The 128,231-nt window shown below is 49.1% G+C and overlaps 2 protein-coding genes across 15 annotated transcripts; one reads left to right on the forward strand and one right to left on the reverse strand.

Moving 5' to 3' along the window:
- The first annotated feature begins 1,451 nt into the window (after positions 1 to 1,451).
- On the forward strand, positions 1,452 to 6,322 carry LRRC26 (leucine rich repeat containing 26). The gene is made up of 2 exons (XM_050927093.1): positions 1,452 to 2,064; positions 4,560 to 6,322. Exons 1-2 carry the CDS (start codon positions 1,452 to 1,454, stop codon positions 4,790 to 4,792), a joined length of 846 nt encoding a protein of 281 aa, XP_050783050.1. The 3' UTR covers positions 4,793 to 6,322.
- A 3,811-nt stretch (positions 6,323 to 10,133) lies between these two features.
- Positions 10,134 to 93,693, reverse strand: GRIN1 (glutamate ionotropic receptor NMDA type subunit 1). Of its 14 annotated transcripts, XR_007769979.1 has the most exons (24): positions 93,398 to 93,693; positions 76,359 to 76,493; positions 68,877 to 69,053; positions 56,613 to 56,675; positions 55,789 to 55,889; positions 43,845 to 43,966; positions 39,034 to 39,208; positions 37,603 to 37,747; positions 37,426 to 37,509; positions 36,266 to 36,401; positions 35,249 to 35,376; positions 34,879 to 35,043; positions 32,920 to 33,038; positions 31,815 to 31,927; positions 29,723 to 29,871; positions 27,514 to 27,671; positions 25,884 to 26,045; positions 22,597 to 22,706; positions 20,966 to 21,111; positions 18,703 to 18,768; positions 18,172 to 18,282; positions 16,610 to 16,831; positions 12,226 to 12,381; positions 10,134 to 11,496 (listed from the first exon to the last, which is right to left on the reverse strand). XR_007769979.1 is itself a non-coding variant. In XM_050926314.1 (22 exons), the coding sequence occupies exons 1-22, from the start codon at positions 93,653 to 93,655 to the stop codon at positions 12,313 to 12,315; spliced, it is 2,892 nt and encodes a 963-aa protein (XP_050782271.1). In that variant the 5' UTR covers positions 93,656 to 93,693; the 3' UTR covers positions 10,134 to 12,312. The 14 variants fall into 14 exon arrangements, 8 of the variants coding, with proteins under 8 accessions (XP_050782271.1, XP_050782272.1, XP_050782273.1 ...); XR_007769978.1 differs by having other exon boundaries at positions 10,134 to 12,381; XR_007769980.1 differs by lacking the exon at positions 56,613 to 56,675 and having other exon boundaries at positions 10,134 to 12,381.
- Positions 93,694 to 128,231: the final 34,538 nt, after the last annotated feature.

A 128,231-nucleotide genomic window follows, 5' to 3' on the forward strand; every position in this document is an offset into this window, starting at 1 on the left:
ACACGTACACTGCTGAGCACCAAGCTCCTCCCCTCCCCTCCCGGATCTCTCCAGGTGGGGCTGAGAGCCCTGTCCTGAGACTGAGCAGCAGCCCTGCTGGAGCCTGGAGGGCTGGGGGGCTCCCAGAAGGAGGGCAAGGCAGAAGGGCCTGAGTGCATAACAGGAGTTAAGCACCTAAGTCTGGGTTTGGCACCACTGCGATGCACAAAACTCCTGCTGAAACTCTGCAGGCGCCTAACCCCCCTTGGCGCCTGTGTCTGGGAAGGTCTCACGCCCTTGCACCGATGTGTCTCCTCTGCAAACAGGGAGCAGCTGGTGCCTATCTCCCAGTGGAGCGAGTCCCAAACCAGGGCCCAGGAGCACTCAGCTGGGGGCCCCATCTGGCAGGCAGGAGGACTGGCCTTGCAGCTTTGAGCCCTGGGGGCAGGGTACTCCCCTGGGGTGTTGGAGACCCACTCTGCCTAATGGGGAGAGGGGGAATTGATCAGGGGCCTGGCTCCTCTCTGGGAAGTGCACTAGCCACTGGGCTCTGGCCTAGTGCCATGTGGGGCTCCCTCAGTCTCTCCTGGTGGAGCTGTGGCACATGGACAATTAATGAACCAGTCGTGGAGCAGGGGGACTGGATCCTGGCTCTCCCGTGAGCCGGGTGTATGCTCTGACCACTAGGCTACAGAGCCATTCTCAGGCTTGCAGCCTCTCTTTCTGGCCCAAGCAACTGAGAGAGTGAGAGCGCCAGCGAGGGCACAAGCCGGGGGGGGGGGTGAGTGTGCAGCCTGCTGGTTAGAGCACTCACTCAGGAGGTGAGGGACCCAGTGGCCCAGCTCCAGGCTCCTGAATCAGAGCTGCCAAGGGGAGAGGGTCCAGGAGTGGGTGGAGGGGCCAGGCCCAGTGGCCGAGGAGAGCAGTGAAAGCTGGGGTGAGCAGTGCAGCCCGAGCCCTGTGAGAGGCCTGAGTATGGGCTGGGTCCAGGGGATCTGGCCAGTCCCCCAAGGGTGTGGCCTTAAGGTTATTGTGTGTGGCACTGCTGCACTACCTGGCCTGGAGCAGTCTCCTGTGGGGTGGGGGAGGGAGGCCCTGGCTCTGCATCTTGGCAGGAGTGTCTGCTCTGTGAAAATATTTGCTAAGAAAGTGCAGCTCCGCCCTGAAGAAAGCACAGCCGGGAGAGCGCTGGCCTTTAAGCAGCGAGGTTAATGTTTCCAGAGCGCAGGTGAGGCTGCGCTCTGCAGGGGGAGGAAAGTGCCTGAAGAACTACAGGGTGTCTGAGACCTGTGCAAGGCACCGTGAGCCCCCAGCCTGGCTCCCGCCCTGCCAGTTGCCCCTGCCCCACAGAGCCAACCTGTGAGGGCTGCTGAGCCGGACCAGGAAGGCTGGGTGTGTCAGGCACGGCAGGCGCCAGGAGAACTGGAGGACTTGGGGGAACGGGAGCTGAGTGGTTCTCTTGGCAGCTAAGCATGGCTGGCTGGAGCAGCCTGGCCACTCTCCTGGCCTTTCTCCTCCTGTGCCCGCTGCCCTCCCCCGGCTGCCCTGCCATCTGCAGATGCTCCTCTGGGGAAGTGGACTGCAGTTACCGAGCCTTGCGCGTTGTGCCTGAAAACCTGCCCACCAATGCCAGTGCCGTGTGGCTGGGCTACAACCACATTGCCGTCCTCAAGGCTCACACCTTCCGCTCGCTGCACACGCTGCAGAACCTCAGCCTGCGCAGCAATGTCCTGGTGAGCATCCACAGCCAGGCCTTGGCAGGGCTCGAGGCGCTGCAGGAGCTGGACCTGAGCAACAACTACCTCACAGTGCTCACGGCCGAGACCTTCCTGCCTCTCTCAGGCTTAGTGACTCTCAACGTGGAGGCCAACAAGCTTGGCCAGCTGCCCCTGGAGGTGCTGAAAGCACTGCCCTGCTTGCAGGAGCTCTTTCTGCACAGCAATGCCCTGAGGTCCCTGCATGCCAGCGTCTTTCTGAACCTGCCTGCCTTGCACTCCCTCACGCTGCAGGGCAACCCGTGGGCATGCACCTGTGAAATCCAGCCTCTCTTCCTCTGGATCATGGGCAACAGGGACAAAATCCAAGGTAAGAATGGAGGGGTGGCACAACAGCATGGAGGGCAGAGCGCAGGCCTAGGGCAGGGCAGGAATTTTTCAATGAAACCTTTTCTTCATTGGACAATCCGGCTTCCTCTTCACTGAACCCTCTTGATTCTGACAGAACGTTCTCAGAGGCCAGGCTCAGACCCACCACTCCCGTATCTTGAGGGAGGGCCCTGGCCACTGGGCCATACAATTGGTCTCTCTCAATCTCTCCTGTTTGAAGTTGTTCCACTTTGTAGAAATAATTCAATGGTCATTCGGCCAGAGCGAACATGTGCTATGAATTTGTAGCCTGGTGGGGGAGCCAGGCTGACATCCTTGCCCTGAGTCAGGCAGAGTCCAGCCACTGGCCTATTTCAGGATCTCCGGTTGTACAAGGTCTCATTTCCCTTCTGCTGCAGAGTTCTCAATTTCCAGCCAGCCCCACTCAACTCCCTTGCTCCCAGGGCTGGCCAGGCTGGGAGAAGGAGCCTTGAGTGAATCTCATGCACTGACGGCAGCAGATTTATTCCATTCTCTGGCCAGAGGCAGGGTCTGTGGACCTGTGGCTTCCCTAGGAGTCCCCTCTCCTTGAAGCAGGCGGGTTTGGGTTGCAGCAGGGGATGTGGCTGCATGGTTCCACCACGATGCTGGTCACACAAGAATCCCTTGGGTGACAGCCCGACTCTGAACAAAGCCTCCGGGGCCTGGTATTGGGCATCCCCTGCAATCCCCTGCTCTGCAGGGGTAGTGACAACTCACCGGCAGCAGGGCTGGGCCAGCAGGACACAGTGAGCAGGGAGTGAGGGCCAGGGCCTGACCCCCATTGTGGTCCCAGCCTGCTCACTGATGTCGCTGGAGAAGCCTGGGCGAGGCTGCAAGGAGTCAGCCCATGTGCCGCAGAGCCTGGGTTAAAGGGGAATCAAGGACAGTCTACTGTCTGGGGATTGGTCCTGCTTTGAGCAGGGGTTGGACTAGGTACCTACTGAGGTCCCTTCCAACCCTGAGATTCTATGATTCTATGACAGTGGGGCTGAGGAAAGGGAGCTCCAGATGGGCAGAGCCCTCTGGCTCCTGGTTTTGGATAGGCCCTCCTGCCATGGGCGCCAAGGGGCATCCCAGGGTCCCCAGCTCAGGATACGGAGTTTGGGAATGGTGAGGGGCCAGCCCCTCACTGGGAGCAGTGTCAGTGCCAGGGAGCCTCCAGCTGTGGGACACCACCAGAGCTGCCCTGTGCTCCAGCTCTTCCTTTCCTGGGCCCTGTGCTCTGCTCTGAATGTCTCCCAGCCTACAGCGGCTCCCCTTGGCGCTGCACAGCCCCTGTGTGCTCAGGGTCGCAGGGGCCAGATGCAGCACTTGGCTGGGGTTCTCCATCCAGGCAGCAGGGTGCCCCTGTGTTTTCTATCTGACTGGGCCTGGCTGGGGTAATGAGCACCAGCTGGTGCCAGGCCTTTTGCCAGGCCTCTGTGATTTGAGCCCTTACTGGGAGTTTCAGGTTAGTGCCTCTCTGTCCTCCAGTCCACTAAGAAGAGGAGAGGCCAGTGCAGCCGGGGCTGGGAGGATGGGAGGCTGTTTATGGAGTTGCCTCATGGCCCCATGGTGGGCACCAGATAGTGCCGTGTGGTTCCTGCCGGTTCCTCAGCTGAGAGCGGCACTATCTGGTGGGCGGGCAGTACTGCCTCCTGCAGGCAGAGAACCCCCCCGGCTGATGGCGACAGCCTTCCCGCTGCAGTGCAGGAGCAGGAGGAGAACATCTATCCCTACAGCCCCCTCCCAGCTGAGGGGTGGCACCGGCCTGTGTGGGCATCATAACCTCAGCCCTGGGAGAGGGGCTGCCCCAGGCCCCGCCCCCCAGCTCCGTGGGCATCGAACCCCCAGCCCTGAGAGAGCGGCTGCCCCAGACCCTGCTCCAGTTTCTCAGCCTTCGAGCCAGTTCAGCCTCTCCCATCAGCCCCCCGACATACTTCCTCGTGTGTATCACCATGGGCACCGACTCGCTCCCAGTGCCATCATGTTGAGGCGGGAGCCCTGGGCCTGCACCCTGGCTGGGTGGGATGTTTCCATGACACTCCATTGGGCTGACAGAATTAACCCCAGCTCTGCGCAGCACATTTCACCTGGTGACTGTGGCACTACAAGAAGACAGAGGTGGGAGGGGGAATGGCTCCTGGCCACTTAGGCCGTGCTCCTCCTGAGTGCTGCCATCCTGCCCCACCGCAGGGCTGCCGTCATGGCCCACAGCCTGCCCCATCCTCCCAATGCTGGATTGTCCTGCGTGACCTCGCCTAGCACTAGCACACCCAGCCGGCCTGCAGATCTTCCCCGCAGTGCTGGCCCACCCTGCCCAACACTGCCCTGCCCAGCCTCCCTCCCTGGCGCTGCCCTTCCTTTTGCTGCCCTCCTCCAGCCCAGGCAGGAGCCCAAGCCAGCTCCCATGTGTTGCTGCCAGGTTGGGAACCATGACCCGGCCTGACCTTTGTGTCTATCTTTCTCTGGCAGAGGAGAATTTGATCCTGTGCAGATTCCCAGAGCACCTCAATCAGTATCCCCTCCTGGCCATTGGCAACGAGTCCTTCAGCCACTGCCAGGAGAGCTTGCTGCACCCCCGGGACTACGTCTTCTTCCTGCTCATCGGCCCAGCCTCCTTCCTGGCCAGCATCCTCATCTGCCTCCTCCTCGGCTCTCTGGCTGTAGCTTATAACCACCTCCTGAACAAACTTTGCTTTTGGTGAGGAGCCCACCCACATGGGAGTCCCATGGCTGCAGTAGCTCTGGGTGGGCCAGCCAGGGGACGAGGTACTGTCTGTGTCCCAGGGCTGGCAAGCATTGTCGTGGGCCCGGGAAGAGAATTGTGTTATCTTCCCCTGCTGCGGGGCCTTTCCTTCTCCCCCAGGGACCATGAGCCCCACTCACGTTCCTTGGAGCTGCAGCAACGAACCAAGAGGGAAATCCCCAAGGTTTCTGCAAGACTTCTCTGAACATCCATCTGCACTGGCTGGCGAGTGCTGGCTCCACCCCTGAGCCCTCCAGCTCTTTCCAAGAGCCTGCCAGTGAGGTGCCAATTGTTCTGATACGGAGTTAGAGCCCATAGGACTGGGCTGAGAACCCCCCATCATCTTCCACACCTGCCCCTGACCAGCAGCAGATGGGAACTACTCCCCCCTGGCCTGGTTCATGCCAGCACCTCAGAGGTGAAAGGCCCCTCTCTGCTTCCTAATTTGCCTCAAAGGCACCTAGAGGGACGACCCTCCATTACCAGGGCTTCAGTGTTAGCTGAAGGGTGTAACCATCTGGCCTGCCCAGCCCAGTCCCCCAGTATGAACGTGACAGCCAGGGGCTGAGTGCAGTCCCCACACCAATTCACAGGGCTAACACGATTGGGATGGCATGCTAGGAAACCTGGTGCCTGCTGCAGTAGGGTGAGCTGAGAATTGCCTTTAGGTTTGCGGTGTTCTCAGTCTTAACTGCACTGGTGGTTGGGTAGCAGCCACAGTGTGCTCAGAGGAATGGTCAGGGTGTGAATGCTGCTACTACCCTGAAGAAATAGGAGCCATTTGCTCTGGTTCCTCATGTGTTTAGACCAGAGCATGGACAAATCAAACCAGAGGCATGCGCCTTTCCACCCAGGGAACGGAGGCAGATGTTCTGGATGAGAGAGTCGTGAGTAAAGAGCTGGAGCTGGGCAAACACTGAACAATGCTCTGGACCTACCTACGTGAATGTCAGCACTAGCTGGCTCTGGGCGTGCTCACTTCCTGTTTGCATTCATGTCCCAGTGATGTTCTAGCAAACATGTCCCCAGACAAGAGAGCTCACAGGAATGGTACATTTTAGAGAATATTTGTGGCAAGTGAATTTTTGAACTTGAAACCGTGAGTATGTGTTCTGGAAACCTGAATTGGGACCTGGCTCAACAATCAGGAACAGAAATATTCCTTGTGCCCTCTGTGTTGAGAGCTCAGATTGCAGACCTGGACAGTGAGCGCTCGCTGTGACCTACCGGCAGAGAATGGCCGACAAGAGAGCTGCACTGGATTCTGGGAAGTGCATTCTGGCTTCAGAGGAAGCATCACCAAATCGATTACTCCTGGCTCCAGCTCTTCCTGTATGGCCAATGCTCCCAGAGCCAAAGCTAACCCCCAAGTCCGGGTTACCCACCCTACCAGTGGGGAATGACAGTAGTCATGTTGTCGGGCCTGAGAGCCACTCAGTAGCACAATGGAATCCAACACACATGGAAAATGTCCTTTTCCATTACACACACACACACACACACACACACACACACACACACACACACACACACACACACACACACACACACACACACACACACACACACACACACACCCCCCATGGGCTAGTCCCAGTAAAACACTGGGCGTTCAAGGGCAGCCTGTTCTCCCCTTCCCGCAGCACCATGTATGCAGTGCTGGGAACACATGCAGTGATCTTAGGTGCTAAGGAGTAGTACTGTGTTATCTGACAGCAAACCCTTCACATGTGCTCCCCACACAGTGTTCCCCCTCACCCACCATCCCCTTATGGCTCTCGAACCTCCATCTCCCCCGGCCTCCTTCCCTGCTGGCCTGTCCTCACTCACTGCTCCTGTGGAGTTGGGTTGCCCAGTCCCAGGTACAGGCTGGGGACCCAGCACTGCTGCACCCACTAAGCACAGCCTGGTCTCAGCCTTGCCATGTGCCCACAGGAAGTTGTCACTTTGGCCCCTCTCTGCATAGAGTCAGGTGGAGCAGGAATGTGCCTGAGCCCTGGCTGGCAGCCTCCTGGTGCCTTGGGTAGTTTTCAGCTGCCACTCCTCCCCTCTGATCACCCATCCCATCAGTTGCATAATCTATGGGGCTGAGACACACCCAGCCCTCCTCCTCTGGGCTCCTCTGGGTCTTGCACTGGGGGCCAGTCACTCCTAACAAACGGGGACGGGGGTCTCTTTTCAGTACTGGGGTCTGATTCTAAGGATGCAGGGATCTGCGCTTAAATCCATCCTGACACACTGTGGCTTCCTCTCCAGTCGGGGGCAGGGTCGAGGGAGGGGGTGAGCCCTTTGCTGGGAATGCCTGGAGTTGATCCTTTCTACTTATGACATTTTCTGGGCATCGTTTTAAGGGGAAATATTATCTCAGCCTCATGCTGCCTTACTGCTTTGTTATTATTTCTTCCATCTCAGTAACAGGAGGAGTCAAGAGGTTGTTTTACCTCTGTATTTGGCACCGGTCCAACTGCTGCCGGACTCCTGGGTCCCGTTCTGGTGCTCACGATTCAAGGACAGTGATAAATTTGAGAGGGGTCAGAGAAGACCCTCCAGAATGATTAATGGAGTAGAAAGCCTGCCTCATAGTGGTGGACTCAAAGAGATCATTCTAGTCTGCTTAATAAAGAGAAGGCTAAAGGGTCCCAGGCTGTGAGTATCTACATGGGGAACAAAGATTTAATAATGGGTGCTTCAAACTAGCAAAGAAAGGGCTAAGATGAGCCAGTGGGTAGAAGGTGCAGCAGGACAGATTCCGAATGGAAATCAGGGGAGGGGTAATGAACCATTGGAACAACTTACCAAGAGTCATGGTGGATTCTCCATAACTTGATTTTAAAATCAAGATTGGATGTTTTTCTAAAACTATGCTGTCAGTCAATAGGACCTATTCTGGGGCAGTTCTCTGGCCAAGAGGAGGTCAGACTAGATTATCACAATGGTCCCTGCCGGCCTGGGAATCTAAGAACCTGCACCCACCCATCTTAACCTGGGAATCCCTAGTGCATTGTAGCCTAGTCCTCACATGCGCCAGAATAATCTCCTTGTCTCTGTCAGACAGCTTGTGATGCCTCCTAGGCCAGCTCCGGAGCTGCATGAGAACAAGAGAGGGGCTACTGACTGGCAGAGGGAGGCATTTTAATGGATTAGCAAAAACAGTAACAACATCTTGAGCTGAGGGCATCAGCCCCTGCTTCCTAAAAGGTGCATGACCCTGGGGTTCTGCTGGTAACAGTCTGCATCTGCCCAGCAGTGCCCTTGCACTCCCAGGAAGACCTCACCACCCCCTTCCATTGCTTTGTTGCTTCCAAGCCTAACCATTGTAATACGCTCTCCCTGGCACTGACCAAGCACGATCTGGAAGCTCTGGCTGCAGCCTGCATACTACTGGAGCAGACTGAGCAGAACCCATGAAAAGTGCTCTGTATGCTACTCCCCTTACCTACCCAATCCAGACTCCAATTCCACGGCCTGCTTCTCCTCCACAAAGCCCTGGATGGATCGGGATCTGGCTACCTCAGGGTGCTGACCTTGATGAAGTCCCAGGCATTCCTGGAACGGATCAGGTACTGAGCTTCCTTAGTAAGAGTCAGAACCAGCTTCCACTGGAGATCAGGCTGAGGCTTGTGGCCACCAGAACATAAAAGACTCCTCTTCCTATGAACTCCTCTGCAACCCAATTTTAGAAGGCAGGTACTGAAAGGCGGAGGGCAGCATCCGTGTGTGGCTGTAGCCGGTATATAACAGTATCAGCAAAGAGCACCCAGACACTACAGCAAAGAGTGTGTAAAATGCACTTCTAATAGTAAATAAAAAGTGACACCTCTGTATATAACCCAGTGCAATTGTGACTTCAGTCATGCAGTAAGTGCCGTTCACCGGAACAGTGCAGGGCTCAGCATACAGCCCCCCAGCAATGACTCCACTGCGTTGAGAGCAGAGTTCTCTAACTCCTCCATTTATTTTAGACACATTGGAAGAGCAGGAGCCAGGTTCTGCCCTCGGTGCCAGCTGTGCAGAGCCACGGCAGCCAAAGCAGAACTTGACCCCCAAGGGCAGAGCTTCAGCTGGTGGCAATTAGCACAGCACCACTGATGTCAGGGGAGTCCTGGACCCAGGGCACGACATCGATTTACACCAGCTGAGGATCTGCCCCGCTGGGCTGAAAATCTGTCAGACGCCCTAGGACTCTGTAAACCTGCTGCCATGGTGAGATTCACCCCCAGTACCGACACCTAGGGACCCAGCCTTCAGCCTGCGGGGCACCTGCATGCAGTGATGGGGGGCGGAGGAGGTTTTTGTGACTGCTGTTTTAGGTCCTGTTCAAGAGAGCTCCCCTGAGCTGCGAGCAGCAGCCCTGGCGCTCGAAGAGCTGCTTGTCTATCTAGCAATCATGCTCATTTTCAGGCATGTAACAGGTTGCCTATTACGATAATGAACAAAAAGGCAGTATGACCTAGTTCTTAGCTTGCTATTCACTTGGCTAGCAGGGCTCCCAGAAGCCTGGAAGGGAACAGGCTTGGGCTGCAGCCATATTTAGCTGCTCTCAGAATGTGTCTAGCTCAGCCAGTTTTCAGGCCGTGCGCTCCAGCAGCTCGTCTATTGAGCACATCTTTGCATGCTGTCTGGAGCGATGGCCCAGGCACAGATCAGCTCCAGGAGCAGTCTGGTTTGGGATCTCCTGGCGTGTGGACCCATGTTCACGCTCTCGCCGGGTCCCTCCTGGAGCTGGTGCCCATTGCTGGCTTTGCCAATGTGATGGAGTAGGGGCTGTCTGTGTGGGGAATGGGAGAGCAGGGGAGGACTTTAGGGGATGGACGATACCGGAGCCTATAACCTGAGCTAGGTAAGGGAGGGGAAAGGTGAACACCTTGGCCCGGGAAGGGGAACAAAGGAAGGGAGTGGCAGGAGGGAAGCAGTTTGAGTTTCGGCTTGGGGCTGTGTGGGCGGAATTCAGGGTATCCTAGCTAGGATCCAAGCACCCTGAAAGCCCAGAAGGACTCGATGGAGGGGTCCTGACTGTGCCTGCAAGCTCTGCTGTAACCTGTGTTCCTGTTGTCCAATAAACCTTCTGTTTTACTGGCTGGCTAAAAGTCACTGTGGGTCCCAGGAAGAGGGGTGCAGGGCCGGACTCCCCCACACTCCGTGACAGCCACGTGTTGCTCTGCTCCACCCTTGCCTTTTGTTGTGTTATCTGTAAACTATCTGACAGTAACACCAGGGGAGGCTCAGAGTTGGTGGCAGCCACTGGGTTTGCTGGGTGGGTCTCCATTGAAAATGGCTACAAAAAGAAGGGAGGCACGAGGCAGTGGAATAAACCTCTTTATGGTCCAGTTTGGACTTTACCCAACTCTGGCAAAAGGGTGTTTTAAGTTACATGACACCGAAGTATACATAGCGTGGGCCAAATTCTCAGCTGGTGTAAACTGGCCTCGCCTGACTGGAATCAATAGTGCCACTGCAGTCAACGGAGGTACGCTGATTTATGCCAGCTGAGGATCTGGCCCACTGAGTCTGGAAATACTGTACAGTCCAATTCCTTCTGCAGTGGCCACCAGCCCTGGGGGTTAAAGTACTGGAGGGGAAGGTAGCTGCTGCTACGGCACGCCATGGCACAGACCGGCCAGCGCACCCAGGTGGGGCTGCGTCGGAGTGTCACACTGCAGACAGGTTTGCTTTTAAAAAATGTATCTACATTTCACATGCAAGAGTTAAATATACCAACAGCTTTGCACGCACACGACACACTGTGCACGGGGTAGCGCCTGCCTGCTGTGCGGTTGCTAGAGAATTGACTAGACAGTGCAGTGGGGTTACAGGCCGGCACTGCTGGCCACGTTCATTCCCCGCTGCCTGACAGGAGACAACGGCGCCTGGAGACGTATGATGCAGGATGAATCAGGCAGAGCATGGACAAGAACCTTGGGAATGGGCAAGTGTCCCTCCAAGTGCCCCCTCTTCTGCGGCTCATCCGGTGAATGTGTGGTGGTGACTCGGTCACCATGATGGGTGGGCCGTGCCTAGGCGCTGACTGTAGAGATGCCAGTGGTGCCAGGCTGACAGCGAGCTCTTGTGGCGTGTTCAGAGGAGGCCTGGTGGTGGCACTAGTGAACTCACTTTTCTGGTTCAATGGTGAGTGCAGGTCCGGTGGGTAAGGATCCTGCCAGTGTGTGTGTAGCACCATATTCATGCCCAGTGCACACTGCTCACAACAGCCCTCGTTAGTGGTGCTGGGAGGCCACACTGTGACACTAGAAGCATTTGAGGGCATTCAGCAGGAACGTCAGTCTAGCCCCTGTGAGGGGACGGGGCAGAACGCCTTTGGCCGTTTGCTATGAAATACACTGCTGCAGCGTGAGCTATGGAGATGCTGGGGCAGCGAGGTGGATGGCAAAGACAAGGGATGGACCAAACTATCCAGAGCAGTGATCTCAGTGCGCGCCAGTGCCTGGTACCAACGCTGCTTTGCCTTATTACTAAACATGGCGTTGCTGGGCTGGACATCCATCTGCAGCAGTGCTCAGCGTGGCCTGGCCCGTACAAATGTCTTGTGTGCAGACGGCCTCAAGGGGAGCTCAAAACACACTGACAGGACCTCACCAAGCAGCCAGCAATAGTTCTCCGAGCCACCTCTGTCACAGCAGCTGGAGGGGTGCCAGCAGTGGGGAGCTGAGGGAGGTGATGCCAGTGTTACTCATATAGCAAATGGCCATGTAGAAACAGATGGCTAATGTGGGCGCAGGGCAGGGGCTGGCTTGGTGCAGACAGGAGGGGAGGGTGAATAGGGAGCTTTGGACTTTATCATCATCTGGAAATGGAGAGAGCTGGAGAAAGGCCCTTCCCAACTGTAGCCAGAGGGAACATGTTTCATCAACGGACTGTGTGGCTGCACCTGCTCCCTGAAACGATGACACCAGAACAGAGGCAGACATGTGCCTTGTGTGCTGAGCTATGGACAGGAACCAACAGCTCCAGTGCTACCAGACCATGTCACAGTCCTCCTGTGGCATGTGAAGTATGTGGAAGAGGCTATGATAGTCCATACACGCGCTTAGGAACAAACAAGGTCTCAGCAAATTGTCCTCCACCCCCTGCAAAGGATGCAACATCCACTCCTTCCCTGCGTTTCCTGTCGCTGCTCTGTGAGATGGCCAGGTGCCGTGGGCCGTTCAGAGCCCTCTCCTCTTGCCTTAATTCCAGCTCATCTGCAGCCAGTGGCAATACTGAGTAAAACACAGCATGATGCGGAAGTGATCATCTCTGTACAGTGCAGCTCCAGAACGGTCCCTAGTTCTGTAGTGCAATCTGGGGCATTACATGTCAGAGGGACCAGGAAGGGCAGAAGAGAGACAATGAAGTCACTGCGTATTGATGGAGGATGCATCCCTCTTGACTCACCAGTATGGACCCATCAGTGTCCCTTTGAAAGGAAGTCCTGGGCTGGGCCGTCTTAAACTAGGGACTGATGGCTCCTGCTGGAGGACGTCACACCACAGTGCTGACTGAGGGGTCGGAGAGGTTGAGCTGCCCAGTGATGTCAGTGGGATGATACTGCTGCAAAAGACAAATACACAGACAAGGAGAGCAAGATGTTAGGCAGCCCTGGCACTTGCCCGCCTGGCGCAGCTCATTCAAATGTGTGTCCCTACAGAGTAGCACTCAGGGATGATGCAACGGCAGGAAAACTGTTGCAGTCTTAGTGTCAATTACAAATGCAATCAAAGCTTTTCCATAGGTTGCTGCAGACAGTTCCCAAGCATCCCTACAGCTGGCTTGGAGGAGAGTTCACTGGAGACAGTACAGTTTCTACAGAATATGGCAGCTTCTATAGCGCTCGGTGAACAATTCAGTCTCAGCTCCTGTGAGGAACTGAGATCAAGAAACCCCGTGATTAATTTGAGCCAGCCCATTAGGCCAGTTATCATTGGGCTGATTCATTTCACTTTCAGTTCAGGGCACGTGGCTTCCTTGTCCCAGTGTTTGCATTTGACTTTCCCCTCAAGTGGGTAAAGAAATGTGCCCCATGGTTTAGTTGTGATAAATTGTTATTAATGTGAAAATGCCAACGTATGACATGCAGTAAAGATGTGGCCTGGAATTTGGTTCCTGCTTTTCCTACAGATTGAGTTTGGCAAAAGCTCATTTGGAAACACCTCCCCCACCCCTCACAGGAGGCAGAAATTGGTTTGAACTTCTAGTAACCAAAACTACTCCCTCCCTAAGAGAAGGCTTTTAAAACTAAACAGACTTCCTTTCTGCTGATAGGCTGCCTGCCTGAGCACCATAACCCCGAGCACTGTGCCTTCCAAACCCATCACAATGAGCTCAGGGAGAGGGTGCAACATCACCCAGAAGGAACAGGAGGGGTTTACAGATCCCAGACATGGCCTGTCAGTCCCATCTCCTTGTCACGTTGGTAGAATAATACCCTCCTGCACAGCTAAGGCAGTGCCCATTGAAGCCAAAGGAAGGAGATTCCAAAGGGCGATGAATCAGGCCCCTAAAGAGGAACTTCCAACTTTCCTCCATTTGGGTCTTAATCTCTAGTTATAAACAAATCAATTCCCAGAGACAATCCTCTCCCTCCCCAGCCCTGCCCCTACTAACCACTTCCTTCTGGCCCTGCTGGAGCCCTGCTTTCGGAGCACAGAAACCCAGTGCAGGGTTTATATACTGAACAGTCAGGACAGAAATTGATAATGCTCTGATCACCCCTCTGGCCAGCAGGGTCAGCTGCATCCCATGCTCTGTGTGTGAGGAATATGGACTCTCAGGTGTTGTTCAGGGCAGTCTGGGACCTCAGGTGGGCTCTGTAATGATTGGTTACCCACCAAAGTGGTTTTCAGTGGATTGCATGGCTCTCAGTGAGATCTTCAGGGATTGTCTGGCATTTATTTGTGTCTTGTGCCATGTTTTTCATGAGTGTGTCCATCTCATTCTGTATCTACTGTTATTTTGCTGTTTTGTACTGTTTCTACAGGAATTATGTGCATCTCAGGTTTGTCTATAGGCGTTATGGACTCTCAAATGCCATCTAAGGACTAGAGCAGACACAGTGTGAACTGAATCTGCATGGATTATGTGTGGCTCGGTCTGTCTTTGTGGAAAGCCTGCTGGTGTCTTGGGGGACTTTGTGCTCTGTCACTGGGTATTACATGCATCACAAGCAGTGTCTGTAAGGGACACTCCATAGTTACAGCTCAAGTGAGTTTTACACTTAAAGCCACAATCCCGTCTCTTGGTTCTACGGAAACATACACTATTGCGTGAAAGATTCCAGCAATTGTTCTTTGAATACTAAATGAATGTTCTGGACCCATCAAGTAATTCCAGTAATAAGTTTATGAGTTAAAATTAATGTTAAAACTGGGCCTTCAAGAAAGGGCCTTCAATTGTCCCAAACCCACAACCACTGTCTAGTCACACGAACCCCAGCCGAGAGGTGAAGCCAGGGTATATCTGGTGCAATTGGTAGTTTTTAGAAGCACTTTTAAGGACTATTCCCCATTATTTTTTGTAAATGAAAGTTTCTCCTCTAACAGAGGCTGAAGAGTAATGGCCTCCTTCACAGAAACTCAGCACAACTGTTCTCTCAAAATGGCTGCCGTTTCCTATCACTCTCAATGGGACTTAGGCTGCCCATAGCAACGATGTCGCCCAATTCCATTCATCGGTACTGCACAGGGCTCTTCGCTGCCTTCTGACTGTACTTCTCTGGAAGCAATTTGGCTTCGTTTCCACTGAAGAAATATGGGAGGCACTGGCCATCTTCGTGAAGGGCTTTAAACCCATTGAGAGTAAGAGATGACGCCATTTTGAAAGAGGGACTGTCTACACCCCACCCTCCTTAACCTCCACACCCCTCTGGCTCCTGGAGGTGAGCGCGGCCCAACACCTGCAGCAGCTCTCAATAGCCGCTCTTCCCTAGGAGGTGGACAAGTGGCCAAGGCATCCAGCCAATAAGAGGGGTTTTTCCCCTGAGAAAGAGCTGAAAATGATGTGAGGGCTGGCGCTTCTCCACTCATTGGCTGAGGCTGGCTCCAGCAGCACTTAAAATTGTGTTGCTCCAAAGAGTTGGCAATAGTGCACATGTATGGATGTGAGTGTGCACGTGTGTCCACACGCATGCAAGGAATGTCTGGGGTTCAGAAGGCATTTGGTGGAGCCTGCCCAGGGGAATGTGCAGGGCAGGAAGAGGAGGAAACGGCAAGGCATGCTCTGGCTGATTTGCATTGCACTGCCAACACAAAGCAGCTGTAAGCCCATTGTAACTGGCCAGGGCCAGACTGGCATAAAGCAGCCAGCGTACTGGTGAATTTGGCCATAAATGTCACAATACAAGACAATGATTTCAGATTGAAACGATGTATCTGTCAATCATGGCAACGGTTGTGTGGTTTCTTGGTAAGTGTTCATAGATGAGATTTTAAACAATTTTAAAATCAAAGAAATGTCCAGATAAAACCTGTGTTCAGCTGGAGTTCATGTTGGGAGCACGTATCAGTAATTTAGAGTAATGCGGCTGTAATTATCCCCAAACCAAGCACTACAACGCCAAGAACATCAGCGCTCAAGCTGACCGTAGAAGAAACTCAAACGTGTTAAGGAATGGAAATGGAGCTGAGGTGTCCAAACAACCTGATGTCTGCCTTGTAGTGACAAAAAACAGACAACAAGTGAACGTCTTTACAACCCAGTTTAATCTAATCTGGGATCCCGGGCCAAGAGCTGTGTGGAAACTATCCTCGCTTCTGGTTCCAGGGAACACGGCAGCGGGACAGACTGGGCCTGGAGAGAAGTGCCCAGCTCTCAGTCATGGCAGCTGCTGCCCTAGGCAGAGCCACCGCATAATCCCGAGCTGGCAGAGCCTCTGCCCACCCCCACACAACCAGCGGCAGGGAGTCTTGACTGCTTCTGTCTCCTGGCGTTAACACGGCACAAGAAGATCCCTGTGAACTAGGCCAGTGTTGGGGTGCACCTTCCCGTGCCAGCTTGTGCGAGGGCCACAGGCTGTGCTCGGTGGGGCAGGTGTGGTGGGGAGCGAGGCCAGTGACCTGGCCAGGAGCATGAAAGGCTGGCTGGAGGGTGAGACCCTTCACGCTGCTGCTCCAGGCGGTGCCGGTGCCCTGCTGCTGGGCTGGGCACCCGCTGGAGGCATCATGCTGAGACGTACTGGAGAGCAGCGAAGGGTGGCGGGAATAGGGCACTGCTATAGAGAGTAACTGGGGAGGGGTACGGCCCCCAGCCTCATTATGGTGTCACACCTTTCCTTCCCTGAGGCGGGAGCCCTGGGGGTCTGGGTGCCTGGAGGTGCTGTCACGTGCGCAGCACCCACTTGTGTGTGGGAGTGTCGAATAGTCCAGGCCCCAGGCAGCCCTGACATGCACACGGAGCCCCTCTCACCCCACAGCGGAGCACTTACCCCAGCTGGCCTGCCTCTGACCCAGCTCCTGGCTCTCCACTCTTCAGTCTGCTATTTCAGTCCAGACTTACCCCTCTCCCCTGCCCAGGGCACTCCAGCCCCGCTCTGGATTAGTGGTTAACTTTGGAACAAGGGGCCTCATTTCCTCCTTGGTTTCCTTGGTGTCGGGGGTTGGCATTAGTCACCAATGCCACACACAAAACCCACGAAGGAACCTTTCAGCTCTGTAGCCCAGCCCAGATCCCCAGAGTCTCCCCTCCTCCTTCCTCACCCTCTGCTCCCCCCTCCATGCTCCGTGCTTCCAGGTGGAGAGACATTTAGCGGGAGTGACATCATGGGGCCCCCAGCAGGCAATCTCACCTCACACCCTCCTGCCTGCTCATCGGTACTGGGTTTCGGGGATGTGATGTGATGTGATGGGGGGGGTCATTAGTGCAGGCTGAGAGCTTCTCCACCTGGAGAGTGCAGCACGGGTAACACTAGCGCTGTGGTTCCTTCCAGTCTGCTGTCTCTGATCCCTTCCTCAAGGTGCCGGGGGGCTTCCCCTGCGTTCTCTGAACCAGTTGGCATGTGCTGCATATCCTGAGATGACAGCCAAGGTAAAGGATCCCATTCGGTGAGATGGCAGCAGCAGTGGCTTCTAGGGAAGGGGTAGCCCAACCCGGCCCAGCTGACGGCTTGGCTGGTCAGCAGCTCGCTACTGCACATTAGGCCTGATCCAAACCGTGCGCTACATCACTTGGGAGCAAGCCTCTACTTTAGCATAAAATGGAGACACCCCCATTTTGCATACAGAGCCATGGCCCAGAGAGACTACATGTCCCATCATGCACTGGGAACAAGCTGGACCGTCACATGCTAGTTCCTGAAGGTCCCTCTAGTCTCTGTGGGCTGCACCTCTGCGTTAAAGATTAAGTGAATTGCAGAGCATAGTGGGCTGCATTTTGCCACGCGTTTCATTAATGGCGCTCCGTTCCCAGCCATGCATCATGTCTAACAGCCTCCATGTGACCCTGCCCTGAGCAAATCTGCAATGGGCAGAAATCTGCAGATCAGGGCAGGTCAGAGGTGGTTTCAGCAGCCTGTTAACTGTGATGCCTGGCCCAAAATGGATCTCCCATGTCCAACCGCTACAACAGATTAGCCAAACTGCAGAGAGTGGCATACAACAAAAGGCACCATGCAAAGGGCACAGATGGGGTATTGGCTTTTAGTTCAACAGCCCAACCTGATTGAGTTGTGTCTGAACTGCTAACTGGAGAGGACACAGTATTTCCGTTTGACATTACTGGGCTTTAGAGGCAGCAAGCAGTTGTACTCAAGCAGTGAAATACACTATTTGAATCAGGTTGGGTTTTTAAAAACTCCTCTCTCAACCATCGGTGTCTCTCTTCTAGAGCTGAATTGATGCTGCTCATAACCAGAGACAGCTGTTACTTGTGCACGTAGCAGTAAGTCCTGTGCTTTCAGTCACAAACAAAAACCACATGTAGAGAATGTGACACGCATGGCTCTCGGTGAGGTGAGACAGTGCCTAAATTAAACCGGGGTGATCATTTCAGGCATACAATGACAAACAGTTACAGGAACACTCAGGAACAGGAAAAAAATAGTCATTGTTTTCCAATGGCAAGCACCAGTACAGTGAGTAAACTCAAAACTCATCCAGTCAAAAACAAAACAAAAAACTCGGTAGCATCTCCAAACTCATCACAGGACTACAGACCAGCTCCTGCCTGCTCTCCAGGAGTCCCCGAACCCTTTCAGGTACATGGGAAGACTGACTCACTGACCGACTGTTGACGAACATGAGGCTATGCATGTACACTGGCAGCTTCAGGATGGGTGTGTGGTAGTCGATGGGATGGCAGAAAAGAGAGAGAGAGAAAGAGAGAGGGCAGAATTGTTCTTCTTCCTCTTACCGTATCTTTGGAGGACCTACGTCTCTTGAAGCTGGAGGCCAGGGTGGAGGTGATGGACCTAAAAGTGGCTTTCTTTTTAGGGTCAGGTTCTGCTCTACCACTTTTTCTATCCTAAAATGAATATGTATAAGTGATTAGATCTCTAGTGTGTTGTTTGAATCTCTAAATCTAGTTGAATACTGCCCCATGTTATGTCCTTCATTTAGGCAAGACGGCTACTGGAGATGTTCTGCTGGTGTCACTCCCAACTCCTCCACGAGGGGCCATCATGGCCCTAACTTGAATAAGGAATTACAAGGGGGCTATGACTAGCTGGACTGGCCTAGGATCTGGAGAAATGCAAACCCCTTTGGGGGAGTAGCCCTGTACTTTTCTGTGTCCATTTAAAGGTCTGTATGGCTGGCCTCAATTCCCAGAGGAGCCAGTTAAAATTTGGTGGCTAAATGACCTTTGGTTCCTAACAGACATGACTCCTGCCCCTTGCTTCCAGAACTAGTCTAGCTAGACCGAGAGGTGAGATGCTGCACCTACCACTAAAAAAAAATGCTCTGGGCCTTTTCTGAAGCTGAATCCTAGCGCCACAAGAGAGAGAGAGGACTGCATTGAAAGAGAAGTCATTGTATGAATATTCTGTAAAAAATGTATTCAAAAATTTAAATGATGCATTTGAGCAAAGCTGAACGTTTTCCAAAGGAAAAGGAAAAAAAAAGGAAAAGAAAGGAAAGAAGCGAAGCGTTAGTGCTATGACATCATCAGGGGTTGGAATGAACTCAAAGAGAAACAGAACTCAAAACTATAGCCATGGGTGTTAGACAGTCGGACCTGGTTAACACAGGCTGGGAGCACCAGCCGCCGGGGGCAGAGGGTGTTGTTAGTGGTGGGGACCAGATACCACGACGGCAGAACAATTCCTCCCCGGTGGCTTTAGTGCCAATGAACATGACTTTTTCGGATGGGGAAGGAGTAACCAGGTCTGGCTCTACCACCGCCTGGGGGTAACCAAAATGTATCCCGCTGGTGCGTAGTGCATGCTCGGGGGATACATTTCCTCCTCCTTTTCAGTACTCTCTTTTGCGGACATGCATAAACGGAAAAGAAAGCAAGATGGATGGAATGAAATGTCTTTTTCTTCCATGGCATCTCAGGAAATAGCCATGGCAAAACTGTGATCCCATAACCCATTATTTTTGTTTGGTTGGTTTAACAAATAAATCTTTCCACTTGCCTACCTTCTAGTAATGTACCAGATACTAGTGGTCTGACGTTTCCTCCTGTGGAAAAGTCTTACATTGTCAAACTGATCTTTATCATGAGACTCTGTTTATACCCACAGGGTGACATGCGTAGCTCACAGTCCCACAGATTCTGCCCAGTGACCCAGTGCAGTATTTTCTAGAAGGTTGGCAAGTGAAAAATGGCAGTGTGACTCTAGTGCTCTGTCTCAGCAGACTTAACTATTTCAGTGCTGCTGCTTTTTGGAAGCAAAGAAAACCAGAAATGGCTTGTGCAATACTGTATTAGTGAACTGAGCCCAAAGAGCTCTCAGTTAGTCTAATAAAGTAAAGAGCAGCCAGTCCTCAGTCTTTCCCCTTTGCTGCTTTCAGGGAGGTCATTTACACCTGAGCAGCCCTCTCCCATGTCATAGTCAATGCTGCTATCACATGGCCATTTCATTTCACTTGTTTATAGCAACACTGCTTTGAAGGTTCCCAATCACTGTTTCTCCCTCTTTCATTCACCTTTTACTTGGACAGTGGTTTCCTTTAGTCAGATAAAGGGTCTTTTCCTCTTTGAATGCTGGTTTGCTTCCCCAAACACGAGAAACAGCCCAGGCAGTTCAGAGAGAAACTCCAGATGTCCTAAACTGGGGCCAGGGACATAGCAAGGGTTAATCCCATAGCAGCTGGGAAAGAGAGAAAGTATTGCCAGGTCAGCTGGACTGGGCTCAGTTATGTTGCTATGATAAGGTGTCAGGCACACCAGATTCCCTCCAGATCCTGCCTCACTTGAGGGGCAAGGAGAAACAATCCCTTTGTAGACAAGAGAATCCATAGCAAGCAATGGCCCTTTGGAATGAGCCCTGCGGAATCTGTGTGCTAACAGGAACTGGCATTATTAGCCCCCAGCATGAATCGTGGGCATCAAGGGATGCCCATGTCTCCAAATCTGTGGAATCCAATTGACAAGAGCACACACCACCTCTTTTTGGAATCGGTCCCAGTTATGAAGGTTGCAACTGCACTTACACAGGGGGTTGCTTTGGCTGTGTTTCATTAATGGTCACGCAAGCCTTTCCCCACACAGACAGCAGCAGAACAGGGCGCTCATCGACAGCAGCTTAATGCTGTGATCATCTGCTGTCAAGCACAGGCAGATACTGGTCCATCAATGCAATGGCGTTTTAAAGGAGCTGTGCTGGCACTGATTGCTCAAATAGAATGAGACCCGGCTCTTGCACGTAGTCTCCAGCCGAGCAATGTGCCAGACCACCCCTGGGAGCACAGTTGAGAATGAAGCGATTTTTGCCAGGTGTCCTGGTTAGATTTGTGCACCACTCACCTCCTGGGAGAGATTGCATCAGACAGTGTGTTAGTGCCAAGGGGAATTCCCATTGAGAAGGCAGGGAATCCAGGCCTTGGTCTCTAGCAGCACAGTCACCCCCCATAGTTAGTAGGGACCCAGGGGAAGGGACGGTGGGGCCCCTGGGCTATCCCATAGCTCTGTAGTCACTGATTTGGTGAAGTAATGGAAAACGCACCTGTTGGAGATTTGCTCTAAAAACGGTTTGTCCTACCTGCAGGTTTTTCCGCCACACATTAACGGCCGCAAACGCCAGCTGCATCTGCTTCCTCCGCGCATCTTTATGCCTTTTGTAAGCTATTTCTATGAATATTAAAAATATCCCGGCAACAATACCTCCAGCCACCAGCATAAATACACCTGAAATAAGCAGGAAAGTTACACAGAGGACAATGGAAACAGCATCACAATACTTCATTTCCCTTGTAGAATTACAATAACCCTTTGCACGGCAGTAGCTTCCTGCAGCCAGGGATTCAGCCCCCAGACATGCCCAAGGGTGGAGCACAGCAGAAGGTGAAGACTGCAGAGCCTTTCCATGAGGATTCGTTTGCATTTTTTACTGTAGTTGCTTCAGCTATGTTGACACACTTTTTCCACTCACTTCCTGGGAATATCCTCGCAGGGACTTTACCAGGAGGGATGTTCATGGAAAGAGGGAATTTGAAGGGAACACTGCAGAGTATTAATGAAAAGCTAATTCTGAGTTTGGATTATTATTATTGGTTGTATCCTTGTAGCACCCAGAGGCTGCAATCGGGGACAAGGGCTGTACAAACAACTGACAGAGACATCAGCCACCCCAGAGAGTTCACAGGGATACACCGGGAGCCTGATTTAGGCAGTCAGGGACAGACACATACCAGGTGACTCTGTGTCCACTCGCTGGTGTGAGTGTGTGTAGTGAGGTTGCATATGGTGTCCCTTGCCTGTGGTGACCACTTTGGTGGCCAAAACTATGGGCCGGGAGTAGGGGAAATCAAGTGTAGAGAGACGGGACAGTAGAGGTGTGGATCATACTGAGTCTCAAGTGGGGGCAGGAGAAGGGAGGAAGGAGATGGAAGAGACTGGTCCCTCTCTGGGCAGTCCTCACACTTGCTCTGGGAACACTGACCAGTGATGCATACAGGCAGCACAGCTTGGACCCCAAACTCCCCCAAAAAGCACTGGGGAAGGAGCCATTGATGCAGCATTACTGTTGGGACTTCCTGGGTGACTCCCTGTAGGGTGAGGATGTCCGCGAAAACTGCCATCTGTTTGCAGACAATTTGCAAACAGGAAACATGGCAAAACTACTTGAAGAAATTCTTCCTTACCAATTACGGCCACCCACCCCCGGTAGGTATCATTCTCCCCATTTTCCAGAGGGAGAAACTGAGGTGAAGCAACTTGTCCAAAGTCACACAGTGAGTCTGGGGCCCTGCTCTAGCCACTAGGCATGCTGCCTTCCTTACGTTCTTGGCTGACGATGCTCGGCTTGTTTTCTCCTGCCCCGGTTCCCTTGAGGCTCTGGCTGGGATGCTGGGCTCTGCCTTGGGGACTGGCTATGATTTCACTGTGGCTTGGCTGGAGGAGTGGGAGGTGAGTCGTTCTCAGAGAGGGTGACATTTAAAATCACAGGCATGCTAATGGGGCCTCAAAGGAGAAGACTGGAGGTGCAGGGGCCTTCAGAGCCATTTCTGATCCCCCAGTGGGAACAGGACACTGCTCAACATAGCAAACTCCCAGACCACAGGGACGTGCAGCCCCAGAAATGCAGTTTAGACCTCAGGAGAGCTTGGAGGGCTACAGTGAAGGAAAGCAGGTTAGTGAGCCAACGGGAAGAAAGAGGTTTGCAGAACAAACCTGCCATATTTTCAAAGGTGAGTGTTGCTGGGGCATTGCTACGGGAATCACACTCCTGATACCTCACCCAAGTCTTGTCCAAGTCCTCCATGAAGCCGTTTTCATGGGATCTGAAAGCACAAGGAGACAATACAGAGCGTTCACTGGAGACCACCGCCCGGCTAAGTGGGAGCTCACACTGACACTATGGGAGCAGGGGAACTCAGAAACACCAGCCCGTCTCATTCATACCTTCCCACATCACCCCCACTCTCTGCACTTCAGCTTCGCTGCCCCTTATGCTAGAGGCTAGAAGGAGCTGCTCTGCGTTTGCTCTTGGCAGGCTGTGCTAGAAGGAGAGTGATGTGTGTGTAAATGGGCAGAGGAGCACATGATGGCTCCAGGCAGAGCACTGTGTGTGCATTGCACAGCGTGCATGTGTATGCTATTTATGTGCACACATAGTCCTGCCTATAGTGAACCTGTGCACGTGTAGTGTGTGTGGCTATTACTGGGTATGCAAATGTGCATTTGTGAAGTGTCTGGGGCACAATTAGTGCCACGGCCCATCATTACGCAATCCTGGAAGATGTGTCTCCAAAGGCAGAGTTCAGGGGCTGCTGGGAGATTAAATCCACCTGTCAGGTAATGCATAAGTAAAGCAAACCCCTCAAAGTGCAGCTCAGAAACAGGCTCCATGTCCATCGGCTCTCGTATCCCAGAACCAATGGGCTCAGTGCATGAGAGACAAGCTCCATTTCCCAAGCACAGAGAGGCCCAGGCTGGGCAGCAAGTGGCAGCTGAGGGGGAACCAGGGGAGTCTGGACAGAGTGGGTCAACTAACCGCTAGGAGATTATAATAATTTAAATCCAGGAAACCCTGTATCTTCAGCTCCCTAACATCGCCTGGTCCCCAGTCAGAGCCAATCCCGTGTAACTATGGAGATAGGGGACTGGAGACCAGCAGGAGGTTTGACAGTGTGCTGAAGAGTGCAGGGGTGTGTGAATACTTCCCCTGGGGCCATGTGTCATGCGTCTGCACCCAGAACCAGCAGCTCATGGTGCTCAGTGCTCCAGGGCAGCATCCCAAGGCCAGAGTTGCTGAGCTGGAGGAGCAGAAAGGGCCAGTGTATGCGGTCATTGTGGAGTTGGCCCATCTCAGCACTGAGTTTCCTGCTCCTTCCATTGAGGCAGCCAGCGCTGTGCTGGATGGACAGTGAGGTGGACAGGAGGGACACCCCCACCAGATGGGACCCACCTTCCAACAGGCAGAAGGGCCTGAGGAGGGTGCGCGAGGGGATGGGGCTGAAGAGAGCCTAGGTGAGGGCAGCGAGTGTGGTCCAAAGACTGGCACACTGGCTAGCGTTGAAGGGATGGGAGCTCAGTTCCCAACTGATGCCTGCTGAGTGCTCTGGGGCAAGTCCCCTCTCCCTTCACATCCCAAGCCAAGTGCCATCCCAGTTTCTCTTCAGATGGGAGCTCGTCATTCTCTCTGCCTGTCGCTGAATTCCCTCTAATTCTACAGTATCAGTTTGGAGATGGGGTGCCCAGCACAGCACGCAGGGTAGCCATGAGGCTGCACCACTGATTTAGATGAAAGCCAGGCAGGATTGTCTGTATTTTTCTCCCTCTCATTCCCTAGGTATCCTAACAGCTTGTTGGCTTTCTCGACCACGGCTGCCCACTGAGCAAAGGTCTCCATTGAGCTGTTCATGCTGACGCCCACTCCCTATCCTGAGTTGATCCAGTTAATTTAGAGCCCTCTACGAATGGTTCTAATTATTCTCTCCAAGATGCATTACTTTGCATTTGTCAACACAGAGTTTCACCTGCCATCATGCTGCCCATCCCCCGCCCTCGGCTGGTCCCTCTGAAGTCCTCATCATCTTCTCTGGTCTTGACTAACCTAAATAATTTTGTCTCATCTGTCAGTTGTCACCTCCTTGCTCGCTCCCTTTCCCACACCCATTGATAAATGTATTAAACCACTCTGGGCCTAAACCAGAATCTGTGTGGCTCCCTGCTGTTAACCTTCTACTAACGAATGCAAACTATTGATTCCTACCCTTGTTTTCCTGTTTCTTAGCCAGTGTTTGATCCATGGCAATACTTGACCTTTTACCCCATATGCAAGGATGGCCTTTTTGCTCAATGCACAATTAGCCTGCGGAGCTGATTGCAACAGGATATCGTTAATACTGAGTGTTTAGCAAGACCGAACAAGGGACTGGACATTTCTATGGCCAACAAGTATAACCAGAATGATAGGAGTAAATATTCAAAGAATAAACAATGCCTCTTGCAGGGCTATGAACTCACCTGCTTCAGAGCAAAAGCCAGCCTCTAACTACTGGGGACTAGGAGGAACACTTCCCTGAGGGCAGGTTATCTGCATCTGCCTACTGCACCGTTTCTTGCATCTTCCTCTGATGCATCTGGCACTGGCAACTGTCAGAGACAGGACGCCGGGCTAGATGGACCTCAGGTCTGATGTACATGGACCATGCCTACATTCCTGGGCTTTCTAACTACTGCAGCCACAAACTCATCCAGGATGTGAGAGTCGAGCTGGGTGATATCTGGCTCATATTTCAAACCACTAACCCTGAGCTGATGGAGGGATATTATAGGCACACATCTGCACTGCTCCTTATCAACACTTCTAACAGATGGGTTATGGGTACTGGTGCTGCTGCATATGGGAGACAGAGCCTAGCTGGGCTCTCAGAGCCTACAGGGAGTTCACGGTGCTGGCAACTAGGAAAAAAACCTTCCTAGTTATATACAGGGCCCATGTGGGTCTGAGAGACGATGGACATGGAGGCAGAGTGCCCCAAAGCCTTCCATTGTCCAAGAGCTAGAAAAAAGGAGCCAATCCCTCCCCACCTTATGAAGGAGTAATTCTGAGAACTCTTGTGTTTTCTTTAAAAATAATCTTAGCATTCAGGAAAAAAATCTTAGCACTTTCCTCCCCAAGTATGATGATAAACGTCCCCTTGGAACTGAGACCCTGGAAACCCAGTCTTAGCCGGATGGGAACTTTAACCTCCAAGTTGCCCAGGGAACAGATGTGGCTTATCATGTGGAATCAGGCTCAAAGTGCCTCTGATTCCATAGCTGGGATCTCTAGCACCGCTTGGGCTAGGTCTGCAGTCCTGCTGGTCGGGGATCATTAGGTAGGTGCAGAGCAACAGCTCAGCAGAGGTATCCTGAGTCCTACTCTAGCCCCAGCACACACACAGCTGATCAAGTCCTAGCACATGCAATGTTCGGAGAGCTCGGAGTGCTCCTGGAGAGTGTGTACAGACTTGAGGATGGCCAGGGAGACGTTCTGCTTCCAGGGGCTGTCTTTGCGCATCCCAATCCCAAAGCCAGAGCGGAAGAAAAGCTCCCCCGTTGTCACCAGGTCACACTTCTGGGAGGCTTCAAACTCCAGCACTGCTGAGTCCCAGATGAAGGCGTGGAGTTTGCTAAAGCAGCACGGAGAAAGGAGAAGCCAAGTCACTGTGGCAGCATTGACTGGCTTGCCTTAAATTACTGGTCTGCAGGTGGTAACTGTTGTCAGCTATAATAATTATGTATTGCTTATGTATTCCTTATGCCACCCGATCTTAAACCAAACGTTGCACCCTCGATAATCTGTATGTTATTCCCTGATAACCAGAAATTTCTGGGCTTAAACTCTGTACCGTTCACTTTTTTTAACATCATCTTAATACAGTTTTTAACCATCAGGCAAGGTCAATATAGTCTCTTAAAGGAAAGCAGCAGCACCCATTCTAATCTGCGCAGCAGCCCCGCTTTGAAGGGCAGAAGCAATTTCAGAGCCGTACTACACTGCACCATGGATGTGAAATGGGGTTTACACAGCCCGTGACATTACTCAGCCCCTTGTAGAGACGCCATCTCATGGTCCACAGGGGAAAGGCAGGTCCCAGCCCTGCTGTCTGGGTAGTAGGGAGAGGCCCCTTCCAGTTTGTATCCCACGACCCCACCCCCCCCAGAGCACCACATAGAGAAGCTTTAGGCCTTTCTGTGCTTGCCCCAGGTATCATCCCCCCCCATACCCCTGCCCCCTATAGCACTAGCACATCCCGGCATTATACCCCCCATACCCCTGCCCCCTATAGCACTAGCACATCCCCGCATTATACCCCCCATACCCCTGCCCCCTATAGCACTAGCACATCCCGGCATTATACCCTCCCATACCCCTGCCCTCTACAGCACTAGCACATCCCGGCATTATACCCCCCATACCCCTGCCCCCTATAGCACTAGCACATCCTGGCATTATACCTCCCATACCCCTGCCCCCTTTAGCACTAGCACATCCCGGCATTATACCTCCCATACCCCTGCCCCCTATAGCACTAGCACATCCCGGCATTATACCGCCCCCCATACCCCTGCCCCCTATAGCACTAGCACATCCCGGCATTATACCCCCCCATACCCCTGCCCCCTATAGCACTAGCACATCCTGGCATTATACCCCCCATACACCTGCCCCCTATAGCACCAGCACAGTCCTGTGGACAGCTGAATGGCCCTGCTTTGCTCATAACTGGTAGCCCTCTGGCACAGGGACCAGCCCCACCCCGCCCTGATTCCCCTCAGCATTAGTAGATTTAATCCCAGCCAGCCCCAGTGAAGCCTTGTGCCGATATCTGCCCCGCCCCCATCCCTGCCTGGGCACAGAACAGCACCTCAGATGCCGTCCCTTAGTGCCAGGTTGCCGGGTCCCAGCCCACAGCCATCCAGGACATTGTCTCCTAGGAAGATCCCCACGTGGGCTGCAGCACTGACAGGCTGCACCAGGCCCTACGCCCTGACCAACAATGAGAGCCGCAGCCCCACACAGTCAGTGAGCCTGGGGGGGCGGCGCGTTCCCTGCACGGCCCCCAGCAGCCAGGCAGGGCTCAGCCCCTCGCTCACCTGTCCCTGACGGCCTGGATGGCTTCGGCAGCGCTCTCATAGTTGTGCTTCTCCATGTGCCGGTACATGGTGCTCAGCTCCACCTGCCGCCGGAAGTAAATGTCCACTGAGCTCTGCTTCACAGTGGCGTAGATGAATTTATCGGAGGGGTTCCGCAGCTGCAAGGCAAGGCAGAGCCGGCTGTGAGGGCTGGCAGGGGAGCGGCTGAAGCCAGCAGTCCCAGTGCACTGGGGGGTGAGGGTCATTCCCTCCCTCCACTCCCTCCCGCCTCACCACTGCACATCCAGCTGCCAGCCCACACTCGCCTGTCCGAACTGCTCCCTTCTCTGGTGCACTAGGGCCGGGCACCTGACTCCCTTTGAAAATCCTGGCCCTCCTCAGCAGTGGTCCCCAAACTCTCACGGTGGGCACTGCCTGTTACGTGCCTGGCTTGTCTGATTTCAGCCGTCAGCTCTCCAGAGCAGGAAACAGGGCGCAGCTGGGTTTGTATAGTGCGTGAGTACATATGAATCGTCGCCTATTAGCTCAAATTCCCTAAGCACTGACAATGACAGCGCCTTGATTTGTGCTGGTTCTGGCCAGGATTCCTGATTCGCTGGGTCGGTCAGCCGTTCCCGGTCACCACGCCGTGTAAGCACCTGCATCAGTACTTGAGAGAACTGGGGGAGAACCGATGATGGGCTCTATTCTCCTGCCTTTGGCTGAACACGAGCTGACAGCTTTGAGGGGCTTGATGGGCCCTTCACAGCTTTGGAACCCCTCCCACATCACTGATTCTTATCCCCCCTGTTTTCGCAGTGCTGGGGAGGGAGTTGTGCCTGCTTGTAAAACAGTTGCTCCCAGGAGTTCCCTCTCACTCCTCCTGCCCTAGCCTGCAGGCCTCACACCTCACATCTCCTGGGTATTGGCTCCTGCCCCTTCTCACACAACAGAAAACAGCAGGAAGAGCAGATGGGCAGGGGCAGGTCCCATGGGTCAGGTGAGGGGAGCCAGCAGCCTCTTCCTAGCAGTGTCTAGGGAACATGGCTGGGTCTGGGGAGGGACACAAGGGGAGCATTGCCTTGGCTGCTACACATCAGCGTAGAACCCTGAGTACTTGTTGTTAGGATATAGATATTCAGGCCTGTCTGCAAAGGCCTATACTTTAAGAATTTAGGTGTATTCTTATCACTTAGCTAGTTATAGAGGTATAAAAGAAAGAATCAAAAATCACTGTCTGTCTCTATAATGGCCTTCTCTTACTGTGACAGGCTAAGGTCTTCAGCTAAGATGTAGTTAGGCAGCCATAAGCTGGAAAGTGTATGGTCACATCCTCACATTCCAAACTAGTCACATTGAAATAAGGTGCTATTGCACTATTAGGAATACAATCCTGTCCTGATATTCCTATCACCTCCAGAGAAAGGGAAGAGCCTAGAAGATGTAAAAGGAAACTTAGTTTGATCGCATCCTGTCTGGCAAGAACTCACTTATCAATAGACACAGCTGGAGAACCCATATGTCTGTATAGATGTAGTTGTGAAATCCTCACTTCTGTATTGTTTTGTATTTTTATTTGCATGGTCTCTGTCTGGTTCTGTAATTGTCTGTCTGCTGTATAATTAATTTTGTTGGGTGTAAACCAATGAAGGTGGTGGAATATAATTGGTTAAATAACCATGTTACAATATGTTAGGATTGGTTAGTTAAATTTCAGTACAATGATTGGTTAAGGAATAACTAAGCAAAACTCAGGTTTTGCTACATAGTCTGAAGTCAATCAGGAAGTGGGTGGGGGGGAATGAGAACAGGGACTGGGGATGGGGGAATTAAAATCATGTCTTGCTAAAGGGGAAAGTGGGAACAGGAACAGGGACACAGGCAAGGCTCTGTGGTGTCAGAACCGGGAAGGGGGACACTGAGGAAGGAAACTGGAATCATGCTTGCTGGAAGTTCACCCCAATAAACATCGAATTGTTTGCGCCTTTGGACTTGAGGTATTGTTGCTCTCTGTTCATGTGAGAAGGACCAGGGAAGGGTGAGAGTGAAGGAATAAGCCCCCTAACACTTGTGTTTGGGGCTCCAAGGATTATTGGCGTCAGAGGTCGAGCTACAGGACCCACTTCCCGGACAGCAGATGCACATTAGATCATCATATGTTTCCGCATTTACCCTGCCTCAGTGACACACGACACACACAAGCCCCCTCAGAAAGACGCACGCTAATTACCCTAGGGTCGTTAATGCCTGTGATTCTCTCTTCAGGTCTGTCTAACACCAGGAAGGCAGCCAGGTTGGCAGTGTAGGAAGCCACAATGATCATAGCAAAGCCAGCCCACACCATGCCAAGGATACGAGCAGAGAAACTCCGGGGAGCACCTGAGGGGGAAAAGGAGAAAGAGTTAGGAGCAAAGATGCAGCTCCATGTGTGTCAGCAAGGAGAGACCACTCAGGGCAGACAGGTACCCCGCAGGGCACCATGGATCTGATACCCAGGGGTGGAAAACAATCCCCCTCGTCTTGTCTGAACTACCACTGTCCAACCTGTCTCCTGAGGCTCTCAGCCACAGGGAATTATGGGAGTCCCATGGCTGACTCCAGGCCCCATTTTGTGACTGTCAGGGCACTGGTGCAAAGGGAGGACACAGGCCCAGTTTGTTGTGTTGCTTCCCAGTACAGAATCCCCACACTTCCCCTCTGCCAAGGAGGCAAATAGCTCCGCCCTGCAAATATTGTCCTTGGTCGGCAGTGCCTCCAAACAGACAGCTCAGCTCTTGCTAGAGTGGAGAATTGATGGGCAGTTACATGGTGGGACCATGTCCCAGCCCGCGTGGAAGAGAAACCGTTTGTCTTGGTGTGACAGCAGGTCCTTCCCCAGGAGCCGCTTACACAGCAGAGAGAAGTCATGGCTGGGGGCAGGCCAGTACTTGAGTGAGAGGCACCAAGGAACAGTGGGTGCTGTAGGCAGAGGTGATGTGTCTTCAGCAGGGACACTCATCCTTCTGAGTCAGCAGTGCCATGTCCTCACCATCCACAGTCACTGACGATCCCCGGCATGTTTTTGTACTAGAAGCGGGCATGTTAGGCCAGAATTCAATGACGGTAAGAACATAAGAATGGCCAGACTGGATCAGACCAAAGGTCCACCTAGCCCAGTCCTGTCTTCTGACAGTGGCCAATGCTAGCTGCTCCAGAGGGAGTGAACAGCACAGGCAATCATCCCATGTCATCCATTCCCAGCTTCTGGCACTCAGAGATTTAGGGCCACCCAGAGCATGGGGTTGTATCCCTGACCATCTTGGCTAATAGCCATTGACAGATTATCCGTCATAACCAAAGCTGTCATTTGGCCAGGACATTGGGTCGATCTAATCCCACCTGAGCTTCCACTGAAGCAGGTAACACCTCTCACTCTACTGGGTGACCTGCTTGCTGGGCTCCTGCCAGACAGTGAGATGGAGAGACCCTGTGCACGCTGCACATGGGAGCCCTGAGCCTTTACGGGATTATCAGCCTCCCATGTGAGAGCTTCCCCTGCCCTTCTCCTGCATGTTTCATTGTAGGGAACGATGCAGCGCGGCCAGGCTGCCCTCCCGGACAGCTCGTCCCCTGGGACATACACGACTCTCCTGTGCACGTCACAGGCTGGGCTGCTCAGGACCTCTCACCTCCCTGGCTCCCTCTCTCCTCAGCTGGCCAGCATGCAGGGAGCACTAGCCCTGCTTGGGAAAGGTCTGAGCTCAAGAGAGCTCCTTTGAAAGCCCCAGTGCTCCCCACAGGTGAGTATCGAGCCCCCAGGACCAGTGTATTGCAGCAGACAGCAGCATGTGAGCAGGGACCTGGCTGGTCTGGGAGCTGTCTGCCTCCTCCTGTCCCTCTGGGAGCCCTACGGAGGGACTCCAAGAGCTCGTGAGAGCTGCTGCTGGTCAGAACAGTTCATCAGCTCAGCTACAGGCTGCCCATTGATACGGCTTAACTCAAGGAGGTCACAGAGCTCCCAGCCTGGACCTAGCAGGGGGCCCCTACCTGAGGGGGGCTCAGCAGTGGGGCCAGGAGCAGAGAGGAGGACACACCCAGGGAGGACTTGGTGCTGCCCCTCCGAAAGAGGGGAAGATGGATATGAAGCTGCCCCAGCATATTGGACTGGTGTCTTCCTCAGATCTGAGATGAAGCAACTGGGTCTGCTACTCCGAGGGCCTGGATGTGTGCTAATGCCTTCTCACTTTGCAGTATTTAAAGCGAGAAGGGATCATCATCTCCCATATACAGCAGCCCATTGAGGTTCCCTGAATTAACTCGTATTGAGCTCAAGGAGATCTTACCTTCTCCGATCCCAGAGTTCAGCAGCACTCCCCAAGAGAACCACATGGCCGAGGAGAGGGTCAGTGCATCTTCCTCCTCTTCCTCACTGTTAACTTTGAACCGGCCAAAGGGGCTGAAAAACAGGGCCAACCACTTTGCTGGCGCACACCGCTCCAGGCACCCCCAGTGCTGCCCGGCACGTCCCATTCCCTACGCTCCCACATCGGGGCCACACCCTGAAGCTGCCTTTGGCATCTCCAGCCCCACATGACTGAGCCCCACGGACCACAACCTCCTCCTGCAACGTCACACAGCCACCTCCTGCTTCCCCGGCCTTCCCTGCAAAGGTAGTTCTTCCCACTCCTGTCCATTGGTGTCCCACTGCCGGGGGCATCTGCTCAGCATGGACCTGTCCCATTTCTGCAGCCACCCCCTGCTCTCTAGAGCTTCCCCCAGAGCAGTGGGGCTCCCATCACATGCATGTCTGCACTGATCTGATTTAGCCATTCATGCTGCTACGTCTCCAGCCTCTGGGCCCATAAAGAGAAAATTCTAAAAATCATAACTGGCTCACAGCCCATTGCCCACTTGCAAGGTATGAATGGACTCGGCTCCCACATCAGTTGTATGAGATCTTGGTGCCCACAGGTATGGGGCTGCCTGGAGAGGTGGGCATCACGCTGCATGAAGGGCTGGACACGTAGCCTCTTGGGGAAACGAGGGAAGCAAATTCCAGAGTCCACCGAATCTGCTCTGGCCTGAACCCCTGGGTTTAACTCTAGGGGCTAGTAGCTGGGCCTCTAGACTGTCACTAGGCCAAGTCATGCTCCCATGTGTCCAGGAGCCATTCACACTGGATCCATGGCACTCAGAGCCACTCAGGAGCCAGTGCAGTCCACAGAGCCTTGGTAAGACGTTCCCCAGAGCTGACGCTGCAGCGGTAGCGGAGCTAGCACTCGCCAACAGGCCTCGAGGGAGCCCGTGTAGAGTGTGTGTCAGTAACCCAGCTAGAGCTCTCACACGAGTCTCCTCCCTGTCCCCTCTCCACCCTGTCCTAAGTGCTTCCCTCCCCCCCCGCCACTGCACTCCCACCCTCACCCTCACCCTCACCCAAAGGTCAGTTACCTGAACCGGTCTAAGAGATATAACATCACAGCCACCACATGCACTGAGAGTCCCACCAGCAGCCACAGTGTGCTCTGGAAAGGCTGCATGAATGAATCGAGGGTGCTGCGGGGGATTTCCTAGCACAGAGGGAGGAGAGAAAAGGAGCACTGGCACCTGACTGAAAAGAGTCATTTGGGAAACCAAATCCCTCTGCCAGCCCCCTGCATCCAGCCCTGCCTCCCTCCCCGTCCTCTGCTTTGGATGGTCCCAAGGTTTGACCTGTTCCTGCAGGTGAGGGCTTGTAGTCCCTGCTTTAAAGGGGAGGCTCCAGAGATGCTTTACTTTCATTCAGCCTCCAAGGGAGGTTTAGCCTCCACTCAGTAAAGAGAGTCCAGGGGCCATGTTCATTCTCCAGCCTGCGAGGGTTTCGTTTCCTTCTTAAAAGAGAGGATTCAAAGGTCGTGTTTGTGCAAAGTGGTTAGAAACTTTGCTTTGCCCTGGTGCCATCACAGGAGAGCAGGGAATGGGCCAATGGGAGCTGAGGGGCAGTGCCTGCAGGTGAGAGCAAAGTGTGGAGACTCCTGACCCCCCACCCAGGAGACGGACCTGCTGTCTGCTTCTGGGGTGCAGCGCGGTGCCCCAGGACAAGCAGGGAGCCTGCCTTAGCCCTGCTGCGTCACTGACTGGGAACCACCCAAGGTAACCCTGGCTACAACCCCAGCCCAGCCCTGAGCCCCCCCAAACCCAGTGCCCACTCCTGCACCCCAAGCGCCTCATCCCTGATCCCACCCCAGAGCCTGCACCTCCACCCCAGAGCCCTCACCCCTCCTGCACCCCAACCCTCTGCCTCAGCCTGCAGTCCCCTCCCACACTCCAAATCCCTCAGCCCCACCCCCCAGCCTGGAGCCCTCTCCTGAACCCCAAACCCCTCATCCCTGGCCCCACCCCAGAGCCTGCACCCCCAGAGCAGAGCCCTCACCCCCTCCCACACCCCAACCCCCTGCCTCAATCTGCAGCCCCCTCCTGCACTCCAAATCCTTCAGCCAAACCCCTAGCCCCGATCCCCCTCCCTTACCCTGAACCCCTAATTTCTGGCCCCACCCCGGAGCCCGCACTCCCAGTTAGAGCCCTCACCCCATTCCCATACTCCAACCCCCTGTCCCAGGCCAGTGAAAATGAGTGAGGGTGAGGGACGGGGAACGTAGTGAGCTGGGGCGGGGCCTCAGGGAAGGGCGTTCGGTTTTGTGCAATTAGAAAGTTGGCAACCCTAGGGAAGGAAGGAGGCTGAACAGGCCGGTGGCAATGCTAGTATTGCCAACCCTTATATTCATTCATTGCTTAGCAGTAAGTGACCCCACCCAGTGCCCAGGGCGCTGTCCCCTGGTGCTAATAACTCACCGGTAAAGCACAGCGAGACAGCCAAAGCATGCACCTCACACTCCAGCAAATACAGGGAGCAGAGAGTGCCGGGAGGGGACGGGTTCTAACGATGGGGCCCAGAGTGACTGTAATGAAAACTGCCAGTGGGGAAGGTCTCCGGGTAGTGCTTAAAACTGGGAGAGGGACAGCAGAGGAGAGTCAGTCCCACCCCCTGGAGTCACCGCCGCTGACCAACCAACAGCACTGAGGGCAAGGCTCCAGGAGGGGGTCTCACTGCCCTGTGGAGCTGGAGCCACGGGGCCAAGGAGCCAGTATAAAATGCAGGGTTGGTGTACAATGATTGCAGCCTGCCCAGTAATATGGGATGGACTCAGGAGCAGGGGAGGATCCTGGGACACAGGCCGTGGGGCCTTGGATGGGGAGGAAGCAGCCTCGGGCAGGGACAGATGGGCAGGAAGAGAAGTGGGACTGAGGTGGAGGTTTTGTCCAGAGTCACTCATTGGCTGGGGCTGCCTGGGTGCCGGGAGGGAACCCACAGTCCATCTTGGCCTGTCTCCGAGGGGCATGTCTTCTGGCACTAGCTGCACCGGCCCTTACCTTCTTCACCAGGATGGTGAGCCCCTGGTACTTGAAGGGCTTGGAGAATTCGATGTACTGCGCACGCTCGTTGTTGATGGTGAGGGGCGCCACGATCATGTCTGCCTGGCCGCTCAGGAGCTCCCCCATCATCCCGTTCCACTCCTTCTTATTGCTGTTATTGACCTGCAAGAGCCGGCAGCGAGGGTCAGCCCCGCTCTGCTGCTGACCTCCACAGGCAGCATCAGCCCATTCAACCTCTCCCACCCGGGGCAGAGCGGAAGGGGGGCTTTGCCTCAGGCTCCTCACAGGAACCCCAGCTGCTGCCGACAGCTGCTCATATACATTTCTCCTGCGTCAACACAGGGCAAAGGGACAGGTCCAAACTCACCCGCTCCTGTGTGCCAAATTTACCATCAGCAACCAGGTGAACTTCGTAGGTGAAATTCATCACCCCTGCAAGTCTGATCAGCAGGTCGATGCAGAAGCCATAGCAGCACAGCGCCACAGTGGGGCGGCCTGCAGAGGGGAGCAGGGATGAGGGACTGTTATGCAGCACCACAAAGATTGCAGAGAATCCAGCACCTCAGTGCCTAAGCCAGCAGAACCTAGTGAGCCCATGCGAAGGACTGGGTGCGAATTAGTGAGCTAACGAACAAGTTTGCTAACAGCAAAGAGAAAGCATCCGCCCAGTGCCATGGGGAATAGTGTGGGAATAGTTCCAAGTGCTCCAGTAAACATTCTGCCATGTATTTTGCCAGCATGAAGAAGTCACAGCAATGAGACCTCACTGCAACCCTGTACTCAGAAATGAGAAACACCCAGATATGTTTTAATTGCGATTTATGTGTGCAGTGAATTAGCAAGGTTAATACCCTATTGGCTATACAGGAGACCTGCCAATGCCACTGAAATGCATTCACCACTGCGGTGGAATGCAGTGGATGTTTAACAGCCCACAGAAACACTGCTCAACAATTCAGGGTAGGAAATGAAGGAGAACACAGTCTTCATCTCAAGGAATTTAGGAAGGCAAAGTAACTTCCCCCATTGGAATTTACTGCCAGGGGAGATTTTACTATGGGATGGGGGAAGAGACAAAAAGAAAGGGAACAAAGGAAGGAGACAGTGAGTAAGGGAGAGAAAGGCACGAGGAGAGTCAGAGAGAAGAGAAGAGAGACCTGCATGGGGGCTGCATCTCTCAGTGCTGGGGCGTCTGAGATTCCTAGCACCCACATGGCAATAGAGAGGAGCTGACTGGGGTGTTCTCTGGCCGGCCCAGGTGCTCAGATATTTTTCTAGTGGGCTGCTCCCTTTAACGGTGTGCAGAGCACAGAGCAGGATTGGGCTCCCTCACTTTTTTGATGTGAGTTGCTGCTGCGTGTTCACTCACTGGAAGAACAGTTACCTGGGATGGTCTCATTGGGTCCAGTGCAAAAGACCTTTTTCACGGGGTCTCCATTGATGGTAATTTCTTCCTTACATGTTCCATCAGCTTGTGTTGCTTTCACGTACACAAAAGGCTCTTGGTGAATTGTCACAATCTGTGGAGGAAGCAGAAATGCCCGTTTGCCTCAGAGACTGAGCCTGTGACAGGGGCCTTCTCATTCCCCCAAGCGGGTGTGGGACACACACCAGGCCCCAGCAAAACACAAACTGTCTGGACTACTCAGTCTAGCTCCCACGGTGCCCATCACCAATAAAGGCATCACCTTCCCTAAAGCAAGGTTCAGCCAGGAGAGCAGGGCTCTGAAAGTAAGGGCAGGAAGGGGTCAGAGATCACAGAGGGAAGGGGTCAGAGATCACAGAGGGAAGGCTCCTTCAAATGCATAATGATAATAGTAATCCTCCCCCCACCCAGCTCTCCCACAGCACTTCTCCTGCGTGGACTTCAAAGCACTTTACAAATGAGGCTAATAGCATTACCCCGTTTTACACATGGGAAACTGAGGCATAGAAGGAGGCAAAGTAACTTATTCAGGGTCACCAACAGGCCAGTGACAGAACCAGAAAGAGCACCCAGGTCTCCTGCATCCCAGGCCAGTGCTCTGTCCAGTAGGTCACACCAGCTCAAGCTACAACAAAGCTCCTTTAGCTCTGACCTAGGAACCGGGCCAGGGCCCCATTTACAAACAAACACCACAACCCTGAATGAGTCTGGGCCTGCCCCTCATTCACAAGCCCCTGAGCGCTGCTCTGCCAGGGTGGAGTTTGTCAGAGCATAGACGTGCTTTCGTGTAACTTCACGCACTCCCACGGTACAGCCCCTTGGCGCTGCTGGCTCAGCATAAAGAGGCTTTTTAGTGTAACTGAGACCAGTCCTGCCCCAAGGCCAGGAGATACATGAGCAGGGCATCCCAGAGGATTCAGGGTGCCTGGGGCAAAGCAATTTTGGGGGACCCTTCCATAAAAAAATTGCAATACTATAGAATACTGTATTCTCATGGGGGCCCCTGCAGGGCCTGGGGCAAATTGCCCCACTTGCCCCCTCCCCCGCCCCCGGCAGCCCTGTACGTGAGTTGAGCTACCAGTGGCTCCATCTCGCCCAGCTGAGACATTTGCTGGTACCTTCAATTTGGTTGACATCTGATAGCCCGCAGGTTTCTCTGTCTCTCCCCCAGGCCAGATGATCTTCCGGTCATTGGGAAGGACCTGCGAGTGTCATCGAGAGGAGAGAGAGACATCAGCTGCCTGGTGCAGGCTCTGCACCTCCAGCCGCGGCTCTCCGTGGAGGAACATACGTACGTGGCTGCCATTGTAAACCCCAATTTGGACCAGTTTCCGGTTCTGCAGGTTCATGATGCTGTAATTGGCGAATTTCCGGTCCCCGTCTTCATTGAACTCCACTCTCCCGGTCACGCCCTCAGTGTACTTGCACGACATCAACACTCTACAAAGAAGACCCCCGGTTAGGTCCCAGTACAAGTTTCTTCATCTGCTCCCGTCCCAGAACACAGGGGAGCAGGGCGGATGAGAGCTCAGTAAGAGGGCAGCCTGGCTATCTGGGGAAGAGATGTGGTAGCTAGGGGATCGGACTCTTCTTTAGCCAATGAGATAAAAGTTGTGGATCTGTTTTCCCTAGACTAGAGAGGCCCTCGAAGCTTGCAATGAGCCCAGGAGCTACCGCTGAGTTTTCAAACCTTATGGAGCCCTGAGCTCAGCAGGTTTTACTCTATGAACTGATCAGGGGAGCAGACACAACAGATCGAAACGAATCAGACCATGTGAGCTAGCATGGGACACTGGGCACTGAATGAATATCAAGAGAGGGAGGCTACAAATTCACTTCTTCCTCCAAGCAGGAGTGAGTCTCACCAAGATGAGATCCTGCAGAGCAACTGAGCTCCAGGACACCCAGATCCCATCCCACAGAGCAACTCAGCCTCAGATCTCCCAAGTGCCCCAGCACCAAAGAGCACGCCTACAGCCTCCCAGATCAAATGACCATCCAAAACGTAAAGCTACAGATTTTATGAACAAAGCTACTTTGCATGCACAGTGCACAATTTTCTAAAACTCTTACATTTTCTAAATGAAAACCATTTCCCCCAATTCTATTCACCACTCCTCAGTGGGGTCTAGTACCATGTGATGTCTCAAGCTGACATGCTATTGTGCTGTAGGCCAGTACAAAATTAAATAAAAAGTTGCTGGCATTTTTTTTATACCATGAACAAGATTATGCTTCTATTTGTTTCATTCCCTAATAGTGCAAAACTGACAGGACAGTGCTTAGACTTCGCAAATGGATTTTCTGTATTCACCAAAAGGAAAGTGAATTTCTTGGAAAATGATCATCTGAAAATAGCTGATCGGAATAGCAGTGGTTGTGCACATTCCCTGCAGTTTCCTGCAGTGATCGCTGTTGCTCTTAATTATTCTGCACAGATTTACTTTCCATCCTGAGTGACGAAATCATGAAGATTTAAAAAAAAAAATTTAAAAATTAAGTATCAATTCAAATCCCCTTCCCTGTCTCCTCAGCGGATTAATTCACCAGCAGGATTAGCATGAGAACCTAGGGAGGCTGATGCCTAGTCATGTGCTCCAACTACTAGGTTACACTGCCTCTTCAAACATTTGGGGAATTTGGGGAACTGATAATCCAGTTCCTATCCAAAGTAACAATTGGTAATAAATAACCAAATGTGGGGGGGGACCCACGTGCCCAGGTACCTCTTGAAAAGAGGGCCAGTCTTCCAAATGTTGGTGTTCCCAACGCAGCCTCTTGGGGGGTCTGTGATATTCTCCTTCTCGAATAAGTCATGCACTGCCTGAGCTACCACTGCGACAGCATCGCTGATGTGAGCTGACTCGTTCTTCCCATTAATGAGCTGCAAACCGATCACCCCTGGAGCAAACAGAGAGCATGGCACCGGTCAGAGAACTCCAGGCAGACATGACCTCCCTGCAGGTGCTTCTCGCCAGCGCTGGACTAAGATCCATGGATCCCCTGCTCCTGGCCTTCAGCTAGCAGAGCTCCACCAAGAGGCCAATGAACTCTGGACTGTGGGGGACCCGCTCCCTACAAACCTTGGTGCTGAGGACGGCAGGAGTTAGGCTCAAGCTGGGGCTACCTGATTGCCAGCTTCCTTCTGTAGGAAGGCACTTTGCTACTTTGCTCTGTGTTATGGGGAGCACACAGCAGGCAGGCAGCAGCAGGAGTAGACAATGCATGCAGAAGATCCAGCACTGAAACTGAAACCCAAGAGGCATTACTGGCAGAACTGGAGTAGGTGTTTGCTCTGGGCAAGGGGGAATGATATCCACTAAGGCTGTTGTTGTTCCCCGGAAGCAGTCAGAGAAATAAGCTTGGTTAGCGACAATTTGAACTCAATGCTGCAGTTAGACTGACTGCAACACAAAGCAACTATAATCCCAGTGAATTAGCTTCCCCATCCTCAGTGTTAAAGCAGCAAAGAATCCTGTGGCACCTTATAGACTAACAGACGTTTTGGAGCATGAGCTTTCGTGGGCGAATACCCACTTCCTCAGATGCATGTAATGGAAATATCCAGGGGCAGGTATATATATGTGTGCTAGCAAGCAAGCTAGAGATAACGAGGTCAGTTCAATCAGGGAGGATGAGGCCCTGTTCTAGCAGTTGAGGTGTGAAAACCAAGAGAGGAGAAACTGGTTCTGTAATTGGCAAGCCATTCACAGTGTTGTTTTAGCTGACTCCCCTCCTGCAAAGTGCTGAATGCACTGCACTGCTGCTATTGCAACATGCTCTCAGGATGCAGTCAGACACTAGATGAGGTTGCTTTAGCCAATCCTCATTTGGGAAAGAGAGGGGCTTAGCAAAAGGCTGCTCTTCCCCACGAGGTCTCTGAAACTGAGGCTGGCATAAATGGGGATCTGGCCCTAAAATTATTTGGATGTTTGCAACGTCACACATGACCTTTGAGAAAGAACATACTTTCAAGATTTTATCCTGAGTCCCGAGTTCCTCCTGCCTGGGACTGTTTTTCTAATCCATCTCCTCTTTTCTTTTTTACAGAGAAACAGGCTTTTTGGATGCTTTATGGACACTATGAAGGCCTTTTGGAAACCTCTGCGAGCTGTGGCTTTATAAGAATGGTCATCCTGGGTTGAACCAATGGTCCTTCTAGCCCAGTATCCTGTCTTCCAACAGTGGCCAGAACCAGGTGCCCCAGAGGGAATGAACAGAACAGGGAATCACCAAGTGATTCATCCCCTGTCACCCATTCACAGCCACATCATTTTTTGCAAAACGATTCCCTTTTGGCTTAGTCTCTGCTCCTGAAGAATTTCAGAGAGTGGTATCTCAGCTCCAGGGTGCATGTTGCTGTTAGGAGGACAGTCTCATCTTTGCTAAAACTCTTCCTGAGCATACTGCTATTCTGGCCCAGGTGCTACCTAACTGCAACTAGCTGACATAAAGTTGAACGAGGCCAAGTGCAGTTTTGCAAAAAATACTGTCAAGTTCCTAGGGCATGACGGCGCTCAGGGTTTCTAGGGCATTCTCTGCCAGCCCGTGGTATGAAAGTGACACTGAATGGCTGCAAGCTGTTGCTCTGTTACCATTACCTGCTGATCCCAGCGGCTGAGGTTTGTTCCTTGGCCTAGCTTAATGCACAGGTGGCCATGCTTTGCCCGTTTCAGTACCCTTGCCAAGCCGCTGGGAGATTTAACCCGGGGCCAGGGACAGTAGGTTTGGATCGCAGAAGGAAAGCAGGATTTTAAAACCCTGTGTTAAGCCCTCTGTCGGATCCAACCCCGTGCTTATTTTAATCTATGGAAGCCCAAAGTGGTTCAAACTGGTGCATTCAATCAGCGTCTGGGCATACTTCTGCTCTAGGAGGGATGGCATCCCATACTCTCACCCCAACAGATGCAAACTATTCCCAGACTGAGCTCTAGCTCTTGGCAATGGTTTTTGCTATTATATGCTTCAAGGTTTACGTAGTGAGAAGACATTTCACCTTTGAAACTGATCATTAGCCTATTCCAGGCCTCTGTCATAAGGCAATTGATCTACTGCATGTGAGGCTGCAGTGGTGGGTTATACAGCTGCAGCAGTATGACTTGGATTTGGTACATCTCAAAGGGAGATGTAATATTCTTGCCCATGCTCTTTCGAGAAATTCTGCTGGTTTGACACCCTCGTATGCACACACTGTATGTTGTTGACTGAAAGAGATGTCAACAGACTCAGGGAGGACCGCTGATGCCATCTTCAAGATGCTGAACTGTGCAAGGTGATATGTGCTGTAAAGGAGGTTGGCCAGACCCAGTCATTCTGAGCTCCCAGTGAAGACATGTGCTACTCAATATATCTTATACAGAGAGTGATCATCCCTGCAGTGTTGTGACAAGCAATCCTGGATATGGCTCATGAAGGACATTTGGGGATTATCAAAGATGAAGGAACTTCTGCAGAGTTATGCTCGGTGGCCAGGGCTGCCCTCAGACATTGAGTGACATGGATAGAACTATTGTTCCTCCGGCACCTTTGAAACTGTTAGTTGTAGACAGATCGTGGCAGACAATTGCAGTGGATATTACTGGCCCCTCAGTTGCACTGCATGGCTACACGCTGTTGACCGTTATATACTATTACTTTGCCCCATTGCATTCATAATTTCACAAGGCATCTCAGAGGAGCTCATTTCCTGCCTAACCACATCATTCGCTACGTTTGGTCTACCAGAGTGCTTTCTTTCAGATAATTGGACACCTTTTGTATCCAGAGAATTTGAGGTCTTTCTGATGAGTATTGGTATGGTACATTATAAATCTGCTGTGTCCCATACCCAAGGAATAGAACAGTGGAGAGACTGCATGAGACTCTGGGAAAGCACATACTTCACATACTGAAGGAATGTCAAAATACCTCCTTCCCTGTTGCATTAAGTTGTGCTTTATATGATATTTGGAGTACATCCATGAACGTATTGGAGAAACCCTGTTCTATTGGCTCTTCAGTCAACCTATGAGAACTAAGTTGTCTGTGCTGATGAAAAAGGATCATCCCACTCCTCTGCCATCCTCGAAGCTAACTGATGTGTCTAGGAAACATGTGAGTTTCAACAAGAGTATCTATGTAAGACTCCATGTGTTCTATCCTGGACAAGGAATATATGTTAGGGGAGGGTCTGAAAGCATTTTCAATACTTGTGGCATGATCTTGGAAGCTTCAGGGTACAAAGTGTGGTGAGTTTACCACAGTGAGAATTCATTGTTAACCACTGAGATGTACTGCCTACTGAACGGGAACAGATAGGGAAGAGAATGCTCTTTGTGCATATGATGTCAAGTGGCCAGTTGTGGAAGTTGTGCCACAGCAACAGCATCCACCTTTTGTGCTGCATCAGAGGTATCACCTATGGCCCCGGGATCACCTGGTGTTTCCGGCCAGTGTGATAGACCCAGGCCAGTTGGGTACAGCAGAGTAGTAGAAGGGAGAGATACTGGGCATCTGATAAGCAGTTTTCTGTTTCCTGAGTGACCAGAGCAGGGGCTGCTCCAGACTAACGAGAACACCTGACTCCAATTAACGTTCAAAGAGTCAGGTGAGGCCATTAAGTTAATGTGACCACCTGACTCTAATTAAGGCCCTGCTGATACTATAAAAAGGGCTTACTCCAGTCAGGCAGGGGAGAGCCAGAGAAGAGGAAGTGCGGCTGAAGGGCTGGTTAATGAAGACACCCCCAAACCATTGGTAAGGGAGCCCTAAGGTAAAGGAGAAGCAGGAGATCTGTGAGGAAGTGGCCCAGGGAAATGTAGCATCTCTGGCAGTGAAAAGTTGGCTGCCAACAGCTGCTACCATTAGGGTCCCTGGGCTGGAACCTGGAGTAGAGGGCAGGCCAGGGTTCCCCCCAACTCACCACTACAGGAACATCTCTTGGGAGGGGAAGTCAGGCCCCTGTCAGGACAGGAGGCTAAACTGTTCTGAAATTAAGCTCCCAGGGACAATAGAGACTGTGGGAGTTCTCTCACCAACCTCCTTGAAGGCCTATGACGAAAAGGGCTCAGTAGACTGTAACCCTAACCCTAGAGAGAGATGGTCACAGTGAGCCACTGAGGCTAGCATAAACTGCCTAGAAGCACAGGACACATACGTGTGTGTGTGCGTGCGCGCGCAGCTACTCAGAGCCTGCTGCTCCGTATCTGCTCTTGGGACTGTTACTATGTTTTATTCAGACTATTGCTATCCTAACTGGCTCATGGTTAGTGCATGTTTTGACTGACAATGCACCTGGGCGTTTTGCTGCTGCTGCTGCTTCTTTTGTGTTTGGTGGCGTTGGGATTGCTGTTCTGGGGTGCATCAGAGGTAACCTCGTTAACAACAGGAAGTAACAGCGAGCTGGTTGTTTTCTCAGAATGCTCTGTGACAGCCAGGACAGCGCTCACAGCACTGTCTCCTCCCTGGGCACTCCTCCTGAACCCAGGAGTCCTAGTGATGGGCTAAGATCCCACTGCACATGCAATGAACATTGGCACTGAGAAGTGGAGGTAAGTACCGTCAGGAGCGTATCGCAGGGCATTGCCAGATATCTCTCTCTCCCCAACCAGCCACACGTATCCTGAGCCCGTCATATTGAGCATGGCTGCCGATCTGTACACTGTGGCGGCGTCATCCTCACTGAAAAGAGACAAAAGAAAGTGACAGTGATGAGTCTCTCGCGATCGCCTCATGCACCAGCTGCCTTCCTCTCCCCTGCTCTGGTTCAGACCCAGCAGGCTGAGGCAGAATGGCCAGAATGAAACCTCATGCAACAACAGAGAGAATTCCCCATCCTCTTTCTGTCCTTTCCTCTCCCTGTGGGGCTGGGATTCCAGAGCAGGATGCAGTCCAGAGCACAAAGGCAGAGGGTTAGCTGTGATTGAGAAGTCTCCCCTAGTCCAGCAATGTGCATCACTCACAGCCAGCCCAAGGTGACACGAGCACTTGCTGAGTGGGAGCAGACAGAGGGACTGAAGATACAGAACCCTGTTCTGGAAATGCCGGTGACAGTGTGGGTGGTGATCAGCCCAAGCAGATGGACTCCAAGGGCTGAAAGAACCTGGTTTTCTGCAAATGATAAAAAATACAAGAAGAGAAACCCATTCCCTGCCGTCTACCTCTGCCTCTAGAGAGAATGTTCTTCGGGTTTTCCAGTGGGCATGGGCAGGGCGCCATGCAGTGCCTATGTGGTTAAAACAGGACTATCCAGGGTACAGAAGTGTGGTGTGAGGCCTCCCTGAGTGCGTGGGTTTGACTTTGGCTGTGAATCGGAGGACTTGTGCTCAGTGTGTTTTCTCTCCCCCTTCACTCTCCCTGGCTGAAATCACAGCAGGAAGGAGCTACATTGAGACTAGAATCTGTTTGGGGAAAGGCAGAATTTACTTGTCATTAATACGGAAAAGAACTTCATCCGCCACCCACTCACCCAACATCAGACCCAGAAGAGGGAAGTGATTTCCCTATAGAACCCAGACCGGCATTCATGGGCACTGCCAGTTCATCATCCATCATCATCGTCATCGCACCATGCCCTGGTCAAGGGCACAGACCCCCATTGTGGTAGGCACCGGACAAACATGGAGCGAAAAGGCTGTCCCTGCCTCGGAGAGCTCCCAGTGCAAGTGCTATTCTGCCATTACTGCCTGCACTGCGCTGCACAGCACTGCACTGCACTGCACTGCCTGCAAAGCCTTGCCCCTAGGAAGGACATCATCACAGCAGCAAGCAAGGGAGCTTGACTGACAGGCTGGGTTAATTCCCAGACACAACACGTTCCGGCGGCAGCGTCCCCAAAAGCCATAGGGCCCAAGCAGGAGTCAAAATGCTGCCTGGACCCATGTATGCCTGTTTCCCCTTCTCTGATGGGGATGGATGACTTCCTGGCCCTGATCCTGAAAAGTGCTGAGCACGTCCTCCAACAGCTGGGAGTCCTCAGCTTCACTGACATTCCTAGGGACTGAGGGAACGTGGCATGTTCAGCACCTGGCAGGTTCGGGCTCAGTGTCTGCAATTTGCTTTGAGAAATGTGAAGCGCTACCAAAGGGCACAATTCGGGTTTCCACAAAGGCCTCTTTCCACGGCTAGGGTCCTGTGATGGGCCTCACAATGGATGTCAGTTACAACCCCTTTAGAACAGTGCACATTGGTATTATTATACATGAGAATTAAGCCCTAATTCAGTGTCGGTGCTTATCAACAATGCATAGGCTGGGATTATGTGAGACCAGGAGGCCCTGAGTCCTGCCAGGCTGGGATGGCTGGGTGACAGCCCTGCCTTCTCTAGCTTTAAATGTCTTGTTTATGTGTTTGAAAACTCTGAAGATTCCTGTTACTACAGAGGAGGCTGTTACCACAGAGAAGCCCCTTACTCTGTCTCCTCTGCTCCCATTCTCTGTCACTGTGGACAACACCCCATCCTCCAAAACTCACAGGCCCATTGCTGGGGCCTCACCAGGTGCCAAGTGTCTGTAATGGACAAAACCCATCACTGAGCAGCCAGGAGAGGAGGCTGCTGAGAGTGATGCTGAAGTAGAAGTGGCAGGGGCAGAGGGGGAATAAGACCACTATTTCCATGGGATGATATTCCAGCCAGCCATGAGCCTGGGCCAGGGGATTGATGCATTTTTTGCTGTGTTTAGTGTGAGCTTTCTTATCATAGAATACCAGGGTTGGAAGGGACCTCAGGAGGTATCTAGTTCAACCCCTGCTCAAAGCAGGACCAATCCCCAGACAGATTTTTGCCCCAGATCCCTAAATTGCCCCCTCAAGGATTGAACTCACAACCCTGGGTTTAGCAGGCCAATGCTCAAGCCACTGGGCTATCCCTCCCCCAACTTCTTGGCTTTTTTTCTCCCACCTTCTAGCAAAGAAATAACCTAGCAACCAGCAGAGGCCATGCAACCGCCCACTGCCCAAAACAGACTTGCTCCTTGGCAAGAGAACTGTCCCTGGGGCAGCATCCATCTGTCAGCTGGGGCGAGGGGAGAAGGAAAAGGAAGCACAACCAGGGGAGAACTGGTGGCGTCTCAGGAAGGCAAGGGCACCCTGTAATTCCACTTGTCGCTCTTGTTTCCAACCAGCTCATCAGCAGCCCTTCAATAATCCATCCTGCCCAAAATCCAGACTCACTAGGGCTAGGGGCTCTACTCAGTTTAGCCTGATTGTAGCTCATTTCATCTTACTTGATTGACCTGTCTCTAAATCTGGTGATTCACCCTTGTTAAATCCACGCTCCCAGGTGCAGCTGAGGCAGCTCATGCCAGGGATTGACCCAGGGGCCTCTTGAGCCAAACACAGGAGCTAGCACGGCTGCAGCTGCCCAGGCAGTGGCTGTACCACGCTCCCAGCCTGCGTGCATTGGGCATGGCAAGAGGGGGGATAATGTGCACTCTCCTGCAGCTAGTCATAAATATTGTCCCTACGGTCTAACTATTCCTAATATACAAAACTCTTCTGCACATCTGGAAGTTCCTCTTTTTCCCGTTGTAAACATTGGATCTGGACTTGCTGTTTCCAGTCAGTCAGCACCAGGCTTTTCCAGGATCAGCAAATACCCTGGAAACAGCACTTGCCTCTTCAGCTATTTACCATGATCCTTCACTTTGTCTTCTCCGATTCACCGCCACCCATGGGCTCGATCCTGCTCTCTAAGAATCAGGGCGCGTCATCGACTTCTATGGGGCCTCTTATCTACCGTCAGATCCATCCCTACCTTTCACTTATTCAGACGCTTGCTTGCCATGGTTACATTTCACTCTTCTCCAAATTGTCTCCCTTAGTGTACACACACCCTCACCCCCCCCACCCCCCACAATGCACTGCTAACATCCCCCTTACCAAATAAAGATGAAAACACCCTGTAGGTTTTCTGTTTCTTTACTTTTTCACCCTATTATGATGAATACAAAAAAAATCTGTATAATGCTGTGAATGTAAATTTTGCTTTACACAGATTCAGTAAAGCACAATCTCTGCCCTGAACAGCAGCAGCCTAGCAGAGGGAGGAGACATTACTGGAGAAGAGAACTAGGTAGGATAAACCCTGGTCTCGGTGGGTTTTAGAGAGAGATTGGAAGGAGTAGGGAAAGCAGATGGTAGATGTAAGCCAAGAGTGGGAGCAATGAGATGGAAGGATTGAGAGGTGCACAGAGCATGAGAGGAGGGAGCTGGAAAACATGAGGTCAGAGAAATGGGCAGGGGCAAGGTCCTGCAGGATCTAGAAGGTGGGTGGGATAAGTGTGAAATGGATGGGGCCAGAGGTCAGAAACCAAGGGAGGGATAGAAGAAGAGCTGATGGGACCAGAACAGTGGGGAAGGAGAGATGTTTAGTAGGTAGAGGTGAGAAGTGGGGAAGCCAGGGAGGAGAAGGTAATGATGGTCCAGATGAGAGCTGACCAAGGCACAAAGGAGGGCATTAGCTGTGGAGACATGGAGGATGGGGTGCTTTTAAAAGGAGTGAGCATGCGCCTTGGAGACAAGGAGGGGCGGAGCACACAACAGTGGTAGAAAAGGGAGGTGAAGGAATGGGCTCAAGAGGAAAGGCAAGATACTCAGAGTTGGAGAACATGAGTTCCAGTTGGTGGTGGGACAGCACGAAAGAGATGCTGGCGAGGCTGCTGGAGACATGCTGAGATGATACTAGGTTTGGTGGTGGAAGGGGCAGGGAAAGCCATGCGGGTGAGTGAGGTCACTGACGGGGAAGCTTAGAGAAGACAATGAAGAAGGGACTGAGGAGCGAAGGAGCCAGCCAAAAGCACAGGAGCAAGCAAATGGAGCTGAAAACTGGAGAGTGAGTGGGAGTTTATAAGGGGCGGTTGGAGTGTGTGTGGTGTTCTGCTTTTGTTTGGGTTTTTTGGTTTTTGTTTTCCTTGACAGGAGCTTAGGCGGGAAGGCTGTGACAGATTCAAAGGCAGCAGTGGTAGTGACCCACGGAACGCAAGAGCCAGAGAAGATGTCTGGATATGGAAGCTGTGGGATGTACATTATCCAGGAGCAGGGACCTGAAAAGAACTTTATTTGTATGAAATGCCGTTGATGGAAGAGAAGATCCAAGTGGAAACTATGGTTGAGTTTTGAAGGTGATTAGAGCAGATGATGGAGGGATGGAAAAGGCTGAAGCGGAAAAGCCAAGACTCACAGATGCTAACTGGACTGAGGGGCTCTGAGGGGAGGTTGCTGGGTGAGGAAAGAGGCCAGTGGCAGCATGTCACTGTGAGAATCAGGCAGAGGAAAAACTCAACTAGTGAAGGAGCAATAGAGCTCAGGAACAGGTCTGCGGAGTTGAAGAATGAAGAAGGGGCACAGCAGGCAGTAACAGAAGGAGGGAGGGCCAGGGAGAAGAGAACAGAGGCTAGTCCCATAACAGGAGGGGAAGAGTCAATGGAGACAGCCAGAGTTCAGAGCCTCAGGTGGATACAGGATCACTCACAGAAGATTGCAAGGGGAAAACAAAAAACACGATGACTTGCAGCCAGAAAGAACAGGAAAAAGGCCAGACAATCACACCAAAGGGCAGGTCTACGTGACTGGTGACTCCCTACTAAGAACAGACAGGCTGGTCACCAGAGCTGGTCTGTAGAACGGAAGGGTGCACTGTCTGCCAGCAGTTAAGATACGGGGTGTGGACCTGAAGCTGAAGAGAATCCTAATGGGAGTCGGAAAGAATCCACTGATTATCCTTTGTGTGGGAGCAAATGATACTGATAGATTCTTGCTGGAAATGGATACTCACGTGATCTTCAGTGGCATCCTACCTGTCTCTAGAGGAGAAGAATGAAGGCGAGACAAGATGGCTCAGGCAATGGTGTTATGAGGAGGGAGTTGGGATGCTGGGAGGCGTTCATGGATAGAGGACTGTTCTAGAGGGATGGACTCCACTTGAGTAGGGATGGAAATAGACTTCTTGGATGGAGGTTTGCACAACTGATTAAAAGAGCTTTAAACTAGGAACTTGGGGGAGACAGCTGGGAGATGCTCATGTAATCTTCTAACATTGACTTTGAGGAAAATCAAGTAAGAAAGGATACAGCAGTGGAGAAAGGAACACCAGTGCGTAGGAAAATGAACATTTAGAGGAAAGATGGTGCTGATACCAATGGAGCTAAAAGTCAGGTAGGCGATACTGGCCACAGAATGACTGTACCTAATTGGGTGAGGAATCTGGGTGCAGCCAAGCAGAAACAACTCAGATGTCTGTACACCAATGCAAGGAGCCTGGGTAACAAAATGGAGGACCTAGAACTATTGGTGTGGGAAGTGAAACCGGATATTATAGTGATAACAGAGACATGTGGAATAGCAGGCATGAGTGGAGTACAGACATTGAAGGGTATGTGCAGTTCAGGAAATAAAGCTAAAGATGCAGGAGTAGAATTGTATATTAATGATGAGGTGGACTGTAAATAAATTAGAAGTGATGGTCTGAATAAAACAGAGTCTGTTTGGGTCAAAAAAGCTTTGGGGAAGAAAGCTACCAGAGGCTCCCCTGGGATAATGCATGGGTTATGCTACAGATCCCCAGGATCCGATTTGGATACGGATAGAGACCTGTTTAATGTTTTTAATTAACTATATACTACCAGGAACTATAGGAGATTTTACTTTCTCAGATATAGATTGGAGGACAAGTGCTACTAATAATAGTAGGGCCCAGATTTTCCTGGATGTGATAGCTGACAGATTTCTTCACCAAATAGTTGCTGAACCTACAAGAGGTGATGCCATTTTAAATTTGGCTTTGGTGAGTAGCAAGGACCTCACAGAAGAACTATCTCTAGAAGGCAACCCTGGTTCAAGTGATCATGAGCTAATTCAGTTTAAACTAAATGAAAGGATAAACAAAAATAGATCTGCAACTAGGGGCCTTGATTTCAAAAGGGCAAACTTTAAAAAATTAAATGAATTAGTTAGGGAAGTGGACTGGACTGAAGAACTCAAGGAGTTGAATGTGGAGGATGCTTGGAATTACTTTAAGTCAAAGTTACAGAAACGATCTGAAGCCTGCATCCCAAGCAAGGGGGAAGAATAGTAGGGAAGGGTTGCTGACTAAGATGAATGAGCAAACATCTCAACCAGGTGATGAAGAGAAAGCAGAAAGCCTACAAGGAACGGAAGACGGGATGGATCAGCGAGGAAACCTACCCCTTGGCGCTCGCAAACTGTAGGGAAAAAGTGAGAACTGCCAAAAGCCAAACACAGCTGGACCTTGCAAAGAAAATTAAAACCAATAGTAAAAGGTTCTTTAGCCATATAAATAAAAAGAAAACAAGTAAGGAAGAAATGGAACCACTAAGCACTTAGGATGGGGTGGAGATTAACGAAAATCTAGGTATGGCCCAAAGCTTAAACATATATTTTGCCTCTGTTTGTAATAAGGATAATGAGGATCTTAGGGATAGTGGCAGGGTGGTTAATAGAAATGAGAAGTAGAAATGAGGATATGGGACTAAGTCAGGAGGCCCAGATAATCTTCATCCAAGAATATTAAAAGAACTGATACATGAAATTGCAAGCCTAATACCAAGGGTTATTAAAGAATCTGTAAAATCAGGGGTCATGCCCTGTGACTGGAGAATTGCTAATATCATACCTATTTTTGAAAGAGGAGAAAAAGCGATCTGGGACACTACAGACCTGTTAGTTTGACCTCAATTGTATGGAAGGTCTTAGAACAAATTTTGAAAGAGAAAGTAGTTAAGGACAGAGGTAAACAGTAATTGGGATAAAATACAACATGGTTTTATGGACAGTAGACCATGCCAGACCAATTTGATCTCTTTCTTTGAGAAGATAATTGATTTTAGACAAAAGAAAGGCAGTTGATCTAATTTACCTGGATTTCAGTACGACATTTGATAAAGTTCCACATTGGAAATTATTAGTTAAATTGGAGAAGATGGGACTCAATATGAGAATGGGAAGGTGGATAAGGAACTAGTTAAAGGGGAGACTACAATGGATCATACTGACTGAACTGTCCTCAGGGCTTGGTTTTAGGACCAGTCTTATTTATTTTTATTAATGACCTTGGAACAAAAAGTGGGAGTGTGCTAATAAAATTTGCAGATGACATGAAGTTAAGAGGTGTTGACAATATGGAGGAGGACCAGAATATCATACAAGAAGAGCTGGTAGAGCTTGAAAACTGAAGTAATAGAAATGGGATGAAATTTAATAATGCAAGTACCCTTCAATATCTGTATTTAAATATTGTAAAAGGTACAGGACACATTTCATGTCTCTCTCTCTGAGGTGGAAGCACTGAAACCAGTCCATATCTGTTACATGACATGGTGTTAGAAGTGAAGGCAGTTGAACTGGTGCCTGAGGAGAACAGAAACAGAAGGGAACCAGGAACAAATGTTGCAAACAGAAGTAAACAAAAAGAACAAATGTTGCAGGATCTCACCAACATGGCACTCACTCTTCAATGCCCCAGAGAGCTTCATATCTGACAGATTTTCAAAATGGACAGACTAGAAGTAGTATTTTGCAAGATTTCACATTGCAACCAAACTCCACAAGGAAATTGGTGACTTTCAGGTATCCTCTTTAATGTATGCTATGGGGAAGCAAGCACAACATATCTCTGAATCTTTTATCTTTATAGGAGACGGTCACAAAGATGACTATGAAAGGGCTATGGCTATGTTTGATGCACATTTTAAACCTCAGAAAAATGTGATTTATGAAAGGGCATGATTTCACCAGAGACTTCAACAACTAGGAGAATGTGTCAAATGTTTTATCAGAGCTTTACGTGCATTGACATAAAACTTTGATTTTGAGACTGTAAAGTATGAAAATATCAGAGACAGATTAGTCTTAGAGCTTGAATATAAAAATCTTCCACAGCAGTTACTATTTAAAAACAGACCTAACCATACACACAGCTATTTAAATAGCAAAGCAGTCTGAGCTGGTGAAACAAAAAAACCAAAAGCAACTTGCCAAACTTGAAAAAGAAGAAACTAGCTTAGAAGCTGTAAACAGAGCATCGTGAGTGCTAAAAGTAATTATCAGAGGATTCTCTGAGGCTAAGAGAGACAAATTCTAGGCTAACTACAAGGTATTTCAGACTCAATGCACAAGATATGGAAAAAGTCATAGCCCAAGAGAGGTAGGTCCTGCCAAAGGTGCAAGATGTAAAATTTGCACAAAATATGGATATTTTGCAGTTGTTTGCTGCATCAAAGCAATCAGGGAGTTAACTTATAGTACAGACAATCAAGAACCATTTTGGTATTTCAGAACAGCTAGTGATGGACAATGAACCACAGTTCACTGAAGCAGAATTACAGTAATTCCAAATGAAATCTGATTTTGGTCATATTACTAGCAACTCACATTACCCACAAGCAAATGGAAAGGCTGAAGATAGCTAGACAGACAGCCATGAAAATCCTATAGCAGAAAGATCCAATCCTTGCTCTTCTGAGTTACAGATCAACATTGGTAACATCTACTAGATATAGTCCAGCACAACTCCTAGTGGGAAGGCAGCTCAGAGCTGCTGTTCTGACTTTGGAAAAGAACCTATCTCCAAAGTGGCCAGACATGAAGAGAGTAGCCAAATCAGGTAGAAAGGCAAAAAGAGTTTATGAATATTTTTATAAGAGACACCACTCAGTTAGAGAACTGCTGGGCCTAGAACCTGGTAACCATATGTGTGTCAAACTAAATGGAGAAAAAGAATGGAGAACTCCAGCTGTCGTAAAGAACAATAATTCATTGCCCAGATCATATGTGACTGAGAATGACAGTTGAGAGTTCAACAGAAACTGTCAACATCTACGGTTTGTTCCTCAGAAAGAACAGTCAATAGAGCAAACTTTACAGATGGTGGATGCAGAACAAGAAGAATATTCAGAGACTCCAAACCAACCAGAGAAAGTCATTTTAACTAATGTATACACAGATGACCAAGCTGTTAAGTGTTCCTGTCATGTAATAAGAAAACCAGTCTGGTTCAAATACACTTAACACCATGATCTGTACTGAACTTTCAAAGACAGCATGATCATGTAATGGTAGAAGAGTAAAATAGCAAATGGAATGGAATGTTAAACTGTTCTTATACTGTTCAGCCACTAGGTGGCACCATGTGTAATTTATGCATGCTGAGAGCAGCAATCACTGGCAGGGCACCGACATATATTAAAGGTACAAATCTCATGCATCTTTCTCTGGGGTGGAAGCTCTGTAACCAGTCCACATATGGTATGTGACAGAGGTCTCTAGTTAATGTGCCACGCTGGGGCACTGCCTGCTCCCTGGTCCACAAGGTGTCCTCGGCTCAGCTCGCATCTCCCCGTGCACTTAGGGAAAGGTGACCAGAGAGGCTGCTTTGCAGACAATGGTGAGGATGCCTCCAGGAAAACTGGGCCCCATATCCATAGCCATGGGATGGGACCAAACCCTTGACTGAGACTTTCCTGTTTCCTTCTCAGTGTATGTTTTCACTGTCAGCAGATGAGAGTAACTTCAGTATTGGCAGGTGGAGATGAGCGAAGCGGGGAAATGCATGTGTCCAAGTGGGGACATGGAGAACAGCCACAGCAGTTATAGATAAAGAAAAGTGGGAGTAAGAGGCGGTGCCAGGGCATGAGGCCTATGAGAAGGAAAATCCTGGGAGTTGGGGCAGGTAGCAGAAGGGAGAGCTGAGCACTGGCAAGTGGGTGAAGGTCAAGGAGGGCAAGGTGTCTCTCTGTCTCTCATCACCGGCATGAGTAATACAAGCCCTCAGACACCTTGATCACCGGGCCATTTCCTTCATGGGCAGCTGCCATCCTGTTCTTTCATATAACTGGTCATGTCCGACAATTCCTCATACTCCCCAGAGGCCACAAGCACTTTCTGGTAAGGCTGGGATGAATCTCCTAGACCTATGGCTCCTCTTACAAGGTAGCCACGACTGCCTTATACTCTGCCATTTGATGTGTGACACTTTCCCACTGCTGTGTCTCTGTTCCCTGTCTGGACACACAGGGCTCATCAAACCTCCCTACTTCACAGGGCGCTTGGGAGCTTCGTTAATAAATGTCACTAACATGCTTGCAGATCCTCAGATGAAGGTCTAAGGATAGTGAGGTGGCAAAATGTGCAGATGTTACAAAACTACTCAAGTTGGTTAAGTTCCAAGCAGACTGTGAAGAGCTACAAAAGGATCTCACAAAACTAGGTGAACTGGGCAACAAAATGACAGATGAAATTCAATGTGGATAAATGCAAAGTAGTGCAGAGTAGAAAATATAATCCCAACTATACATATCAAATGATGGGGTCTAACTTAGCTGCTGCCACTCAAAAAAGAGATCTTCGAGTCATTGTGGATAGTTCTCTGAAAACATCCACTCAATGTGCAGCGGCAGCCAAAAAAGCAAACAGAATGATGTTGAGAATCATTAAGAAAGGGATAGATAATAAGACAATAATAATAATAATATCAGATTGCCTCTATATAAATCCATGGTACACCCACACCTTGAATACTGTGTGCAGATGTGGTTGGCCCATCTCAAAAAAGAAATATTGGAATTGGAATGGTTCAGTAAAGGGCAACAAAAATGATGAGGGGTATGGAACGGCTTCCGTACGAGGAGTGATTAATAAGACTGGAACTTTTCAGCTTGGAAAAGAGACAGCTAAGGGGGATATGATAGAGGTCTATAAAATCATGACTGGTGTGGAGAAAGTAAATAAGGAAGTATTATTTACTCCTTCTCATAACACAAGAGCTAGAGGTCACCAAATGAAATCAACAGGCAGCAGGTTTAAAACAAACAAAAAAGTATTTTTTCACACTATTCACAGTCAACTTGTGGAACTCCTTGCCAGAGGATATTGCGAAGGTCAAGACTATAACGGGGTTCAAAAAAGAACTAGATAAATTCATGGAGGATAGGTCCATCAATGGCTATTAGGGAGGGTGTCCCTAGCCTCTGTTTGCCAGAAGTTCGGAATGAGCGACAGGGGATGGATCACTTGATGATTCCCTGTTATGTTCATTCCCTCTGGGGCACCTGATACTGGCCACTGTCGGATGACAGGATACTGTCTTGGACCTTTGGTCTGATCCAACATGGCCGTTCTTACGTTCTTATGACTATTACTGTTATTATCAACAACAATGTATTTCTACAACACAGTCGAATTCACGTTTGCCATGCCCCAGAATAATACAGACCACCTCTTCCGATGAGAGAACCACAGCAGCACATGAAAGATGCTTTAGATCTATATGCAACGGAGTGGTCTCTCTGGATTTTCTCTCATACTTAACCATCTTGTTACTGCCAAATCCATTGGCTACTTCTTGCAGACTTATCTTGAAGGACCAGATGTCCTCTGACGTATCCCTGATTTCAATGGGAATGTAGTGGTACAGCATTGGAACATATATGCCTAGCTGTGAAGGGCTGAAGCAGAAGACAGATGGGAAAATCAGATGCTCATTTCCTTACCTTGCAGAGAGGATGATAACCCGAGCCTCCAGCTCCTTCGCTTCAAGCAGCAGTGAAGTCACGTTTTTGGTTCCCGGGTCAAACTGAAGAACTTTCTCAGCCTGTGATTAGTGTGAGCAAAGCTGGTTAGTGGATTGGCCTAATGCTTGCTGGTGAGAGCCATTCTATCTAGAAAAGGTTCAAGAGAATTCATTAAACTGTATACAGCTCTGCTAGATATGGTAGGTTAACTAGGTTTTTTCTTTTTCTTTTTTCTTTTCTTTTCTTTCTTTGTTTTTCTTTCTTTCTTTTCTGTTTTAGGTTTTTTTGTTTGTTTGCTTTTTGGGAGGGGTTTTGCACTGTGCATGCAAACTGAAGTCAATCAAGACCCAAAAAGAGGCGTGCATTGTACAGGAAAGAGAAAAAGGCTTTTGAAATGCAATTGAAAACTCAAACGAGTGTTGTTTTTCAAAAACATGGGAAATAAAAAAAAATATTGCACAGGGTTAACCTTTGGGAGTAAAAGTGAGCATCTTACACCAAGGAACCATTTCCTTTGGGGAGGAAAGGGGGTCAGTTCAGTTTTCAAAAAGAAAAACTTGCAAGTTAATTACTGGTTCACATGCATGTCTCCAAAAGAAATCCTTCTGGGGTCAGCTGGCTACATTTCCATTCTCAAGTTCAAACCAAAACTATGTCAACATAAAAACGTGCTACCAAGAAACATAGTCATGGATCTTTTTTCTTTCTTTCTTTCTTTCCTTTTAATTTTTTTTTTGTGGCTGTGGCTATTTGTCATTTGCTAGTTAGATTGGTGGGCGGCGTGCATTTCCATGCAAATATACCTTGGGTCCTCGCTTGTTGTCATAGGAAAGTTGGTCGAGGTTTTCATAGTTCCTTTTTTTACTCTGATGAATAATGTGCACAGAGAAAATATGTAGACACAGAAGAATATTATAAACAGTTGAAAATGACGTGTAGTAAAGCAATCCAACATCCACCTCCTCCTCCACTGTTTGCTAAAGGGCCTCTATAACGCTGGAGCTCGCAAAAACCATTACTAATAGGAGAGAGTGTCTGGGCTCTTGTGAAAACCTCGAGTTGAAAAGCCACATTGATTAAAACAAGCCTGAACCTCGTGGTTGGTGCGATGCAGTTGTATGTTCCCATGTAGGAGAAGGGATTTTTTTCAGCATGAAATGCATATCTTAAATCCAGAAACAATTTACGTGTCTATAAGGGCTTGAGCTGCTGTAATTCCATAAAATTACGTGGAAGGCCAAAAGGACAAACTGTTCTGTATGGAAAAGTGCTAGATAAATGCAAGGTATTATGATGATGAACTTTTATTATCATTATTCTATTACTGTCTTGTTCACCCTGAATGAGTGTTGAAAGTGAAATGTCTGTCTGGACTTCACATCTGCTGCGGGGATTGGAGGGCTTTGTGGAGCTTTGCTCTCACCCAAAAGAGAGAGAAACACGTTTTCTATTCTGTTCTGGATCAAAGCGTGAATGTGGAAGCAGTGGTGATCACGAGATGACATGCCAGCCTTTACCTGCTGCATGGGGGAAGGCAGGTCACCAAAACACACCTTGGGAATCCAATTACAAAATGGACACCTGCCCTTGGAAAATACAGATATAGTAGAAAATGGTCCTCTCTGCCCAGCACTGTGGGTTACTATTGCCACGGCACACTTGGCAGGCCCTCCACCTGGGGAGCTCTCCCTGACCTCAGTGGGAACACTAGATGTGATCAGGTGCAGGATAGGCACTGTGGATAAAAGCTTTGAACAATAAGTTGGGGAGAAGAGTTCATCCCTCCCTCTTTTTCAGTTAGAGTATTGACCAATTTCCCATTCTCAGCCTCAGAATGCTCAGTCCCAAAGCAGCCAGTGGCACGGGACTTCCCTCTGAGCTCGCCTTCCCTACAGGTTACCTGTGAAAGGACACATAACCCAGAAGGCTGGATCCTGCAACAGCTTAGTACAGAGCAGAGATCATAATACTTGGAGAAGCCAGTGCTTGTGCTGGTAAACATTACAACTGCTAGTGCATGCAGGATCAAGGCTGAGTTGTATTAAAGCTAGAGAAGGATTTAACCCACTCCCTCTAGATCTGAACACTTCTGGGCTTTGAGGGATTCAAAATCTTTCTCCAAATTTTGCAGCATAGTCTCTTGTAGAACAAAATCCCTGATGGGGATCGGCCGTGCGTCTACCAAAAAGTGAAGCAGTAACGCATTGCCCCCCAAGTTATTCCTTAAACATGCATCTGTTTTCATCTCTGCATCTTGATTTGCAAACTGCATTGATTGTCTCCCTCTCTCTGCTCTCAGAGCTGCTTCTTTTAAAGACTTGTTGCTATTTCTCCTGCCTGTACAATGCTTGCAGGTGCTATACAGTGAAAGGATGGGCTCTTCCACTGCCTTTCTCCTCCCTGTTCTTTCCTCCAAATAAATCAGGCAAGATTTTTATTTCCCTAAGAATCTAGAATGTTAGACAGGAACTGCATCTATTGTAGAAAAGAATCTGAGGAAATAAAATATGCTCTGAGCCCAATTCTGTCATCGTTTCGGGCTCCTTCTACTGGTGTCCATGGTAAGAAGTTCCAGCGCTTCTTCTCAGTCTCTCATCGTATCACTTGGCACAGGGAGACAGAGCAACATTACAACAGAGGAAAGCAGTGCCTGGGTGGCAGGAGGCAATGAAAGATTCACTCCTTTCCAGATGCGTTGGTCCTCTCACTCAGGCAGCAGCTAGTCAGCAGTGCACTCGAGCTTCCTGTGTTTCCTATTTCTTTTATTTTCCAGTCTTGAATGACCTTGTGCACATGCCTAGTGGTGACGTCCTAGATGTGGACTGGACAAAAGATTGAAGAGTAGGGAACGATTCTATCCTGGGTCTACAGGCGCTAGACAAGATGGGACCTAACAAGACTTTCCTAGAGCTACAGGTTCGCCATGGTGGCAGAAATGTCATGGGTGCTGTGAATTTTCAGTTTGTTTGTGACTTTGCTTTGTGTCTAGGATTTTCCTTTGTATCCATGGTTTCAGAGTCTGCACAGCTGGGGGGGAGGGAGGGGGTGTCATGCAGGCCATGGCTCAACCACCTTTTCCAACGTGGGGCAGGTGATTCATTAGCACCAGGGCCAGGAAGGAGGCATCATGAGGGGAGAACCATGCCTACACATTGGGGGGATGGCAGAAAGGGAGCCAGGAAAGCCCCAAGGGACAGGACCCACCACTGCAGGTGAGTGCATGGCATGGTCCCTCTGCTACCCACCCCCAGGTCCTCTCACTCCCCAGGGGGGCAGGGCTGGACCCTCCCCTATGTGGTCCCCCCACTTTAAATGGCATTCTGATGCCATTACACACCAGTTCCCTCTAAATCCTTGACTTTTACTACATTTACTGTGACTGTTCAGTGATTTTTGATAAAAAATGCTGTGACAAGCCTGCAACCCCCGTCTCTCCCATCCCTAATTTCTATCAGTTATCTCGTTAGCTGCTCTGGTTCCCAAGGGCTGTTGCTGGGCTCCCCATAGAACAGCAAAGCTACACAAATCATTCCAAATGATCAGATTTCACCTCTTTGTGCATTGTCCATGAGCTGATTGTCATTGTCTTTAATTAATTAACCTAATTAAATAATGTCTATACAGTTCTGAGTCTACAACATGTATTTGCAGGCCGCCCAGACGATTCAGGGGGCCTGGGGCAAAGCGGGAAAGCTGTGGCGCTTGTATTCAGTCTGGGTCTTCGGCGGCATTTTGGCGGCAGGGGACCCTTCAGTCACTCCATATCTTCAGCAGCACTGAAGGGCCCCCCCCACCGCTGAAATGCCACCAAAGACCCGGACCGCTGCCAGACCAGGGCTCGTGGGGCACCTGTGGGGCTTGGGGCAAATTGCCCCACTTGCCCCCCCCCCCCCCAGGCGGCCCTGTGTATTTGATATTTGACATTTAAAATGTTTGGCTGGGACATATGGGTTGTAGGTCCTATGTCTGTTTCCTGATTGGGTGAGTGTATCTCTTAGTATCAAGCATCTGAGGTGAAGACTCATGCTCAGAAATTAAAAATTCACTTTCCACAACTAGTCTCCAGCATTTGCTTAGGAGCTGTGGTTTGCCCAGTGCTCTGGTTTGCTGGCACACTCGCAGAACAGAAGCACAGCAGGCCCGGGACTCAGACAGCACAGAGTCACTTAGCAACACAAATGTACTTTGGGGTCTTTATTGCAATCTTGAACAATCTCTAATAAACTCTGGCTAGTGTTCAGGTGTTAATTGAAATGACTTAGGCTGCTTGCAGAAGGCAGAGCTCCTCAGCCTGACAAACAGCAGCTAGGTCAGGCTGATAGTCACTGGAGATGGGCTTGAACCAAACCTGAAATCCAGCTGTTCACAGAGAACCCAGCACTGCATAGGAATGCTGGGCACAAATGCCTGTGTTAAAATTACTAAACCACCAGAACAGTGTTTGGGTAACACACAGAGCCTGACTGGACTCTCTGTGGCTGTCAGGTAAGATGTAACAGGAAATCCTATTGCTCCCACCAATGGTTTCAGTCCCCAAGAACAAGGGAACATGGAGTTAGAGATAAGAAATTTTACAATGATCAATCGGCATGAATACTCAGCCATCTGCAAGTGGATGGCGGCAGCTTCTCCTTTGTACTCATTCACTGTTCTGCGCCAGATCAATGCTCAGTCTGACCATATGGTTGGGGAAAGGACTAGGGCAGGGCTCAGGTCATGGAAAGGAAGGAAATGGACAAAGGTTCAGGTGCATTAAATGCCCAGGGATCAAACCCTCTGTGACAAAAGGGGCAATCAGAGCCAGAAGAGACTGGGGAAGAGTTGAAGAAACCCTACGTATCACCTCGGTTATGCAGGAGGTCAGTCTAGATAATCACAAGAGTCCATTCTGGCCTTGTAATCTATCAGCCAGCTTCTAGAGTGACCCACATATCACAACAGTTGGTTGGATCAATGGAAACCTTTCCAGCAAAGGAAAAGGGCATGAGATGGCCTGGCAGTTGCCAAAGAAGAGGCAAAGGAGAAGGAGACCTATCACCCAAGAGACTGGTCCTAGCATCTAGAGGAGAGCGTCTGAGGCAGCAGGGGATGTCATGTATTCACTTGAACACAGTGCAGGCCCCCACAGACCCCCACTCCCTCCCCGTGCTCTCAGTGGCTCTGCTTCATAAGTGATAGGCTGACAAAGAGTAGAACACAGAGCTGGGGCAGTACCCCCAGGGCCTAAGAGGACACAAAGGACCAGAATATGGCCGTGAGTGTCATGTTCTTTTGCTGATCCAAAGGCCAGTGCAGGAAACAGCAGGGAGTGGGGGAACTGAGAGAGAATAGTACAGAGTAAGCAGCAATATTTGCCAGTAGCAAAAATCCCCAACAGCTGGAGATGAGAAGGGCTTTGAGTTACTACATAGAATTCTTTCCCAGATGTCTGGCTGGTGGGTCTCACTGATCATCATATTTGAGTTGGGAGTTTTCCCCCAGGTCAGATTGGCAGAGACCTTGGGGGATTTTCACCTTCCTCTGCAGCATGGACAAAGGTCACTTGCAGATTTAAATTAGTGTTGTAAATGGTGAATTCTCTGTCACTTGAAGCCATGATTTGAGGACTTCAGTAACAGGTTAGGGGTCTATTTCAGGGTTGGGTGAGGGTCTGTAGCCTGCAGTGGTCAGACTAGATGATCTCTTCTGACTTTAACATCCATGAGACTTGTGCTGCAGCAAAGAACCCTTATAGTCTTCCTATTCAGGGGAAATTTTTGACTCTAAGAGCCATTTGGGCCATGGAAGAAACTGCCAGAGAAACCATCAGTGGGGATACCCCATGCTGAGAGCATGCACCCCTCTCTCAGGGATGGCCCACAGGTAGCTAATTCAGTGCTGGTCCACTGCAAAAAGAAGCATGTGCTAGATGAGGTGCTTCCTACCTCAAAGGTCTCTCTGAGTCTAAGCAGACTCAACAAGCAATGTCTGCCAATCAACTAACCCACTAATGTATGTGGAGATATACACCTATCTCATAGAGCTGGAAGGGACCCTGAAAGGTCATTGAGTCCAGCCCCCTGCCTTCAGTAGCAGGGCCAAGTACTGATTTTGCCTCAGATCAAAGTGGCCCCCTCAAGGATTGAACTCACAACCCTGGGTTTAGCAGATCAATGCTCAAACCACTGAGCCATCCCTCCTGCTCTGCTTTACTACATCTGGTGGGCAGCCCAGCAGCTGCTGCTATGTCTAGAGCCTAACAAATTCCAGATGTTGCCAGTGCTACACAGCAGGGTCCACAGGCACCACTCACAGGACGGCCCGGTAGGCAGGAAGTGCAGCTACTTTACAGGGCTTCTCTGGGAAGCTCCCAGAGTGTGAGAGGCTTGGATGTTTCTGTCATAAACAGATAAGAAAAGTTAATAGCACAGAAGTACTTTATATCTCTTTGCCTGGAAATGGTTAACAAGAACAGTGAGCCTGTCTGTCACCTGACCCGAGGACCAATCAGAGGACAGGATACTTTCAAATCTTGAGGGAGGGAAGTTTTTGTGCTGTGCTGTTAGTTTTGGTTGTTGTTCACTCTGGGGGCTCAGAGGGACCAGACATGCAACCAGGTTTCTCTCCAATCTCTCCGATACAGGCTCTTATAGATTCAGAATAGTGAGTACTAGATAGATAAAGCGAGTTAGGCTTATGGTTGTTTTCTTTATTTGCAAATATGTATTTGGTTGGAAGGAGATCAAATGTGTATTTGATAGAAAGGAGTTCAAATTGGTATTTTGCTGAAAAGATTTTAATTTGTACTTGTATACTTAGGCTGGGAGAGTATTCCCAGTGTCTATAGCTGAAAGACGCTGCACCTATTCCATTTTTAAAAAATTTACAAAGATAATTTTTACTGTTTTTTCTTTCTTTAATTAAAAGCTTTTCTTGTTTAAGAACCTAATTGTTCTTTTATTCTGGTGAAACCCCAGGGGACGGGGTCTGGATTCACCATGGAATTGGTGGGGAGAAAGGAGGGAAGGGGGAGAGAAAGGTTAATTTCTCTCTGTGTTAGAATTACTGTCTCTCTCAGGGTAACTCAGGGAGGGGAAGCCTGGGAGAGGCAACGGTGAGGGAAAGTGTTTACTTTCCTTGTGTTAAGATCCAGAGGGTCTGGGTCTTGGGGGTCCCCGGGCAAGATTTTGTGGGGACCAGAGTGTACCAGGCATTGGAATTCCTGGTTGGTGGCAGCACTACAGGTTCTAAGGTGGTAATTGAGCTTAGAGGAATTCATGCTGGTACCCCATCTTTTGGACGCTAAGGTTCAGAGTGGGGAATTATACCATGACATGGTGGGCAGCGTGTGGGATAGATAGATAGATAGATAGATAGATAAGATGGAATCCAAAAGCCAGTGAGGTTTTTATTTCTTTCCCTGCTAGCTATCTGCAGGCAGACTGAGAGGTTTGGGTTTAGAAGCAAAAGCCAGTAGGATTTTTTCTTTCTCTTTCCCTGCTAGCTGTGTGTAAAGCAGGCTAGAGGAGATTGTTTTTAAAAGCAAAGGTCTGCATGTTTTTTTGGTCTCTTCCTTCTGAGTACTCTGAAGGCATAGGCATTAAATTAAAAAAGGGTCTTTTGTTAAACAAAGGGACTCCAGTTGTGAGTCACCATACACCAGCGAAACACATTTGCAAATGAATGGTTTTTTTTTCTTTCTAACTCTGTCGGGAATAGCTAGGTAGAAGGAGTTAAAAAAAAAAGACTCTGTAGCTAAGCAACCTGAAGAAGGCAACAGAAAAGCAGCATTTCAAGCAGTAAACAGCAGAGGGCGCCCCAGCACAAGGAAGCCGGAAGTTTGAATTCCAAGGAACGGGCAAAACTGGAGGCAGAGAAACAAATCAAAGATGCAGACCACAGGCGAGACATGGAAAAAAAACCCTACAAGAGATGAAGCTGAGAGAAAGAGAGGCTGCCCACAGGAGAGAGTTGGAACTCCTGAGGGAGGCCCACTGGCAGGCCCTGGAATTAGAACAGGTTAAGCAGAAGAACGCAGCCGATCCTAGCAACCCTTTGCCAGTTATTGTTCCACATCCCAAGAAATTTCCCACCTACAAGGCAGGTGATGACACTGAGGCCTTCCTAGAAAATTTGAAAGGACCTGCCATGGGTACAGTATCTCTGAGGACCAGTACATGATAGAGCTGAGGCCACTGCTCAGTGGACCCTTAGCAGAGGTGGCGGCTGAAATGCCTAAGGAGAACATGAACAATTATAAACTTTTTCAAACCAAGGCCAGATACAGAATGGGGATAACACTTGAACATGCCCATTGGCAGTTCAGACCCCTAAAATGGAATCCAGATGTGTCATTCCCCCGACACGCCTACCACATTGCAAGGAATTATAATGCCTGGATATCAGGAGCCAATGTTAAATCTCTGGATGACATGCACCTCCTAATACAATTGGAACAGTTCTTAGAGGGTGTTCCTGAAGAAATAGAAAGGTACATCCTAGATGGGAAGCCCAAAACGGTAACTGAGGCGGGGGAGAATGGAGCCAAATGGATGGAAGGGGCAGAAAAGAAAAAAGCTACTGTCAAGGGGAGCGACTACCCCAGGGGGCACACCGACAATAAACCCTATCACCGAGGGCAACCCAGGACCCCACCTACAACCCAAGGAAAGCCGCCAACGCCCTATTCTCTCACCTCAATCTCCAGTAACCCACCTCGGCCCAGTGATCAGTCAGATGGAAGATGCTTCAAGTGTAATGAACTGGGACATATAAAGGCCAGCTGCCCCAAGAATCCCAACCGAGTGCAGTTCATTATATCTCCATCACTCCAAAGATCCCCAGGCCAAGATGACTCTCAAATACCCTCGGAGCGAAGGGAAATTTTGAGAGTGGGTGGAAAGAAGGTTATCGCGTGGAGAGACACGGGGGCACAAGTGTCAGCTATCCACTAATCCTTAGTGGACCCCAAATTCATCAACCCAAAGGACCAAGTGACAATTTACCCCTTCATGTCACAAGCGGTAAACTTGTCTACAGCTAAACTGCCTGTCCAGTACAAAGACTGGTCAGGAATGTGGACTTTTGCAGTCTATAACAATTATCACATCCCCATGCTACTGGGGGAAGACTTGGCCAACCAGGTAAAGTGGGCCAAGAGGGTGGGAATGGTTACACGCAGCCAAGCCAGGCAAGCTTCCAGACCCATCCCTGTTCCTGAGCCGTCCACAGGGGCCCCGTCTGTGTTAGCAGAGACCCAGACTGAGGTAGTGGACCCGGATTCCCTGCCAACGACTGCAACAGCCACAGTACTTCCAGTCCCAGGCCCGGACCTGGAAACGCAACCAGCACCAGAACTATTGCCAGCACTGATGCCAGTGCTTGCAAACACATCTTCAACCCCAACGCCAGAAGGTGCCAGTGAGCCTGAACTGGCAGAAGCAGCAAACAACCAGACCCAAGAGGCTCAGCCAGAGCCTGAAATACCACCTGGTGCACCAGCGGAGAGCGGTTCACCAGCCACGAAAACAATCCCATCACCTACATCGCTTCCCGAAGGACCAAGCCAAAGTCCACAGTCTGAGGAGGAACTGGTGTCTCCAACCTCCAGGAAACAGTTCCAGACTGAGCAGGAAGCAGATGACAGCCTTCAGAAAGCTTGGGCGGCAGCATGGAGCACCCCACCGCCTCTCAGCTCTTCTAACCAATCCCGGTTTGTTATAGAACAAGGGCTTTTATATAAGGAGACTCTTTCTGGTGGACACCGGGAAGACTGGCATCCACAAAAACAGTTGGTGGTTCCAACTAAGTACCAGGGGAAGCTCTTAAGCTTGGCCCATGATCATCCCAGTGGCCATGCTGGGGTGAACAGAACCAAAGACAGGTTGGGGAAGTCCTTCCACTGGGAGGGGATTGGCAAGGATGTTGCCAAGTATGTCCGGTCTTGTGAGGTGCGCCAAAAAGTGGGAAAGCCCCAAGACCATGCCAAGGCCCCTCTCCAGCCACTCCCCATAATAGAGGTCCCATTTCAGCAAGTAGCTGTAGATATTCTGGGTCCTTTCTCAAAAAAGACACCCAGAGGAAAGCAGTACATATTGACTTTCGTAGACTTTGCTACTCGATGGCCAGAAGCAGTAGCTCTAGGCAACACTAGAGCTAAAACTGTGTGCCAGGCCCTAACAGACATTTTTGCCAGGGTAGATTGGCCCTCCGATATCCTTACGAATTCAGGAACTAATTTCCTGGCAGGGACCATGAAAGAACTGTGGGAAACTCATGGGGTGAATCACTTAGTTGCCACCCCGTACCACCATCAAACCAATGGCCTGGTGGAAAGGTTTAATGGAACTTTGGGGGCCATGATACGTAAATTCATGAATGAACACTCCAATGACTGGGATCTAGTGTTGCAGCAGTTGCTCTTTGCTTACAGGGCTGTACCACATCCCAGTTTAGGGTTCTCACCGTTTGAGCTTGTGTATGGCCATGAGGTTAAGGGGCCATTGCAGTTGGTGAAGCAGCAATGGGAGGGGTTTATGCCTTCTCCAGGGACTAATATTCTGGACTTTGTAAGCAACCTACAAAGCACCCTCTGACACTCTTTAGCCCTTGCTAAAGAGAACCTAAAGGATGCTCAGGAAGAGCAAAAGGCCTGGTATGATAGACATACCAGAGAGCGTTCCTTCAAGGCAGGAGACCAGGTTATGGTCTTAAAGGCGCAACAGGCCCATAAAATGGAAACATCATGGGAAGGGCCATTCACGGTCCAAGAGCGCCTGGGAGCTGTTAACTACCTCATAGCATTTCCCAATTCCTTCCTAAAGCCCCGAGTGTACCACGTTAATTCTCTCAAGCCCTTTTATTACAGAGACTTACAAGTTTGTCAGTTCACAGCCCAGGGAGGAGATGATGCTGAGTGGCCTGACGGTGTCTACGACAAAGGGAAAAGTAACGGTGGCATGGGAGAGGTAACCCTCTCCACAACCCGGAAACGTCTGCAGCGGCAACAGATCCAGAAGTTGATGCACTCTCCCGTGAAAGTTCCCTAACATCAACTGGTTAAAAATTGTCCTTGCAATGTGAAGAATCTTGTAGTTTTACATAATTGGTGGCATATGTAAGGATGCATGTGTTTATTGATCTGTTTATTTTAAAGTTCTAGGGAGAAATCACTGCCAGTGTGGTTCCACATTGTCAGCGATTTGGGGGGCGTGTCATAAACAGATAAGAAAAGTTAATAGCACAGAAGTACTTTATATCTCTTTGCCTGGAAAGGGTTAACAAGAACAGTGAACCTGTCTGTCCCCTGACCCGAGGACCAATCAGAGGACAGGATACTTTCAAATCTTGAGGGAGGGAAGTTTTTGTGCTGTGCTGTTAGTTTTGGTTGTTGTTCACTCTGGGGGCTCAGAGGGACCAGACGTGCAACCAGGTTTCTCTCCAATCTCTCCGATACAGGCTCTTATAGATTCAGAATAGTGAGTACTAGATAGATAAAGCGAGTTAGGCTTATGTTTGTTTTCTTTATTTGCAAATATGTATTTGGTTGGAAGGAGTTCAAATGTGTATTTGGTTGAAAGGAGTTCAAATTGGTATTTTGCTGAAAAGATTTTAATTTGTACTTGTATACTTAGGCTGGGAGAGTATTCCCAGTGTCTATAGCTGAAAGACCCTGTACCTATTCCATTTTTAAAAAATTTACAAAGATAAAAAACAGTAAAAATTCTTTCTTTAATTAAAAGCTTTTCTTGTTTAAGAACCTAATTGTTTTTTTATTCTGGTGAAACCCCAGGGGACGGGGTCTGGATTCACCATGGAATTGGTGGGGAGAAAGGAGGGAAGGGGGAGAGAAAGGTTAATTTCTCTCTGTGTTAGAATTACTGTCTCTCTCAGGGTAACCCAGGGAGGGGAAGCCTGGGAGAGGCAACGGTGAGGGAAAGGGTTTACTTTCCTTGTGTTAAGATCCAGAGGGTCTGGGTCTTGGGGGTCCCCGGGCAAGGTTTTGTGGGGACCAGAGTGTACCAGGCACTGGAATTCCTGGTTGGTGGCAGCGCTACAGGTTCTAAGCTGGTAATTGAGCTTAGAGGAATTCATGCTGGTACCCCATCTTTTGGACGCTAAGGTTCAGAGTGGGGAATTATACCATGACAGTTTCCTACCTGAAATGGACCCGAGATTGTTACCTTGTGCCCCTGAGTGCGGGTGAGAACTATCACTTCCACAGGCCAGTCATGGAGGAGGCTCCGCATCTTCTAGTTAAAAGATTTCCCTTCAAACTGCTCAGAGTAAGAGTGCAGTCAAGGGACTTCCTGTCTTGTATGTGCCTGCTCAGTTTTAATCGTAGGAACCGAGCTCTCCTACTGGCTCAGGCTCCCACTATCCACAGATGACGCAGACATGCCCACGCTGGATGTAGCTATCTGCCTCCTGGCTTAACACTGAAAATAGGTGAAGTGCACCTCCTTCATAAAGCTGCTCTCATAAACAGAAGCCACGAACTCAATCTCGTTTACAGCCTGGGGCATGTCAGGAAAGCGTGTTTAGCATGTGCTTCAATGAAGATGGGTTAGGGCCTATGACAACAGCCAAAGGGCTGAGAGCTGTGTAGGAAGGGCGCTTTATAACTCTGCCCTTTTCCTCCTAAGCCACAAAGCAAGTGCCAATTAGCCAATTAAAAAGCTGTTCTTCTGGCTCTGTTTCATAATTAGCGTTGCCAAGTCTGCATTGTACCCTAGGGAAGCATCAAAGGGGAGAGGTGCTTTTCCTAAGCTGTGCGATTGGTTCTCTCCCTAGGTGGGAATCGCCCGGGCTAAGTATTTGCAGAGCTCCAGGTTATTCTGCCCTTCATTTTGTAGTTGATTTACACGTAGGAGATTTCGACCATGGCAAAGCAAGTGAAATGAATAAAGTACAAAGTTCTGTCAGGTACTAGTCAGACACTGTTGATGCTTTAAGCATAATGTTAGCCATGTTACAATGGAAAGAAAAGGTGTTTTACATACAGAAATCTACATACATACAACAGCCTGAGACTTCTAGCTTTGTTGTTGTTCTTTAAGAAAATTACATGACAATGTTTAGATACTGACCTTGGATTCTTTCTCTTCCAGCAGCGTCTCCAGCTTCTTCTGTGCAGCGCGACCCTCATGGTCATCACTGACTATTAGTATGATGTGATTCCAGTTGTACACTCGCATCATCTCAAACCAGACGTTGGACTGGTGAGAGTACGGCGGGACAGTGCGCAGGAAGGACAGGTGAATGCTCTGCAAGGAACAACAAAGGATAAACAGAGACTTTTGCAGCTCATTCTTGCAGAGATATGTCTCATTGACCAATCAGTTCCACAAGTACTGGGCAAGGATCAGAAGTCTAGCCACACAGGAATTTCTGGTGACCCTGAAATATAGATCTTTGGGTCTCAAATCTTTAATTGGCCTCTATAATCTGAATTTCCCCTTTTTTTGGCTCTGTTTTCTAGCTCTGATTTCAGACACTCTTGTTTTCTGGGGCTAGTCCAGTGCCTGGGGAGATTGAATGTGCAGCCTATAAGAAACAGAGCGGACCTTGTTATTCATTGTCAGTAACATTCAGTGTGTGCTTAGCCCTTTTTTCTGATTGTAGATTGTGACAGATGACAGCTTCTTCTAAGCATGCACATTTATTTTTAAGGTAAAAGCATCATAAATAAAACATAAAAACAGTAAAAGAACCTACACACATGATAAGTGCTTACCAGTGTCACCTATCAGTTTTATTGGACTTAGTAGGTCAAGGTCTTTCAACCCTTCCACAGTGGTTGCCCTTCCCCCACCTTGGAAAGAAGGTCCTATCCTTTTGCTGGATGAGAAAGCAGGCCCAGAGTTAGTTTAAATGCAGGCTATTTATCCAAAAGTCCTTCTGCTTCACCCCTTCTGCTTTTAAAGCCATAATATCCTTTTCCCAAAGCAAAGAATACAGAATATCTAACAACGCACCCTAAACCAACACCCCAACCCTTACTGAGTCTGCATGGAAATTTTTCTTGTACATACTGCAAAGGCCGTCACACCAGGAACTTGAACACAGATTAAACACCTTGGGAGCATTTGATGGGATTTCATGACATGGGGCTTAATTATTGTTTTAGGAGTCCCAGTGTCTCTCCAGTCAATGAATGACTACCACCTTCTGCTCCAACTGGCAATCCAGTGGATCTGCCCCTGAGAGGGTGCAGCAAGACATGTCTACAGTAGTTTGCTTGGAAAGCAGAAGGGGTGATCAGACCCTCTCAGTTAGTGCCAGACCTGCAAGGGACTGTGGAGCCAACATGCAAATAGGGTGGCTGACAGGGAACAGGGGATCCCTGCTGCCAGTATCCAAGAGGAATCATGTTATCTTCCGAGTATATGCAGACAAATTCCTGGAGAGAGTGGGGGAGAGACAGCCTTCTTCTCCAGGAGAAGGACGAAACCTACTGATGTGAAGGGAAATCTGTGACACCCACTCAAGGGTGGGAAGTGCCCAAGAAATGTGTAAGACAGCTACTTGGGAGACGTCAAAGGTAGCTCCAGCCACGAAGAAAGGGGAATGTCTTCCCACAATCTATGACTGCCTGATGGTCTGTGAAAATGTATAAGACCCTGAGATGGGTGGAGGAAAAATTGCTGCACACCCTGACTCAGTATGTGAGGATCAAAAGTCCATCCTGGTGGAGTGGGGTGTCAGTACACTTCCCCCAGATAAGCTGGGATTGTATGTAACATTTCTAGGGGGAGATGGGACACATATTGTGGTGCAATGCAGTATCTTTGGGGTCCACTGCTTTAAATGAATGGTTCCTGTATGATTGTGTCCTATTCCATGGGGCAGGGCTGCACAACTCCTCCAAGAGCCACAAACAGTGGGTGGGGATTAAGGCAAATCAGCCATGTTGGAACCTCCAATATAGGCACCATTTCCTGCGGAGGCTCATGCATACTGGTTCAAACTGGATTTCCAGAGACCAACTGACAAAGAAAGGACTTTGTATAAATAGCTGGAGTGCAAACTGACCCAGACTTTTTGTTCTGATCCAATAAATGGCCAAAACCTCCTGTCCAAAGGGTGCCCCAATTCTCATGGAAGGGTTGGAAGGACTGAACCTACCAGGGTCCCATTTATTCCTACCCTTTGTTTCCTATCTTTTAACCAGTTACCGACCTATGAGAGGACCTCCACTCTTATCCCATGACAGCTTACTTTGTGTAAGAGCCTTTGGTGAGGGACCTTATCAAAGGCTTCCTGAAAGTCCAAGTACACTATATCCACTGGTGTATTTCAAACTCTGAGAAATGTAAACATTTGGAATTTCATTTTTTTATGAAACTGTTTTCCCATTTTCCAGCCAACTCTAGGTCTGATGCTGACGGCCTGTACAACCTTAATTCAGCTCCCTCGTGTGTATGAATGAGGCAAAGATTTCATTGAAAAAACAGTATGTGATCATATCATTAAAGACTAACATAATGCATACGTACAAATTGGGCCAACTTAAGGTTGCACAGACAATCTTCATTCTTGAATTTGCTAATTTCGGAGTGCTTGGCATTGCAATCTGACCATTCTTTTCACATAGTTTTTTTTAATGTAATTTCCCACATTTTAAAAATACACAAAAATTTTTACAAAATGAAAATATCATGATGGTGAACCTGCATACTTCATCAGCAGGACTGGGATCTTTAGAGCCACAGCACAGATCCTTGTTAACAGGGTAACTGGTAACAATAGAATACTGTTATCTTTAGGCTTAGCAGAGTTGGGTTTTTTTTATATAATTTTGGCAGATATCAGTGTTTGTTTTTAAGCTTGATTTTTTATTTTTATTGATTTAAATTTCCACAGTTATGGGAAATTTGGGGAGGGGTCAGACAATTATTTAATGACAGTAACACTGAGAGTCAAAAAGTTAAAGCATTGAAACTGTTAAAACACAAACTGTCAACATCAAAATACACAAAATAAATTGTCTTAAATCACTGAATCAGACCTGTTTTTACTGATCAATCACCAGGCCATTTGTAACAATTCAAAAGTCGAAAGCACTGGATTTTGACTAATAAATTCTCAAGCAGCACGTTTCTTACTTTGCCTCTCCATAAATGTAGATTATTATTGATAGAAATATTTGTGTGGGAGGGAGGGGTGAACCCGACATTTAGAGACACGCCCATTGTCAGTGGGTTTCACTGCTCTTTGCTGTGAAATGGTGGTGAGCCTAAGGGCAGGTCTACACTAGAATCGCTACATCAGTTCAGCTGCGCCACTGCAGTGCGTCTGGTGAAGACGCTCTGTGATGACAGAAGAGCGTTCTCCTGTCAGAATAATTACTCCACCTCCATGAGAGGCGGAAGCTACGTTGACAGGAGAGCACCTCCCGCTGACATAGCGCCGGTGTGGACAGCGCTTAGGTTGCTGTAACTTGCGTTGCTTGGGGGTGTGTGTCTTTTTCACACCCCTGGGTGACACAAGCTAGATCACCTTAAGCAGTCATGTAGACTGTCCTCAGGACTTCTGGGTTCCATTCCAGACTTTAGAGGGGAGTGTTCTCTAGTGGTCACAGACTGTTCTGCTCTAGTCTCCTCAAGCCTCTCCGTGTCCCCTTCCACTTTTATCCTTGCTCCCTTTCCTGTCCCTGTACCTCCTCATCCTTCCCACTCCCAGTGCCCTCCCTCTGAGGCTTCCATCCCTCCTCTCCTGCCCTGCTTCTCGCCTCCGTTCCTCTCTTTTGCACTCAAGACAGCTGCTCCTTCCTCCCCTCTCCTCTGCCTGGACTCAGCAGGAGGAGCATTGAGAGCACAGGAGAGACAGGTCCCTGCTCTCAGCCCTGGCACCTGACCTCCCTCAGCTGCCAGGAGGAGCAAATGAAGGGAAAGTCCTGGTCAGCCCCAGAATGGTGCCCCCGGAGTGGCTCTGTGGGGATAGCGCATGCGCAGGCCAGTCACGCACAGGAGCAGTGAGAGGATGGAGCATGCCCAGCACAGATGGAATCTTTGGAGAATTTAGCTGCCAAACTAACAAGTCTGTACTAAGCACATGCAAGTTAAGATTTTTCAGAAGCTCATAATGTGACCCCAGTTGGCCAAATTTCACATGAACTCCAAAAGGCACCAGGGGGACTCTGTTGTCTGGTTTCAAACCTGTGCTACAAATCATGGCTGCACTACAGCTTTGAAATGAAACAGGTATGATCATTGTTAATATGGGAGGAACAATGGTGTTTTCCTCCAGTCTCATTCTCAGAAATGGCTGAACTGCTTTTGCTGAAACTTAAAAAAACAAACAAACAAAATATTAGCCTGAGACAGACACCTAGGAAGTTTCAGCCTGAACAGTTTCATTTTGGCAACTGAAAACAGAGTCTTATAATGGAAGTGTCAAGCCATCTTAACTATAGTTGCTGCTACCTGCCGCCTATAATAAACATCATTCATTGCAGTGAGTATTAGCTCTGCTGAGAAAAAAACCCTAGACTCATGTATAAGTGAATATCCCCCCATCCCTGGCATCAGTTGCATGATTAAAATGCCTTTTTAATTGGCAGGACCCCTCATAACCCATATGGGATGTCTTTGAGGCTGGCATGGATACAGGAACCCCATCACCTCTCCAGCTGTAACACCCCACACATTTCCTAGCCTCTGATAGCACTTTCCTCTGAAGTCCACACAATTCCCAGTTTTCAACATCACCCATGTCTCTTCTCCTGTCCTAATGACATCAGATAGGCACCACGCTGGGTGGTAGCAAAGTCTGATCAGTGCTTCCATCACAAGCTATTCAGCATTACTGTAAACTCAGCGCTCATTAGCCGGAAGCACTAAAGTATCCAGCTGTCCCTTGCTGACAAGTCTCCTCCATGACTTTACCACATCCCAGATTCTTATGGCTACGGATGCTCTTGGATCAGTGTTAAAGGACTCCACTGCAGCCCTGCTTATGGCAGCTGTACTGAACTTTAACGAGTGCTCTGAAGAATTAAGGTTGTCCATAGAACTGTTACAGGATGGGTAGTGGCAATACAGCTCCTCCACCCTGCCCTTCACTGGGACTCACCTGGTTTTTGGAGGAGCCACCTTTAGGGTATTTCAGTCTCTAGCATTTATGAGTCTTGGCCTTGGTTTTTCTACTGAAGTTGCTAACAAGGTAGCAATTGAGATAATGGGGGAGGTTTTTTTTGCAGGAGGGAGGAATTGGGGTTTATTTGAGGACACATGCCCTGTTGGAACTGGCTGAGAACATTCACTCCTTACCCATAGCTCCAGGCCTGGCTCCATAGCTCAGAGGTTAGAGAATTGGTCTCATAAATCTGGGGTTGTGAGTTCAACTCTCACAGGGGCCTAAGCAGCAGTCAGTTGAGGTGGGAAGGGATAGTTTAGTGGTTTGCACATTGGCCTGTTAAATCCAGGATTGTGAGTTCAATTCCTGAAGTGAGCCATTTAGGGATCAGGGCAAAAATCTGTCTGGGGACTGGTCCTGCTTCAAGCAGACAGTCAGACTAGATGACCTCCTGAGGTGCCTTCAGATGTGAGTGACAAGAGATATGCATTGAGCTTTTGCGCTTTCATTTCATGTGAATCCATTGCTCCTCCCTGACTGAACTTTGGCTTCCTTTGGAATGTGGATGCAATGGCTATTTTTGCATTGACATTTTGTCATAAACAGATAGCTTTCACCTATAAAAGGGTTAACAAACAGTGACCTGAAACACCTGACCAGAGGACCAATCAGGAGACAAAATACTTTCAAAACTGGGTGGAGGGAAGTTTGGGTGTGAGTTCTTTGTTCTTCTCTCAGAGGGTCTGAGAGAGACCAGACATTACTACAGGCTCTCTAAGTTTCTTTTCATAGAGTAAGTAAAACAGGCAGTTTAGGCTTTTTAATTGTTTTAACTCTATTTGCAATTGTGGATCTGGCTGGTTAACTTTTATATGTGTAGTTGCTGGGAATATTTTGATTTGTATTGGTACTGGTGGGAAAGTCTCTTTCTGGTGTCTGTAAGCTATAAGACCCTGTAATAATTACATCTTGAAGTTACAGAGATAATTCTTTACTTTTTCCTTTCTTTTATTAAAAGATTTCTTTTTAGAGAACCTGATTGATTGTTTTTCTCTGTTTCCCTTGTTTTATCCCAGGGGATTGGGATAACTCACCAGGACGGGTGGGGGAGATAGGGAGTGATAAAATCTCTCTCTGTTTTCCTTGAATCTGTTTGCCTCTTTGAGGAAGGGAAGGGAGATGCTTCTCTGTATGGTGATTTAAGAGGTTAGATCTGTATCTCAGAAAAGCCCAGGGAGGGAAATTCTGGGAGCAGGAGAGGTGGGGAATGGTTTATTTCTCCTTGTTTTAAGAACCCAAGGGATCTGGGTTCTTGGGGTCCTCAGGGAAGGTGGGGAGGTCAGAGTGCCCCAAAACACTATATTTTTGGGTGGTGGCAGCCTATCAAATCTAAGCTGGTAATTAAGCTTAGGGAAATTCATGCTAGTATCTCATTTTCTGGACTCTAAGGTTCAGATTTGGGAAAGATTGCTAGGACACATTTTCATTAGTGAATGTTCACATTTTCCAGGCAAAAGCCATCAGCATACAAAATATGGCTTTTGAGCTTTGAAATCAACTCGTTTCTACTCAATACATTTAGCACTGTTCTACCTGAAAATGGGTCCAGCTTCAGGTTTGCAATACCATGTGACTGTCACAGCCCTTCTTCAAGGACTCTGTGGAATGCCTTTGCTTTTACAAAAGAACTACATTGTACAAGGTCAGCCCTGAAGTGAGGAGTGTCTGATGAAGGAGCCACCCACCACACTTCCCCACACATGGCCAAACGCATCTAATTCACCTCTCTGCAGAGGGCCAGCACAAAACCTAAGCAAGGCACACTTACATCCTCAAAATAGGGGGCGTATCAGACATGAATGGCACCTAGTCCTTGCCTGGCACTCTGCCGGGGGGTGAATCTCACTCCAAAGTGAATAGACCTCTTCCTTTTCACGCGTACTTTGGAACCTGACTTACTATTTCTTGGCTGCTGGGCAGGTTGGGTGTTATTTCAAACCAGAGGAGAACTAACATCACCGGTGTTAATCTCCAATCACACACAGACTGAACAAAACCAAATAACCTTGAAGACCAAAAGAGCTCCTGCCAAATGGATAGACAGTATTAGGGTCCTCCTCCATCTCTGCAGTTCCTTCAGTATCCAGGAACCACCCAGGAGGCTCCCGGCTGTCACTAGTCAGCAGTTCAGGAGCTAGTTCATGCATTTGATTTGACTAAAGAGCTGTGAATCCAGCAGCCTGACAGAGAAACATGCAGAAATGACCCAGTGATATGTAGGTCAACATTGTGACATGTCAAAACCAATGAATTCAGAGAGAGCCAGAGTAGAAGAGAAAAAGTGAGAGTTATCAGATCAATATGGAGAGGATAGATAGATAGATAGATGTATTCTGGAGAAAGTAGTGCAGAAATCATTAGTCACTTCTGATGGACGTTCCTCATTTATATCACATGTATGAGATATGTACTAGGAAACATGCATCAGTTACCTTATCAGAATATATAGACATGCGTGTTGTCAGACCAATGACAGGAATCCTGTAGAAGCCAGCTGTGTATGATACAGGTGTTGGTGTTAGGTGATCATTTGGAGCAGGTGGGTGACTAACTAATATTGCATAGACCTGTAGGACACAGGATACATGATACAACCATTATTTCATAGAAGCAGTATGATCACGAAATGTGAATTTCCTTTTCTTTTTTGTACATTAAGTAGCCAAGTGCTAACCTGGTCACAACATTCAAACAACAGGAGATATAAATAATACAACAATACATAAGCAACACACATCATGCTGTGGTTCAGTAGATGGAGGAAGGCGTGTATGAAAAGGCTGCCTCTTCCCTTAGACTGAAGCCCTGGCCATTAGGAAAAGATGGGTCTGTTTAGGGTTTCATCTTAATGGAAATGCTGCTTGGCTGCTTGGCAAGCTAAGCTAATAACTCTCGTGGATTACAGATTAAAGAGTAACATCTCTCTTACAGTCACACTCTGTAATGCGATTTATTTAACCACACATTTAATACTCAGCTCTAATTCCCCTCTGAGGACTATTACAAACAAAGTGCTCAGCTGGGATTCCGTGAGAGTGAGCGAGGGAGAGACAGAAGGAGAGGGATAGGGAGTCACAATACAGAAAAACAAAAGAAGGGCACACAGTTCAAAAAGCAAAGGGACAGGAGGCACATGGGAGACTCCTCAGCACTCAGGTAAGGACATGAAGAAACGTGGATAAAAATGTGTCTTAGCTACTTTCTTTTCTCTCAGCAAAGCAGGGCTGATGTGATGGCCAGTACGACAATATCATTTCATATGAAATCACGTGTTCAGCCCCATGAATGAACCTGGCACTTGACGACCAGAAGACCGGCTCCCCAGCTGTTGTACATGAGTGTAACTGCACTGAAGTCAGTGGAGTGAGATCAGTTTGCACCAGCTGAGGATCTAGCCCATATGGCGAAGCACATTCACACATTCTCTGCCCCAAAGCATCTACAGCAGTGGTCCCCAGACTTTGTACCTTGTGCCCCTCTTGCCCCTGTCTGCACCCCCCCTGCTCCCTAGAACCATGGCCAGAAGTGGGGCCATGGCTCTGGGAGGGGGGGACTGTCCAGCAGTAAGGTGGCCAAGGCAGGGGCTATCATTGGAGGCGGGGGTGGGAGTCTGGCCGAGGCCAGCAGCCAGTGCCCCAGGTGTGAGGACGGCAATCGCGGCCAGGAGCAGAGCCCCAGGAATGAGACTGGCAGCCAGATCACCAGATGTGGGACTGGCAGCTGGGACCTGGGGTGTGGGGCTGGCAGCTGGACCCGGGGCCAGGAGCGGAGCTGGGTGGCACTCCCTCCCCACCCTCCATAGGGGCTGGCCTGGGCCCCAGCTGTGACCCCTTCCTCCCTTCCTCCCTAATGGGGCGTGCCCCACGGATTGAGGATTTACAGTGTGAGGGTCTGTCTATATTGCAATCAGAGCTGTGACTGCAGCATGCATAGACATACCTAAGCCACCTCTGCCTGGACAAAATAGGTTTTTAGATAGGGTTTAGGGAAAGCAAGTGCACCTGCCAGAAACAGAGAGACTCTTGGGGGCAGCATGTTGGAAGAAGTGGACGGAAGAGAGGAAGAAGGAATAAAGCCAGAGTACTGAGAGCACAGGGTCTGAGCAGGCGAAGGAAAGCAGAGATGGGGCGTAGGGCTGACAGATGAGAGTGAGGAATTGACGCTGAGTGTCGTCAGAGGAGAGGGTTTGCTGGCTGGAGCTGGATGAGGGCGATGACATTAGCAGGCATTTTGGCTGGACTGATAGAAGCAGGAGGACAGTCTAGAGTGGCAATGGTCAAGGCAAAAGGTCATCAAGATGTGGTCCTAGCGGGGAAAGAGTCTGGGAAGGAAGTGCTGAGGCTGGGTTAAAGAGGGTCCAGCAGCAGGACACAGGGGCAGACAGGATGTCGGGGGAGATGCCGAGGAAGAGGAGAGCCAGATTAAAGCCTGGGAGTCGGGAGGGACAGTGGAATTGTTAATGGGGATAGAGAAGTGAGGATGGTAGAGGGGGTGGGAGGGAGGGAAGACAAGAGAAGCAGCTCAGATGGGGGAGAATGGGTGGCCGGGAGAAGGAGAGTTGTCACTAGGGGGACCAGAAAGAGGAGGGATTAAAGGCAGAGCCTCGTGGCACGGAGGGGAGAAAGAGGAGCTGAGGCGAGCTGGATGAGGGCAAAGTTGCAGAACAGCGGGCAGTGCGTCCTCAGCTCCAGCCGGCTGCAATGGGAGCTGAGAGCAGCTAGCGTTGTACCTGGTCCAGCCCCAGGAGATGGGGAAAGCAGAGCGGGAGGGAGCGACTGACAGAGCTGACAGCAGCACAGGCCAAGGAGGAAACAGGGAAGGACGCTTCCCTTCGACACAGTTGGGAAGGGCCAGGGAGGAGTCAGAGGAATAGGGAGGCCGGCAGCTGCTCATGCTGGGCAGTTCAAGCACTGGGATATCTCAGAGTCTGTCTGCACTGCAGTAAACCACCCATGGCTGGCATGTGACAGCTGACCATTGGCGCCATTTTTATGAATTGCCGGGGGGGGCTCCACTCCAGGCTCTGCCCCCACTCCACCCCTTCCCCCAAGTCCCCACCTCTGCCCCGTCCTGTTCTGAACCCCTCCCCTGAGCACGCCCCACCCTCCAGCATGCTGCTGAATTCTGAGCACAGAGGGCGGGAGAGACTGGGAGGGAGGGAGAGGAGCTGATCAAGGGGGGTTGCTGGCGGGTGCTCAGGGGCTGTGGGGCCTATGCAGCTGACTGGCTCATGGGACTCGGGCTGTGGGGCTATAGCATTGCAGTGTAGACATTTGGTCTTGGGCTGGAGCCTGGTCTCTGGGACCCAACCCCCAGGCCCAAAGCCTGGCCACATGACCTCAGCAGACTCAATAGGGAGATGCTGCACATTATTCATGGCAGCTGCTAACATCAAATGGCCATTTTGCAAAAATTTATTTCCAAAATTCTTCTCTGACACTCTGAAATTCTGCTTATGCTTAAGGTCAAAGAAAAGAAAATTAAAGTTGCTAAAGATATCCTGTGCCAAGGCATAACCCACCCATAAATGAATACCGCCCATTCTGTGGTATGCTGGTCCGAATAACTCATGGCTCTGGCATTTCTAAAAGGTGAGGAATATCACTGTGTCACATCTATGACAAGTTGACTATGAAGCTTTATTAACAGTTGTTAAAATGCATCACTGAACAGTGTCATTCAGCACAGTGCTGGGAATGCAGCACACTCTTATTGGATATTCACACGTCAAAAAATCTCCATTGTTTAAAATGAGCAAAAGTTGTCTCAGGGCAACCTGGGTGCAGAGGGCCAGACCAGGAGCACACACCTCTTAGCCCCACCTACAACCTCAAATAGGGCTTATGTGAGAATTAAGAGGTGCACAGGCCTTTTGGTAGTCCTCTACACAAGTGTGAAATTACCTACTAACACATGTGATCAGGGAAATGATGAAATGATGCTGTCAGTGCACAAGATACACTGTCCTGCAGTATACACCGCTTCTCCACTTGCAAGATAACTCCTTTCTCTTCATGTACCGGTATATTTATGCCTGTATCTGTAATTTTCACTCCATGCATCTGAAGAAGTGGGTTTTTTACCCATGAAAGCTTATGCCCAAATAAATCTGTTAGTCTTTAAGGTGCTACCAGACTCCTCATTTTTGTGGATACAGACTAACACGGCTACCCCTCTGATACTTGTCCAGCAGTACTGCACACTATTTATGTCTGCCCCATGTGGCAAGATTAATAAATTCCATCTTTTCAATTGATATTTAGCTATCATGATAGATAGATAGATAGATAGAAAGAAAGAAAGAAAAAGAAAAAGAATGAAAATGGGTGAGAGAAGATTTCAAGCTACACAGAGCTCTTCTTCGTGTCTGGGAAACGTAACCAGAGTGTCACAGCTAAATATGAGCTGAAACAGATTGTTAAGCATAAGGAGTCAACACATGTCGCAAGAGACCATTCGTAGACAGCTGCAGCAGCACAGGAGCCAGCAAACAGAGCTGTAAACAGAGAAGTCTGAGTGGGAGTTTACAGGTGCAGTTTGGGGGAAGACTAAGCCCTCGTCCAGACTAACCCGCAGCATCGGCGGGTTAAAATCGATTGCTCGGGGATCGATATATCGCGTCTAGTCTGGACGCGATGTATCGATCCCCGAGCGCGCTTACATCGATTCCGGAACTCCATCAACCCGAACGGAGTTCCGGAATCGACACGGAGAGCCGCGGACATCGATCCCGCGCCGTCCAGATGGGTGAGTACCTCGATTTTAGAAATTCGACTTCAGCTACGTTATTCCCGTAGCTGAAGTTGCGTATCTAAAATCGATTTTAATTCCTAGTCTGGACGTGGCCTAAGAGAGGCAGGCAGAGGAACACACAGGCTACTGAAGGGAGTGTGCGGTGTCCTAGCTGCGTCTTGGTGCTTGTTGGGGGTTTGTTTTGTTGTGGGTGGTGGTGTTTTGGGTTGGTTTGTGTTTCCCAGGTTTACAGGATTTAGGTGGGAAGCCTATGACAGATACAGAGGCAGCAGTTTTAGTGACCCAAGCAGTGGAAGACACAATGAAGATGACTGGACGTGGAAGCTGCGGGATGTACACGATCCTGGAGCAGGTACCTGAAAAGAGTTTTGTCTGCATGATAGAGCTGATGGAAGAAAAGAACCAAGGATTGGAGATGCAGGTGGAAACTCTGGTAGAGTGTAGAAGGGGATTCGAGCAGATGATGGAGCAAAAATGCAGATGGAAGCAGGACCAAAGAACTCTGAGGGGAGACTGCTGAGTGTGGAAAGTGGACGGTGGAAGCGTGTGACTAAGCGAACCAGGCAGAGGAAAAGACGGGCCAGTGAAGGAGAAATAGAGCTCAGGAACAGGTTTGCAGAGTTGGAAAACGAAGAAGGGGCACAGCAGGTGGTCACTGAAGGTGAGAGGGCAAGGAAGAAGAGATGAGCAGCTAGCCCTATAAGGAGAGGGGACGAGTCAATGGAGATGACACCAAACATGAGCCCCAGGAGGACACAGGATGGGTGGCAAAGGATTGCAAGGGTGAATAGGAATCGAGAGAACTTGCAGCCAGTGGGAGCAGGGGATAGACCGGAGAATCACATCGTCACCAGGAAAAGGCAGGTCTACGTGATTGGGGACTCCTGAGAAGAATAGACAGGCTTGTAACCAGAGCTGATGCGGAGAACAGAAGGGTGTGCTGTCTGCCCGGTGCTACGATATGGAATGTGGACCTGAGGCTGACAGAGATCCTAATGGGAGCAGGAAAAACCCACTGATTGTCCTTCATGTGGGAATGAATGATATGGTTAGAGTCTCACTGCAACGTATCAAGGGAGACTATGCCAGACTGGGGAAGACATTTAAAGAAAATCGAGGCTCAGGTGATCTTCAGCGGGATTCTGCCTGTTCCTAGAGAAGGGAAACAAAAGTGTGACAAGATTATGGCGATCAACAGATCAACAGATCACCACAGGGCAGTGATACTATAAGGAGGGCTTTGAGATGTATGGCCACTGGGGGCATTCATGGACAGAGGACTGTTCTCTCGGGATGGACTTCATCTGAGTAGGGAGGGAAATAGACTTTTAGAATGGAGGCTGGCACAACTGATTAGGAGAGATTTAAACTAGGAATTGTGGTAGGGAGGTGTCCAGGCAATCTCCATGCCAGATGTTAACATTGAGTGGGAAGAAAATGAAGCAAGAAAAGATACTGTAATGGGTAAAAGAAAGGACATATGGAGGGAGGATACTGTAGACACAATTCTAATAGGTGATACTGGCATTAGAACATCTGGGCCTAATTGGGCAAAGAATGTGAGTGAAGCCAGACAGCAAGAATTAAGATGTTTGTACAACAATGCGAGGAGCTTAGGTAACAAAAGAGGAACTAGAGTTACTGGTGCAGGAAGTGAAACCGGATATTGTAGGGATAACAGAAACATGGTGGAATAGTAGTCATGACTGGAATACAGGTATTGAAGGACATGTGCTGTTTAGGAAAGACAGAAATAAAGGCAAAGGTGGTGGAGTAGCATTGTATATCAATGATGAGGCTAACTGTAAAGAAATAAGAAGTGATGGAATGGATAAGACAGAGTCTATCTGGGCAAAAATCACACTGGGGAAGAAAGCTACTAGAGCCTCCCCTGAGAAAGTGCTTGGGGTGTGCTACAGACCGCCGGGATCTGATTTGGATATGGATAGAGACCTCTTTAATGTTTTTAATGAAGTAAATACTAGTGGGAATTGCATGATCATGGGAGACTTTATCTTCCCAGATATAGACTGGAGGACAAGGCTAGTAGTAATAATAGGGCTCAGATTTTCCTAGATGCGATAGCTGATGGATTCCTTCACCAAGTAGTTGCTGAACTGACAAGAGGGGATGCCATGTTAGATTTGGTTTTGGTGAGTAGTGAGGACCTCACAGAAGAAATGGTTGTAGGGGACAACCTTGGTTCAAGTGATCATGAGCTAAGAAACAAACAGCTCTGTGAGTAGGGTTTTTGATTTCAAAAGGGCTAACTTTAAAGAATTAAGGAAATTAGTTAGGGAAGTGGATTGGACTGAAGAACTTGGGGATCTAAAGGCGCAGAAGGCCTGGAATTACTTCAAGTCAAGTCAAAGTTGCAGAAACTATCAGAAGCCTGCACCCCAAGAAAGGGGAAAAAATTCATAGGCAGGAGTTGTAGACCAAGCTGGATGAGCAAGCATCTCAGAGAGGTGATTAAGAAAAAGCAGAAAGCCTACAAGGAGTGGAAGATGGGAGGGATGAGCAAGGAAAGCTACCTTATTGAGGTCAGAACATGTAGGGATAAAGTAAGAAAGGCCAAAAGCCATGTAGAATTGGACCTTGCAAAGGGAATTAAAACCAATAGTAAAAGGTACTATAGCCATATAAATAAGAAAACAAAGAAAGGAGAAGTGGGATCGCTAAACACTGAGGATGGAGTGGAGGTTAAGGATAATCTAGGCATGGGTCAATATCTAAACAAATACTTTGCCTCAGTCTTTAATGAGGCTAATGAGGAGTTCAGGGATAATGGTAGGATGACAAATGGGAATGAGGCTATGGAGGTAGATATTACCACATCCGAGGTAGAAGTCAAAGTCGAACAGCTTAATGGGACAAAATCAGGGGGCCCAGATAATCTTCATCCAAGAATATTAAAGGAACTGGTACATGAAATTGCAAGCCCATTAGCAAGAATTTTTAATGAATTGGTAAACTCAGGGGTTGTACCGTATGACTGGAGAATTGCTAACATAGTTCCTATCTTTAAGAAAGGGGGAAAAATGTGATCCGGGCAACTATAGGCTTGTCAGTTTGACATCCGCAGCATGCAAGGTCTTGGAAAAAATTCTGAAGGAAAAAGTAGTCAAGGACATTGAGGTCAGTGGTAACTGGGACAAAATACAACATGGTTTTACAAAAGGTAGATCGTGCCAAACCAACCCGATCTCCTTCTTTGAGAAGGTAACAGATTTTTTAGACAAAGGAAATGTAGTGGATCTAATTTACCTCGATTTCAGTAAGGCATTTGATACAGTTCCACATGGGGAATTATTAGTTAAATTGGAAAAAATGGGGATCAATATGAAAATTGAAAGGTGGATAAGGAACTGGTTAAAGGGGAGACTACAACATGTCGTACTGAAAGGTGAACTGTCAGCCTGGAAGGAGGTTACTAGTGGAGTTCCTCAGGGATCAGTTTTGGGACCAATCTTATTTAATCTTTTTATTATTGACCTTGGCACAAAAAGTGGGAATGTGTTAATAAAGTTTGCGAATGACACAAAGCTGGGAGGTATTGCTAACACAGGGAAGGACCGGGATATCCTACAGGAAGATCTGGATGACCTTGTAAACTGGAGTAATAGTAACAGGATGAAATTTAATAGTGAAAAGTGCAAGGTCATGCATTTAGGGAATAACAAGAATTTTAGTTATAAATTGGGGACACATCAGTCGGAAGTAACGAAGGAGGAGAAGGACCTCAGAGTATTGGTTGATCACAGGGTGATTATGAGCTGCCAATGTGATATGGCCGTGAAAAAAGCTAATGCGGTTTTAGGATGCATCAGGAGAGGTATTTCCAGCAAAGATAAGGAGGTGTTAGTACCGTTACACAACGCACTGGTGAGACCTCATCTGGAATACTGTGTGCAGTTCTGGTCTCCCATGTTTAAGAAGGATGAATTCAAACTGGAACAGGTACAGAGAAGGGCTACCAGGATGATCCGAGGAATGGAAAACCTGTCTTATGAAAGGAGACTGAAAGAGCTTGGCTTGTTTAGCCTAACCAAAAGAAGGTTGAGGGGGGATATGATTGCTCTTTATAAATATATCAGAGGGATAAATATTAGGAAGGGAGAGGAATTATTTAAGCTTAGTACCAATGTGGACACAAGAACAAATGGATATAAACTGGACACTAGGAAGTTTAGACTTGAAATTAGACGAAGGTTTCTAACCATTAGAAGAATGAAGTTCTGGAACAGCCTTCCAAGGGGAGTAGTGGGGGCAAAAGACATATCTGGCTTCAAGACTAAGTTTGATAAGTTTGTGGAGAGGATGGTATCATGAGATAGCCTAATTTTGGCAATTAACTTGGCAACTGATCTTTAATTATCATCAGGTAAGTATGCCCAGTGGTCTGTGATGGGATGTTAGATGGGGTGTGATCTGAGTTACTACAGAGAATTATTTCCTGGGTGCTGGCTGGTGAGTCTTGCCCACATGCTCAGGGTTTAGTTGATCACCATATTTGGGGTTGGGAAGGAATTTTCCCCCAGAGCAGATTGGCACAGGCCCTAGGGGTTTTTTGCCTTCCTCTGCAGTGTGGGGCATGGGTCACTTGCTGGAAGATTCTCCGACCTTGAAGTCTTTAAACCATGATTTGAGGACTTCAATGGCTCAGACACACGTTTGATACAGGAGTGGGTGGGTGAGATTCTGTGGCCTGCATTGTGCAGGAGGTCAGATTAGATGATCATAATGGTCCTTCTGACCTTAAAGTCTATGATTCTATGATTTTAAGATGATGTGGACAATTGTCACCTCTGTAGTCATAGGACAAAGGAGGGTTGGGGGATTACATATTGTTGTAATGAGATATAAAACTAGCATTGCTATTGAGCCCATTTTTAAGGCCAGGTTTATCTACACACAATGCTGAAGCCTAGCTGTATCAGTACAGCTGTGCCACTGCAGCACATGTGGTGATGACACTCTGTACCGATAGGAGAGAACTCTCCTGTTGGCATAAAAAGCCCATCTCCATGAGTGGCATAAGCTCTGTGGCTGGAGAAGCTCTCCTGCCAGTGTAGCGCTGTGCACATGAACTCCTATGTCGATATAACTTATGTCACTCAGGGGAGTGCAATATTCACACCCCAAGCGACATGTTTTGCTGATATAGGCTGTAGTGTAGATATAGCCTCAGTGTCTAGCAAAGTTTTGAACTTAAGCTCTCGGGCTCGTCTTTTGAAGGTGTTGTTCAGGGTTTCCTTTTTGAGGATGAGGACTGACAGGTCAGATATGGAGGGATCACTCTGTGAAAAGTGTTCACCCATGAGTGACAGGATGTTTTTATCTCTTATTATTCTGTGTGAGTTCATTCAAGAGCGCAGTGATTGTCTGGTTTCACCCTCCCAGTTGTTGGTGGTGTGTAACCAGGCGCGACTCACCCCTGTGGCACTTCCTGCTGGTTGCTTCGGGAATTAGCTCAAATTCCAGCTTGGAGAGCCTTCAGCAGGCCGGTGATCCCCCTTGTTTCCTGCTACAGGCCCCGTGTCCCTCCCTGGACCCCGGTGCCCCTTTTACATGGGGTTCTGACCCCTGGCAGCAACCCCTTTTCCTTAGGGGTTTCCCCTCCCTGGGAACCCCCCACCCTCTATCCCCACTTTGCCTCAGTGTAGGCTACTGCCAGTCATTGTCTAGCCCCACGCCCTGGGGCAGACTGCAGTATCAGCCACTCATCATCAGCAAAGGGGTTTGGACCTGCTGCCTTGGCCTACCCCCGGTTGCACCCTGCAACTCCAGTACCTCCTGGCCTAATTCTAGGCCACAGCCTGGGGCTTTCCCGGCAGGAGCTCCCCAGCTCCACTGCCTGTCCCCAGCCCTGCTTTACTCTAGGTACCTTATCAGTTCTATGCAGCCAGGCCCTTCTCCCTCTACAGGCAGAGGAAGACTGTCTGCCCTTGGTTTCCCTGGCCTTCTTATTAGGTCCTGTCACTCAGTTTGGGGCGTGGCCCCAGCTGCAGCTACTTCTTCCAATCAGCCCAACCTAAAAGGCTGCTTTCTCCGGCCCCAGCCCCTTATCCAGGGCTGTTTTAACCCCTTCAGGGCTGGAGCAGACATCCACTCTGTTACATGGTGTCTTTGATGCACTGGATGAGGCACACCACATGTGATAGGCATGTGTAGGACTCATGGTTCTTGAAAGGTGTCTTGTGGAAGGTGTTGATCATTGTAGCAGTGGAGATATGGCTGCAGATTTTGCATCTGTTGTTCTGGCAGGGTCTGGTGCTGCTTTGAGTTGGTCTGTCCTGGCATGCACGGAGCTTGCTTCTTATGATGCGCTTAGTGAGGATGGGGCATTTTTTGAAGGCCAGAAGGAGGGGTTCAGGAAAGATTTTGTTCAGGATGGAGTCCCCATCAAGTATGGGTTTTAATTGTTTGATGATACCTCAGATGGGTTCCAGTGTGGGGCGATAGGTGACAACTAGGGGTGTGCAGTTGATGGAGGTTTTTCTTCTTCTCTGTATTAAAGCGGGTTCTCTTGAAATATTTGTGTGGCCCATTCCATGACGCGATCTACTTCTCTGGTAGAGAGTCCTTGTTTGGCAAAGGGTGGTTTTAAGTGTATTAAGATGTCTGTCACAGACTTTCTCCTCAGAGCATATTCTGTGTATCTGAGTTCCTGGCTGTGGAGAACAGGTTTCTTGGTGTGTTTGAGGTGGTGATGGTAGATGTGGTGATAGTTTCTTGAAAATAGATGTCTGTAGGGTATCATTGTTGAAGCTTACCATGATGTCTAGGAAGTTGATGGTGGTGTGGGAATACTCTAGAGAGAGTTTGATGGATGGGTGGTAGTTGTTGAAGTTGTGGTGAAAATTTATGAAAGAGTTTAGGTCCTGAGGATGAATATATCATTGATGGATCTCAGGTTTAGTGCAGCATTCTTCCAAAAATTCTTCCTCAAGATGAGCCATGAAGGTGACATATTGGGGAGCCATTCTTGTACCTATGGCTGTTCTCATGGTTTGGAAAAAGTGTTGTTGAATGTAAAGTTGTTATGGGTGAGGATGTAATGGATGAGTTTGCCAATGGGTTTCGGGTGGATTTCTGAGTGTTTTCCATAGCTCTGTAGATATTTAAGGCAGGCAGCGATGCATCACGGTGAGTGATGTTGGTGTATAGGGAGGTGACATCCATGATGGCAAGGATGCTGTTCTGAGGGAGGTTGTTAATATTTCAGAGTTTCTTGAGGAAATTGGTTGTGACCTGGAGGAAACTGGCCCTTTGTGCAGTGAGTCTGAGGACAGTTTCTATAAGTTCTGATATTCCTTCAGTAAGAGTGCTGTGGTCAAGTATGATGGGCCTGCCTGGGTTCCCTTGTTTGCATGTCTTGGGAAACATGTAGAAGGCCCCTGGAGTGGCTTCATGGGGGATGAGGTTATACAGTTTCTCTTGGAGTTGTTTAGGAAAGGATTTGATTATATTGTTAAATTTTTGTGTGAATTGTGGTGGGAGGGTCGTCTTTAAGTTCTTTGTAGTAGGTGGTGCCAGAGAATTGTCGGTTGGCCTCACTGATGTTCTCAGTCGTGGCAGATGACAGAACAAGGAGTAATGGTCTCAAGTTGCAGTGGGGGAGGTCTAGGTTGGATATTAGGAAACACTATTTCACTAGGAGGGTGGTGAAGCACTGGAATGGGTTATCTAGGAAGGTGGTGGAATCTCCATCCTTAGAGGTTTCTAAGGCCCGGCTTGACAAAGCCCTGGCTGGGATGATGTAGTTGGTGTTGATCCTGCTCTGAGCAGGGGGTTGGACTAGATACCTCCTGAGGTCCCTTCCAACCCTGATATTCTATGATTCTATGATTCTATGTAGTCATCATGGCTGAGGATGACAATGGCACCCCCTTTGTCTGCTGATTTGATCCCTATCTGGTGGTTGGATTTCAGGAACTGGATGGATAGATAGATAGATAGACAGATAGATAGATGTATATTTTAAAGATCCTCAAATCCCTACTTGCATTCTAAATTACCCTCAAAACTGTGTCCTTTGCCTGATTAGTATACATGAAAACAGCCCCTTTGCTGTTCTAATGAGCTATCTGCATAAATTGTTATAGAAGGAAGTACCTTTTTCAGTGATGCAGCTATGTAAATTGCTCGTGGTACAATCCAATGGTGCATGAACATTATCCTTTCTGCTGGTTTCTTCCTGTTTCTTTTGAATATGTCTTCTGTACATTTCTCTGACTTTCTTGGCCTCCAGATATTTCCATAGTATTTGTTTGGAAAATTGGGCCATACCCAATTAGTATTTGAACTAAATAGATCAACTACTCTTCCATCTGCTTCATTCACTCCATCCCCCTCCCCACCTCTCCCCCTCCCTCTGCAAATCCACCAAAGACAGGTCTGGGAGTACCTATGCTTAATTTTAAAAGTTTAAAATGTCCAGGATATTATCTCTCTCTGTGTGTATGTGTTCGTGTGTGTACATGTGTGTGCATGTATATACACATGTATGTGCAGGAGCACGTTTGTGTATAGACGTGCATGTGTGTACATATGTTTGTGAAAAGCCTGTGGGTTGTGTAGGCAGAGAACCCAAGAAACCCCCCCCCCGCCAAAATGGAACAATACTGCAAAAATGAGCATTCAAAAAAATGTCCTTTGCAGAAGTTAGAACATACTTTACCTGAAGAAATAGATAGCAAATGTAATTGTGCCCTGCAGAGTTATTGCGCCAAAGGGATCTTGGTTCTGCTTTAACAGCCAGCCTCAATGCAACCTTAACTATGGTGTCAGTACAGATGCCTCCACAGTCTGTGCAGAGCTCAGAGCCTTGCAAGCTGGGAGGAGCTTTATTTATTTTGATGTTATTACCAGCTATACTAGGCGTCCTTTGTAAATTAAGAGAGAAACATGCAGACCCCCTCCCCTTCAGTTATGTACAGGCAATAGGGCGCTTGTCTTTTGCAGCAATTAGAGACCAAGTGACAGTTGCAGAAGGGGAATTCCATGCCCTGTATTCAACAAATAATAACGAAAATCTCAGTAACGGACGTTCTGGAGGTTAAATCCTTAATCTGCTCAGTTTCAAACTAGGGACAAATAAACAGCATCCTACTAAATGCCCTAAATAGAAGCACAGCTCCCTCTGTCCCTGCATTATGCGGCAGTAGCAGGAATAATCCAGGCGTCCCTGGGCTGGATGAGGCATTGGTATTTGCCATGTCAAATAGCCCTGCCTGGCCTTTGGGAGATGGTGCAGTGGGATTCACAGGAGCGGGGGGGGGGGGGAGGAGGAATGGAAAAATCCATTATTTGCGCAGCTCTTGATGTGAGTCAAGTGTGAACAACATGGAGCCCCACTGAGTGTGACAGACTCAGCCAGCTTCCAAAAGCCAGCCTCTCTGTGTAGTCTTCCAGTGTGGGGAGGAAGGGGAGCTAAGCAAGAAAGTATACTGGTGTGTGTGTGAGCACGCGCATGTGTAAAAACTTTCTAATGCTAAGGGTAGGTAAGCCTGGAATAAGCTTCCAAGGGAGGTTGTGGAATCCCCGTCATTGAGGGGTTTAAGAACAGGCTGGACAAACACATCTGGGATGGTCAAGGTTTACTTGGTCCTGACTCAGCACAGGGTGCTGGACTCAATGACCTCTCAAGGTCCCTTCCAGCCCATTTCTCTGATTCTATGAGTGTTGCCAGTATGTGCATCAGCGAGTGTGATGGTGCATGTTTGGCAGAGAGATGTTTTAAAGGATTGATGGGTAGGATTTAATTAAATGCTTTCTTAATGCTGAAGGTTTATAGTGCCAGGCAGACAGCTTAAAGCACTTCTGCTTTGCAATGATGCCAGGTCCTGTGTGTTGAGAATTGGTTTGTTTAATGTGTTATTTATGAGGCTCAGATATTTGAAAAAATCCTGTAGCTTTAATACCGGGCATGGGAGCAGGGTGTGTTGAAATGTGCATGTGTGTGTGCATGTGAGTACCATGTGTGAGAGGGTCTAAATGCTCTTATATAAAAAGCTGCAATGCAGTCAGATAAAGCTTCATTGGAATTCAGCGAGGCAGCAGCGTGTGGGGGAGGGGAGATCATGTCACACAAAATGAGGCCACGCGGAGCCATGTATGAGCACCGAGGCTCCACTTGGACATGGAGAGCGGCTGTCCCTGTCTGTGACGGGGCTCTGCCTGGGTTTCGCACAGTCTCTGACACAAGAACACCCAGCACAGATTGCTGGAGCACCATTAGAATCACCATATTTAAAAATCAAGCAAACACAGGGCCTCCTCCTCTGCCCCCCTGCCCGCCCAGCCCTGCAGTGGTTCATTTCTCCCCCAACATGGTGCAAATACTTCACTTATATGTTATGTTTCCTTTGATTTAATGACAACGAAGGTCACAGTCAGTGTTTGCATTTTAAAATAAAGTCATAAGATGGGTCAAGCTGTTACCTACGGATGTATCCAGAAGTATATTCATGCTGGTAACAAAAAAAAACAGCTGGGGCATTAGTCAGTTTCCATATGAGATTCTCCTACCAGCCTCTCCCAGTTCAGCACCATTCCATTATCCGTGTGGCTCTACTCATAATTATTTGCCAGATATATTCATGTTTTCATTTCTGAAGAAAATGTTTTGCATTTATTTCTCTTTAAGTAAAACTTTGCCTGAATGTATCTCTGCATATAGCAAATCCACCCACCGCAGGAGAGAATATTAAGCATCTCCATAGAAGATAGGAAAAAAATAGACAACTCTAGTTGGTGTTTTCGTTACCTACCTCTGAGGTTTTCCATAAAGGATGGTAAAAATCATCCGAATTATTCCAGATGTTGGAGATTTATCTATTGGTATGAACTCACTGCGCCTACAGCACATACACCACCCACACACAGATTGTACACACACAGACATACAAACACACACTACACACAGGGAGACACGCAAACACCCACACCCATCCTGTACACACACAAAACATACAAACACACACACTGTACTCACAGACATATAAACACCTACTCAAACACTGTACACACACAAAGAAAAGAGACACACACTGTACACACACACAAACATACACACTGCACACACACAAAGGCATACAAACATACACACAGTCCACACGCACCCCGACATACAAACACACACATACACTGTACACATACACACAAGCACACACCGCACATCACTCACTCAGACACCAACCCTTCCCAACGGGTCCACCACCAACCTTAACATGCAGACATCACCCCCAGCCCCCCTATGCATTGAAGAGAACACGTTGTCTGTGTTAACACATGATTTGCTCAGGCTATGGGATGAACTCTTGGTGCTTGGTGGCCTGTCCTTGCCCTGAACAGTGAAATAAAGCACTGGCAATGAGCTGACTGGGGGCTGCAGGGGGAGATGGCTGGAGGGGGGAGCGGGCGGGGGTTGTGGGGGGAGATGGCTGGAGGGGGGAGCGGATGGGGAGCTGTGGAGGGAGATGGCTGGAAGTGGGAGCGGATGGGACTGCGGGGGGAGATGGCTGGGGGGGAGCAGACGGGGCTCCAGGGGGAGATGGCTGGGGGGAATGGATGGGGGGCTGTGGGGGGAGATAGCCAGAGGAGGGAACAGATGGGGCTCCAGGGAGAAATGGCTGGAGGTGGGAGCAGATGGGGGGCTGTAGCGGGAGATGGCTGCAGGGGGGAGCAGATGGGGGTCTGCAAGGGGCAATGGCTGGAGGGGGGAGCAGACGGGGCTGCATGGGGGAGCAGATGGGGTCCCGGGGCAGATGGCTGGAGGGGGAGCCAACAGGGGGCTCCAGGGGGTGATGGCTGGAGGGGGGAGCGGACAAGGCTGCAGGGGGAGAGGGCTGGAGGTGGGAGTGGATGGGGGGCTGGAGGGGGAGCGGATGGGGCTCCAGGGAGAAATGGCTGCAGGAAACAGCGGATGGGGGGGCTGCAGGGGGTGATGGCTGGAGGGGGGAGAAGATGGGGCTCCAGGGGGAGATGGCTGGAGATGGGAGCGGATGGGGCTCCAGGGGGTGATGGCTGGAGGGGAGAGCAGATGGGGCTCCAGGGAGAAATGGCTGCAGAAAACAGCGGATGTGGGGGCTGCAGGGGGTGATGGCTGGAGGGGGGAGCAGATGGGGCTCCAGGGGGAGATGGCTGGAGATGGGAACAGATGGGGCTCCAGGGGTTGATGGCTGCAGGGGGGAGCAGATGGGGGCTCCAGGGGGAGATGGCTGCAGGGGGAATGGAGGGGCTGTGTGGGGAGCAGATGGGGCTCCGGGGGGAGATGACTGGAGGTGGGAGCGGATGGGGCTCCGGGAGGCGATGGCTGCAGGGGGAGTGGAGGGGCTGTGGGGGGAGCGGATGGGGCTCCGGGGGGCGGGGGAGATGGCTGCAGGGGGGAGCAGACGGGGCTCCAGGGGGCAATGGCTGCAGGGGGAGTGGAGGTGCTGTGGGGGAGCAGACGGGGTTCCGGGGGGAGATGGCTGGAGGTGGGAGCGGATGGGGCTCCGGGGGGCGGGGGAGATGGCTGGAGGTGGGAGCAGACGGGGCTCCAGGGGGCAATGGCTGCAGGGGGAGAGGAGGGGCTGTGGGGGAGCAGACGGGGCTCCGGGGGGAGATGGCTGCAGGGAGGCGGGCTGCAGTGGTGGCTGGCGCCGGCCGGGGGAGCGCCCAGGGGTGCCCGAGGCGGGGGGGCTGGCGGGGGTCCTGCGGGCCGGCCCGGTACCTGGCTGGAGATGAGGTCCTCGCAGACGGACAGGGCCATCTGGATGGCGTTGGGCTTGTGGGTGACCGAGGTGGCGTTCAGCTGGATCTTCCACGTGCCGTGGCGCTTGTTGGCCTGGCTCACCGCCTCGCGGAAGATCTGCTCGTGCTTCCTGGTGCTCAGCACCGCGCCGATGTTGACGATCTTGGGCTCGCAGCCGGCGCGGGCGAAGGAGAAGGAGACGAGCACGGCGAGCAGCAGCAGGCGCATGGTGCTCATGGGCCGGGGGCTCGGCTCGCCCCTGCCCGGCCCGCTCAGGCGCCCCGGGCGCCGCCCCAGGGGCAGGAGGCTTCGCCGCTCGCCCCCGCGCCCAGCCGCGGGGCTCGCCCCATCCGGCCCCCGCCGAGCCCGCGGGCAGCGCGGCGCCAGCCCCGGCCGGAGCCTGCACGGGCGCACGGCGCTCTCCGAGGTGCTGAAGTGCGGCGCGCCCGGCTCCCGCTCCCGCTCCTGCTCCGGCTCTGCCCCGCGGTCGGACCGCGGGCGGTTGCTGCAGGTGCCGGCGCGCTATGGGGCAGGGCGGCGGGCGCGGACCCTCCTGCGCCGCCCGCCCCGGGCAGGGGTCTGCGCTGCGCTGCGCCCGCGCGCCACCAGCCTCCCGCCGCGGAGCGCTGCGCTGCGCTGCCCACGGAGCCGAGCGGGTCCCGCTGCTGACGCGTCACAGCGCAGCGCGCTGCGGAGCCTCCGCTGCTGCCCGCCCCCTCGCCGGCCCCGGGATTGGGGAAGGGCGGCTGCGCCCGGCCCCCCTGCCCAGCCCGCCGGCCGCTGCCTGCCAGCTGCTGTGCAGGGCACGGCCCCGGCCCCGGCCCCTGCGGCGGGACACTCTGCCCTGTGCCGGGGAGCTGGCTGCCAGGAGCCGGACAGACTCTCGCCCCTGTCCCGGGCTCCTGCTGTGCTCCCAGACACCCCCCGACCCGCCCCAGCCCACAGAACCTCTCCCCCGGCTCAGCTCCTCGGGCCGCCTGCAGAGCCGGCTCCCAGCCCCAGCACTTCAGGAGGGGAGTCCTCGTGATGAGGTCACTAGGATAGAGAGAGATCTGGGGTGTATGGAGATAGATTAGAGAGAGAGAGAGGGTGTACGGAGATAGAGAGATAGATAGAGGGGGTGTATGCGGATAGGTAGATAGATAGTATGGGGATAAATGATCAACCAATAGATAATGGAGGTGTATGGAGATAGATTGATTGACAGCTGGTGTGTGTAGGGAAAGAAAGAAAGAAAGAGGATAGTTAGCTGGTCTGTACGGGGAGAGATGGATTGATATATAGCTGGTGTGTATGGGATATAATGGATAGATAGCTCATGTGTATTGGGATAGACAGCGCAATCAATAGATAGCTGGTGTGTATGGGGATAGATACATTGATCAATAAATAGATCCTTGCAACTCTTTCTGTCCTACAAGTGTTAGTCATCTAAGTTTTCTGGCTCTGAGTGAGTCTGGCAGAAGAGCTAAAAGAATACAATAATCACAGTGGATTAGCAATGGATGTGCTATGGCTTCCCCACACTATGTTAAACACTTTGCACTGTTTCAGAGAACACAGGGCAGCAAGTAGACTTAGGAGACCAAGCTAAGAAAGTGCCTATCCAGAGCATAGTGTGGGGCTTTGCAAATAAACAGGCCATCCCCATGGTGTGACTCGCAGAAACACAGCCAGGGGCCAGGTACTGGGAGGCGGCACCTGGAAATTGGTTGGGTTATTTTTAGGATTTTGCAGGCACAAGTAGCACCTTGAGGATTGGGGAGAGTTTCTGGAGGTAGAGTGAACTGGGGCTCATGTCTGGAGGTTATTCTGCCCTGGCCCAGCTTTGGAAACCCTCCCTGATCCCTAGCATGTCCTTCCCATGCCACCTGTTTCCTCCCTGCTGACTCCCAATGTGACTACTAGGTGAGGAACCAACATGTGGGAGCTATGTTGCCCATGAGTACATGTGCAAGGGGTGAGGGAGGGAGGAACCAGCAGTGGTGGGGCTGGAGGGTTGCAGGAGCATAAGGGAATAGGAAAGAGGTCAGATCCTTTATGGTGAGGAGGGAGCACCGGTGCACTTGCTAAGAGTGGAAAGGAATGGGGAGATAAGGGCACATGAACTCAAGACTCCTAGGCAAGTTAAGGGTTAAACCCTCATACAGCCACAGTAGAAAGCAGAATGATGTTGTCTTGTGGAAACTCATTTAATTCTGTATTCATCTGGGAATCCTTGGCTGCTTGTTTATGGCACATTTTGTGCTCTGAGTATTCCTATCCCCTTGGCAGGACACAGCCGCACTAGGCATCCTGTGGGTATAGGGCTCTGGATTCTCCAAGCAGCTGAAGGGTTCTTAGGTCTGCAATGCCTTTGAACAACCCATATTTTGGGCTCCCTTTAAAGAAGTGGTGAATGGAGCCCAGAGCGAATGATTTGTGAGTGTGTGTGGTGAGTAGGCTCAGGGTCTAGGGCTGAAATTCACCCCAGTGCAGAGGGCCAACCCCAGGCCTACACCTCTTGGCCAGAGAGGCTTAAGGAAGGATAACCTGGTGCCTAGGCTTTGCATTGGCCCTCTACATGGGGAAATGTTGCCTTCTGTGTATCAGCGAACTGCTGGGGGCTGGCTGGAAAGCCTGCTGGAGAATGGAGTCATTGGCCATGGAGGCAGGGCTCCCCAGGTGCCACAGCATTTTGGGGCGAGCCTGTGAAACAATTCCCTTCCCCTAATGGTTGCCCAGGACCACTCTTAGGATTCCAGGGTTGGCCAGTTAGAGGATATCTTGGAGTGCCCTTAAACTCAGCTGACTTTTTTGGGTGGGGGATGTTCTCTGGGCCACCACTAGCTTCTTGCCACAGGGGAAGTGGAGCTCTAGTAGTTTGTGCTGGGCTCATACTTCACCTGACAATACTTTGGTGGCAGCAGTCTCAGCTTAGTGACCAGGGACTGAACAGGAATGGACCCAAACTATCCTTTCACCCGAGAGCAGTCTCTCCAGGTCAGGGGCAAGGCAGATGGATGGGATGGTTAGTCACAGATTGTTCCATGGATACCCAGGACTTTGCTTTCCGGAGCTGTCCACTTGGCACCTTTCAGCACCAATAAATTAAAAGAAAAATGTGAACGCAGGAGAGTTCAGAGCCCTGCTCTTCTAAACGCATGGGACAGATGCCATCAGCATATCCCCTATATACGAGCCAAAGAAGAGGGAGCAGCGTGAGCACTGCAGAGAAAAAACACAAATAGGTATTTTTACATCGGTCACTTCCAGAATATTGCCCCAGCCCACCACTGTGCTCATTCAGAACAAATGAGTAGGAGATTTTTTTCTCCAGTGCAAATTTTCCTGCTGACGTCTTAAAAGTGCAGGTTGCTATGGAAACAGTTTTGTCAGCGTCCCATGTTCTCAAAATGTATGCGGTAGAAAAGGCTGAAGCAAAATGGCCTTTGTGTAAAGACGCAGGATCTGGAAGGTGGAGAAGGGCGCTGCTGCAAGGAGCCTTTCCAGGTGACAGCTCATGCTGCAGAGGCTTTGGGGTGCATTCAGCCACCAAAGGGTGCAAATGAAGCTGATTTCAGCTATGGTGCTCCCTGTAAGAAAACAAAAATGGCCCCTGCTCAGTTTAACCCCTGCCCAGCTTTGTGTGGAAATGCACAGAAATCCCAGCCGCACTCTCAGCACCTCACTAAAGACAAACCATGCGCCAGGGACACCAAGAGTCATATGTTACCCTTTTCAGCACCATTGTGCAGGGTCTGCTCTTCAAAGCCTGGAAATGAGGCACTTGTGACATCCTGAACACCTCTTCCCACGCTGCTAGACTCAATTCAGATCAATTCCGCTGTTCTGAAGTCTGGGGGAGGCAACGCCTGCTGTTAGGCAGCTGGAATTACATTTCTTTGGGAAGAAAGACAAAGGCCCTGGTATCGCTGTATATCCAGATTGCAGGCAGCTGATAGTATCCCTCTTTTCTACCTATGAGGGGCACTTGTTCTTCAGGACAAAGACCACATCAGCCTTCCTTCTGCTCGGCGTCCCAGAGCACCACAGCAATACAGCTCCCCCTTCTGCCAGTTCTACATTAAAATGTTAATTGGAATGAACAGAACGTGCATATTTTAACAAAGGGTGTGAATGAAGGTCCTCTAAAGAGCCAAGCAGTGACACACTCATCCAACACAGGACAGCTAAGGCGCAATGATTCCTCTCAGCAGCATAGTCCTGGGCTGTGTCAGCCCCAAGAGCAGGGTAGAGCAACGAAAGTAAGAGCTGGCCAAGGCTGGGAGTATGTCAGGACAGTGAGGAAAAGGCAGATCTGGGAAACATTATCCAGTTTGCCTGTACACTCCATGGAAAGCCTGTAGCCCCAGTGGCTTATGGAGTCACCTGCTATAAGAGGGGTGAGGGAGGAATCTCCAAGGCCCCTTTCATGCTGCCCATGAATCCGCGATGGACATGCCTAGGCAGGGCCGGCTTTAAGAAGTGCAGGGCCCAATTCGAACATTTGCGATGGGGCCCAGACAGGGATGACTAAAAAAAATAAAATAAAAAAAAAATGTTAACAAACACGTGGGGCTTGTACTCACCGGGTGGTGCTCTGAGTCTTTGGCGGCACTGAAGGACACACCACCCAAGCGCTGCCGAAGACCTGGAGCGAGCAAAGGACCCATTGCCGAAGTGCCGCTGGAGATCCGGACAGCCGCCGGGTGAGTAAAAATTAAACAGGCGCCTCTAGCCAGGGAAGGGATTCTCACTAGGCACGGGGCCCTCTTAGGTGCGGCGCCCAATTCAGGGGAATAGGCCTAAAGCCGGCCCTGGCCTAGGGAATGGGGCTTGCCTTTTGTTTCTCCCCTCTGGTCAGTTCTCTTTTTCATTCCTGCAGTCCAATGTCCCTGGCAGACAGCATTCCAGAGATTGGAGCAATGCCTGCTTCCCTCCCAGGCCCTGTCTCCAGCTGGGCTGCACTCTCCCTGCATCAGAGAGGTGAGATCACAAAGTGCAGAAGCCAGGCTCAGCCAGAGCAGAAGGCATCACTGCATGACACCCTGACCTGCTGTGTCCTCCAGCTCTTCGATCATGTGAGACACCTAGGTGCACAAGGGGACATTTCCCAGCATGGGACTTGTGTAAACAGCAGTCACAACCACAGCCAGGGGCTGGTTATGCTAGTGGGAGCAGTGTAGTGAGTGAGTGCAAAATCTTCCTTCCTGCCCCCACAACCACATTAGCCTCTCAAGGTGGATGTGTTTCTGCCAGTGTGACTGCTGTACTGGCTTTCATTAAAACCTTCTCAGCACTGATTTGCAGCCGAGTGACAAACCCTTACACACTGACTCATAAGGGAAGGCATAAGAAGATGCATGTCAATGTCCCACTCTTCAAGTCCAGCAATTGTCAAACATCCTGGGAACAATTGTATGGAAATACCATTGGTGCAAAGTGCCCCATTCCCTCTACACAGTGTAACCCTCGTTTGCAGGCTGGATGTGTGGGAACAGATCCTCAGCTAGGTCAATTAACACAAACAGATTCATAGACTCCCAGGCCAGCAGAGACCATTGTGATGATCAAATCTGACCTCTTGTATAACACAGATCAGAGCCCTGCCCCACATTAATTCCTACATCAGATCTTTTAGAAAAACATCTAATCTTGATTTTAAAATTGCAAATGAGGAAGAATCCATGATGACCCTTGTTGAATTGTTCCAGTGGTTAATTCCTCTCACCCTTAAAAAGTTACACTTTGTTTCCATTGACTTATCAATCCATTGACTACAGAGGAGCACCACTAATTTCCCTCAGCTGAGGACTGGGTTTGCTCTGCTGCAGCTCTGGATTGAGAAGGGGAGGGGAAGGAGTTTCTCTCAGAGCTTTAGGGCTTGGCTACACTGGAAAGTTACAGCGCTGGTGGTGGCTTTACAACGCTGTGACTTACTCCCCACCCACACTGGCAAGACACACACAGCGCTGTATCTCCCTGGCTACAGCGCTGGTTTTATTCCACCTCGACGAGAGGAATAAAGAGAACAGTGCTGGTGCTGCAGCGCTGGGGTGCCAGTGTAAACAGTGATTAATCTTACTACGCTGTAACTGACCTCTGGAACCTTCCCATAATGCTTTTAAGTAAAGATAACACTCTTTGTTTTGTTGTGATGCCTCTGTTTGTTTTGTTGTGAACTTGGGGCTCCCAGAGCTGCTTAGCTAAAAAACAAACACAGCTCCTGTTTGCTGTGAATGAGGCAGGCAGGGGGATCCCTTTGGAATGTCCACAGCTAGTGTTTGCTTGAGAAGAGAAGAAGCAGGGTGGGCAGGAGGTGGAGGGAGGTCCATTTCGGAGCATTTGCTTATCTGGTCTGTGAGGAAAAAAACAAAGAAGGTTATTTGCATTTAGTGAATGGGGGCACAGGGGGAAGGGGTCAGAACTTGCAAGGCAGGGAGCTGACACAGTATCAGCTTCAAAAATCCACTCTCTCTGTCTCCCCCACGCTCCCTGTCACACTCCACTCAACCCCCCTTTTGAAAAGCACATTGCAGCCACTTGAATGGTGGGATAGCTGCCGATAATGCACCACTCCCAACACCGCTGCAAATGCTGCAAATGTGGCCACGACAGTGTGCTGGTAGCTGTCAGTGTGGCCACACTGCAGCGCTTTCCCTATACAGCTGTACGAAGACAGGTTTAACTCCCAGCGCTGTACAGCTGCAAATGTAGCCAAACCCTTAGCTAATTTTCATGAAAAATGCAGTTGCACAGAACAATCTCCCCTGTGCCTGAATCTTCCAGTTCAGTCCACAGTGCTCTGGCTAAATCAATCCTAGAATTAGGCTAGATGCATGCGGTGGGAGGAGACACCTGCTCTCTCCTCCCCAACAACTCCTCCCACATGGTGCCTATCTGTCTAGAGTCCTGAGAGCTTGAAATAAAGCGTAGCACACCCCCATCTGAAGAGACATGCAGGGATAAGACTCGGTGTTGGAAATCTGGGAAAGCATGAATATGGAAGCACAGATGAGGGGAAACATCATAATAAAGTGGGTCAAGGGAACTCACCCCACTACCAAGCACATGGGATACGATGCACAGTGGTCCCCATGAAAGAATCTATACCAGGTCCCAATCAGAGTCCCCAAGGGCTTGCAGAGTCTCAGGCCTGGTGGTAAATGATCCCTTGTTAGCAGTGCCCATGAAACAACTCTCTCAACTAAATGACAGAGCACTATGTTTTGGTCTTAGTTAGAGCTGTCCTTGCCCTGCCTTCTGAATGTTCTTCTGATCCCAGAGGACCAACCACACACTCAGGTCAATATATAATTTAGATCTTACCCCAAAATCACACTGATGCCAATCCTTCAGTAATTAAAATTTAAATGTTTAAAAAGAAAGAAAGAAAGGTGAGAGTTAAAATTGGTTAAAGGAATTAATTACATACAGTAATGGCAAAGTTTTTGGTTCAGGCTTGTAGCAATCATGGAATAAACTGCCAGCTTAAGTTAAGTTTCTGGAATACATCCACAGCTTGGATGGGTCATTCAATCCTTTGTTCAGAGCTTTAGTTTGTAGCAAAGTTCCTCCAGAGATAAGAAGCAGGATTGAAGACCAAATGGAGGTGTGTCCAGGGCCTTTTATAGCTTTTGCCATATGGATGGCATCCCATTGTTCTTACTGTGGAAAATTACAGCAACAAGATGGAGTTTGGAGTCACATGGGCAAGTCACATGTTCATGCCCAATGTCCCTCAGTCATTGCAGGAAACCATTACCTACACCCCTGTCATAAACAGATAGCTAAGGGTTAATGTCTCTTTCACCTGGAAAGGAGTAACCTGAAACACCTGACCAGAGGACCAATCAGGAAACAAGACTTTTTCAAATCTGGGGGGAGGGAAGTTTGTGTGTGAGTTCTTTGTCTTGGGTCTGACCCTCTCGGCTATGAGAGTGATTTTTCTATCTCCAGCTTTCTAATCTTCTGTTTCCAAGTTGTAAGTACAAAAATAGTAAGGCAATAAGGTTTATATTGTTTTTTTTTTTTTGTATTTACATGTGTGTAGTTGCTGGAATGTTTAAATTGTATTCTTTTTGGATAAGGCTGGTTATTCATTTTTTTCTTTTAAGCAAATGACCCTGTCCATGTGGGAACGAATGATACGGCTAGTTACTCGCTGGACTGTATCAAGGAGGACTATGCCAGACTGGGGAAGACGCTCAAAGAAATCGAGGCTCAGGTGATCTTCAGTGGGATTCTGCCAGTTCCTAGAGCGGGGCGACGAAGGAGTGACAAGATTATGGCGATCAACAGATGGCTCAGGGAGTGGTGTTATAAGGAGGGCTTTGGGATGTACGGTCACTGGGAAGCGTTTACGGATAGACGACTCTTCGCTCAGGATGGACTTCATCTAAGCAAGGAGGGAAATAGAATTCTAGGATGGAGGCTCGCCGACCTCATCAAGAGAGCTTTAAACTAGGAAGTTGGGGGAGATGATTGGGAGATGTTCGGGAGATCTCCACGCTGGAATATAACCTGGAAAGGGAAGTAAACAAAGTGAGAGGGGATACCCTTGCAGTCCCAAGAATTGATCCAAGGAGGAATAGTGGAGTAGAAACCAGAGTAATGGGTGATGCTGGTGGTAGAAGGTCTCTGCACAACGGGGGAAAGAATGTCACTGACGCCAAACGCTGAAAATTAAAAGGTCTGTACACTAATGCGAGGAGCCTAGGTAACAAGATGGAGGAACTGGAGTTACTGGTGCAGGAAGTGAAACCGGATATTATAGGGATAACCGAAACCTGGTGGAATAGTACTCATGACTGGAGCACGGGTATTGAAGGCTATGTGCTGTTTAGAAAAGACAGGAAGAAAGGCAAAGGTGGTGGAGTAACCTTGTACATCAATGATGAAATTAACTGTAGCGAAATAAGAAGCGATGGAATGGATAAGACAGAGGCTGTCTGGGCAAAAATCACACTGGGTAAAAAAGCAACTAGAGCTTCCCCTGAGATAGTGCTTGGGGTGTGCTATAGACCGCCGGGATCTGATTGGGATATGGATAGAGACCTCTTTAATGTCTTTAATGAAGTAAACACAAAGGGGAAATGTGTGATTATGTGGGACTTCAACTTCCCGGATATAGACTGGAGGACGAGTGCTTGCAAGAATAATAGGGGTCAGATTTTCCTGGATGTGATAGCGGATGGATTTCTTCATCAAGTAGTTGAAGTACCTACGAGAGGGGATGCCATTTTAGATTTGGTGTTGGTGAGCAGTGAGGACCTCGTAGAAGAAATGGTGGTAGGGGACAACCTTGGTTCGAGTGATCATGAACTGATTCAGTTCAAACTAGATGGAAGGATAAACAAATGTAGATCTGGGATTAGAGTTTTCGACTTCTCGAGGGCTAATTTTAAAGAGTTAAGGAAATTAGTTAGGGAAGTGGATTGGACGGAGGAATTAGTGGATTTAAATGCGGAGGAGGCCTGATATTACTTTAAGTCGCAGCTGCGGAGACTGTCGGAAGCCTGCATCCCAAGAAAGGGGAAAAAAACCATGGGCAGGAGTTGTAGGCCAAACTGGATGAGCAAGCAACTCAGAGAGGGGATTAGACAAAAGCAGAAAGCTTACAGGGAGTGGAAGAAAGGCAGGATCAGTTAGGAAAGCTACCTTGGTGAGGTCAGAACATGTAGGGATAAAGTGAGGAAGGCTAAAAGCCGCATTGAACTGGACCTTGCAAAGGGAATCAAAACCTATAGTAAAAGGTTCTACAGCCACATAAATAAGAAGAAAACAAAGGAAGAAGAAGTGGGGCCGCTATACACTGAGGATGGAATGGAGGTTAAGGATAACCTAGGCATGGCCCAACATCTAAATAAGTACTTTGCCTCAGTTTTTAATAAGACTAGTGAGGAATCTAGCGATGATGGAGGGATGATAAACGGGAATGTGGATATGGAAGTGGATATTACTGCAACTGAGGTAGAGGCCGTACTTGAACAGCTCAATGGGACGAAGTCGGAGGGCCCCGACAATCTCCATCCGAGGATATTAAAGGAAGTGGCGCGTGAAATTGCGAGCCCGTTAGCGAGAATTTTTAAGCAATTGATAAACTCGGGGGTTGTGCCGTATGACTGGAGGATTGCTAATGTAGTTCCCATTTTTAAGAAAGGGAATAAAAGTGATCCGGGTAATTATAGGCCTGTTAGCTTGACGTCTGTAGTATGTAAGGTCTTGGAAAAATTTTAAGGGAGAAAGTAGTTAAGGACATAGAGGTCAATGGTAATTGGGACAAATTGCAACACGGATTTACTAAAGGTAGATCGTGCCAAACCAATCTGATCTCCTTCTTTGAGAAGGTGACGGATTACTTAGATAAAGGAAATGCGGTAGATATAATTTACCTAGATTTCAGTAAGGCGTTCGACACGGTTCCGCATGGGGAACTGTTAGTTAAATTGGAAAAGATGGGGATGAATATGAAAGTTGTAAAGTGGATAAGGAACTGGTTAAAGGGGAGACTCCAGCGGGTCGTATTGAAAGGTGAACTGTCAGGCTGGAAGGAGGTCACCAGTGGAGTCCCTCAAGGATCGGTTTTGGGACCGATCTTATTTAACCTTTTTATTACTGACCTTGGCACAAAGAGTGGGAATGTGCTAATAAAGTTTGCAGATGACACAAAGCTGGGGGGTATTGCTAACACGGAGAAGGACAGGGATACTATTCAGGAAGATCTGAACCACCTTGTAAACTGGAGTAATAGAAATAGGATGAAATACAATAGTGAAAAGTGCAAGGTCATGCACTTAGGAATTAATAATAAGAATTTTGGATATACGTTGGGGGCACATCAGTTGGAAGCGACGGAGGAGGAGAAGGACCTTGGGGTACTGGTCGATAGCAGGATGACTATGAGTCGCCAATGTGATACGGCTGTTAAAAAAGCAAATGCGATTTTGGGATGCATCAGGTGGGGTATTTCCTGCAAGGATAAGGAGGTGTTAATACCGTTATATAAGGCGTTGGTGAGACCCCATCTGGAATACTGTGTGCAGTTCTGGTGTCCCATGTTCAAGAAGGATGAATTCAAACTGGAACAGGTTCAGAGACGGGCTACAAGGATGATCCGAGGAATGGAAAAACTGCCTTATGAAAGGAGACTCAAAGAGCTTGGCTTGTTTAGCCTGGCCAAAAGAAGGCTGCGGGGGGATATGCTTGATCTATATAAATATATCAGGGGGGTTAACGTTAGGGAGAGAGAGGAATTATTTAAGTTTAGTACTAATGTAGGCACGAGGACGAATGGGTATAAATTGGATATTAGGAAGTTTAGACTTGAAATTAGGCGAAGGTTTCTAACCATTAGGGGAGTGAAGTTCTGGAACAGCCTTCCGAGGGAAGTAGTGGGGGCAAAAGACTTTTCTGGCTTTAAGACAAAGCTTGATAAGTATATGGAGGGGATGTTATGATAGGATTGTTAATTTGGGCAATTGATCTTGGATTACCACCAGATAGGTCTGCTCAATGGTCTGCGGGGAGATGTTGGATGGGATGGGAACTGAGTTACTGCAGAGAATTCCTTCTTGGGTGCTGGCTGGTGAGTCTTGCCCACATGCTCAGGGTTTAGCTGATCGCCATATTTGGGGTCGGGAAGGAATTTTCCTCCAGGGCGGATTGGCAGGGGCCCTGGAGGTTTTTCGCCTTCCCCTGCAGCGTGGGGCACGGGTCGCTTGCTGGTGGATTCTCTGCAGCTTGAGGTCTTCAAACCAATTTTGAGGATTTCAATAACTCGGTCCTGGGTTAGGGGTTGTTATAAAATTGGATGGGTGGGGTTCTGTGGCCTGCCTTGTGCAGGAGGTCAGACTAGATGATCATATTGGTCCCTTCTGACCTATGAGTCTATGAGTCTATAATTGTCACCTTAATACAGAGAGACCATTTTTATGTATTTTTTCTTTCTTTTTTATATAAAGCTTTCTTTTTAAGACCTGTTGGAGTTTTTCTTTAGTGGGGACTCCAGGGAATTGAGTCTGCAGCTCACCAGGGAATTGGTGGGAGGAAGAAGTCAGGGGGAAAATCTCTTTGTGTTAGATTTACTAAGCCTGACTTCGCATACCCTCTGGGTGAAGAGGGAAGTACTTGTGTTTCCAGGACTGGAAACGGGGAGGGTGGAGTCCCTCTGTTTAGATTCACGGAACTTGCTTCTGTGTATCTCTCCAGGAACCCAGGGAGGGAACACCTGGAAGGGAGAAGGGGGGAGGGGAATGGTTTATTCCCCTTTGTTGTAAGACTCAAGGAATTTGGGTCTTTGGGGTCCCCAGGGAAGGTTTTTGGGGGGACCAGAGTGCCCCAAAACACTCTAATTTTTTGGGTGGTGGCAGCTTTACCAGGTCCAAGCTGGTAACTAAGCTTGGAGGTTTTCATGCTAACACCCATATTTTGGACGCTAAGGTCCAAATCTGGGAAATATGTTATGACATGGTGTGCAGCATTGTGGGATAGATAGAATTCAGAAGCCAGTAGGAATATTATATTTTTCTTTTCTCTGCTAGGGGCTTTTAAGCAGAGAGGGTTTGGGTTTAAAAGGAACCAGAGAGAATTTTTTTTCTGCTCTCTCTTGCAGTTTTTGCCTTGCATATTAAGCAAGGAACCATTAAGGAACTATTAGGGGTCTTTTCTGAGACAATACCACTCCCATTGACAGTCAAGTATCAGCACAATACATATGCAAATAAAGTGGTTTTTCTGATTTACTTTACATTTAAAAGATTAGCTAGAGGAAGAAAGGGAAAAAGGCATTGTTGCTAGGCAGATCCCAGGAAGCCAACAGAGAAGCTGCAGTTCAGATAATAAACACCAGAGGGCGCCTCAGCACAAGAAAGCAGAAAACATGAGTTCCAAGGAAAGCCTAAGGCAGGAGAGAGCAGGGCAACAAGCCATAGACAAAGAAAATGAACATAAGAGACGGATAAAACTAATTAATGAAGAACTAGCCAAGGAAGAGGCAGCCCACAAAAGAAAACAACAAGAAGAAGAGGCAGCTCACAGAAGGAAACAAGAAGAAGAAGATGCAGCCCACCACAGAAAACTACAAGAAGAAGAGGTGGCCCACCGCCGAGAAATGGAAAAACAACAAAAAGAAAGTGAAGAGAGGGAAAAACAGAGAAAACATGAACTGGAGCTAGCGCAGGCTGGGCAGCATGCGCCAGCCAATCCTAACAACCCTTCGCCAATTATGGTTCCACATCCCAAGAAATTTCCCACCTACAAGGCAGGTGATGACACTGAGGCCTTCTTGGAAAATTTTGAAAGAGCCTGTCTGGGGTACAGCATCCCTGAAGACCAGTACATGGTAGAATTGAGGCCACAGCTCAGTGGACCTTTAGCCGAGGTGGCGGCTGAAATGCCTAAGGAGAAAATGAACGACTATAAACTTTTTCAAACCAAGGCCAGATACAGAATGGGGATAACCCCGGATCATGCCCGTCGGCGTTTCAGAACCCAAAAGTGGAAACCAGATGTGTCATTTCCCAGACACGCCTACTACGTTGGGAAAAATTATGAGTCCTGGATATCAGGAAACAATGTTAACACCAAAGACGAACTGCACCTCCTCATACAAATGGAGCAGTTCTTGGATGGTATTCCTGAGGACATAACACGGTACATACAAGATGGAAAACCCAAAAATCTCACCGAGGCGGGAGACATTGGAGCCAGATGGATGGAAGTGGCAGAAAGCAAGAAAGCTACTGTCAAGGGGAGCGAATACCCCAGAGGGCACACCGACAATAAACCCTACAACCGAGGGCAGCCAAAGACCCCACCTACAAACCCAAGGAAAGCCACAAACACCCTATTCTTCCACCTCACCAGTCTCCAGTAACCCACCTCGACCCAGTGACCAGTCAGATGGAAGATGCTTTAAGTGTAATGAACTGGGACATATCAAGGCCAACTGCCCAAAGACCGCCAACCGAGTGCAGTTCATTACACCACCATCACCCAAAAGATCTCCAGGCCCAGTTGCCTCTCAAATACCCTTGGAGCGAAGGGAAATTTTGAGAGTGGGCGGAAATAAGGTTACTGCGTGGAGAGACACGGGGGCACAAGTGTCAGCTATCCACCAATCCTTCGTAGACCCCAAATTCATCAACCCAAAGGCCCAAGTGACAATTTACCCCTTCATGTCACAAGCTGTAGACTTGCCTACAGCTGAACTGCCTGTCCAGTACAAAGGCTGGTCAGGAATGTGGACTTTTGCAGTCTATGACAATTATTCCATCCCCATGCTACTGGGGGAAGACTTGGCCAACCAGGTGAAGTGGGCCAAGAGAGTGGGAATGGTTACATGTAGCCAAACCAGGCAAGCTTCCAGACCCATTCCTGTTCCTGAGCCGTCCACAGACGCCCCGTCTGTGTTACCAGAGACCCAGACAGAGGTAGTGGACCCGGATTCCATGCCAACCACTGAAACAGCCACAGCACCTCCAGTCCCAGGCCCGGAACTGGAACAGCAACCAGCACCAGCAAGTGCAACCACATCTTCAAACTCAACGCCAGAGGGCACCAGCGAGCCAGAACTGGCAGAAGCAACAGACAGCCATACCCAAAAGTCTCAGCCAGAGCCTGAAATACCCTCAGGTGCACCAGCGGAGATCGGTTCACCAGCAACGGAAACAACTCCATCACCTACATCGCTTCCAGAGGGACCAAGCCCAAGTCCACAGTCTGAGGAAGAACTGGTGACCCCAGCCTCAAGGGAACAGTTCCAGACTGAGCAGGAAACAGATGACAGCCTTCAGAAAGCTTGGGCGGCGGCACGGAGCACCCCACCTCCTCTCAGTTCTTCTAATCGATCCCGGTTTGTTATAGACCAAGGACTTTTATACAAGGAGATTCTTTCTGGTGGACACCGGGAAGAATGGCAGCCGCAAAAACAGTTGGTGGTTCCAACTAAGTACCGGGGGAAGCTCTTAAGCTTAGCCCATGATCATCCCAGTGGCCATGCTGAGGTGAACAGAACCAAAGACAGATTGGGGAAGTCCTTCCACTGGGAGGGGATGGGCAAGGACGTTGCCAAGTATGTCCGGTCTTGTGAGGTATGCCAAAGGGTGGGAAAGCCCCAAGACCAGGTCAAGGCCCCTCTCCAGCCACTCCCCATAATTGAGGTCCCATTTCAGGGAGTAGCTGTGGATATTCTGGGTCCTTTCCCAAAAAAGATGCCCAGAGGAAAGCAGTACGTACTGACTTTCGTGAACTTTGCTATCCGATGGCCGGAAGCAGTAGCTCTAGGCAACACCAGGGCTAACACTGTGTGCCTGGCCCTAACAGACATTTTTGCCAGGGTAGGTTGGCCATCCGACATCCTTACAGATTCAGGATCTAATTTCCTGGCAGGGACCATGAAAGAACTGTGGGAAACTCATGGGGTGAACCACTTGGTGCCACCCCGTACCACCATCAAACCAATGGCCTGGTGGAAAGGTTTAATGGAACTTTGGGGGCCATGATACGTAAATTTGTCAATGAACACTCCAATAATTGGGACCTAGTGTTGCAGCAGTTGCTGTTTGCCTACAGGGCTGTACCACATCCCAGTTTAGGGTTTTCACCGTTTGAACTTGTGTATGGTCACAAGGTTAAGGGGCCATTACAGTTGGTGAAGCAGCAATGGGAGGGGTTTACGCCTTCTCCAGGAACTAACATTCTGGACTTTGTAAGCAACATACAAAGCACCCTCCGACACTCCTTAGCCCTTGCTAAAGAGAACCTAAAGGATGCTCAGGAAGAGCAAAAGGCTTGGTATGACAAACATACCAGAGAACGTTCCTTCAAGGTAGAAGACCAGGTTATGGTATTGAAGGCGCAACAGGCCCATAAGATGGAAGCATCATGGGAAGGGCCATTCACGGTCCAAGGGCGCCTGGGAACTGTGAACTACCTCATAGCATTTCCCAATTCCTCACTAAAGCCCAGCGTGTACCATGTTAATTCTCTCAAGCCTTTCTATTCCAGAGACTTACAGGTTTGTCAGTTTACAGTCCAGGGAGATGATGCTGAGTGGCCTGAAGGTGTCTACTACGACGGGAAAAAAGACCGTGGTGTGGAAGAGGTAAACCTCTCAACCACCCTGGAACGTCTGCAGCGGCGACAAATCAAGGAGCTGTGCACTAGCTTTGCCCCATTGTTCTCAGCCACCCCAGGATGGACTGAACGGGCATACCACTCCATTGACACAGGTAATGCTCACCCAATTAGAACCCCACCCTACCGGGTGTCTCCTCATGCCCAAGCTGCTATAGAACGGGAGATCCAGAACATGCTACAGATGGGTATAATCCGCTCATCTACCAGTGCATGGGCATCTCCAGTGGTTCTGGTACCCAAACCAGATGGGGAAATGCGCTTCTGCGTGGACTACCGTAAGCTAAATGTGGTTACTCATCCGGAAAACTATCCAATGCCATGCACCGATGAGCTATTGGAGAAGTTGGGACGTGCCTAGTTCATCTCTACAATAGACTTAACCAAGGGGTACTGGCAAGTACCGCTAGATGAACCTGCCAAGGAAAGGTCAGCATTTGTCACCCATGCGGGGGTGTATGAATTTAATGTCCTTCCTTTCGGGCTGCGAAATGCACCCGCTCCCTTCCAGAGGCTGGTAGATGGTCTACTAGCAGGACTGGGAGAATATGCAGTTGCCTACCTCGATGATGTGGCCATTTTTTCAGACTCCTGGCCCGAACACCTACTACACCTGGAAAAGGTCTTTGAGCGCATCAGGCAGGCCGGACTAACTGTTAACGCCAAAAAGTGTCAAATAGGCCAAAACAAAGTAACTTACCTGGGACACCAGGTGGGTCGAGGAACCATAAACCCCCTACAGGCCAAGGTGGATGCTATCCAAAAGTGGCCTGTCCCAAGGTCAAAGAAACAAGTCCAATCTTTCTTAGGCTTGGCCGTGTACTGCAGGCGATTTGTACCACACTACAGCCAAATCGCTGCCCCACTGACCGACCTGACCAAAAAGACCCAGCCAAATGCAGTTAAGTGGACTGATGAGTGTCAAAAGGCCTTTACCCAACTTAAGGCGACGCTCATGTCTGACCCTGTGCTCAGGGCCCCGGACTTTGACAAGCCATTCCTAGTAACCACGGATGCATCTGAGCGTGGTATAGGAGCAGTTCTCATGCAGGAAGCAACGGATCACAACTTCCATCCTGTCGTGTTTCTCAGCAAAAAACTGTCTGAGAGGGAAAGTCACTGGTCAGTCAGTGAAAAGGAATGCTATGCCATTGTGTACGCCCTGGAAAAGCTACACCCATATGTTTGGGGACGGCGGTTCCAGCTACAAACCGACCATGCTGCGTTAAAGTGGCTTCATACTGCCAAGGGGAACAACAAGAAACTTCTTCGTTGGAGTTTAGCTCTCCAAGATTTTGATTTTGAAATTCAGCACATCTCAGGAGCTTCTAACAAAGTAGCTGATGCTCTCTCCCGTGAGAGTTTCCCAGAATCCAGTAGTTAAAAAGTGTTCTTAAAATGTAAATGTCTGTTAGTTATATACTTAGTGGTATATGTAAAGGTGCATGTGTTGTATTAATCTGTTTATTTTAAAGTTCTAGGAGGAAATCGCCGCCAGTGAGGTTCCCCACTGTCTGCAATTTGGGGTGTGTGTCATAAACAGATAGCTAAGGGTTAATGTCTCTTTCACCTGGAAAGGAGTAACCTGAAACACCTGACCAGAGGACCAATCAGGAAACAAGACTTTTTCAAATCTGGGGGGAGGGAAGTTTGTGTGTGAGTTCTTTGTCTTGGGTCTGACCCTCTCGGCTATGAGAGTGATTTTTCTATCTCCAGCTTTCTAATCTTCTGTTTCCAAGTTGTAAGTACAAAAATAGTAAGGCAATAAGGTTTATATTGTTTTTTTTTTTGTATTTACATGTGTGTAGTTGCTGGAATGTTTAAATTGTATTCTTTTTGGATAAGGCTGGTTATTCATTTTTTTCTTTTAAGCAAATGACCCTGTAATTGTCACCTTAATACAGAGAGACCATTTTTATGTATTTTTTCTTTCTTTTTATATAAAGCTTTCTTTTTAAGACCTGTTGGAGTTTTTCTTTAGTGGGGACTTCAGGGAATTGAGTCTGCAGCTCACCAGGGAATTGGTGGGAAGAAGAAGTCAGGGGGAAAATCTCTTTGTGTTAGATTTACTAAGCCTGACTTTGCATACCCTCTGGGTGAAGAGGGAAGTACTTGTGTTTCCAGGACTGGAAACGGGGAGGGTGGAGTTCCTCTGTTTAGATTCATGGAGCTTGCTTCTGTGTATCTCTCCAGGAACCCAGGGAGGGAACACCTGGAAGGGAGAAGGGGGGGGAAATGGTTTATTCCCCTTTGTTGTAAGACTCAAGGAATTTGGGTCTTTGGGGTCCCCAGGGAAGGTTTTTGGGGGGACCAGAGTGCCCCAAAACACTCTAATTTTTTGGGTGGTGGCAGCTTTACCAGGTCCAAACTGGTAACTAAGCTTGGAGGTTTTCATGCTAACACCCATATTTTGGATGCTAAGGTCCAAATCTGGGAAATATGTTATGACAACCCCAGACAGGACGTTTACATGACAGTCCACTTGGCATAGATGGGCGTCTCCCATGGTTCATTGTCAACCAAGTGATTTTTGATGAGCCACTTAATTTGAATAGTCTCTCCAAGATGTGCTGGGCATTACCTTGTGGAGCAAACATTTGAAATCCAAGTATAGAGCCAATACTTATAACTTGACATAAAGAAATGATACATGCATACAGACAGCATAATCATGACCAGCAAATCAGAGCCTTTTCACAGACACCTCACTCAGCAACCTTTGTACAAGATTTGCTGCAAATACATAACAGTGGTTGCAACAATGATCTATAGAATCATATTTTAATTAGATAAAGTCACAAGGGATGATAGTGGACAAGCAACTGAACATGAGCTCCCAGTGGCAAAAGGGATAATGCGATCCTGGGATATATAAACTGGGGAGCAGGGAGGTGATTTTAGCTTATATATGGCATTGGTGAGATCAATGCTGAAATGTTGTGTCTAGTTCTAGTTTGGATATTTTTAACAGGATCTTGAAAAATCAGTGAAGGTGCACAGAAGAACCACAAAAATGATTCAAGGGCTGGAGACAAAGCCTTACAGAGACACCCTTAGACAGCTCAAACTTTTTAGCTTATCATAAAGAAGGTGCAAGGGTGACTTGATTATGATGTATAAATATCTTCATGGAGAGAAAATAGTGGGTACTAATGGATCCTTTATTCTAGTGAAGAAAGGCAGAAATAGAGCCAAGGACTGGTCATTAAAGCCAGACAAACAAATTAACAATAAGGCACAAATATTTAACAAAGAAGGTGATTAACCAATGGAACTGACTCCCAAGGGAAGTGGTGGATTCTCCATCTCTTGCTGTCTTCAAATAAAGACTGGATAGCTTTCTGGAAAGTGCTTTAAGAGTGTGTTCAATACTGGATTAATTGGATGAAATTCAGTATACTGTGATATAGGCAGGCAGGTAGATGATCCAATGGTTTCTTCTGGCCTTAAAATCTATTAATCCTCGTGTGACTCTATTGACACCAGAATTTGGTCCATTATATGTATTTATTTTTCTCCTTTTTCTTGTCCTTTATATTATGATACTCTCCAAGATCCCCCAGCTGCCCTCCCTTCACTCACTGGTAATATGGACACTGGTCAATCCATACATGAGCACCTGCAGAATGGGCTGATTTTCACTGATGTGAAGTACCTACCTTTGTTGGAGTTATGAGAGCTCCTCTGAAAATTATGATGCCAAGAGTGAACATTTTGGCTATTTGTTTTAATCAAGGCAACAGGAATGTCTGAACAAATGTAGCTTGTAACATCAAACTGGCAGCCAGGACCAAGATTTTCAAATTACCAATATTTCCATACTTCAGCAATTTATTTTCTTCCTTTATCAAAAAAAAAAAAAAAAAAGAAATGGAGATAACCTATTTCTTATAACTGGAAGGGGCCATCAAATCCAGCCCCCTGCCTTCACTAGCAGGACCAAGTACTGATTTGGCCCCAGATCCCTAAGTGGCCCTCTCAAGGATTAAACTTACCACCCTGGGTTTAGCAAGCCAACGTTCAAACCACTGACCTATTCCTCCACTCTGGTCTACAAACTAGTCCTCAGAATGTTGCTAGTTACAGGTTACTTGCACAAAAACAATCACAGTCTATTGTGCTTCAGCTTGCTCTGAAATCATTGGGGTGAAATCCACCCCTGCACAGAGGACCAGCTGAAGCCCGATGGGCTAGAGTGGCTCTTTACACAAGGATGAATTTTGCCCACTAACAGCTTTTAACCACTGTTGAGAGGTTCTCACCGTCTATTCACACTACAGCTGTAAGGTTCATGAAGAATCTGGATTATCTCTTGCCACTGGTGAAATTCCCCTCCCCAGTCTGGGACGTTAATTTGGTTCTTAAAAGTCTCATGAAATCTCCCTTTGAACTGACGGTGACCTGCTCCTTACTAAATTTGTCCATGAAAACTGCTTTCTTAGTGGCTATTACATCAGCCCACAGAGTCAGGGAGATTGGGGCCTTAATGGCAGACCCTCCTTTCCCGGTGTTCTGCAAGAACAAAGTTTCCTTACAACCACAACCAAGTTTCTTCTTAAGCATCTTCTGAGTTTCATCTGAATCACCACTTTCATCTACCAGTTTTCTTTCCAAAACCACATAACTCTAACCTGGAGACTGTTCTCCATCCTCTAGATGTCAGGAGGACAGTAACCTTCTACCTAGATAGGACTGAATCATTTTGTAAATCTCCTAAATTGTTTATTTCATTTGCAGACAGATCTAAAGGTTCTGCTGTTTCTATCCAAAGACTAGATTTGGGGGTGTATTATAGCTTATTACCGTGCTGCCAGCTTTCTACCCCCAGCTGGTGTGTCAGCTCACTTGATGAGGTCACAATCTGCATTTACGGCTGTACTTAAAAATACCCTCGTATCTGAGATCTGCAGAACTGCTACATGGTCCTCGATACATACCGTCTGCAGGCCCTACGCCTGGCTCAATGCCTCCAGATCTGAGGGGTCAGATGGCAATGCAGTTCTTTCACCTGTGCTGGGCTCTATTCCAAAGCTCCATGCTCCCTATGGGGATACTGCTTGGGAGACACCTGAAGTGGGGCACCCATAGGGACACTACTTGAAGAAGAAGAGGTTATTCACCTGTGCGGTAACTGTGGCTCTTTGTGACGTGTGTCCCTGCCGGTGCTTCACTACCTGCCCTCCTTCCCTTCTGCTTTGGAGTTTCCTTCTGAGATTCAGCGGTGGACAAAGAACGGAGAGTGATTTGCCTGCACAGCCTGATATAGCCTTGGAACAGAGCTTGAGGATATTGGCAGCATCAGCACTAACTCCATAGGTGCTCCAGGGCTGGAGCACCCACGGAAAAAATATTAGTGGGTGCTTAGCACCCACTGGCAGCCAGCTCCTCCTCCTCCTCCCAGCACCTCCCGTCCACTGGCAGCCCTACCAATCAACTCCTCCTCCTGGCTCCCAGCGCCTCCCGCCCATCACGATCAGCTGTTCCAAGGCGTACAGAAGGTGCTGGGACAGAGGAGGAGGAGTGAGGACAGGGCACGCTCAGGTGAAGGGGCGGAACTAGGTGGGAAGAGGCAGGGTGGAGTGGGGCCTTGAGGAAAGGAGTGGAGAGGGGGTGAGGCATGGGGCAGAGTAGGGGCAGGAAAAGGCCGGGCAGGGGTAGGGCCTTGGGGAAAGGGATGGGGTAGGGACAGGACCTAGGGTGAGTAGAGGTTGAGCACCCCCTGGAGAAGGAGAAAGCTGGTGCCTGGGACTGGCAATGCACGCACAGGCTGGATTGACTCTGCTAATGAAAATCCCTGGTCGAAAGCACATGGAGCGCACATGCACCTGAAGTGGAGCGCCCAGAGGGACACATCTCGAAGAAGCACAGTTACTGCAAAGGGTGAGTAACCTCTTTTTTCTGTCTCCAGTGCTGACTCTTACTTGCAAGCTACTGCCAAAGAAACAAGCACAGCACATGGTCCGATCAGCCATCAGAGACTGGGCACACTTGGTCCAGCCTGGGGCTGCTCAGGGCATTGCTTTTGAGCTGCCCTTCTGCTCACAGGCTCAGAGCCAGACTCTTATTAAACAGACGGCAAAAGGAGAAAGAGAAGAAATAAGGTGGGGAAAGAAAAGGAGTCACAAGGGAAGAGTGAGAGCAGGAACTCTAGGCTTACATTCCAGGTGCTGCTCAGGACTTAGCCAAAGCTGATGGAGTCATCAGGGTCCCTCCCTCTGGCCTGGTCTGTTCAGAACATCTCTCAGGATCAGGACGATGAAAGTCAATAGTGTCATGATGGATCCTGGGCTCCCAGAAGACACTGGGGGTGGGAGGCATGATGGCAAAGCTCACTCCTTTCAATCCATCTGTCTGACCCTGGTTTCATAATTCCCCAAAGTATCTTTTTAATGACTCAAGAGGGGTGATGTGTGGAACAGCCCATCCCCTCATTATTGTGTTCACCAAATAGGCTTAATTTCCAGCACACCAATGTCAGTCCCTTAATTTCCAGTGCCATTGTCCGTTTGTTTACCATTGATGAGTTTCAGCACAGTCCAGGGAGGGTGGTGAGGGGAGATCTGGACACCCCTGTGTTTGGACTATTCCAATCAGTTGGTCTTTAACTTTTGCTGATGTTTATGTAAACAGTCTGGATGAGCTCTCCCCTGACATCTAGTGGTGAGCTGTGGAAAAAGACTTGCATGGACATACCCACCCTGCCTTGGTGCTCAGCACGATGGCACTGCTTGCCCAAATGGTCACTTGTGGCTGGTGTTGGATCCCCAGTCTCCTTATTATTGGGGAAGGAATAATAAAGGATTGTTATCCTTGTTGTGTGAACCGAGGGCAGCAGAACTGTACCTGGCATACCTGGATTGAGGGACTCGCCCTCAATTTAATAGCACTTGCTAGGCAGGGGACATGGGTTCCAAAACCCAGTGAGTTGGTGGTGGTGGTTATTTGACCTGTTCTAGGGTACAGTGTGTTGTTACAGGCTGTAGAACTGAAGTCATTGATATCTAGTTCTAAGTTTTAGACCTGCTCTAGAACAGTATCTTTATTGAAAGATATGCATCTGACAAAGTGGGCATTTGCCCATGAAAGCTTATGTTAGTCTATAAGGTGCTACAGGACTCTTCATTGCTCTATTGTAAGAGACTGCTCAGTATACACTAAGTATCAGGGAGTTTGCTATGTTAGTCTTGATCTGTGAAAGCAGCAAAGAGTCCTGTGGCACCTTATAGACTAACAGGTGTTTTGGAGCATGAGTTTTCGTGGGTGAATATCCACTTCGTCAGATAAACAGTAAGGTTCTTCCCAGTAACAGCTGAAATCACTGACAGCTGTGTTAATAGGGGGGCTGAAGATATCTTGGTGAGCAGGCAGCTAGTGGGGAGGGCCAGAGCAGTGCAGTGTGTAAAGTACCTCCTTTTTCTCTCCTGCCTTCCACACAGTGGGTGAACCTCTGGACTCTGGGGCTGCACTGCACTGGCTGGGGCTGCACTGGCCAAGGACATCAACTGTGAGTGGGGTACAGAGAAGGGATGGGCACATTAAAAGGACTTTTGGTTGCTGGATTTAAGGCCCTGAGGGGAAAAGGAAACTGCTCAACTTATTTGGGAGTGGGTCCTTTTGCTCATGGTTTGTGTTTATGAACCCTAGTTGCTGTGTTCTCCCAAATTAATGTTGAGTTAATTCCCTCCTTTTAATAAAAGTTTTTGCTACACTCAGACTCTGTGCTTAAGAGAGAGGAAGTATCGCCTCTCAGAGGCACCCAAGGGATGGTGTGTAATTGTCCCAGGTCACTGGGTGGGGGCTCAAGCCAGTTTTGTGTTGTATTGTTGAAAAGGAGTCCCTAGATAATGAACCTGGCCCTTGTGGCTGCTGGCTGCACCTGGCAAAAGGGTTATATTTATAAACAGTTTTATGTAAGAAGACAAGTTGGACTCTTGTTATCTTGAACAACTGGCATCTGTACAACAAACCTTAGCTGGAGGTGTCACTGCTAGCTATGCCCCAAATCCAAAACAAAACTCCAGTATGTTATAGTTCAGGTTGCTAAGTGCCATTCTAGGGAAAAGTGTCAATAAACAGGTCTTTACAATGAATACAAAGATTAAGGCTAAGTTTATTTAAACAGTGTTATATTACACTCCATTCACATGCACACTGTCAAACAGAACTATCCTCTCTGCCCCATTGTCCAGATAGGATCAGCCTGGATATCACCATAAATACTATGGTGAAATCATTATGAATGATAAGACAAATGGTAATTTCTTGTTTGCAGGTCACTTACTCTCTGTACTGTGTGGTGCTTCTCAGCCAACAATTATTGCTTGTCACTGCTTTATATTGTGGTATCCTGCTCATCTCACACTTTGTTGCTTCTGTAGATAAACCCCTTGCTCACCTCATGGGCTCCTTGTGCCCCCCACTGCCCTCTATAAGCTCCCTGAATGCCACCCTCCCCTTTTCCTGCTCTTTTTGGGACCCCTGCAACTTTGCTCCTGCCAGTGGCTCTGTAATCCCATGGTCTCCTATTCTCTCCGTAATGCTAGTGACTGTGTGTGCCCCTCATTGTATTCTCCACAAATACCAAGGTTTCCCCTTCTTCCCTGAATGTTAGGTGCTCTCCATGTTCCCCCATTTTCTCTGCAACCTGTTGGGGGCTGCTTGTCACCCCATAGAATCATAGAATATCAGGATTGGAAGGGACTATGGAGATCATCTAGTCCAACCCCCTGCTCAAAGCAGGACCAATCCCCAGACAGATTTTTGCCCCAGATCTCTAAATGGCCCCCTCAAGGATTAAACTCACAACTCTGGGTTTAGCAGGCCAATGCGCAAACCACTGAGCTATTCCTCCCCCCTACATAGCCCACTCCCTCCAGACCATCAAGCCTCATTCTTTCCTCATGCCAGAGACTCATAGCCTTCTTCCACCCATTCCCCAATATACCCCTTTCCCTCAGATTCCACCTGGCTCCCTTGCCACTATACCAGGGTCTTACATCCCTCCCCCAACATATGACACTAAACACCCCTGTATTCACACCCTGCACACTATCATCATAATCTTTGTATAAAAATAGGCCTTGTGAGGTATACTTGAAAACTCATAACTCTGATCATTAAGTTTCTTGTGTGATGTATGTATGTGGTGAGTATTAAGAGTTATGAATATATGCTGGAATTATGACTGTAGAAAAGGTACATCGGGGGAGTTGGTGAGCAGGCTTGTCCTAAACAAGCGAATGTGGATGCCTCAATTTATATACAAGCAGTAATCGGGGCCATAAAGCCAGCGGGGAGGAGATGGCAGGAAACAGAACAATTTTCATTTCAGCAAACATGAGTGGGGGAAGAAAAATCATGGAGCTTTCTTCACTCCTGACTCCACGTCGCCTTCCTCACAGCTTGGACAAACTTTTCTTTGAGGCTTAACCTTCAGAAGAATCCATTTCAAAAGTTACTGATCTATAAAGCCAGGGGGATGAACCTCAAGTGACAAGCAATTCCATCAATGCAATACAATATTACTGAATTATTAAAGTGTATCAAGTGAGTTTCTTTCTGAAAGCTAATGACACACTGATGATGAATATCATTGTGAAATGTCTGCATTTATACCAGAGGAGGAAATACGGATACTTAGTGATTTTATGGACAGTTCCTCAGATTTGTCACATAAAAATAATAGCTCAGGTGTGGGAATCTCCCTCACATCCTCTGTAGTGACAACCAATGTAAATAATTCATTTAACTTCTCCTCAATGACCTTGTAGTCCTTGAGTGCTCCTCTAGCACCTCAATAGTCCAGTGGCTCCACTGACTGTGTGGCAGGCTTCTCGCACAACCCACTTTGTCATTCCTATATATTTTGAACCCTGGTATTACTGTGTCCTATCACTTATCATCATTCCATCAAGTTTCTGTGATGGGCTATACAAACCCTGCACTGGGCAACAAGCGGTTAAGGAGCTTCTCTGGGTTCAGACAGCCCCATCCCACCACACCTGCAAGCGATGCTTAGACTGGAGGAGTTAAAAGGGAACAGAACAGGGGCTGACTAGGGAAGAGAATGGACCTTTAACTTGGCAGGATCTTGGCGCAGCTAATGGCAAGCAAGAAAGTTTTGGGCTCTGCTGCCACAGACAATATAAAGGCCATTGAAGCATCGGACTTAGTGAGTTACAAAGTCGTGAAGTCAGGAAAACCTCACACCAGAGCAGAGGAGCTAATAGTACCTGCGGCTGCAGCACTCTGCTTGGAGAGAAGGCCCAAAATTAATTGTTAGTGCCATTATCAAACAATGCAGTGTCACGTCGAAGTGATGACTTGGCCAAGGATGTCCTAACACAATTAGTAAACCATGTTGCCAGCAGCCAGTACTTTGCTCTGCAGTGGGACAAATCCACAGATGTGGCAGGCTTAGCTCACCTTCTGGTGTACATGCGGTACATTTAAAAGGGAGGATATTTTGGTTTGCCAGTCACTGTCTACCAGAACAACAGCTAAGGAGATTTTCCAATTGCTTGACAGCTTCATAAATCAACATAGCACCTAGTCACGATGTATTGGCATCAGCACTGATGGAGCAAAGTCAATGACTGGCAGGCATAGTGGAGTAGTGACACGTATCAGAGCAGATGCTCCCAAGGCAATGTGGGTGCTTTGCAGTATACATGGGCAAGCGCTTGCTGCCAAAAGGATGCCTAGAGGTGCTGGACAATGCTGTGAACAGGGTAAACTTTACAAAGGCTTGACTCTTGAATTCCAGAATGGTTTCTGCTCTATGGAATGAGACAGGAAGCGAGCATGTCAATCCGTGGCTCCACACGGAGGTGCGATAACTGTCACAGTGCACATAACTTAGGTTTATTATGGGCCTACATTCAGAGAATGTTTATGTGTATCTGAGTCTCATACTCCCCCTCTAAATCCCCATTTGCTGCTCCTGTTGCTAGCTCCTCTGGTCACTTATGAGCTGGTTTTTTAAATCCATTCTCCCTGAGTTAGCACCGCCCCCTTGCCAAGGGGACCCAAAGGGTTGGGGATCAAAGGATGGCATGGTAGAGCCTGGTTAGGCAGCTCTCAGCCTGGCCTAGCAGGCCACTAGACTCAGCACACCCACAGGGGAACCAGCCAGGAGCTGTCTTTACACAAACACGAACAATTCCAGCCCAAGTGAAATGTGATGAGTTCCATGGTGAGGCCATCAGGGACATTCAGTGTTATTCTGCTGGGACTGCAGCCTCTCATCTCTATTGTCAGCAAGCCTGGTGCAATGCTGGCACCGTGGAGTGGCTAGTTCCAATGCATTCCCAGTGTGAGAGGTGACAAGGGAGTACAGAACTCTGGAGTCTGGGAAAAGAGAGACAAGGGAGGCCTTGCCAGTCTGAAAGTGTTGGGGAAGCACTTGGTATAACCCAGGTAATTCAGGAGAATGGAAGGCCATGAGAGCCGATGAAGTTCTCTTGTTCTGAGCCATAGTGCACCAGCTCCTCCATTTTGAGTTTTACTCCTCCATGTTTGACCTCAGGTTGTCCTTGTTGGGAGGGGCTACTCCTACTCCCTCAGTTGCTGGGCAGATTTAACCTTTGGGCGGGAAACTGAACTGTTACTAGGCAGACTTAGCCTTGGGTGGGGACTGTGTGAGTGACAGATCATGTTATAATGTGTATCAGTTTTGGTTCCAGTATAAATAGTTAGGTAAGCTGTTTGTTTGGCACGCTTGATCTGAGTCCTGTGTGGCTCCAGGCGTCTTATTTGAGCTCAAATAAAGTTTGGTTACTTCTCCACCCTGGTGTGTTCTATTGGTTGCAAAGCACATCGGGCAACAGATCCAACCGTTGCCACTCTCAGGCACTCTGTGCCGGCAACAGTTTTTGGCTCCCAACGTGGGGCTCGAGGCAAAATTGTGCTTTGCCCAGACTCCTCCAGTGGCTGGCGGACAGCGGTCGCAGCTGATACCCAGCGCACACTGGTGAGTTTACCGGGGGCCTCGACAGAGACGCGTCAGACCGACCTTGGAGGACACAACGGTGCAACGTGATCGTACAGTGGAGAAGTAAGAGGGAGTTAGGGTAGATCGGTTCCCCTATGGAAGGTAGATGTCAGTAGAGAACCGGTCCCTCCAGATTGCGGGGTGTACAGCGAGATAGAGCCGGTCCGCCTTGGACAAGGTAAGATCAGTCTGGTTTATTCCTGATTCTTTTACCTTCTGGTGTCTTAGGCTATCTGGAGTGGTTGCCCGAGGCTGGGGATGCCCAGTCGTTGTAATTCCCATTGGACGATAGAGCGTCATACAATGGGTCAAGGGCATGGTATGGGGCGGCAGGAACAGTGTACGCCGCTAGAATGCATTCTAAAGTATTGGAAGGTTTTTGGGTCAGACCCACTGAGGAAACAGCAACTAAAAAGGTACTGTACAGTTGACTGGCCTCAATATCGGCTAGAGAATCAGGAAAGGTGGCCACCAGAAGGATCACTTAAGTATAACATGATCCTTCAGTTGCTTTTATTTTGTCAGAAAACTGGTAAATGGATGGAACATATGTATGCACAGCTGTTTATGTCGCTGAGAAGCAGGTCAGATATATTATGTGCTTGTAATTTGTTGCATGACTGTGATTTGGATCCAACTGGATCACTGGCTGAGCTTTCCGCGGTTACTGAAACCCCTCTCAAAACTGTAATATCAGAACCGGAGTCCCCTTTGGCTACTGCACCCCCACCATCTTATGAGTTGACGCGTGATAGGAATATGTCTGTTACTGAGGCTGCAGGCTTGTATCCTCTTATTACTGAGACTGTGATTGCCCGTCCGGGAGGTGAGGGGCGACGAGCCACTACCATGCAAGTCTACACCCATGTACCCTTTAACCCTGTGGACTTAGCTGCGTTTAAAGCACAAGCTGGGGAGTTTTCTACAAACCCCAGTCGTTTCATTTCGGTCTTTGAAGAATGTTTGGCTAGCCATAAGCTGGATTGGGATGACTGTAATATCCTACTGAGAACTTTGTTATCGGAGGTTGAACGCAATCAGGTGGTGTCAAAGGCTAGGGAGGAGGCACAATGTAGGCATGAGAGGGATCCAAACATGTCCCCAATCCTGAGGAAGTGGTCCCTAGGGGAGACCCTCATTGGAACCCTAATAACCCCGTGGATTACACTCGTTTGACTGTTTATAAGGAATTATTCCTATATGGTCTCTGACATTCTGCAGTTAGGCATAACAATTGGGCCAAGCCTTATGAGGTATTACAGGAACCAAAAGAGAGCCCGGTTGCCTTTTTACAGCGTATTCGGGATACTATCAGGCAAAATACCAGTGCGAATCCTGATGACCAGGCTACCGAGGCAATAATAAAAGGCATTTTCACCAGCCATGCAGCCCCTGACATTAAAAAGAAGCTGCAGAAAAAGGAGGACTTAATGAGTCTGTCTATGGCTCAAGTCTTGGAGATTGCAAATAAGGCATATACTCTAAGGGATGAAGAGAAGGAGAAAAGGCAAGCCAAATTGATGGTTGCAGCAGTGCAGGCAAATACTGAGGAAAGGCCACAAGGAGGGAGAAGGGGTCAAGGTATGAGGGGCCTTGGGCGAGGGCATCCAGGCCTACAGGAGAGGCGCTTAGGCCGAAACCAGTGTGCCTTATGTCGCAAGGAGGGACACTGGAAGAACGAGTGTCCCGCCAGGGGACCCATCCCCTTGATGGGAATGGAGGATGAGGACTAGGGGTGTCAGGGGAGACAGACTATCCCACCCCCGGAACCCTGAGTAAAAATGTGGGTAGGAAAGCTGGAGATGGACTTCTTGGTAGACTCAGGAGCAGCAAGGACAGCTGTCAACCAACCCCTCAAGCTGCCTGTTGAAAATTCCTTAACTGTAATAGGCGCCACGGGGAAGGGAACCAAATGTTCGGTGTATGCCCCTGCTGAATGTGCCTTGGGAGATAGAAATATTTCTCATCGATTGGTCTACCTCCCCGATTGTCCAACCCCTTTACCGGGACGAGATTTGCTTTGCCGGTTGGGAGCCACCATGCATTTCACCCCAGATGAAATAACCTTCACCCTGCCTCCTGAAAATGCCTGGATGATGGCCCTGAAGCTTGAACCTCCAGCTATGCAAGCCCCTGAGTGGAAGCAATGGATAGATCAAGTATACCCACTGGTATGGGCAGTGGGGATCCCAGGGAAGGCTACCCATGTGACTCCTATTACTGTCCAACTCCTACCTGGAAAAAGCCCTGTGCGAATTCGGCAGTACCCGATCAATAGGGAAGCAAAAAGGGGACTACAGGATATTATAGATAAGTTCTTAAAGTACGGTATACTTAGAGAATGCCAGTCAACCTGGAACACTCCCATTCTGCCAGTAAAGAAGCCCAGTGGTACATACCGGTTGGTACAAGATTTGAGAGTGGTCAATGAGTGTGTTAGGACACTGCACCCTCTTGTTCCGAACCCCTATACCTTGTTAGCTTCCATAGGGACACAATATACCCATTTCTCAGTCCTTGATTTGAAAGATGCCTTTTTCACCATTCCTGTTGACACATCTTCCCAAGAAATCTTTTCGTTTGAGTGGGAGGGTAGTAACAGAGTAAAGAAGCAGCTTTGCTGGACAACGTTGCCACAAGGGTTTAAAAATTCACCCACCCTTTTCGGCCAAGCCCTGGCTAATGATCTAAAGGAGTGGAGTAACAAAGAAGAAGTCCTCCTTCTACAATATGTCGATGATCTGTTAATTGCTGCCATAGGAGTAACCCAGTGTCTTAAAGCTACTGTGAGCCTTCTAAATTTTATTGGACTCCGAGGATAGCGGGTAGTTCAAAGTAAAGCTCAAATAGCACTCCCGGAGGTTCGATACTTAGGTTTCCATATAAGACAAGGGGAAAGGCAGCTCTCAAATGAAAGAAAAGAAGCCATCTGTCAGATTCCTCCACCGACTAACCACAAACAGCTTAGAGCATTCCTTGGTATGGCAGGTTTTTGTAGGATATGGATCCCAGAATTCGGACTGTGGACTAAGCCACTATATGAAGGTCTCAAGGGCACAGAGCAAGACCCATTTTACTGGTCTACAGAGAAGGACAAGGCATTCAAGGTCTTAAAGAGAAAATTGATGGAGGCTCCGGCCCTGGGTCTACTGGATCTCTTAAAACCTTTTCAGATTTATATACATGACAGAAAGGGAGTGGCTTTAGGAGTATTAACTCAACTATTTGGCACCTGGAAGCGTGTGGCTTATTTCTCTAAGCAGCTTGACCAGGTAGCAAAAGGATGGCCAGCATGTCTACGAGCAGTAGCAGCAACAGCCATAGTGCTCGAAGAGGCTGAGAAGTTAACTCTAGGGGGAATAGTGCAGGTATATACTCCTCATATGGTGCAGGCCATTTTAGATACCAAGGGAGGACTCTGGCTTACTCAGGCTAGGGTAGCTCGGTACCAAGCCAAGCTCCTGGAAAATCCTGAAGTCACCATACAGACCTGCTCTTCCCTAAACCCAGCCACTCTCTTACCTGGAACAGAAGAACAGGAACATGATTGTCTTGAAACTATAGATGCTCAGTATTCCAGCCGTCCTGATCTTAAAGACCAGCCCATCCTGAATGCAGACTATGAATGGTATACAGATGGAAGTAGCACAGTTGTTAATGGACAAAGGAGGGCAGGATATGCGGTTGCAACCCTTCATGATACCATGGAGGCAAATTCATTGCCCACTGGAACATCAGCCCAACTTGCAGAGTTGATAGCTCTAACTCGTGTGCTCGAGCTGTCACAAGGAAAACGAATTAACATTTTCACTGATTCCAAGTATGCCTTTGGAGTGTTGCATGCACATGCAGGATTGTGGAAACAGAGGGGGATGCTAACAGCTCAGGGCTCCCAAGTTAAATATGGCCCTCAGATTCTCTGACTCTTGGCTGCAGTACAACTTCCCTCAGAGGTGGCGGTAATGCATTGCAAGGCTCATCAGAAGGAAGACCAGGATGTGGCCAAAGGAAACGCTCGAGCAGATAGAGAAGCCAAATGAGCTGCCACCTTAGAGCCACCGCAAACTATGGAAGTCTCCATGCAAGCCCTCATCCCAGCAGTAGAAGACCTCCCAACCCCTCAGTATAACCATGAAGAACATAAACTAGCTAATAATCTGAACTTGAAGCAAAAGGATGGATGGTTTTACACCACTGACAATAAGGTGCTCCTTCCAAAGGCCCTCACCTGGCAGGTGTTAAAAACCCTGCACCAATCCACTCATGCAGGAAAAGAGGATCTAGTCCAGTTAGTAGAAAAGTATTTCCTGGCCAATGGACTTCGACCTTTGGCATCCCAAATACAAGCAGATTGTCTGGTGTGCCAGAAAAACAATCCTAGATCTGGACGTTGAGAACAGCCAGCCACCTTGTCACCTACTCCAGGCCCAGGCTTGGTGTGGCAAATAGACTTTACTGAACTGCCCCATACCCAAGGATTCCGGTACCTGCTTGTCTTAGTGGACCGTTTTTCGGGATGGCCAGAGGCATTTTCGTGCCATAACTGTACTGCCAAGACGGTAGCCCTCAAGTTTGTTAAGGAAGTTATTCCTCGCTTTGGTTTACCTTTGTGGATGGAATCAGACAATGGACCCCACTTTGTTTCACAGGTTGTTCAACATGTGGCTACCGCCCTCTCCATCTCCTGGAAACTTCATACCCCATGGCGACCCCAAGCCAGTGGAGTTGTGGAACGAACAAACCAAACTCTCAAAAGACATCTCTCAAAAATCTGCCAGGAAGCCAGCTTAAAGCATTACCTCTCTCTTTGCTCCGTCTTCGTGCTCTTCCCCGGGGTAGGCTAGGATTAAGTCCCTTTGAAATTTTGTTTGGGAGACCATGGCCAATGAATGGAATACCAGTGCTGGCAGGAGAGTGGGTGATAGGGGATAAAATGTTATCTCAGTATATGTGCTCGTTGTCTGCTGTTCTTCTCTCTCTTCACAGGTTCACTAAGGATTCACAACCCATCCTACTAGACGTGCCTGTCCACTCCCTGCAGCCTGGCGATTGGGTCCTCGTTCGCACCTGGAAGGACGAACCCCTACAGGAACGGTGGAAGGGACCACATACAGTCCTGCTGACATCCCATACGGCAGCTAAGGTTGAGGGACATAAGAATTGGATACACCATTCCCGGCTCAAAGTAGTGAAGGATTCCCCGTCGTTGGATCAGTGGACTGTCCCGCCTGCTGGTAACTTGGACCATACTGACCTTGGACTTAAATTATTGTTTAAACGACACAAAGGTCAGAGAAAGGACAGTATACCTATCTGAAGGGTGGTAAATTGTACAAATTTTATTGATTGTAACTTTGAATTCTGAGTTCACTGTGTCTTGTTCCCTACCCTTTACCTCAGGGAAACGTTATGGGTTCAAGCCCTGAGTATAATTTAGTACCATTTTCCCTTGGTAGGACATTTTTCATACTCTTAGTTATGGTCTCTCTAATTAGGGCCCAAATGCATGCGGGCTGAGGTCCTAACACTCCTGATTTAGCAACCAACACCTATGAGGCTCTAAAGGTTTCCTTTGCCTGAGAGTTTAATCTATCCAACTGCTGGATATGCTCTCAAATCCCTTACCATGCAGCAGGGTTACCCTGGAGGGTGATCCCTAAGAATTGGTCTGATCATTGCCAATGGTGGTTTGCTTCTGGGGGAAACGAGTCTCGTTACACACATAATGTTCCTGGATTAGAACCCGGTTTGCCCAATCTGTTTAATAATTGCTCCCATGAACAACAGTATGCCTTAAGTAATGATTCTTGGCATCCTTTTGGCAATGCCTCATATTTCCCACAGCCTATCAGGTTGCGTTTGGTTCCATCAGGGCTCCTCTGTTAGCAGTCTGTAATAGCAAATCATACTTGGTTTGCTGGTAATAGTACTTGTCAGTATTATGTGTCCTCTGTGGCCAATGTTTCTATTCCTCTCTTCAATGCCTCAGGTCAGAACACTGGAGAAGGGTTCCTATATTTCTCTGCTAATAGTTCTCTCAAGGATTCAGCAGGGATTTAATGGTATGGTGGCTAATGGCCAATCCTTTTATATCTGTGGTAAGTTTGCCTATAAGTGGTTACCACATCATTGGCATGGAAGTTGCTATGAAGGATTCCTTGCTCCTCCCCTTCGTGTTTTAGACCAACCTCCACCTGGTCATCCCAGACAGCGTAGATCTCTGTGGGCTACCCCAGAGCCAATTAGAGAAGGAGATAGGTTAGGTATGATCCTCCTTCCATTCTATGGGGTAGGACGAATGGCTCAACTCTACCGTAGACTTTCAGTATTCTTAACCTGGTTTGCTAATGAAACCTTAGCCATAGAGAAAAGCCTCAGTTCTGAACTCTACCAACTTAGACTTTTAGCTCTGCAGAATCGACAGGCTCTAGACTATGTCTTGGCCTCTCAAGGTGGAGTTTGTGCCCTTATTGGGGATGAATGTTGTACCTATGTCCCAGATAACTCCGTGGACATTAATAGGCACATACTATCTGCTGAACAAGCCTTTAGTCAGTGGAAGGCTCAAGAACAAGCTCCTTCCCTTTTTGAATCCCTCTTTAATTGGGTACCTAACCTTGGTGGGGTAGGTTCAGAATTAATCCGCCTTGTAATAATAGGGGTAGTGTTATGTTTACTTGTTCTACTGTTACTTACCTGTTG

Source organism: Gopherus flavomarginatus, chromosome 17 (assembly GCF_025201925.1).
Source record: "Gopherus flavomarginatus isolate rGopFla2 chromosome 17, rGopFla2.mat.asm, whole genome shotgun sequence".
Lineage (NCBI taxonomy): Eukaryota > Metazoa > Chordata > Testudines > Testudinidae > Gopherus > Gopherus flavomarginatus.

Excerpts from the sequence above, each read along its gene's own strand:
- LRRC26 (XM_050927093.1), top strand. The coding sequence starts at position 1,452 with ATGGCTGGCTGGAGCAGCCTGGCCACTCTCCTGGCCTTTCTCCTCCTG. Across the intron at positions 2,065-4,559 it reads CAACAGGGACAAAATCCAAG|AGGAGAATTTGATCCTGTGC; the intron begins GTAAGAATGGAG and ends TTTCTCTGGCAG.
- GRIN1 (XM_050926314.1), bottom strand. The coding sequence starts at position 93,655 with ATGAGCACCATGCGCCTGCTGCTGCTCGCCGTGCTCGTCTCCTTCTCC. Across the intron at positions 36,402-37,425 it reads AGATGTCAACCAAATTGAAG|ATTGTGACAATTCACCAAGA; the intron begins GTACCAGCAAAT and ends CTTCCTCCACAG. Across the intron at positions 29,872-31,814 it reads GAACTCTGGGATCGGAGAAG|GTGCTCCCCGGAGTTTCTCT; the intron begins GTAAGATCTCCT and ends TTTCCCCCTCAG.